Here is a 144,179-nt window from a genome sequence, read left to right as displayed (position 1 = left end):
TTAGTTTTGCAAACTGGTTAATATTATACAGGAAACTGAGAAATATATATATATATATATATGTTTTTAAATCCTAGGTGGGTAAACCACTGACTCTTAACTTCCTTTCTCACAAATCTGAATCTAGAGGCAGATTTAAGAGAAACGTGCTAGAAAATTGTAGGTAATGCTGCCTGTGACCAGCTCATACCTCTGTAGTGCCCACAGTAACCATTCCCATGGCGGGCTCTCTCTGGCTGCAGGAGCTGGCTCAGCCTCCCTGCAGGATGCATCAGAAGTAGGGGGGGACTCAAGAGCTCTGAAGTAGCCTACAAACAATGACAAACAGGAGGTGGTGGACAAGCAAAATAGTTTCTCACTCCTCTGGAGGGACAATTCTGAGGCTTACTCTACGCAGAGCTTCGATTTCCAACAGCAGTAACAAACTCAATGCAACACACACTGGGTTACGTGGGCATTCCACATATGAATGAATAGAAGTTGTACTAGGTAAAAACACACGATGAAACAAGGGAGCTAGAAAACAGGAATGATGAGAGAAGAGAGAAGTGATGTCATAGGCCCAGGATGGGTAAAGGTATCTCTTAGGGTCAAGGAGAGACTGAGTGCCCATCTTCCCTTTTCTGCACTACCACTACCCTCAGAAACCCTGCATGACTATGTCATAACTCTGTGATATGCATCTGGGATTCACATCCAAATCCCACTTGCCCCAGGCCACATCTTCAAATGATAAAGAAGTCTCTCTCCTTTTGAAATTCCATTTTATTTCTGTCTGGTTGTGTGGTATGTGAGTCCTGGTTGTAATTTTCCACCTTCTAAAGAGGAATTCATCTTCATCAATACTTGGGGAATTAGCGACAACGATCAGGTGAGGGAATGCTTGGCCCAGACCACAGAGCAACTGGACTCTGGTCCCTCTTTTCCTCTCCCCACTTCTCCAAAGAAGCTATATAGGCGAGAGAGAGGCAGGAGCTCTCAGGATGAATTAGAACATCATCATTCCAAGAGAAAAGAAAAATCTTTGGGCATGTGGTAAATGGCTGCCTGGTATAAATTCAAACACAGTGATTCAGTGACCCTGGATTTGATTATTCAGAGGGTTCCAGATACCTCCTGGAGAACAGAGTACCCCAACCCTTGATCATCAGTTCCCTTCCCATACCAGATAGGGCAGCCATCCTTTGTGTTCAGAGTGATGTAGAGAGCAGTGTGGAGCCTGTAAGAACCACTGATCAGAGGTGAGAGCCCCAGCTCTGCCCTGTAGGACTGAAATGCTATGTCTTTCTTAAACAGAGGAATACTGAGTGAAACATCAATTGAGGATTGTATAGAAGAAGAAATTCTTTGAGTTTTCCAAAGAAGAAATACTATAAGAAAATACTGTTATCCCCTTGTAAATAAAAACAGGAAGGAACACAGAGCTCTAGTATTCCAGTGTAGAAAGTCATGACTATTGATATCTGTACCTTCCCCAGGAAGAGGAGACAGAGTTGGGTCTGCATCCCTTATTCTTTTCTTGTCTTTCAGAATCAAGGCAGAGACAGGTAAAGGGAAGAAGGGACCACTGACAAATTGGTTTTGATTTGTTTAACCCTGAGCTCTCCAAGGGTTACCTATGATCTCTCCTTCCATGAGCTCCTATGTCCACAGTCTCAGAGGACATAAGCTGCTAATACAAGTCTTTCAAATGAAGCCCACAGCAGGGAGGTCCATAGGAAGGGAGCATGGGATACATGACAGAGTTCCTGCTCTGCCCACTGTTAGAAGAAGTCAGCAAGAAGACACACAAGCTGGACCCAGGCAATTGGAGCTTCCCCATCCCCTCTCCTGTCCTTGGAATGTGCTCCCCTTGCCTTCCTCACTCTCAGAAGCTGCTCCGAGGGTACAGGCTTGAGATAGAAACGTGGTGTTGAAGCTGGCCCCTCTATACATCATATCAGGGTCAGCACTGACTTTGTGCTTGGGCTGCTGCTCAGCAAAGTCCAGGTCCAGGAAGTTCCATTAGACTCCTTTCCTACAGCCTCCTGGTGTGTGTTTTCTGGACAGAAAAAATCAGATAGAGACAGTCATCCCAGAAAACTTCTGAAATCCCAGGATCAATAACCATGTCCAGGGCATCCTCCCTCCATATCCATCCTCCCCCAGGAGGCCTGTGTCCACAGCCAGCACTGCACAAGATTGCACTACTGGTCCCAGGAATCTCAGGCCCTTGCCACCATCTTCACGGATATATGCTTCATTGTCAAACAGAAAATTCTCCTCTAGGGGCGCCTGGGTGGCACAGTCGTTAAGCGTCTGTCTTCGGCTCAGGGCGTGATCCCAGCGTTCTGGGATCGAGCCCCACATCAGGCTCCTCCGCTGGGAGCCTGCTTCTTCCTCTCCCACTCCCCCTGCTTGTGATTCCTCTCTCGCTGGCTGTCTTTCTCTGTCAAATAAATAAATAAAAAATCTTTAAAAAAAAAATTCTCCTCTAACTCTTTTTGAGAAGAAAATTTTACTCAAAGTATTATCTCAGTCCAGTCAGAAACTTCATTAATTCTCCTAGGAGCACATCTTCTGAAGAGTTCTGCTTTTTTTTATAATCGGTGATATTTATCCTAACAAATACATTTCTTCCTTCAAATAGGAAAGTGGTGTCCTCCATCTGTGCCATGGTTTGGATTGAGGTTTGAGGCATCCAGGAGTTTGAGAAGGAAGGTATCTGCCTTGGCTTTAACAGACTGCATTTTTATGCTTCTAAAGAGTGAGAAGGTGCATGGAGGGAGGCTGAGAGAGGGAGGGTTGCATGTTCACTATCATCTGGAGTCCTTTTAATCTGCTAAGATAACAGGATTTTGAAATATATAATTATCCTGTGTAAGTTTCATTTGGGGAAAAAAGGAAAACTAGTATAAAAGAATTCATTCATTCATTCATTCATTCATTCATTCAAGGGCTTATGAAAGTGAAAAAAAAAGCAAGTAGAGACCCAGGCCTAGGACCTGGCTTAGCTAGTTCTTCACCAACAACCTACCTTCCTTTCCATCTCAACACAGTGAGCCTGCAAGCATCTCTGAGTGAGTAATACAGGAGCATTAGCAGGTGTGTAGTCCCCTTGGCTATTTCCTGGTGAGCCCTGTACACTTCAAGGAGGTTAATAGGTAAAGCAATATCCTTTCTCTTGCTTTCCCAATAGGAGGAAACTAGAGGGTAAGGAGGGCAGAGAAAAGGGCTTGGCTGAGCCAGGAGGAGAAGGAAGGTGCTCTATTTTCAGACTTGGGCAAGAAATCTTTACATATTCACAAGTAGCACTCAGGTCACTCTCCTGACTCTGGATGCATACAGAATTCAAAGCCAGGGACATGTTAAAATTGCCTCCTGGCTTGAGCCAGCTTGCCCAAACTCCACCTACAACAACCGGAAAACAACTTATCTGAAGGGGCTCAAGGACAGGCACTTTTTCCTGAAAACAGTTCTGTTTTTGTATTCTACCAAATACAGCCAACGCACAGTGAACATAGAGCAGGGTGTGCTTTAGGTGAAGGCATGTGTTGGAGGTTCAGGGTAGTGCTCTGGTGATTCCTGGAAGTGGAGAAGTCAGAAAAAGGCATAGGAAATGTTTGGCTAAAAAACATTTTGAGGGACACCTGGGTGGCTCAGTTGGTTAAGCGTCTGACTCTTGTTCTTGGCCCAGGTCATGATCTCAGGGTCCTGAGACTGAGCCCTGTGTCAGGCTCCACGCTCCGCACAGAGTCTGCTTGAGATTCTCTCCCTCTCCCCCTCCCTCTGCCTCTTCCCCCCCTTAAATAAGTAAATAAAATATTTAAAAAAAAAACTATTTTGAATGGTAGTGCTCACAGAACTCACAGCTAGAGATCACCATTCACCCTGGACAGGGCTGTGCTTCAGGGGTGCCACTGAAACTGAATGCAGTGGGAACGGGGCTTCCTGGACTTATACAGAACTAAGCCCTACACCACACACCTACTATCAGGGTAACCAAAATGCATGAATGTTTAGACACCTGTTATACATTCCTACCCAGCCTCTCACATGGGAGGAAATTTAGCCAGGTATTCCTTAGATAGAGCAGATGGGGCTAAGATGGATACTGAGTTAAAAGAGGAAGAGCTGGCCAAAGTTAGCAGAGGGTGAGTGAGGAAAAGAGTGTGGTGATGTGTCAATCAGTGTCATTTTCATGTGTGGACGGCCCATGGATGCAGCTACACTTCTGCTGGGGTGAACCAACATGTTTGCTGGAGGGACCAAACAATAATCTCCATAACTCAGGAGCTGCACAAAACATACTGATGCCCATACAGAAGCTATGGGGCCCTCACATTGTAGTCGACCATAGAGGCCTGCATTAAGAGCTTCCATTAGCAACAATAATGGACCAAAGACAAGGTCTTTATTAAGGGTTTTATTGAAGTGGACATAATGATAAAGAGAAAACACTGCCCCCAATATTGTCTAGTACTGGGTCTCTTTGACCTTAGTAAAGAGTGAAATCTGATAGAATTTAATTATTGAAAAATTAAGTTATGAGAGGCTTCTTTCACCCATTGTGAAACATATTTCTGATTTTCTATTATTATATCATTTAATATTCATGATGCTGAATTAGCAGATATCATTTATCCTTTTTTTTCTTTTTCTTTTTTCTTTCTTTTTCTTTTTTTTTTTTCCAGAGTAAGAGACAAAGGCACAAAGAAGTAAACGTATACTCAGTGGACTAGCATAAAAGAAGGATCCAGAGATGGGGAACCCTCTGTTATCATAAGGAATAAGTTAAAATAAAGTGATAGAAAACATAAGGTGACTGTTTTAACCAGCTCAAGGGAAGTACTGACCCATGGGATTGACAAGGCTGACATTAGGGCTGCATTAAGACATCAGGATTATTGCAAGGGCTCAACTGATGTCCTCAGGATTCAGTTTCTTTTCATTTGTTGGCTCTATTCTTTTGTACTTGTACATTCTCAGGCTTCATGTGATAGAAACATGCCTGGCAGCAAGTTCAAAGTGAAGTTCTTTCAGGTTCAAGAACAACTGACAACATAGTTTTTACTTCACGAGAATCCCTACAAGAGTTTCACTGTTCCATATTGGCTCTGGTTGGATCACATGCTCTTCCCTAAAGCAGTCACTGGGGATAGGATGCTTTTTTTTTCTTGGCTGGGTTTATGTCACATGCCCACCCTTGAAATAACAGTATGGGTAGAAGACAACTCTACCTACACATGAACAGAAACTGAAGAATAGAGATAATTCCCCTAAATGAATTTTGATACTTGTTTTCAAGCATCAAACAAGTATAAAAGGAGGAGACATAGTTGTTTTTCACTATATTTCAATGAGCTCTATTCCTTCTCAATGGCCACAAAGTTTTTAATTGAACTGAACTCTAATTCTAATGACAAATGACTAACAATCCAGATTCTCTGTCATCTCTCTCCCAACCGAAAACAGATTTGTAATCCATGAATCCATTTACAAAGATCACAAAATGTTTAGATTATAAAACCAAATTCGCAATCCTTGCTGCCACCAGATGGGAATAACTTTTCATCTATAAACAAACTAATAATAGAAACAAGATCCAAAATTAGTAGAGAGGAGGAAAATCTAGAGAAATAGACTTTGAGCAAAATTAAAGTTCTATTGTCACTCATGTTCACCTCTGCAGGTGAAGAAAAGACATGCCTGGGTTCATGCTGCCCATGAGGTGCATTTTTCTGGCAACACAGATAACCTGGCTGTCAGGTAGAGTCTCAGCGAATGACCTCCAAACATGATACACGATTATTTGTGAAAGACATCATAATCATGAGTCCTGCACATATACAAAACAAGCATTGCCACAGGCTTATTTAACTCATTAATTAATGAGAAAACCAGTAAATGTTTCACCTGGTTCAAAGGAGAATCCAAAGTACAACACATATATAAGGAAACAAGAAATGCTAAAATGAACTTATAGATAGATGCAAGTGAGTCTATCCATAGGGTAATAACCTACTGCATTCTGCTGGGCACAACCAATTTCCAAATCTATGGACAAGAATCATTTATATTATTATCAGTTTTATACAATTTACAGAGCTGTAAATAGCTCAAAGCTATGAAAGGTACAGATAAAATAGAAGGAATTTACTATTCCACAGAGTACTTTATTGCCAGTTTCATAATACCCCAGGACACTGCAATATGGCCGCAACAGGTAATCCAAGAGGACCTGTGACCCCTACTTGTACTATACTCTATTACACTGGGAGCCAAAGAAGGGAATCTCTCAATCTACAAGTCTCACACTTTTTTTTTTAAGTAAAATAGCTTTCCCAGTTTTTGTTTGAATACCCCTTTCCTAGAATTGTACTGTAAATCCATGGAGATTAGACCAAAGTAGTATAAGTCAAAACCATCTCTCCTCACTATAGTATAAGTACGTAAATTGCATGCCTCTTCAATTATACACTCTGTTATATTCCCCAGTAAGGCTCTCTTTAAGTTTCTTGCTTTGCAGAATTTGTTTATAAAAGTCCTTCCAGTTACAGTCTCTATTCCATGTATATCATACAGTGGCCAGATCCAACTTATTCCATTCTTTTCCTCATTGAACATTCATGAATGAAAAAAACACACTCTACATTAAATTATGAGCTGGTATACTGACTGAACATGTAGTGGCATAAAGTCAACTGGTCTAAGAACTTTTCTAGTTTGATTTGTTGAATACATAATGCCATCTTTCATGACACAACTTGCTTTTTCATTTTTTAAAAATTCTTTGAATCTCTTGACCACAACTTCTTCCAATATTGTCCATTGAAAAAACAAACAAAAAGCATTAATATCAATTTGTAATCCCTTCTTCTCAGTGCTACACAGGATGAACCACTGGTCCCCATGTTAGAAGAATAATTAGTTATACCAACATAAAAGAATTAAGATTCTTCAAGGGATGAAATCCATTTCAACAGTCATGACAATTGTCATAATTGTCCACTTCAACTCAGTATTGCTTGTTCATAAGTAATGTCCCATTTAAGAACAGCTTTGACATGTAAAGGGAAAAATTTTTGTCATTTCTCTCTAACACATTCAACAGGTTCCCTGCAGCAATGGAGTACTTCAATAACACTGTTTACACTTCTTTCAATTTGCATAATTCTGTTGCTAACGGGATACTGAACACTATGAACAAGAAGTAAATAGATCTCACTTAATAAATTATTTAAAAAGTCAATACGACTTTTGAGATCTTTCATTCTGAATTAAAGTATGATTTCAGTATTTCAAATAAACCAAGAATTCTCTCAACTCCGTTTGTTAAAGAGAACAATTTTTGAAGAGAGAGAATTAAAAAATACTGAACTCCATCTGTTTTACAGATGTTTTATCCAATATTATAGATAATATTTTATCAAATATTATCAAATATTACAATAGCTAATCTTATGCAAGGTGCCTCATAAAACTTGCTACCCAGCTCATTTTGTAGGCTAACAGAGCATTAGTTTTAAGACCAAATAAAGGTAATACCACAAAAATGATGCATAAGTATAGATGTACATATTCAAATAAAATACTAGCTAAGAAAACACAGCAATGTACTTTAAAAATCATAGTAAATTATTAGAATATATACCAGGAATGCAATAATGGTTCAATATAAGCAAATGTACTTCATCACAATTTTCTCAGTAGATGCAGTTTGAAAATATATTTTAGGGCATAAATGTTAATTTATGATTTTAAAATGTCTCAGCAAACGGGATTTCCTTAGCTGGGTAACAGTTATATCCCAAAAATGTACGCCCAATACTGAATGGGAAAAAAAACGCTGAAGACCCTTCTAGTTAGCTACAAGAAAAATAATACACATTTTAAAAAACACATTATTTTTACTTTAAAAAAAAAACCCCTCCGGAAATCTGGGTGGAGGTCTATTATATTTATGTATTAATTGGGGAGGAATTATATCTTTAAGGAATTACATCATTCCAAATAAATAATAGACTCTTATCTTGTTTTATTTTGAACTTGGCTGTTATTAGTTCACCCTATAAAGATACTTTTTATCATTTGTATATAAATTGGTATGTTAGGTGATACATTGACAGTACATAAGAATCTTGCTTCTAAAATTTCTTCTCCAATAACTGTTAAAAATCATTGATGATTCTTGCCAAGATCAATTATTACCGCAGTGGCTGTGAAATGATCTTTCCTAGTATTTCTTCTTTATTTATCAGTTTATATACTCATGTAAAGAGGGCCTTTCTCCTACTCCTTTATTTTCTGTTCAGCGATTTTCATATTATCTCCTATATGTGGTAATTCAGTACAATGTTATAATTTGTTCAAATAAAAAACTGTTCTAAAGAAATTAAGAAGAAAAAAAAGATAGGCTTGAGAATTCACCTACACCATTGCACTTTTAATTCCTTTCTTATACCCCATTTCATTGTTAATTTGCATGGTTATGTAATATGTCATATGCATACTCCCCAACAATACTCAAACGCTTTGAAAGTAGAGATCATCTTACCTGTTTATATAGTCGAGGACTTGTCACAAGTAAAGTGTGGTAAGTGCTCACAAAATATGTAATGAACAATTAACTTTCAGAAACCTTTGTTGAATGAATGGATGACATATTAAAAAGTCCTACCAACAGTAAAGTAGCAGTAATTGTTTTTACCTTTGAAGTAGCTCCACATTTTTAGGTAATAATAACTATATAAAACTTCTAAATAAATCCAAAAGAAAAAAAAATGAACTAGAGGTAGAAAAAACTGGTCTCATCATAGAAATCAAGGCCTTGCAAGTGGGAAAGTTATAAGTACCTAAAAGAAGATTCTTCATAAAAATGTCAGTTAACATAAGTTAATAAACATAAGACAGTGGAAGGAAGAAAACAAATATTAAAGAGAAACTTTAAATGGTAGCATTAGAAATTACAGATCATGGGGCGCCTGGGTGGCACAGCGGTTAAGCGTCTGCCTTCGGCTCAGGGCGTGATCCCGGCGTTATGGGATCGAGCCCCACATCAGGCTCCTCCACTATGAGCCTGCTTCTTCCTCTCCCACTTCCCCTGCTTGTGTTCCCTCTCTTGCTGGCTGTCTCTCTCTTTGTCGAATAAATAAATAAAATCTTTAAAAAAAAAAAAAAAGAAAGAAATTACAGATCATACAGCCAATTGTGCTTCCTAGGCTCACTGATGTAATATAAATAATTAAAAAGGAAAAAGAACTATTAGGTTTTGAATTTGCATTTATCTCTTAAAAACTAATAAAAGAAAAAAATATATGAGTAAGATATTATTAAGTAGCCCAAAGTAGATGAAGTTACGCTAATGGTATCTGTAAATGTTAAATAAAGTCAATTCTTTGAATTAAGAATTCTGAAACTTTTTGTGAAGCCTATGGATCCCTTTTCTAGAATAATATTTTTAATTAAATATAATAAAATACAAAGGTTACAGAGAAAATTATACAGAAATGTCATCAAATATTTTTAAATATATATTTATGACACAGCAACAATGTGCTCCTTCATTAACACATTAAGTAATAAGAACAAAATTATTATATAGGAAAGGCACAGTTAAATTTTATCTTTTTAAAGAGAGATCAATGTGAAAACTATAGGTGCTTATCCTAAATAAGAACATGAAACTGGAGTGGATTTTGACAAGGCAACATGCATGTCACACTGGACAATCAAGATTTTCAATATTTTGTTTGAAAATTACAAGGCTTGAAAATACCCATTCCCAAGGATTTATTGTTGCAAATGCAATTAAAGCTTTCACGGCTCATCTCATTACGATGAGGACTGACTATTCTCAAAGAATGTCAGAACTCTGTAAGATTTTTTGAATTAAGCATCCCTGTGAGAACACGTAACATCTTCATTTGGTGGCTAAATGACCACTAGGCAAAGCATTATCAGAGTTGGCCAGCTGGAAACTGTAAGACTCAGATCACATAAAATAGCTGCTATTTTTATTTGGTTACAGCTATAGTGCTAAATTTCCCTTAAGGAAAGTAACTTTACAGATTAGTGAAAATATAGACACCATTTTTTCCCCTACAAATTCACAAACACCCCAAATTCTACCCTTACCTCCTTAAGACCATGGACCAAAGAGAAGAACCACTGTTTCTAGACCCAGATAGTATCTTGTCCCAGGGTATTGACAGAACTTTCACTTATAATAATAATAATAATAATAATAATACCAAGCACAACAGGTAATAGAAAACATTTAAGCATGTTACATATCCTAATTAATCCTCACAACAGCACTATAAGAAACGTATAGATATGGCTTTCATTTCACAGCTGAAAGTGAAATTTAGGTGGAACAATTTCTATCAAATCACACATAAAATCAGTGGAAATCAGTTGTCAACATCAATATCCACAGTGTATCTATGATGAAAATGTGAAACAATAGGCCAATATTCACAGGAACTATGTGTGTGTGTTTGTATGAGTTTTTCAATAGGACCTCACACTCAGTGTACACTGGATGATGGATGACACTGTAAGAAGGCGAGCTGGAGGACTCAGAATGAGAACAAATCTGTGACGTAAAAGGCACAGGGAGAAGAACCAAGCAACCGAGCAAGAGTGAAAGCTGGTTCTTGAGTCAGGTGTTGTTGGATAATGATGGCAACTCAATACCAGTTGACCCCAAAATTAGGCAAGAGAGGAAGCCAAACGTTCTAACAGCAGCCCTAGGAGATGAACATTTTCCACACTTTGTGGGTCACTCATCTCCCAGATGAAGAACACAGGTTCAGTCATTCTGAAAACAAGACACTGTGCTTCCCTATCAGACCGTGACACAATGCTGACAACTTCAGATCAACGTTTCAAGGTTTTTTTTTTTAAAGATTTTATTTATTTATTCAACAGAGATAGAGACAGCCAGCGAGAGAGGGAACACAAGCAGGGGGAGTGGGAGAGAAAGAAGCAGGCTCATAGCAGAAGAGCCTGATGTGGGGCTCGATCCCAGAACGCCGGGATCACGCCCTGAGCCGAAGGCAGACGCTTAACCGCTGTGCCACCCAGGCGCCCCTCAACATTTCAAGTTTTGGATGAAAGCCTTTTCTTTTTTTTAACTCACTTTCACATAATGTTATTTACCAAAATAAGATAAATACGTAATAACCGTCATAGACTTTTTTCTACCCGTCTATTATGTATGTGTTTATGGTATTCATTAGCAAGATGCTGGGTAGTGAAGTATGTGCTACATACATTAAACATCCCACCACCTGCAGGAGATGTTAAATAAATTCCTCTAAACTTTGATGGAGTCACCTGGAAGTCTTCCTAATTTAGGAGTAATATCAAAAGTAATCTGATCATGACCATCACTTAAGCTGTGTGTGTAAGGCAGTATTATTTGTTAGGAAAAACAATAATAACTTAATGATAATTATTGTGTAAACAGGCAGTACACCAATTTTAACGACATACAAATGATATGGCTCTCTAGTTAAACCACCTGAACCTAGTTATAGCTGTCTCTCATTATTGACTCTCCAAAGACCAAACAAAAATAGTGATGTTTTTAATTATCCTGATTACAACCCACATTAAACAAGAATGTGCCCCAGAAGGATATGGTGAATTTGTGATTTTTAAAGCCATTTAGAACATCAATTTTATATTCAGAGACCGATAGCTTTTCTAGGAAAAAAGAACCAACCCCTCCCCAAATTGTGCTTCTTATAGATGCTGAAAAATACTGTTTTTTTAAAAATAATTCATCTATTACCCACATATAAAAGTACACGTTAAAATACAGAGGAGAGAATGTATATTTCACACATAGCTTGTTACCATCTTCTGTATATATTTAACACATCTAAGGCATAATGAAAATGAAAATTTTAGACCTGCATTTTTCACAGCTCATTTATATGCCTAAAAAACATTCTGCAAATAAAATGTAATCCTCAAAAATTCCAAATAGTTAGAAGACTAGAAAATGGAATTACTAGCATGATTACCCCCACAAAAGATGAGTTGATAAATTGCTGGATGCACACATTATTTAGTAATGGATATGATCAGCAAAAGAATTCAATAAAAAAAAACATATTTTTTGAAGTTTAAATAATTCAGTCTGGGAATGGGGTAAGAGGGTAAAAAGGGAAAAGTGAAAGAACATTCAAACTCACTTGAACACTAAAATATTTAGCAATGCGTATTTACAACTTTTGATATTATAAAGCAAAAAGTAATAAATGTGCTAAATTCCTCCTCTTGAGTCCTAAGTCTACCTCTTCTGGTGGCATTCACTGATCAGTAGCATTGCCAGAAATTATCTTTTTCTCACACACAAACACCTAGAGCCACAGTTAGGGAATATGAGATTTCTTCAATTGTCAAGAACACAGATGTTGACATCTTATGCCAGGATCATAGCTGTGGGGTAGTAATCAGTAGACAGAGTATGAATATATTTTGAAGGTATAGCGAACAGGATTTTTCTGAGATGGGCTGTGAGAGAGAATGAGAGCAGTGAAGGTTACTTCCACTGTTTTGGGCCAAGGTGATTAAAAGAATGATTTTTCTGGGGTAGGAAAAACTGTGGAAGGGGACTCATAAAATAGGAAATTGCAGCAAACTTTGATAGTGCCAAAAACCTCCTTGATACTTTTGCTTTTGAGAGGTGGGTCTATGCCCTTCCCCTTGAACTTGGGTGGGCTCTGTGGCTGTTTTACCCCATGGAATATCTCACATGTGATGGTGTGCCAGTTTCTGGGCCCATGCCTTAAGCGACTGGCAACTTCTCCTTTGTCTCTTGGAACACAAGCTCTTAGATTCTGAAGACCCATGGAAGAAGTATGACTACTATAGGCTACTATGCTATAAAGAAGCTCAGGCCATGTGGAAAGACCACAGAAGGTGAAGCACCATGGAGGGAGAGAGAGAGAAAGTGAGAACAAAGTGCCAGACATATCTGTAAGAGAAGAAGCTATCTTGGGAGAGGATCCTTCAGCCCCAGACACCCCAGCTGATGTCACGTGGATCAGAGATGAACCACCTATCTCATCCCTTCCCAAATTTCTAATCCACAAGATACTGAGCAAAATAAAATGGCAGTTTAAGACACGAAGTTTAGGAACAGTTTGCTGCACTGCAATAGATTATCAAAACAGGAATCAAGAGTTGAGTTTTACAGATGCTGATTTTGAGATGCCTGTAAACACTTAGGTCTCAATGTATTTCAGCCTTTAGATATTTAACAAATATTTTTCTTTTTTTTTTGTTTTATTTATTTATTTGAGAGAAGGAGAGAACAAGTGAGTGCAAGTGGAGAAGGGGCATATGGAGAAGGAGAGAGAGAATCTCAGGGAGACACCGAGCTGAGTGTGGAGCTGGACTCGGGGCTCAATCTCACAATCCTGAGATCACGACCTGAGCCAAAGTCAAGAGTTGGGACAAATATTTTTCTAAAGACTTGTATAATGTATGACAAGAGCCTAATTAAGTGCCTCTTTGTTATAAATAACTCAACAAATGTTAAATGGTTTTCAATTTTTAAAGTCACCAAATAGCCAAAGGACAGAGGAAGTTAATTATGTTATGAATCACAATGCTATATATATTTTATAATAATTAAGTCATGCAAAGAGGTAGATGGAAAAAGAAATGAAATAAAGGATGTATATATTAATGTAGTCTTTTACAGTGGATAGTGGGTAGATATATGTTAAATGCGGTTATTCAGAAAATAAAGTTCATATATATTGAGTCTTTAAAATTAACCTCTAGAATAACCTGAAAATATTTTTAAACTAGGCAGGGAAAAGAGAACAAAATCAGTGGCCTATTGAAAGCAGGATAATTCATTCTTTTTATAGCAGAAAATCAGTGTTCTGGTAGCTTTCTGTTGCTCCCAAAATAGATTACCATAAACTAATATGTGTGTATGTAATAGAGAACAATATGGATCATATAATCCATTAATAGAGATAATATTAAATATATACAGTTGACCCCTGAACAAACAATTTTGAATTGTACAGGTCCATTTACTTGCAGGTCTGTTACAGAACAGTACTGTAAATGTATTTTCCCTTTATTATGATTTTCTTAATAACATTTTCTTTTCTCTAGCTTACTTCATTGTGAGACTACAGTACATAATGCATATAGCATACACAAGTATTAAATGACTCTTTATGTGATCAGTAAGGCTTCCAGTCAACAGTAGACTATGAGCAGTTAACTTGTGGGGAATCAAAAATTATACTAGAATTTTTCAACTGCAGAGGTGGAGTGGTCAGCACCCCTAACCCCCGCATTGTTCAAGGATCAACTGTATTTTTCACATGCTAGTAATAAATTTTGAAAAGAATGCAATAAACCAGTGGCTTATGGGGGAAAGAGGAACAGGGGACTTCTCATTATTACTTTCCTTATTTTGAAACTTGAAGGAAGACTTATAAAATAAAACAACTGTAGAATTATAGTTGTTACTCATCACATTTCTAAACCATATACCAACTCTCATCCAATGAATAAAAATTAAAATGCCCACTTCCTATTTAAAATTATGAAGTTTTATTTAGTTATAAACATATTTTTAAACTACCTCTGTGATAACTAGAGGCTTCTATTCTTCTGCCTTATAATTCCTTCTCTTTCCAGTTTATCCATAATTATTTTGAGTCAGCATAAGATAAATACTCTCAGTTAAAAAATTTAAAAAATATATGATGTGCTACACTTGAACTTTCTGAACAGACTGGATATCTCAACTCTGTCAGAACTAGGGATTCAGAGAACTATAGTGAGTGTGTTTGTTTTCTCCTTTCCTTTCTAGTGCAACTCAAAAACTGCCCTTTTGACCACCACTGTCATCCTCGGCCATGAGCAATACATCAGAAATCATGTTTAGAAAAAGAGAAAGCTTTCTACAGCCTGCACTACTGTACCAAGATAAATCTATGCTAGCATGAAACAGAGAACTATTTCCATCATTCAAATCGTGTGGGTCCCAAAGTATAATACTTCTCACTAAAATATTTAAATAACTGAGTCAAAATTGATATGTATTATTGTTTACAGCGCCTGTAAGTGGCAAACGCTCTCTGCCTCTCTTGCTCATAGAAAGCTGTCCAGTCTCACCTCACATCTTAGTTCTTCCTATGTAAGAATTAACCTCATTTCAGTGCGCATAACGTCTCCTGCAAAACTTCCACCTTACGATATCACTCGTCTTTCACTTCTGTTATAAGCACGATTCCTGATTATTTGCTGTATGTTTTCTAACCAGAAGGGTCTAGAAACAAACAGGCAAGTAGATGAATCTGCAGTCTTGCAGGTGAAATGCCCCAAGGGGAGAATCACTCAACAATCCTTTTGTGGCACCGTCAGAACTGTTTTTCAAAGAACTAAGTCGTAGAGAATCCTGTCACTAGCTCAAAGTCTCAATATATTTTATGAAGAAAAATGGATTTAAGCAAAGGAAGGCTAAGGAATTTTATCACACTGGAAAAAAAAGTTTAGTTTAAGAAATGCACACCATACCGTGGCTGTTTTATTAAAATTCCATCAAACTCATTGTCTTTTTCTGGCTCGCCTTCCTTATCTTTGCAGCAAATGCCTTGTAACCTACTGTGTGTAAGATGAACTCCATCTGTCGGCACCCTGTGGGAAGTTTCTGGGGTCTCATGTTTGAGACATTCTAATTCATCACTGTGTGAGAAACTATGACACATTTAGTGCATCCTTCCTCTGGGGACCTGACAAGGCGGTAGAGACAGTGACCGGAAAGGTCATTTCCATTTCTTGCTTTTATGGTAAAACACTGAACATTGGTTGTGTTTGCTTTCTTGCGAGTATTAGGCAGTTTAACAGGCAGCCATTTTGGTATAAGAAAGGGTAATAACTGGCCACTCAATATATGGAGTAAAATATGAAAGCTGGATGAGTCTCTGATAATAGATATCATCCATTTCAAGAACACTGGAGCCTGACAGAGGTTTCATGACTTGCACAATCATGTTAAACTGTTGCTCAAGGTAGGGAGACTAAGCACTAGGAAGGAAAAATAACCAGAAAGAGAGTTTGAACTGCTTTCATAACTCCTGCCATTTCAAAACAAACCGCGGAACAATCCCCATGAATTTACTAGCTTGAGAGCTCTGATGGGAGCTGTAAATGGAGATTCTGACAAGGAAGAGGAATCACACGTAGAATCACAGAGCAATTACAGGCATTACTAACTTGAAATAGAAAAATTGAGCCCAGCTGCTCTGCACTGACCACTGGGGAAGGATCTGGGTTTCTGTTGTATACAGCAATTCTTGGCAACTCTCATCGACATCTAATACATGTTTCTATGCCTAGTAATTAAAAACCAACACGTTCCAAGCAGTTGCACAGAGGCTGAGGTCAAAAGACCATGTTAGGACAGCTGAACTAGCTCAGCTGCCTTTCCCGAGGACAATTGCTTTTCATAATTAAGCTTGGAACAGTATAATTCGAAGAGGAACTGCCCCACTTCCTAAGGCCCATTCTGCTACAGTCAAAATTTCTTATAATGGGATTTTCTTGGAACAGACACAGAGTATCAGCAATATGATCTGGAAGCCATATTAGAAAGGAAGTTACACTGGAAAATTTATTGTTGCCTTTTTTTTTTCTTTTTTTTTAACGTATGTTCCTCCCTATCTACCATTTATTGCCAATCTTTACCTTATAAGTGAAATTTATGACAGGTACTCCTTCCCACCATTATTATCACAAAGCACACACATCTTTTCTATTACCCAGTGTATGAATTTAATCAACATCTATGCTTACTTTGTATCTACCGTGTGCCACATACTAGTCATACAACGGTGAGAAGAGCATGGTGCTTACAGATAGAGAGCTCACAGTGGGAGAGGCAGAGAAGTCAGCATAAAATTACAATGTAGAAGCACACGGACATGTAGATGAGGGCACACACATTTTGAATGTCAGAAAGGGTAGCCTGGGAAGACCACATTGAACTCTGAGACCAAGAAAAATGATTTAGAATTGTCTGGGTGAAGCAAGGGTGGATCTTTTCTCAGACATTTGGAACAGCATGTGTATAATGCTGAAGGTGAGCAAGAACTAACTGTCACATTCCAGGACTCACCCTGTTATGATGTTTCCTCAAATATCTGTCTAGATTGATTCCCTACCTTCATTCCTTTTAAAACACACCACTTCCCCTAGCTTTGGCCATTGGTATTCTCAGTACCCTTCCTCATCCTGGCTGCTGTGTGCAGCATCGTTTATGGAGGCAAAATGGGAGGCAAGAAGACTGATTAGAGGCTTACTAGTGGCCGTATCTAGGCAATGGCAGAGGGGACAGGTATTCGACAGAGGCTGGGAGTGATGAGAAGCACAACAGGATGTGGGGCTGGGTCAGATGACTGGGTCAGCCTGTTGAACATACTAAATTCGGACATCTGACAAACGTTCAAGTATAGTTGTTAGACATGGGTACCTGGGGAAAAAATGGTTGAAAATTTGAATTATTTGGCCTATTAGGTCGAATCCTTAAATAATGACAGCTTGCACACATCCACGAATTGCCATCTTGAAGGTACTAGAAACAAAACTGGGGAGAAAGCTATACGACTAGTATCTATTAAGAGTGCTACTATAGAGGCACCTGGGGGTTCAGTCGGTTAAGCGCCTGCCTTGGGCTCAGGTCATGATCCCAGGGTCCTGGGATTAAGTCCTGCATTGGGCTCATTGCTCTGCAGGGATCCTGCTTCTCCCTCTCCCTCTGCCTGCTGCTTCCTCTGCTTGTGCTCAAGCTCTCTCACTATCTCTCTGTAAAATGTATATATAAACCTTAAAAAAAAAAGAGTGCTACTATATATACCAACTTATATGTTTTTAAGTTAGTTTTTCTCAGTTTTTATTCTGACTTGTTGCTGACTACTTATACCCCAGGCTTCCCTAGAATACAATTTCCATGAGTGTAAAATAAAAGATTTGAATACATCTCCCAGTTCTAGGATTCTAAGTGTCTTGATTCTCAGACCAAATTTTAAACTCACAGAGAAAATCTTATACTTAATGTAAGTAATGTCCCAGCACTCCACCTGAATTATCTGTCAAATCTGTGATTTAAAATCCTAGGCACAATTGGGCCTTTATTCTTAGGCAGAGAAGAGTCAGCCTCCCCACCTCCCTGCCACCCTCCTTCGTGGCTCTATTTGGATTCACCCAAAAGTAGTCCCTGAGATAAGGTTTTGGGAATATGTCAGTTATTTGTAATGTAAAGAAAACACCGTAGGAGGAAAAAGCAAAATCAGACAAAGAAGGAGAGAGCCAGCAGAGTAGATGTTTTAACCACAGCACTCACTGTGGTTTAGTGGGACTTAATCCCACTGAGGAAACTATGGGAAACCAGAGTCATCCCATCTAGAAGGTGAGAGAGCTGAGACAGTTCTACACTATCTCCTGTTCATCATTGCTTGGGGGGCACGCCTATGGCAGATCCACCGAATGCATGCAAGCCAAAGAGTTCTTCCAGAGCCCCAGAGAGTCCTCAGACAAAAAGAAGCAGGTGCTGGAAGTCAGGAAGTAGCAACGTCAGAGAGTGTGGGGATACAGGCAAAACCCTGTTGTTACCTGCTCTATTACATTAGTGGGAAAAGTCTAAAGTCTTCACTAGCCCAGAACCCTAAGAACTGCATGTCCTGTAGGGTGGTTCCTATTAATCAGAGACATCAAGATTGGCTAACACGTTCCATACCTTTCACAAGCCAACACACAGTCCTGTGATTTCTATATAGTTCTTAGTATTTACCTTTACCTCTTCACAAATAGGAATGGAGAGATCTGAATTGAGATAAAAAAGAACTATTATGATCAATATTTAGAAGAGAAAATAAGACTTGTTTGAATGATTCACAAATTTGCCAGATATTTCATCAGTGCTACACATTTTATTTCTTGGTAATTTGTTGATGGAATCATATTGTGATATAAATACATTTGTTTCAAATTTACCTAACCTGGAGCCTAGTTTTGGGATAAAAACCTGGCACACTAATTAGAAAAGTCACTTTTACTTCCCCAAACTGCAAAGTTAATTTAGTCATTAAGAGGGGGGAAAAAAGTTCCTGCTAGTCTAAAATGAAAAATAAAAAGTAACAAGTTCAAGTTCTTTAGTAATTTTGCTATCAGTAGGAAAAACATTTTCTTATATATTTAGGATAAAACAAATATTTTCTAAGTATTTTCTCAAATCTCTTAGAGCCCTCAGGATAAATTATATTTGGTCCTTTTTCAGAAATAGAAAAGAAATGATAGCCTCTATCTTGTTTTATTTTGAATGTCACTGTTATTTTTTTCTTTCTTTTTAAAATACAGTTACATAACAAAGGCATCTCTCTAACAATTCTTTTAAATAGATGAGGAGGGGAAAGATTCTTTTTGTCTTTGTCCTAGGTACCTAACCTAGTGCCTTAAGAATGGAGCTCAAAAAGGTTATCAAAATAATGTTAAGACTTTCAACTTTTTTCTCAGTGTGGACTCTCGAAGGTTTATGTCTGTACAGTCTCTGATACAAAGGGATGACTGACAGCAGTGTCTCATCTCTGGGAGCCCAATCTGACCAGGGCCCTTGGTCATTGGAGCAATAAAAAAGAACACGGGGAATTATATCCTGGTACTTCCTCTGTTCATATTTCTTCCAGTAGACCCAGCCAAATGGGCGTGCTTTGCTGAAAGTGGACAGGGAAGTGAAATACTCTGTGCTGAGGATTCAAAGAAAACAGATGTAGGGAACGCTGGTCATGTTGCCGTATTTACTCAAACTGAAAAGGTCAAAGCCAGCATCACAGTAACAACCTTCCAAAGCTTTCAAGGGATATGAAAATGGAAAATCCTGTCAAAAGGTCACTTGTGAGACTGAAAATAGCTTTTATGGAAAAGATAATGCCTGTATTCATGTCCTGCACCTACCCTAACAAATGACCACAAACTTGGCTTAACACAACAGAAGTTTATTCTCTTGAGGTTCTGGAGACCAGAAGTCTGAAGTCAAGGGATTGGAAGGGTCACATTTCCTCCATAGGCTCTGGGGATGAAGCTTTCCCCGTCACTCTGAGGTCTGGTAGTTCCAGCGTTTCTTGGCTTGTGGCTGCATAATTCTGCCTGTCTTCACGTGGACTTTTCCTCTGTGTGTTTCTCTTCTCTCTTTTCTTACGAGGACACTTGCTATTGTAATAAGGACCTACTCAGATAATCCAAAATGATCTCATCTGGAGATTTTTAATTTAATCTAATTACATCTACAAAGACCCTTTCAGCAATAAGGTCACATTCATAGATTCTGAGTGGACATATCTTTTTTGGGGGGGCAGGTAGTGATAATATCATTTAACACTCTATTATAGTCACAAAACCAAGGATTGGTGGCCCAATGTAAGCCCAGCAATGCTTACAAGAGGGAGGAAATGAGGGTTCTTAAAACAAGCTGCATCTTTCAGGTTGAGAAGCTACAGACACTGCTGTTGCCACTTTTGCTACTAGAGGCAATACAGGTGGCAGTGTGGTGGCTCTGCTTGGGACAAGGCTGGTGGCACCATCAGAAGCCAGGTAACATACCCTCCTGACCCCTCTGCCTTCATTCCACTGTCACTTTCCATTGGGAAACACTATCAGGATGCCAACTAGCAAGGCCCTCAACCTCATGGATTTATTCCCTCAGAACTGAGAAGTAAGGAGCAGCCAGTATCCTGCTGATAGATAAAACACAGCAAATGCCTCCACAACCAATAGATCACAATTTTAGGAACAAATAAACTCTGTCTGAATTAATTTTATAAGTTTTCCCAATCCCTCATGTTTACTTTGCTTCTAAATCACCCATCGAATGGAAATTAGATGAAAGTATTTCTTCAAAGCTTTGACAAATCTTAAAAATTTTTTTAATTTATAAAGATAATACTAAGATTTTTGTTTATAAATAAATTGTTTTCAAAAGTCTGTGATACTGTTAAAATTCCAGATACCACTGAAAATTTATGGGAATTACCTAATCATATAAAGTACCACTTTGATCATCTGAAGTTATACTGACCAAAAACCTAATCTCTGCTAAAACAAAAAAGTTCATTAATCACCCTGACATGTCTATTAAGTAGTCATCACCAACGAGACCCTCTAGGATGCTGTCAGCAGCTGAGCCCCTGGTGATATTTCTGGCAGGCTCTGATATTACAAAATGCCAGGATGAATGCCACTTCATTGTTTGGTCTCCCAAGATGCAGACATTTTGACCTAAGAGCACGGAGAATATTACTGTACCATTTTTTATTTCAACATTAATTTCAGTATTTTCTAATGTTTCTTTAAAGTAGAGACTCCAAAAACAAGTCAGGCTAATCAGAGGATAGTTTTGAAAACTACCCAGTAATGCTTTTTCATTTAATAACATGGCATTACGTTAAAAATAAAAGTGCACATGAATTTTCATTTCTTAATCACATTTATATGTTTTAGAAATTTCTGTGTTATGATTGACAATATATATTGTTGTTCAGACACATGCAGATGAAGATTTGCACATTTAGGTGCCATTAATTTTTTTAAAAAGACTTATTTATTTATTTATTTGAGAGAGAGAGAGAGAGAGAGAGAGCGCACACACACACATAGGGAAAGGGGCAAAGAGAGAGAAGAGAGAGAATCCCAAGCAGACTCTACACTGAGCACGAAGCCCCATGTGGGGCTCTATCTCATGACACCAAGATCACGACCTGACCTGAAACCAAGGGTCAGATGCTTAACCAACTCAGCCACCCAGGTGTCCCTAGGGGCCATTAATTTTTAGATTGATCTCCTAAAATCAGATTTTAACAAATTACGAAAATTAACTTTTATAATTAGAGAAGTGCTACAAACAATGGGTCACTTGAGTTTACAGATAGGAAAAGAGATCTCACTTAAGTTCAGGAATTATAAACCACAATCAATGTTCCACAAGAGTCATTAAAATAGGAGTTTGGCATTAGTTCTAAATAATTTCCTATTGTTCCTACTGTTGTCTCAAATTTTTGGATTATAGGCTCTATCAAATTGATAAATAAGCTATGTACCAAGAGCTGTATCAGCAATCAATTAATTTGATATTTCCTTATCAGTATATATAATAAATAGAGTTTTGGGTACCTCTTGAATCTAGTTAACTTCATCAAAAGTATAGAATAACTGAACTTAAAAATATGTGTTCGCATTTGAAAAATAGCATAAAGTGTGTTATCAAAGCGAATTTTATACATAAGCAAATTGTATATAGGTATAGGTAGATATAATTTGATTTACTGAGACATAAGACAATCTGAATTGTTTAAACCTAGGTATAGAAATCACAAATAAAAACATAAATCACTTTAATAACTGATGAACTGTTTATCATATCTTTCTTTTTTTCCAATACAAATAATAAACAACAAGAAAACACTGAATCTCTGTCCAATCATAACGAAAAACACTTCTACCTGTATCACCTTCTTTGCTCACTCTTATGCGAAAATTATATTCTGGACCCTAAGCTTAATACAAAGTTCCCAATGTACCTCACTTGACATTGGGCATGAGTATATACCTATATATAACTAGACACAGTAGCCTGGGATACTTTTCTCTGGGGAATATCCAGTGCTGATGAGGAGAAAGGAGCATGGCCCTTTGCACTGAGGGTTCAAGAAGTGTGTATTCCAGCAAAAAGGGGCTTCACTTATGAAAACATTTTTAAATGTTCATCTCATTTCTGAAGCCCATAAAGAACACTCATTCAGCGGAAGGATCACAGCTCCCAAAGAGAATGAAAACAAAACTCACCAATTTCCTGAAACACAAGGCGACTGTGTCCTGAAGTTGTTCTGGAGTTAACTAGAAATTAAAACAGTCTGTGATTAGCAATGAGAATCCTGTGGCAAGAACCTGGCATCACACTAAAGAAATCTGAGACAGAACAGTGTAGGACACCCAAGAGTATATTAAACACTGGAAAGCCAATTTTATTTCAGAGAAAGAACTCTTTACCTAGCCAAAATGATTAAGTGTCAGCACAAGCTATTTAAAGAGAAGAACAGGAAAGTGATTTTTTAAAAAGCTCAACATTATATATAGCATTGTTTCTTGGCATTTTTATCTACTTTCTTTGTGATGAATTAGACATCTCAGCCCTCCTCCAGCAATGCCTGGATATTCTGATAACTCCAATGAAGGCAGCAATCACAACTTACCACTTTGTGTCTCCCAATCAGACAAGAGTTTCTGTCAAGCTTTACTTTCCATTGTTTGTATTACTGAAATTATTACTTTTAAGTTATCCAAATACGGAGTTATTATATTTAATGTGCTTTCAGAAATGTCAAATGTCCCTCCTCACCGACCTACTACCCAAGAGACATTGAGTTCTCCAGAGAGAGATAATTTCTTATCCAAACTCATCTTCAGCACATAGTGCAAAACCTGGTCCTCAAAAATGTCTGATCAGAGTAAGAAAGTATAAAGAATAGAAAGAACAGGACAGAATATGTCTTTTCCTCCCAGCTTTGCTATTAATTACTTGCATGAAACTGGCCCTTTAAAAAATGGATTGCACCAGAAATCTGTAAGATCTCTTTTACCACGAACATTCTGTCAGCTTGTGACTATTAATCATGATTACAATTCTGTGTGAAGCATACCTCTTTAGAGATGGGAAAATGTATACCTTGATAATTATATGAAGTTTTGAAGAAAATCTATAAAAATTAAAAATTCCAGCTACACACAGCAGATATGCCACACATACTTACTTTCTCACTCTCAAAGCTCTTCTAAAATGATAGTCAAAAAGTTACAGTACATAAATCCTCAAAAACAGAAAGAATGGGAACAAAAACACCAGTGAACAAAATATTTCAACAAATATTTGAAAGGCAGCACACTGATAAAATGGTAAATTTTTCAGAGATAACAAACCTAAAGTACATTCAGAGGCCAGATCTGAAGTGAAAAGACTGATTTGCCTTTTCAAAGTGTGCAGTTCCCAGCAAAGTGAAGGCAGGGGAACTGATAGAAAATTTTCTAATAGAGATATTAGACTCCCCAGTCCTTTTCTAGAAATTGCTGTTTCAAAAATTGATGAAACTAATAGAGATTAAATAAATCAAAAATGCAAAATATTTACCTTCCATGAAAGCCATGTGACACATCAGTTGAAAAGAGGCAAATCAAAAAAAATGGAGATTGATAATCTAGCAAACCAGAGATTTAACAAGGCCGAGTGGCAAAGAAGAGGTTCAGGATAACAACTTTACAGCGTTCCTAAAAAGAAACCAGTCTGGATGTAAACAGGAGTGCTCCAAGGAGAAGGTCTCCAAAGGGAAAAATGGCTTTGATGGATTATCTACTATGTTTGAATATACATAAATAGGCATATGACCGATTTTATATAAAATAAATAAAAACATGCACATAGAAAACTAAGTAAATTTTAAAAAGAAATTTTATGTCAAAAAAAAAGAAAATACTGAACAAGAAAGTAAGTAAAATCATAACATACAATTTCTGTCTATATTGGAATATATATCATGATGTTCCTAGGGGCATAATAACAGCAAAACATGATATTTCTTGACTTTATAATTTAAAAAATAATCAAAAGCTAAGAAGCAGATGGTTGATGTCATCCACTGAAATGGAATATCATGGTCCTTCAAGGACCACACACCCAAATCCCAATAATTGAAAGAATTTAGGAATACTGCTCCAACACTTTTATTGAAGGACACAGAAGAATGAGACTTTCAAAAAAGACAGATCAAGGAAAGGTTTTGCGGGGTGCCTGGGTGGCTCAGTTGGTTAAACAGCTGCCTTTGGCTCAGATCATGATCCCAGGGTCCTGGAAACGACCTGTGTTGGGCTCCATGTTCAGCAAGGAGTCTGCTTCTCCCTCTCCCTCTGACCCTCCCCCTACTCATGTGCACACACACACTCTCTCTCTCAAATAAATAAACTCTTTAAAAAGAAAGAAAGAAACAAAAAAAGAAGGAAAGCAAGCAAGGAAGCATGCAAGCAAGTGGGCTTTAAAACAGGAACAAGTACAAGCTGCCCCACAACCTATTCTATAAGACTGCATGAAGCTGATGTTGCTACATGCAACAGTGGAAGATAAAGATGCTATATATAATCTCTGGAAAGCCCCAGCAGAAGAGATGCAGCAAAGACACTTACAGCTCTGGGTCAAGGCCAGACCTTCTGCATCAGAGAACTAGTCTCTGTTTGCAAAACACAGCACGGAGCAACCCAGAAGTTCTTCTCAAAAAGAGAATATTATCTGCAAAAAATAGTATAACTTTTCTCTAAAATCCTGAATGTCCCAAAGGCTCCATGGAACATCCTTATCTGGCACAGATATTTCAAACTCCATTTAATCTGGGTCACGTGGTCAAAATGGCAGAGCAATTTCCATGACAGGTTGGGCCCACTATAGATCCTTCTCTTGAGCCAGAACTCACAAAAATTGTCAGCTGTGGGGCGCCTGGGTGGTGCAGTCGTTAAGTGTCTGCCTTAGGCTCAGGGCATGATCCCAGCGTTCTGGGATCGAGCCCCACATCAGGCTCCTCTGCTAGGAGCCTGCTTCTTCCTCTCCCACTCCCTCTGCTTGTGTTCCCTCTCTCGTTGCCTGTCTCTCTCTGTCAAATAAATAAATAAAATATTGAAAAAAAAATGTCAGCTTTTTACATTGTTTGGAAAATGGGTCAAAGCAGCATACCGGCACGAAGAATATGCTGCCTATAACTTCTAGAGTCCTAATATGTAATGCATATCTTTCTTGCTTTTAGGACAGACAAGATACAATAACTCATCTTTCATCTTGCATCTGGATCAGATACAATGACTTATTCAACATATTTGAACCACTGGAACTTTCAAAATTTAACTAAGGCAGCAGGACTCTGAATTTTCAAGGGATTTGTTTTCTGTCTTCTAGAACACATATGGTCTTATAAAGTGTTAAAATATGTATATGTGGCTATATTTAGCAGCTCAAATAACTTCTTCCTGACCACTAGGCCCAACTGCATGATATTATCGATAGAGTGGAATAGTATGATATTTTATGAACAGAGAGACAATAGGGGTCCTTGAAGACTAGATAATGACAGAAGGCTGGAGGCTGGAATAGCTACAAGGCAGAATAGTAAATGGCCAGAAAATTGAAAGTCTGCTCTTGTTGGCAGTCTTTACTAAAAGGTATAGAGGGAAATAAAGAAAAAAAGAAAAAGAAAAAAAAAAAGAGTTCTCCAGATCAATAATTTCATACTAGGTAACAAAACACATCTACAGCACCGTCTGCAATTGGAGTCCTTGCATGATAAAGTTGATGATAACCTACTGTCATTCTCTAAGGTCCATATTTTTTTTTCCTAAAGATTTTAATTTATTCATTTGAGATAGATAAAGACAGAGAGAGAGAGAGAGAGAGAGCATGTGCAGGGGGGAGAGGTGGTGGGAGAGGAAGACGATTGACTCCCCGCTGAGCCAAGAGCTTGATGCAGGGCTCCATCCCAGGACCTGGAGATCATGACCCCAGCCAAAGGCAGACGCTCAACTATCTGAGCCGCCCAGGTGTCCCAAGGTCCATATCTTTTTTTGCATAGACCAGACAGGTTATTAGAATAAGAACGTGGCAGAAATCACTCTCCCTATATCCTTCAAGTCCTTGAAGTGACAATAATCTCTGCAGACCCTCTAGGAATGAACTACTGCTTTTGGCTAATCAGTTTCTAGGTAGAAACAGACCTGGAAGTTTTCATTAAACTGGTTCTACTATAACAGCTCTAACCCTACTTGTCAGAGAACCAATATGAGGTTTCTGCTTTTTTGCTGAGTGTGTCATACTAAACTATGAATTTGGAAAATGGAAAAGTAACCATTGGAAATGTTCAAGGACCAAACTTGCCCACTGTAAGGTGAATCTCAAAAAAAAAAAAAAAAAAGTCCATTATTTTCTTGGCATTCTATACCCCTAACCCAACTGGCTGACCATTGTGGACAATTTAGGAACAGAACCAGTATAAACTCAATTTCAAGTAATCCTCAAAAACTGAGGGAGTATACCCCTCTCCTCACTTCACAGCCACCTAGTGAGTAACTCAATTTTGAAGACAGGAGGTTGAAATTTCACAAGTGAATCATTGGGACTGATGGGAAGTTGTGCCACCTTTATTTCTATACCTAGGTGTTCAGACCCATGTAGTCTATCTCTCATGGACACAGTTTGGGGTAATAGTTTTTGATACAGGACTTGTACGACATCTTGGAAGATGTCAACCTGCCATGAAGGTATTTCCTCTAAACTTTTACCTCAGCAATGCCTTCAAAAAGGTAGTGTACTTCTGGCAGCTTTTGGATGGTGTAGTATAACCAGTGGATTCTATGGCCCTGTGCCCATTGTCCATCCCTTTTGAAGTTTAGTGAGCCCCTTCGTTTAAGGCAATATTACCTCCTACATGGTGCCAGTGAATCACCCTTTATAAGCCCTTGTACAGTGGCACAGGTAGAAAAGGCAAGCTGTTGCTGGAAATGTGTTGATTCTAGTAAAGATTAATGGCTGCTGCTTCCAGGATAGAAGACGCATAACAACACAGTGTAATCAATTTACCACCAAGTGGCTGGTAGTGTGATGGCAAGGCTTCAGCATTGGTCTCTACTGTTGGCAGGTTACATAGGTCAGGGAGCAGTAGGTGTGCCCTGAGATTCTTAGGGAGATAGGAAGTGTTTTGACAACAGAAGGTATAATGTTAATACCCTGAGATTCTTAGGGAGATAGGAAGTGTTTTGACAACAGAAGGTATAATGTTAATAATCTGACATCTGGGCAGTGATGATTCAAAACCCAGGAAATCTAGTATCCAGGCTTCCAGGAGCCCTGCTTTGCTATTTAGAAAGGAGATTTGTTGGTAAAATATGAGAGGCATATGTACAGTCATGCTCACATTGGCTTTTCCAGATTAATTTCCATCCTCTTCTGCCTTGAGTTCTGAAGTCTCTCTACATCAACTGCCTCAATGGCTCCTTTGCCCTCAAACTGGCTTTGGCTAAAAGGGATCCCAAGACAGAGATCAGAAAAGGGGAATAAGCTTGGGATTTTTATCCTTCCAGCTCCCCACCTGCAGGTTCTGCAAAGGGCTCTCTCCTTTCAGGTTGAGAAAACCAATCATCTCACTCTTTTTGCCTTGAGTAGCAACAGCCCCAGTATTTCTAGTACCGCGTTCTGTACATGACCTTGTGCGTTAGCTCACCCAAACCAATGTAGATGGTGCATGGATTAAACCGTTTTCAAAGTATCCTAATATTTGTGTGCCCTCTTTTTTCTGCAGGGATTCTGAGTAACATACATACAAGGAAAATAAGGGTAGTGGATTTTAATGAAAGTGAAAAAGTGGACACCAAGAGGGTCTCGTCAAGTGACTAAGAAAATGCATAAAAATTTCCTAGTAAAAATGTTTTGTTGATACTGAAGTGAGAACCTAAGCATGTGATAAATCCCAACAGATGTAATTAACAGATAATATGTAATCTCTTTATAAAAAGACTTTAAGATTTGAAGCTCCAGGAACACTAAATTAAAGTTAGATGTAATCTACTTTAACTGATGTTGTTAAACTGACTAATTGTGTATATTCATACCAGAGCAATGATGCAATTAATTTTCAAGTATAAATCTACACCGTCCTCTACCTCACACCAGACAGGCAAATATATTCACTCCTGTTTTCATTTAATCCCTATCCATCTTATGTTGTATCAGTTATTTATTGCCACAATAATGGTAGAGAACCAACAATACAAAACATCACTGGCTTAAAACAATGGCGGTTCATTGCCTGTGGTTATGGTGTCAGCTGCAAGACCAAGTGGTTCTGCTTATCTTGGCTGGCTTTGCACATGGGCGGCTGGCTGGCTACTAGGTGACCCAGTCTGCCCCACATGCTGCATTGCCCTCCAGCAGGCTAGCCATGGCAAGTTCTCATGGTAAAGGAAGAAGTGCAAGAGCAGCAAGGAGACAAGAGAGGATTTGGGGGCCTTGATTTGGAACCTATGATCCCTTCAATCTTAAGCTACTCAGCCAAACAACTTACAAGGCCAGCCCAGACCCAAGAGGTGGGAAACTGGTCTCCACCCCTTTACTGAGATAAGAAGCAAACTGATGTGTCAGAAAGGGAAAACTATGGGGCCCTTAGTTCATTCAATCTGCCCCTGAGTGCCTTTTCCACACCCAACTCGACATAGAAGGATAGGCTGTGCATCTCTTTTCACGATCCAAGACTCAGGTCTTCAAAATACTCATTCCCATCGTATACAGTTAAAACTGTAGGCCCTTCTGATTGCAAGGAACAGAGATCACGACCAGTGATGTGGGAAAGAAAGGCAGAAGACAAATTATTAAGTTTCCTTACTACCTACAGCCCATTGACAAGTCCTTGAAACAGGTAGAGTGACATTCCTCTAGGAGCTCAGCTGCCTAGATGTTAATACTTTGCTAAAGGCAAAATCAAACTTAGCCCAACCCCCAGGATCCTGTAAGTCTACTTTAACATATAAAAATTCCTTTAGAAATTTCCTTTATTTCTAACCCCACCAAGATATGTGCTGTCAATCATCCCCCACGCATATGGCCCACCGATATACATCTGAAGGGTCTCATGACTAAGGTATTATTAGTCGGTAATAAATGACCTTTTCCCAACAATAGCTAGCCTCCTCAAGGTTCTGGAAACCTTGCTTCCAAAATTCCTTAGAGACTTACGCTATCCCAAACCACCTCCCAACTTGAAAGTATATAACGGGCCACTCCTCATGACCCCAGTGCAGCTCTTTCTACCCATGGGCCCTGTCCCTGTGCTTTAATAAAGCCACCCTTTTGCACCAAAGACATCTCAAGAATTCTTTCTTTTTTTTTTAAAGACTTTTTATTTATTTATTCCACAGAGATAGAGACAGCCAGCGAGAGAGGGAACACAAGCAGGGGGAGTGGGAGAGGATGAAGCAGGCTCATAGCGGAGGAGCCTGATGTGGGGCTCGATCCCATAACGCCAGGATCATGCCCTGAACCGAAGGCAGACGCCCAACCGCTGTGCCACCCAGGCGCCCCTCAAGAATTCTTTCTTGGCCATTGGCTCTGAACCCTAACATTCTTTCCTACATCAACCAGAACACTAAGAAATGGGAGTTTATATTAAAAATCCCAAGCTAGGAGGAGGTGAAACACTGACCTCAGGAATGGCAGGGTCCGTAAACCAGGTACTGAGGGCAAAACTCAGAAATTTGGGCTTTGTTCTCAGGTAGCCAAATGCCTGATCAACTCTCCATATCTTGGCTTCCTGCTAAGATCCCCCTCTTCTTTTCATGCGATAGAATGCACTCCCCATAGGTCCAACATGCCCCCTCTCTCCTCACTTCTCAGTAGCCCTGATGGAGCAGAGAACAGCTTGGAGTTTTCCTGAGCAGGGTGATAAGAGTGGGGCATTGTAAGTGAGACAGCAGTCAGGTGTGGCAGGAGTCCGGAAGCCATCTCCAGTTATAATGCACACACTCTCCCTATTTTTAAAATTTTCATCATGAACATTGCTTTCCCCTTTTTATGACTCAAAAACTGCTGCACGAAATGAGCCATACAAAGAGGAAATATAAATTCCTGTTGCATCTATACACAATGAGGAAATATCCTTTCTCTACTAAGTTGTACTTACTATAACAATAGCAGCCATAATGATAACATTTACATTTCCTTGGTGATTTACAACTTTCGGAATACTGCCACATGTTTGTTTTATTTCTCATCACTGTTCCTAGACGCAATTCTTCTGTTGCCTGTCCATGCAAGCTTGGGCACTTTTTGGCACCTCTCTGTTCACAGTTTCCGGTGTTAACATCCCAGTCAGACCCCTGGAGACTGGAGGACTGGGAAGAGACTCAGACCTGTGTTGGCCATCCCAAAGGGGAAAAGTCCTGGGGGGGATTTAGAGAGGTTTGGGGCTGAGGTAGAGAATATTGTGTGTTTGCATTTATTATGACTCACAAACATTATTCATTAACGTGAGTAGGATATTTGTTAAAAATTAGTATGTCAGCCCACCCCTGCCCAAGAGTCTGAGAATGCAGGCCAGGAAATCTGAAATTTAGTGAGTTTCCCTGGTGAGTCTTTGTTTTTTTTTTTTTAAGATTTTATTTTTAGATAATCTCTACACTCCATGTGGGGCTCCAACTCATGACACCGAGATCAAGAATCACCTGCTCTTTGGACTGAACCAGCCGGGCGCTCCTCCCTGGTGATTCTGATGATTCTTTCTATCCTCTTTGACTCAACAACAATATCTGTATAAAGTGAGTGAAGGTGAAGTTTTTTCTAGGCCACTGCATACTTGGAGCAAGGAGCCACAAAGGATACTCACTACTTATCTAGGCTCTTAGTGAACAGGAAAATTACCCAGAACAGTCCCCAGAAAATGGAAAGTTACTGGCTAAGCTGGTAGAGAAAGAGATAGCCAGAAGCCCCGCTGGGAGCAAGAGATAACCAGCCCTTTCTGCTTCTATAGACAGGCTTCCCGCCACGACCTTCCTGCACTGCCCCAACCACTGTTCCTGACTAAAGCAACCCCCCCCAAATTAAACCCACCTACCAGCAGTCAGCACAGCCCTTGGAACCTGACCCCCTGCACTGCCCTATAAAAGCTCTGTAACCGCGCTACCCGGGACCCAGAATTTCCAGTGAGTTCATCTGGGTCCACCAGCGTAAAATAAACCCGAGTTCTCCTACTTCGCAGACTATCGCTTGGTTTCTTGCTGGTCTGATTATTTTCCCAACATTTCTAAGTATATCAGAACACCTGAGATGAACATTGACCTCTGTTCCTTTGTTCTCCAAAGCACACTAAATTTTGTTTTATTTAAAAAGATAATCCTGAACAATAGAAATCATTATATTTGCATTTAACTATAAATTTCAGTATGACTTTTTAGCTCATTCTCTCCATTTAAGGATGAAATCTACAAACCATCAGATTTAGTGGGAATGCTTCCCTCGCAAAGTTCTTCAGAAGGAAATAAACTGAACATCCTCTGGGCATCCAGCCCATGGGAGGTACTTTGACAAACACCATCTCACTGTACAAAAGCTGCCCGAATGGAGTGGTCAGTGGGTTGGCTCTGCTGTCACCTGCCTGGATTCAAACTGCATCAGCAGTACGCTCCAAGGTTCGAGCTGCATGTCTCTGGGCAAGTTACTTAATTTTCTGCTTCAATCTTCTGATGTATGAAGGAGGGTGATAATAGGACCAACCTCAACGGGCACTTAATGTGGATGAAGGGAATTCAGATGAGCAAAACTCATGGAGTTCACAAGTAGTAAATAAGTCGATGCAAAGCAAATATAAGCTATTATTATTCTTTTGCTATTACAAACTCTATTTGTTATTAGCCAAAGAGCCGTTTTAATGTTAGTTAAAATTAAACTGACTTATTACTTGGTGTGATTAAGGGTGACAGAAAATACATACAGTACTCACATATGGTAAATTGGTTTAAGGCTATATTTTAAAATATGAGGTTTTATTATTGCTGTCATTATACTTTATCGAACTTTTGCCTGAATGGAAGATATGATATTATCATCGCACTGCCATCGCCAGACCCACCTCGTGCTATGGACTCTTCAAAGATCAAGTTATAAATCCTGAAAATAATTGATGCAATTTAGAATTCTATAATTAAATTATGCAACTCCCTGTTACAGAGAGGAAAAATCAAGGATTCTTCCTTACCTTCTGTTGAAAGATTTTTAAAATTAACTTCTCCGTAGCCTAGTTTCAATCTTTTCACCACAAAATACCTCCAGGGTAAGAGCTACTTTGCATTTTAACTAGAGGCCTCCTTAACCTTCCAAGTGGCATTTGGAGAACTCTGACTGAGGCACTAATAAAGGGCAAGCAATAGGAGAAGTGAAGGGCGGGCTCTCCTTTGTCTCCTATTTGTTGCAGCCTTTTTGGAAGGGAAGGGGGCAGGGCTCTGATTAATGCTGTGCCTTGGAGTTTCAGCAATCCCATGACATACTGGAGTGCTTTCCTTTTATGATGTCAGCTCCTTCTTGAACTTCCTTTACACACTGCTCCAATGGAAAGCTAACCTTTGCGCTTTTACAGACTGATACTGCTCTGAGTCAAAGCAAAGTTGGCAGATCAGAGGCTAGGGTGGCATTTGAAAGGAAGATCATCCCAATGGCGCTCGCAGTATGAGTCCTCTGAAGCCCTAAACATGTCTTTTGAAACCAGCCTTCTCTGCATATCATTTGTTAACTAAAATGCTAATACTGTGAGTGCTCGAATTGTATTCCAACTCTCTGGAGGCTTTATGTATGCTGTTATCATGCGGTTCATAGAGCTGATTTTCAGATTGTTGGACAAAGTACAGGGCCTTCATTTATTCTGATTGTATAGCCATCCAGTCTACTCCAGGGCTGTTTTGCTGATTGATGTATGTTCTGCAGCCAGAAGGTGATTCCTCATAATACCTTTAACCCAAAACACCTAATATGTTTACATTAAACACACTGGCTGTAAGATTAGATATTATAATATGTTCTACTTTATGTGGGGAGAGGAGACAGCTAACTCACAACCTCTGGGGCTTTTAGATATATAGGAGAGTTTGGGTTTGTTTGATTTTCAAATAGCCTATCTGATCAAATCTGATCAGATCACCTCTCTCTCTTCTGCCTCTTGCTGTTAGAGGCACAGGTTAAGATGAAGCCATAGCATTCAATACTGCTTTTATGAGCTTCGTACGCTGTTAAGTCCTGATGTGGAAACAAAGGCAGAAGGAAATGTAGATAAAATTAAACATCCTTATAACCTGCAGCCCACTGACAAATACTTGAGGCAGGCAGGGTATAACCTCCTGCAGGGAATTCCCAATTATCTTAAGGTTAATGCCCACTACAGGGAAAAAACCACCATAGTTTAACAATAGCCAGGCCTCCAGTATCCGGTGAGTCTTCTTTAGCATATGAAAATCCTTTTGGAACTTCCCTTTGTCTTTATTTCATCCAACCCCAAAGTATACAGTCAGTTGCTCCTCACAATCCCACAGCAGCAGCTCTTTCTGCCCATGGGTCCCTGTCCCTGTGTTTTCATAAAACCACCATTTTGCACCAACAACTTCTCAAGAATTCTTTCTTGGCTGTGGGCTCCAAACCCCAGCACCACTCCAAACCACATCAAGTCCTAACCACTTGCAAATATATACATACATATATATGTATATATATATATATATTTTTTTTCAGAGTGGGGATGAGGTTGGCATCAGAATAGGATATGAGACAAAAATTGAAAGGTGTTAATAAAAAAGCAAGATTTTCTCTTTCATTCCATATAGGGAAAGGGACTTTGAGTAAAAGAGTAAAAAGGACAGTGTCTTTGTTAGCTTAATAGTACATTGGCTTTATGCTACTGAAGTGGATATCACTCATTGCCTGTGTTCCACCACGGTGAAAAAAATATGAATTACTGAAATCTTTAAGGAGATAAAGCATCCCTCGTCCCTATTTCCCCAAAAGAATCAGGGAGACCACAGGTTCCCTGCTTTCTCAGTAGGAGCAAGCCTAAGCTGCAAGCAGAGGGTAAGGCAAAGAGGGAGAAAAATATCTAGTAAATTCAATACATGAAGATAAAACATTCACCAGAAAATGGATATAAGGATAGAAAATGACAGGGTGCCTGGGTGGCTCAATAGTTTAAGCATTCAATTCTTGATCTCAGCTCAGGTCTGGATCTCGGGAGTTGTGAGTTCAAGCCTCACATTGGGCTCCACGCTGGGCATAGAGTCTACTTAAATTTAATAAAAGGATAGAAAATGAGTCTGATTAAAACAAGTACAGAAATATGTTGTACCTTTGGGCACCTGCGTGGCTCGTTTGGTTGATCATCTGCCTTTGGCTCAGGTCATGGTCCCAGGGTCCTGGGATTGAGCCCCACATTGGGCTCCCAGCTCAGTGTGGAGCCTGCTTCTCCCTCTCCCTCTGCTCCTCTCTGCCCTGCTCACGCTCTCTCGCTCTCTCTCTCTCTCTCACATAAATAAATAAAATCTTTTAAAAAAAAAAAAGAAATATTTTGTACCTTTGTCTGAATTATTTATAAATAAAAGATTAGCTAATAATGATACACTCTTTTATTACAATGGATTTTATCCACATGCCCACAAGATGTTAGGTACCCATAGGTACCTAACAAAGAGGCAACATTTAGAAGCTAATGAGCATAGTATAGTGGGACAGGCATTGGCTTCCAGGTTAGAAGACTAAGGTGTTCTGGGGTTTTTTGCTTGCTTTCTACTTACAAACCCTGTGACATGGTGATAGTAAACTCTTTCCTGTGTTCTGGGGAAGAAAAAAAAAATCTCCCCAAAACATCTAAAAATCTAAAAGACCTCTACAAAGGTAAAGTTACAGCATTAGCAAGTGAATCCTTGTCTTCAAAAGACTGACTCTTGCCACAAATTGCCCACCATCTAACTGCCATCAATACTTTATCATAAATTAATCTAGCTCACAGTTTCTCAAACTGGAAATCATGAAACTTTAGTTCAGACTCTCACAGCCTGTGAAGGTAAAGCACCACTTTGCCGAGGGGCTCCCTGGGAATAGTTACCCTATTTCAGACCTCAACATACCAAGCTGAGAAGGGATCTGTCACTTAATTCCCCTAGAACACTCCCTTAGAATGTTCCCCCAGAACTTTCCCCTAGAACATGCACTTAGGCAAAATAATCATTTGCAGCACATTCTTTTGAAAAGCAGAAAGAGACTCACTCAGATCCCTACTTCTAGCTGATGGAGGTTTGCTTCTCAGCTTTGCGAGATGGAATCCAAGTTCCATTAGAGAACTTGGATCTGGAGTAAGGCAATATGGCTGGTGTGCTGAGTTTGTTCTGGAAACCTTGACATGTAAATAGAATCACATTTGAAACTTTACATCTGGGGCATGCCATCAGGCTGAACTTAAGGGCAAAAATAGGTACTTACAATTATTTAATTTTGGCAATATGGAGCCTAGGTAAGTAGAGGTAGCAATTTAAACAAATGCTAATTATGTGACAGGATGGAAGTACTAGCTTACACTATGGTGTTAATCATTTTACAGTATATACATGTACCAAATCAACAGGCTGTGCACCTTAAATGTATACAGTGTTGTGTGTCAATTACATTTCAATAAAGCTGGGGGAAATAAATAAATAAATAAATAATAAATAAATAAATAAACAACAAATCTGATTTTCTTTGTTACCTGACCTCTACTCCAATTCAAATGGATCATGAGACTTGAGAAATATAAAGCAATGTAAATAAGGTCTAAAATTTATCCTAGTAATTAAAAATCTAGTTTTTTAGAGGTTACAATGATATTTACTTTATTTTTTAAGTTTTTAGTTATTACTTATTTGACAGTGAGAGAGAGAGAAAGGGAGCACAAGCAGGGGAAGTAGCAGAGGGAGGAGAAATAGACTCCCTGATGAGCAGGGAGCCGGATGCAGGGCTCGATCCCAGGACCCTGAGATCATGACCTGAGCCAAAGGCAGACACTTAACTGACTAAGCCACCCAGGCGCCCCCACAATGATATTTACCCTAAAAAACCCAGCATAACATGTAAAGTCTCAGACCACTCATTTGATAGCTTACAGGATTACTTACAATAAAGTTTTTATTCTACTTTCTCCACTGTTTTAAAAATACAGATTTGAAATTATAGCCATAGTTATGTATTTCAAATGCATGTACTTTAAATTATTAAAGAGAATTTTATTTTCCTTTTAATGATGAATTATTCAGTTGTTTATGCTTAGCACCGCTAAATCTTTCAGATTTTGACAAGGTTTTAAGACCACATTAACAATCAACCACTAACAGTTACATTGTGTTTGAACTCTGACTATAAATACTAAATGCATTCCTATTTCTTTAAGTTTTTATTTAAAATATATCTTTTGGGCCAAATAAAAAATATTTAATTTCCTTAAAATTCAAACTGGGAGAAGGCCTCTGATATTCATACAGTTCTGCAATTCAAATCAATTTTGTCCATATAAAAAGCATCGCTGATGGTTCAAAACCTTGGTAATTTCCCAAGTGAAATCTGAAACTGGCCCCATACATGGAAGGAAAGGAAAGAAGAAAAGGGCAGATCACTCCAGAAGGGTAGGTAGGTTTAACTAGCAAGAGAACTTACTTATGTGGCTTATCTTGCATGGCTACAAGATGAGTAGATCTCCACATTTGTCAGTGGAGAATCTTGAGTTTATACAGAGGTCTTAATGGGGTTCGGTCATATACATAGGTCCAGATGATCTTAATAACACAATACTCTCAAGGCTGTGTCCTTGAAAACAGCTCCCACTGTAGGAACGATGGGCAGAAGGTACATTCCAAGGACAGGGAGGGGGTGAGGAGCCTCTGATTGCCCTGCCCCAGCTCACTGGTCAACCAATGGTCACGTCCTCTTGATGACCTTCTCCAACAATCATTTAGCATTTTTTTTTTACAGTACCTCCCTGTGAGCTATCCCAAATCCTCTTTGAAAAATAAGTGGAATAGAAATAAACAATTTTCAAATAAACTTTAGATTTAGTTCATCTGTGATATCACCAGAGACAGAGTACACCAGTAAGAAGTTGTTTTGAAACAAACATATCACCAGTCGGAATGGGCTAGGTATGTTGCAGTAATAAATAGCCTCCAGATTTCAGGGGCTTAAGCACAAGCATGTTTCCTTTCTCCCTCATGTTTCATGGCTGTTGCAATTAACTAGAGACTTTGCTTGTCTTAGACCCTCTGGATCCAAGCTAATGAGGCAGCCACTATCTTGAACTCCGGAGGTCATTCTGAGTGCAGAGGGAAAGAGGGTTCTCTCAAAAGCCTTGATCAAAATTTAAATGCATACCCCAGAAATAATATACAGCATTCCCAGTCTCCACTCATTGGTCAGAAATGGAAATGTGGCTCTATCACAGAAAGTCAGAAAATGAACCAACCTTATGCCCCAAAATTAGGGCAGAAAAAGACATGCATTATAAATAACCTTAAAAACCAGCACAGTTTACCCATCTGATCAACAACTGTTTCAATGTTCATTTCACAACCAAAATGCACATATAGCCTCTCTGAGTGAGAAAATTTAAAGGATGTTTATCCAGTCATGCCATGACGCATAAAGGCTTAGATGTCTGAGTGATAGACAGTAATATTTATATCAGGAGGCATACTGATCATTAAGCTACTATCATTCAGCTCAAATTCTAACTTTCTATACTCTACTTTATGACACAGATTCTGCAAACCATCTTTTCTCTTTTACCAGCTGACTCCCAGTTAAGCTTTGCAGCTGGGGCCTCTAGAAGAAGACTGGAGACTAGAAGAAGAAAAAAATACATGGTACTCAAATTTTGATTCTGTGAAATCACTCTAGTAATCGTGCTGTAGTACCCCAGTGGCAGGTACTCCAGTAACAGCGGCTCATAACAGTCTGCCATTTTTCAACACTCCCCAAAGAAAACACTCACTCTGTCCCCTCAGAGACAACAGAACCAGTGAACAGAGGTTGAGTGCCACACCATTGAGGTTTGCACTCCATCTTCAGAGAGCTTTTCCTCCAAATGTGCCAGTCAGAGGGATGAATTCCAGGTCAGAATCCAGCTCCGCAACAATCCTAACTTTTCACTTCAGTTTCCAATCCCCGGAAGTGGTAGCTGCTTCCACTGGCTACTTTCTTGGTGATAGCTTTCATGTTTCCTTTCTGCCTTTACACCTACAGTGTTTCCTATTTAATTCTCTGTTAAATAATTGGTACATTTCTGTCTCCTGACTGGATTCCTGGCTGATACAGTTTTGTTTTGGTTTTTTTTTTTACAGATTGGATTCAGCTCCTCTTGACTTTGGGAACTACATAGTCAAAAGACAAGCTATTTCTCAACAACCCACCCTATAAACAATTGTGGGTCAGGAACACGGTATCTGCAATAAACTCTTATTTAGAAAGTGGAAAGAACATGAGACACTAAGCAGTCAAGTTTCTAGAGCTGGGCAGAAATTTCTAAGGGAAGAGAAATGTTCATGATTATGCCCTGGTTTTGCTCCCTGGGACGAGGTCCCCAGACCACTGTTTTACATTTGTCCTTTGCTTCCAATCTCTGGAAGGTCCTTCATTACCATTGTAGGCCACTCTGAATAGGGTGTGGGAGAACATGCCCTTTGTGACCATCTGAGTCTTGTGACAAGCAGATGCCAAGAGACTCCTAAACATGCATTTATTTGGAGAAATGCCTGTGGGAGAAAATGGAGAAGGTGCTAAGGGGGGGCTGGGGAAACTTAATATCAGATGCAAGTCTGACCCCAAGGAAAGGAAAAAAAGGAATTGAGGAGCGATGGAAGGAAGGAGGGCTGACACATCTTAAAAAGCAGGGCAATTCTGAGGAACTTTTGACAAGGGCATCAGTGAGTCCTCAAGCCAAAGTCGCCCATCAGAGGGGTCCTGCATCTCCCAGGGATGAGCCTGCCCGTATTCAATCATTAGCAGGGAACAGCCCATGAGTAGCATAGCTTCCACACACACAGTGGTGGTTTGGGAAGGGCCACTGGAGCCACTGTTCATCATGCTCCCTGCCGCTGGTGATCTGAGCAGCACATCCTCACAGCCACCACGCTCTCTTTTGGGACTGAACACTGCTCATATTGTTTTCCTACTACATGAATGTGAGAGTTCAAGGTTGTTCAATGTCCAAAACAGTAAAAAGTAAACCAGGTCTTTTCTTTGCCAGTTTATCTATCTCAAATATTTGGAATCTTACCTATTTTATTCTCCTTAGCAGCATGTCCCAATAGCCACACCCATAGGTTTTTTCCCAAGATTTTTACTCCCCCTCTCTCTGGACATAATTGCTGTTACCTGGAACCTAATAGGTTTCCAGGAAAGAGGCACACTCTGGTCTCTTTCCCCTAAGTCATTTTGTCCAACAAAAAGGCTTAATGAGGTGCACCTAAGCCATTCAAAGGTTAAACAATGGGTTTGAAAACTACAGCCTTATGTTGATTCTTGCATTTAGACAGTGGTTTCATCTGATTTTGTTGCTCAAAGAATTTTTTTATTTGTCTTTTATTGTTTGGGGTTGAAAAGCAGTTACTTGTTTCAAACCTACAAGTGGCTAAATATCTACACTCTCTATTTTCTTGATTTCTTCTGGCAAACCAGCCAATTAGGAACTCTTTCTTTTAGTGCCTTTTCAAATGGAATGACAAACTTATCTAATAACAATCTGCTCTCCAGACTCTTCCACTAATGCTTCCTGTTCATTATATGCATTCCAAGTTTATTCAGGCAGCATTTTCACCCAATAATTTACCACTAAATAACAAAGATCACTTTTTTTTTTTTTCTGAATGATCCTGCACTGGCAATTAAATACACGTCCTGGAAGAACACATCATTGGTTAGAACTACTTACATGGCTCCACCAAACCACAGGAAGACAGACAGTACACTCATGGTATGTTCCCTGGAAAGAAAAACAGGAATAATTTAGCAGACAGAATAAGGACTCCCATAATGACTTCATTTTATATATATAATTATTTTTATATAGTATATATTTTTATATTATATATATATATATATAAATCTTACTGGTTCTATATCTCTGGAAAATACTTACTGATACAGCATGCTATTCTACAAATTTTCCACCTGACTGTGGATTAGCTGTCAGGCAAGGTCAGATTTTTTTTATAAATACCAACTGTCTTCAGCAATTAGAGTTACATGAAAGCTTTAAGCCTCATCTTCTACTACCTGGTTATCAGGTTACTAGGTGATTTGCTATAATGAAAATATGTTTTAGACAAAATAAACTATTTTAGTTTAGCAAGAAGACACAAAAGCAATATTACAATCTATTTTTTAAAAATCACCAAAGACTACACTATTTGTCTCAGACACTCCAACAATTCCCAGGATTGAAAGATTCACTTTAAGACGGATGAAACAATATTTTGATTGCAGAATCATTCAGGCTTCTAGTCGGGCCAGTGACAGTGTCTTCAGGAAATAGAAACTATCTAGACCTAAAGTACGCTCACTTGTCCTGCTAGATCCTCTCAGTTTGCTCATAAAAGGGCAGAAGTGCCCACACCATCTCTCTAGCTACCCTCATCATGTGCCACAGTCAATTCCCTGGTTAGAAAGTATTTTCAGCAATCCTTATCTTATTGTTAGAGTTCAGTGATAATTCTGATTTTTCACCCTCTAATGCTAAACTGTAGTTTAAAATACTTTATCATGCAGAAATTTAACAATCACATGAGTTGTTAAGGCTAGGTTATCATGCATCCCAATACAAAGTCAATAATGGACTAGCATGAAAGTCATTGGCAGTAGAAAGAGATATAAAATCTTATTATATTAATTAAGCAAGTGGAAGATAATAAATTAAAATAAAATTACAGAAATACAAGTAATAAAGGAAGCACTTAAGCAGTTGAAATCTCATTTCTTTTACAGAATTGATTTAAGCAGAGCTATCTCATAAGTAGCTCCATTTTAACAATTCAAATATTTTCAAGTGCCTATTGTCAAAGGACAGAAAGCCAGCAACAAATTAAATATGTGAAGTCCTTGTCCTTGTGGGTCTTGTATTCTAGTGGGAAAAGCAGGGGGAAAAAATAGTATGGTGTACTATAATACACTAATATGATAAACATATTCTAATATATTACAGTGATAAATGGGCAAGGATCCTATTTTAGAAAGAGTAATAATTCCAAGGGTTTGTGAATGACAAACTGTCTTCATTTTACAGCTTCTGCAATGCCTCTAGTGTGCCCTTCCATTGAATGCTAACTGGTATAAATGTCTAATATCCTTTGAGTACTTTGGAGACAATATGTAACTGTCTTCTAACATCGTTTTTTGTTATTGAAAGTTTTATCAGCGTAATTAGGAAATATCTGTCTTTTTTGTATGGTAGGTCTTGGATGTTTGAAGGGTTTTTTTGGGGGGGGGTTAACCTTTATTTTTTTTTTTGATGTTTGATGTTTTAATACGATTTATCCAGATGGAGAATTTTTTTTAACTACATGAAATTTGAAATGCACTTCCTACTGCTTATTTCTTTTTTAATTTTAAACAATTCTTCAGTTTGAATGAATATTCATTCTATGTCATTTTTTCTCTTCTTTAGGAATTCCAATTATATAAATATTAAAACTTTTCAATTTCTGTTTTCTCTGCTGCCTAATATTAGCTTTCTAAATATGTGTGTGCATGTGTGTGTGTATATACTTGTGTGTGTGATTTTTTTCTCTTACTGAATTCTTAGCTAATTCTTAAATATGATTTCATTCATTTATTCCATCACTAGTTTTATCCAGCTTGAAGTTTATCAATCTATTAAATGTTATTTAAATGAATATATTTCTGGGGAGCCTGGGTGGCTCAGTCAGTTACGTGTCTGCCTTCAGCTCAGGTCATGATCCCAGGGTCCTAGGATCAAGACCTGCATCAGGGTCCCTGATCAGCGGGGAGTCTGCTCCTTCCTCTCCCTCTCCTTTTCCCCCTGCTCATGTGCGCTCTCTCTCTCTCTCTCACCCACTCTCCCTCAAATAAATAAATAAAATCTTAAAAAAATAATTGAATATATATTCCATTCTAGTATCTCTTATTGGTCATTTTTATATTCATCTATTATCTTGTATGTCTCTGCTTTATTTTGCCTTATATATTACTGATAATTTTTATGAATGTAAGACTCATATTGGGTGACAAAAGATCTCTCTCTCTCTCTCTCTCTCTCTCTCTCCAACCCCTCTCTCTTCCTTTCTTTTTCTCTCTACTTCACATGGCCCCAGTTCAGAACCAAATCCATTTTGGATAGCTGAGGACCCTTTTACCCTGGTATTATTGAGCATATAGGCACAAAGTCACTAAACTGGAGAGCAGCTTTACTTAAACATATACTATTTTGTTATTTCCTTTTACAATCTGGTCACAGACTATGTCACCTTAGGACCAAGAGAGCCCTGCTCCAGCGACTGGTTCCAAGCATTAAGACTTAATCAAATGGAACTCTTAATCTTATTTTCCCAAGAAGGCCAAACTCTCAGTGCTCCATGTTCTCCTCACAGCATCAGCTATGCAAATGTTTTCCAAGTAAGGATTTTTTATTTCTGTTACACAAAGTTGTTTGTATTGATCTTATTGTATACATATATCTTCTTGAATGTTCTCTTTTAAATTTCTGCCACCGTCATTATGCATTTGGAGCAGGAAGAGATCCACAGTATGGAATTTCGTTGCCATCTTGGCTTGAATGCAGCAGCAACTTCTCAACAGGTTATCTGTGGCTCGGGACATTTTGATTGTTTTCCTTTTTTTTTTTTTTTTTTTTTTTTTTTTTTTTATGAATTCCAGACTTTTATTCAATAACTGCATACGTTTTTTTGACACAAGAAAAGAAAGAATGAATTTAGGATGTGAAAAGGAAAAGTGATTTGCAAATGTTTAATTTATAGGCATTCTGGTGAATCCCTTGGACTATTTCAGTCTAGAAACAAGATAGAAAATTCTCAAGTAGGTTAGGACATCAAACTATCAGGGAGGAACAAAAGGATATTAAAATAAGGAAGCCAACTACATTTTTTTACTTCATTAAGCTAAAATATTTCCATATAATTAGCAACTGTCACCTCTGAGTACAGTACAAGTTAACAGTCATTTTCAAAACAGCAAAGGTAATTTTAGATACTGCTTGATGAGTTGTTTGCAAATCCAGAACCTGAGCATTGAGTTTTGAAAACCTCTACTTCTTTGACACTCATGTATTAGTGTGCTAGGATCACCATAATAAAATGCCACAGACTGGGTGGCTTACACAACAGAATCCATTTCTCACAGTTACATAGATGGGAAATGCAAGATCAAGGTGTCACCCGTTCGGTTTCTCCTGAGCCCTCTCCTAAGCCCTCTCCTGGCTTGTAGATGGCCATCTTCTCACTGTGTCCTTACATGGCCTTTTCTCCATGTGAGCAAACTGGTGTATCTCCCTTTTGGATTAGGATCCTACCCTTATGACCTCATCTATCTTCCATTACCTCCTTAAAGGCCCCATTCCAAATACAGTCACTTTGGGGGTTAAGACTTCAGTATCATGAATTTGGTGGCTGGATGCAATTTAATCCATAATATTTCATGAGCTTAAAAAGGTGTAGTATCATATACTTGGTCCTCGGTCCTCTGACCCTTCTCTATTACCATTTACTGTTTCTATCATTGCAGAAAGTCCTCTGGATAGAAGTGAATTTTTTTAATTGATGACACCGAAATTTATAAGCTCAGCCTTGAACTTTCCCTCAAATTCAGAAGTCCTAAAGCCAAATTCCTATATGACATCTCATTTAATATTTAATAAGCACCTGAAACATAATATGTAATACGAATTGTTCACTTTCTTTCCAGGTGCACCTTCCCAATCTTCCCCCATCTCAGGAGATAGTAACCCTAGTGTTCAATTGCTCAAGCTAAAGAGTCTTCTTGTCACTTTTCACTCTTCTCATTCCTTCATACCCCAAAACCGGTTCATCTGCCAATCCTTTTAGTTCTACTTTCAAAATATATCTTCAATCCCATTTGAATCCAAGGGGGGAAAGAAGTTTATCCCTGGTTCTGTGTTTATTAATTGTGTGAACTTGGACAGTTGCATTAAACGTTGTGCCTCAATTCCCTCTTACCTAAAATGGATATTAAAAATATCTACCTTATAGGATAGTCGTAGCACACACAGTGCCTGGCATGTAGTAATTGCTCAATAAATGGCAAGCATAGGGGCACCTGGGTGGCTCAGTCAGTTAAGTGCCTGCCTTCAGCTCAGGTCATGATCTCAGGGTCCTGGGAGTGAGCACTGCATCAGGCTCCCTGCTCAACAGGGAGTCTGCTTCTCGCTCTCCCTCTGCCTCTCCCCCAACTCACCCCCTCTCTCTCTCAAATAAATAAAATCTTTTAAAAAATAAATAAATGGCAAGCATAATCATTGTATACTCTAAGAAGTTTCTTCAATGTGGGACACAATATGAAGTTCACCAACAGTGCAATTGCTTCATCTTTTTTTTTTTTTTCCTATTTCTCATAGGAAACTTTGGTCAACAGTCATGTATACTCAAAACCTGAAATGGCTGAGCACAAATTGGGTTTACTGGAGAAGACCTAAAAAATTCCTACTCCCAGTGCAGCCTTCCTAAAGCTAAGACATCACTCTTTTTTAACTGAGAAAAGGCAATTGCCAAATTTAAATACATATGTAGCAGTAGACTTGAATCACAAACACAACTGCACAGCTTATCTTCTGCCAAACTAAACATTCAGGAGATACCATCTCCACTGGATCTCACAGTTGCTCTACTGTCTTCTCTAGAACCTCCCTGTATAGAGACCACTTAGGTTATCTATACAGATGCAGGTTGTAAAGGAAGGCAGACCACCCACATCAGCCATCCTTTCAGGGGTGTCATGTTCAATTACCCTTTTTCTCTCTTTTTCCCCCACTCCTGCCAAACTTCTCAAGGTTCCCATTTATGGATTTGTAGTTTGTAAGTGGTTATTGTACAAGAGAAGGTATGTGAAGTTAGAAACCCAAACACCTCTATTTCTAATTCTAGGATTTTACAGATAGAGGTGTTAAAAAATGGAACTCTTTTTGGAAAATACTTCATAAACTATAAATAGCCTGATGAAATGCCAGGTACCCAGGTACCACTATCTTTAATGGGCTCAGTCCACACCATTGAGTTTCACGATATTGCCCTATTCCAGGACAGGCTACCTCTGCATTCTTTAGTGTCACTCTATAGACTGGGTGCCTTTGTGGCTCATTCATTAAAAGAAGTGTGACATATTACCAAGTACAGAACTGAGATGGAGGGAATGTGCCATGAATTTTTCTCAAACACTCATCTTCTGAGAATGAGTAAGCTGTAAACCGGTGAAAACAGATCTGCCATTTGTGCATACAAAAGGTGGTATTATTTGAAGTTGCCTAGTTAGATGAGATGGTTTTTCTCCTCTTAGTTTTCCCTTGGAGACTTTGAAATAGGAAATCAATTAAGTCTTTACTGAGGAGATTAGAAGTCATCAAGGCCTTACCAGTGGTGGCTTCCTGAACATAGAGAATGTCAGGGTCTCTTCTCACTCTGAACCCTTCTAGTAGAATGTCCCCATACTCTTCTCTCCTTATTGGAACTTCCCAAGCCAAGCTTAAGTCTCTCATCCTCCTTGATGATTCCTGCAGCATTCTAGCCACTAGGACCTGAAAGCCTATAATATCATGTTGCACTTCAGTCTATTTTTATATCCTTTTTTGTTGTGTTGGTTAGTTTTTCACATGTGAATGCCTTACCATCCATATCTGTTAGGAATTTAAGCTGGCAAATGACGGAAACTCAGTAACATTTACTTATATTTGATAAATAATGCTAATTAGAAGAAAACAGGAAAAACTACTTTCTGGAAAATAATATTCAGGTAGGTCATAGTACTAACTATGAATTAACTTATTCAAAACAATAATGGTCTGAGGTAGGTACAATGATTATTACCATTTTACAGATGAGGAATCTAAGTCTTAGTAAAACAGACAAAGTTAGCTAAGGCTCCAAGCCTAGGAAACAGCAGGGGCTGCTGAAACCCAGGTTTCTCTAACCCTTCAGCATCATGATCATAACCCCAAACCAGGTGGTATGGCTTAGGGACTGGGAGTTCATGCTTGGAGATCAAATGGACCAGAATTTGTTTATCAGCTCTACCAATTTAACTGCTGTGTCGTTTTTGAATTGCCTACCACGCAGCACAGAGGAACCACAGAAATGTTCATCGAACAGATGAATAACTTTGTGTATTATGATTTTCTATGCTGATACATGCTTAGAAATTGAATTATAGCTTCTAAAGTCCTAAGTAAGAGTGAATATAAAAGAGTTAGATGTCTAACTCTAAAGGTAATAAGTAAAATGGAATCTTAATCAGGATAGCTAGAAATTTTCAAATCTGCCTGATCATTCTTTCAGATTGACTATGCCGTTATGATCTGTTTATGGTTTTTTATTTCAAAATATTTTTTCCAATTATATCTTTTCACAAGGCAAATATGCTCTTCCTTCTTTTTTTTTTTTCATTAAGCAAAAAAGAAAGAAGAGATTCGCTTACAAATTAGGTAGAGGGTGATTCTGGCATGTTGAGAATTTGGTCTGGAAGTAGTCTGGGGAAGAATAAGTTGGAACTAGTGCTATAGTTTTGCTTCTCTCTACATGAATCAAAAATGGCCATAAAAAAATGGGACGGTGTGTGCTTAAGAATTAATACACTTGGACTCATGTTCTCTTGCATCTCTTTACTTCCTACAAAATCCTTACATGTTATCAACTTGCAGCCTTCTACCATATACCCTGCCAAAATGTAACCTTATTGAAATGTAGATAGAGCCTTGTAGTGACTTTACTTCAGTATCCAAAGCCTTGAGGAGCCTGTGCTTACTGCTCTCAGTCTATCCCAGGCGAGATTACCGACAAGACAGACACGTCACAAAAGTATGCCATTCTTCCTTGTCTATTTAACTGCTTTTCTCAAAGAACAAGAAACTAGTAAAATCAGGAAAAATTTATCAAACTACTATTATTACTAAATATTTTCTTTTGTTTCTATCAATGTGTATCAATAGAACTGATGTTTCCTCTGAAATTGACAACATTTTGGCATAATGTAAAAGATAACTGTTATCGTCTTAATAATCTACACTTTCATGTACTATAAAAGGAATTTAGAATAAGATGTTTACATATAATATGTTCATTCTAGGAGTTTATCCTCAATCCAAATGAAACCAGCATGATTTGGTTGGTGTCTTTGTTTCATAAAGAGGATATTTTTACTTGCTTCTGTCCTTCATGGATGTCTAAAATGCTTTCGCTTTGCTTGGGCAGCATATTCTAGCAATATTTTTTTTTCAAAGGACATGATACATTAAACAAGAAATAGTTGTAAGTAATGGACTGTCTTCAAGAGGGCTGATTCCTCCCAAAGTGTAATCTAGACCAGCACTGTCCAATGAAAATTACAGCGATGATGAAAATGTTCTGTATCTGTGCTGTCCACTATGGTAGCCCTTAACCGTAACTATTGAGCATTTGAAATCATCTAGTGTAACTAAAGAGTAGAAGTAGAATTTTAAATTTTATTTAATTTTACTTAATTGAAATTTAGCCTTGTGCAGCTAGTAGTTATCATGCTTAACACAGTTTTGGATAAAGTCATTGCCTATATTCACTACGTCCTTCTTATTCAAAACATGTCTCCAATATTCCATGAATTTTCCTCATTTCTGTCTCCACCATCTTAATCCATCTCCCATGTAATCATTAAAATATTCTTCCTTTATTCAGCATTCAAAAAATGTTAATTGAAAGCTTATTATGTAACATGTCCTGTGACATACAACACCCATAGATCTATAACCAAAAGCAGCATAGTCCCTACACTCATTCAACTAAAAATTCACTGGTTAAGGAATACACAAAGCAGTATGAACAGTTTAATTAAGTTACTCGCCTCCCCAAAATGTACTGTGGCTCACTGTTGCCAATCCCATGGAAATCAAACCCCTAAAGACAGAACTCTAATGTGGTTCTTTTTAATTTTTCTATTTCAATCTCTCAGCCAGACTAGATCATAAGTGATTTCCTAAATTTTCCTGCCTCCATCATTATTGAGACATCCTCAGATATTTGACCTTTGACACTTTCTTCATGATTCTTATCAAGGTTCTTATCAAATGCTACCTTTTTTTAGGAAGGAATTATCTTATTTATTTAGTGATAACTTGGAATTCAGTTCTGGAGAGTTTATATGTCATATAGATACAGGTTTTCCTTCTCAATTTGGACTCATAATAGTTCAGTACTAGGTGTGTGTTATTTTGGAATGGACAAAGAAAATTTGGAATATAATTCTAAGAGAAGCCATTTTAAAAGTCAGACTGACAAGATGAACAAAAGAGACAGTTGTCTACTTTTACAACAAAGGGCTGTGATTTTGTTAAAAGACCAATTTAAGAATGATTACCCAACATTTGCAGCAACATGGGTGGGACTGGAAGAGATTATGCTAAATGAAATAAGTCAAGCACAGAAAGACAATTATCATATGGTTTCACTCATTTATGGAACATAAGAAATAGCAGGAAGATCGGTAGGAGAAGGAAGGGAAGAATGAAGGGGGGGTAAACAGAAGGGGGAATGAACCATGACAGACTAGGGACTCTGGGAAACAAACTGAGTGCTTCAGAGGGGAGGGGGGTGGGGGAATGGGATAGGCCGGTGATGGATATTAAGGAGGGCACATATTGCATGGTGCACTGGGTGTTATATGCAAATAATGACTCATGGAACACTACGTCATTAACTAAGGATGTACTGTATGGTGACTAACATAACATAATAAAAAATTATTATTAAAAAAAGACCAATTTAATAATTTGATCTATATGTTTCGTGTGTTAAAGTAGGGAAGTGGAAACTAGTGAATAAGAAACTTGATTTTCCAACATAGTCTTTTCACTTCCAGTTCAGAAAATAAGTCCTCACAAAGTGTAGAATCTGGGAGAAATGCCAACCTGCCCTTTCTTGCTGCAGAGTCAGCAAATAAGCTATTTTGTTGATTGGGTATAATTTCTGAAATCTTATACTCCTATTTGACATTTCAATTATATGTCAAAAGCGAATACAGCTAACTAATTCTTGTCCTATCACCCAATTTGAGCTTTTTCATTAATTCCTAGAATATTATACAGTTGCTACAAGCTAATTGCGGCTGTGTTTCAGTATTAACATACTTCCACACATTGTATTTTATGTGAATGCTACAACTACTCAGTTTATAGAGGAGAAAACATTAAAAATTATTTGTACAAGATCAAAAAAGCATACTAGTGAGGAATTATAAAGTATTATATTCGCTATATTAATATTTCAGTCTGTTATTTGGTCTGTCCCTGTCATCCTCTCTCCCTTTGTCTCCTCTCTGCCTTACTTTCCTTCGGGTATACAGATAAATGGACATATGTATGTGTTCTGTGACAGTGTCAATTTTCAGTTAAAATGGATAAGTAATATACTTGTTTTTAATATAAAAATATACAATAATTTTTTGGTACTAACTAAATGAATTCCATGAAGGAAAATTTTTGGATAGTGTAATACAGATAAAGTCCCACTTTCATATTCTGCTTTTGAATGTGGGCACATATGTATGTAACATTTGTTATAAAAAATATATAGTGATTACTTGTGGATGATAAAGAACCTTAACAAAATTTCTAAATCCTCTATGGTAGAAATAACCATAACTCTTACTCAAATTTTTTTTAATTAATAAAATTCTTGGCAATTAGGGTCAGGCCAGGTGGCTTTGCTCTCTCCTTAAAGAAGATATAACATTTCAAAATGTAAAACTTTTTTTTTTCAGATACTTGGTACATCATTCCACTGTGAGTATGTATACATGTCCACATATATTTACTCTTTACAGAGTTCTTTATGTTTTAATTTTGTAACAAAGCTTCTCAAGTTCATTCATTATCCTTTACATATGTGTTATCTTACCATTCAGCATAATAAATTTACTTTTCTTTTTGTTTTTTCAAAAGTTTGCAGCACGGTAACAGGATTTTAAAGGTACAACTAAGGAATAGGATTTTGTTAAAAAGTTTAGTCAAAGAAAATATTTCCCTTATTTAATGGTTTCATGATAAGTCAATGGCTTTAGTTTCTTAGAAGGCAGTCACAATGAGTTAAATGCCATGCTAGTCACGAATTTTGCAAATATTTCACCCTTCTCCACCCAGGCACATGGAAGCATTTCAATTCCTGGTTCCCTTCTTGTTGGGTGGAAGCATATGACCAATTCTGATCAAGAAGTTATGAGAAAAAAACTTATATATAACTTTAAGCCCAAGATTTTGTTGCCAGTGTACGACCTTCAAGTCTCTTCCCCTATGTTGCAGAATCTAGCAAAGGTACAGAAAGAGTCCATCACCTTGGTCCCAGGGTGAGAGCATGGATGATGCAGAGTGGAGCCACCTGCTGACCCATGATGGACACACAGAGCTAGAGAGAAATAAAATGTGATTCTTTCATGCCACTGAGATCTGGGGATTGTATGTTACTACAGCACAACTTAGTGCAGCCATACAAATGCACGTGTGACTGATGAAAAATGCTGGTTTTGTTGACCATATGAGCATTTCTTCAGAGCAGAAATATGAGAGACAAATGTATTCTCTCATCAATACAAAAACGCGCTTACAATATAGGGTTTGTAAGGATCTAATACCTGTCCTTCTCTCTGCCTTATCTATTCAAATACTCAGGACATATTTCCCCCTTATCCAAATTCTAACACTTTATCACTTCCTTTGTCAAACATATTTCATATGGAAACACATTACAGCCTATATTTAGTATAGGTGTAGTATGTGTCCAATGAACACTAAATCAGCTTTGAAAATAATCTGTCAAATCCAATAAACTTTGTAAAGCGCTTCAGTGGAACAATTGTGTTTGATTCTTGCATAATTTTAATTTTGCTTAGTAATACTCAGTCGTCTGAAAAGAAAACCAAACAAGTAATAAAATCTACTGGATCATTCTAAAACCATAATTTATTTAAATATTTTATAATTTTCTGCATATCTCAGTTACAATCAAGAATACTGTGGCGAGGAAACAATATTCAATCTTGGTGTGAATCTCAATGAGAAACATTGGAAATGCCTAAGTTATTTAGTAAATATATTTGAAGAACAACTGTACAAATATTTCTAGTTGTGTAAGTTCAGAAGGATCTTTTACACATTTATATAAATTTTATAAATAAATGTAATATAGTCTATAAAATATGTAAAATATAAAAGTAAATATATTGGTATTTGTCCATTATTTATACATCACATAGAATATGCACCACTGTCATCATCAGCAAGAAATTAAAAAGGCATGATTCTTTTTAGAAATCACTTAGGTTCGGTGGTACAGTGGTTAAGCGTCTGCCTTTGGCTCAGGGCATGATCCCAGAGTTATGGGATCGAGCCCCACATCAGGCTCCTCCGCTAGGAGCCTGCTTCTTCCTCTCCCACTCCCCCTGCTTGTGTTCCCTCTCTCGCTGGCTGTCTCTCTCTCTGTCAGATAAATAAATAAAATCTTTAAAAAAAAAAAAAGAAAAGAAATCACTTAGGTTCATGTGAATAGCTGGTGGTAAAATAAGAGCCCATTTTTATGATCTCCGTTTAAATCCTTCTCCCTTTGAATAGAGGAAACCATGAGTTTCTTATAAAATTTCTTGTAAGAAAAATATCTTACACTAGTGTGCAAGAGTTTTCTTAGAAGTAGATGGAGGATTTATCACCAAGGTCCGACAGTAGATGTGAGTGTCTTGTAGACAGTAGGATCTGGGCTGGGACAAACCACGAAGAACACAAAACTTGGCTTTGATGTGTACCCACTGTTCGATTTTGTTCTCTGCCTCTAAGAAGTATTCCTTGTCCCTTCCCTGCTTTTACTTTCTAGCAGCATGCTGTCTGACCATGTCAGCGGTTCACTTCTCTTGTGGTACATTTGCTGTGGGTCCCTGAATTGGCTGATCATTCACCACACTGCGAGAGTGGACATATTTTTTTAAATACAGATTTACAGAGCTCTGCACTTTCAAATACTCCACAAGCCAAATTCCACGTAAGAGCAGCTAAATTTCAAATAAAACTTTCAAGACTAACAACGATAATGATGATGATGATGATGGTAGCTAGTATAGAGATTTTACAACTTTGCTAACTAGAGAGAAAGACATTTTGACATTTTAAAATATATTTAAATACCTCTGAAAATATTTTGTGATCTTTTAAATAACACCTAATAGATGCTCACCTCGTTCTCTGTGAGGGTGCCAGCCATACCCAAATGTTACACAATTACTGGTATTTGTACTAGTGTTAGTAGTATTTATTCTGGACACAAGGAGAGTCTGCCTCACCCACTCAACCACAATCTCACATTCCATACAAAGGTGATTCTTAAATGTGTGATCACGGGTATTACCCAGGAATCTTGTTAAACATGCAGTCAACACCCCAATTTCCAGAGAATCTGGGTCAGAGAGCTGAGGATCAGATCAGAGATCAGAGGAATCTGCATTTTTAATTATGCCCCAGAAGAGTCTGATAGCGGTGGCGTGTGACCCCTGATGCCAGGACCACACACAAAGTCTGTGATGGCGGTCTTCCCCTTTATTTGGAGAAAGAAATAGAGCTCAGTGAAAAGTTTTAAGAAGTCCTATTTCTCTCCGTTATTATCTTGACATCCTGGAGGATCTATAATACATGAAATAGGATATGTGGTCTCAATGCAATGGATGAATGAAAAATTGTAGAATTTGGTGTCAAAGAGATCTGAATGTAAAACCCAGCTCAGCTTCATTCTCATTTGCGGGGCGGAGTGGGGTGGGGGGCTCAGGCCAGTTATTTCACCTTCTGAGACAGTGTCCTCCTTTATAAGATAAATTTTTTTAAAAAGTCAAAACAAAACAGAACTATTTCACAGATTTGTTATAACAATTAAATAAAACAGGGACAATAACAGTGAATACTGCAGAGTAATCATTTTAAAAGTTCATTTAAATACCTGCCCATTTCTCGTCACTTTAAGGTTTTCCATTTTAAACCTACAGTATTGGCTTAATTCTGATAAAAATTGCTCTCCACTTAATTCTCTTTTGAAGCAGTTCTGGGAAGATTAAAGTTGACATTTTTCCTGGCTGCATGCAATTTTGACTGTCCAGTCAATTAGCAGCCAGATTCAATCGTATATAAATGTTGCTCACAGTTATGTGTTGGGTTCTCTAACCCCAGAGGGTGAATATAATTCTTCCTTCAAAATGCAACAAGCGTTCTTTATGTGATGAGATACCAATGCTCTGTTTTTTTCCAATGAGTAGAACTGTGATTGCCCTTCATGGATGAAACGTTTTATGGAGTTATATTCTGCTTCCAGGGTGTTGTTAGAAAACAAACTGTTTAACTTTCCTTTGGAGTCTGGCCCTTGATGGGTCAAGGAGGTTGGTAATCATGGGTATATAGGATAGTGGAAGGCTCCAGGAGAGTAAGCGATGAGGGAAAACTAAGCCTTTCAGCTCCAGGTCACCACTTCTAATATATAGCAGGTCAACAGTGATCAAAGGTGTGAGGGACTTCATACTTTCTTCTCTGGCTCCTGCTAGATGGAAGGTTTATGTCAGAAAAGCATCTCCTGAAATGACATCCTCTGCACAGAAGCCACAATTTAATTGACATGGAAGAATCACCATCATCTTATCCTTATACTCTGCCAGCCACAATCAGGGTGAAGATAATTCCACTGGAATCCCTCTGCCTTCCCAGGGACGCATGCCACAGGATGACTAGAGTGGCACTAGATAAGAGAACTCAAGTGTGTGTGACCTAGCATGTGGGCAGTGAAGTCTGTCTACTCAAAGAAGACATTGCTACCAAATGTTTATACGTTATACCTTATACATTAGATAGTTAACACTCAATGTTAAATTGCCCAGCCATGTGTCTGCAGTTGTCCGTAATTGGAAGATACTTAGGTAAAACTTCTTTTTCCCTCTGAGCTTTCCAAGATTAGGCACTATTCCAGGCTTCTGCACCTCGTTTTCTAAGGAAAAATGGTGACTGTTTCTCTTATCATGTTTTCTCCATAAATTTGGAGGTTTTGTACAATTTTGAAATTCCTGTGATTACTGACATTACATAACAATACTCTTGATGACAATGTATCAAATAGAGTTCGTTTCCAACTGGAAATATTTAAGAAGCAGACATTCTTTCATGGAAAGGACACTGAAGATCAACAGTCCTGAATTTGAATCTCTACTCAATATTCATTATCATATACATTTAGAGACTTGATACAAATTACTTAAGTTTTCCAAACCTCAATTTTCTTCAGTTGTCAAATGATCATTAGTAATATCAGTCCTACGGGGTCGTTGTAAGAATTGAACAAATATCTATAAAGTGTTTGTTAAAAAGCATATTTCAGAAAAGATACCCAATAAATGTCAGTCTCTTCCATTAGTAAATATAGAAATCACTAAGATATTTTTGCAGCTTTATTGTGTATGGATCCATTTAAATGTCAAAGGCATTGTATCAGTGGTTTTGAGGTTTCCTTCTTTGTGGGGAAGGCAGGCCTATCTAAAACGGGTGGGATCCATCAAGTAGAAAAAATGTCTTCTCATTTGAGAACCACAAAATAGAGAGGTTAAATGAAGCACAATTAGAAACTGAGGGAAAATAGTTTGCTAGGTTAGCCAAGACTGACTTCTTGTGAATGACTGGCAAAATTATAATAGCTTTTATATTTAACGTACATGTGCCAAATTTCTCATTTCATCAATAGTCAAGTGCATAAAAGCAACAAATAGTGATTGGTTAATTCTCAGGAATTCATACCATCAGGAACCACCCCAGGATAGTAGGTATCTTGGAGATACCATGTTGGTACCACGGTACCATCAGTAGTGGTGCCCTGTTGTGTAGCCTCAATGAACCAATTAACTATCTGTGATTAATGTGTTAGATTAAATAAGTAATATTCAAAATCTTTTTTAGCTATAAATCTATCTGAATATTTGCTATTATTAATGGGAAGGATAATTATAATTTTGCTACTTGCTCTATTGTATTTCTTTTGTTGTGATTCACTTAGAATTAATTTAGATCATAGTCTAAACAGCAATTCATTCATGCAGAGGTATTATAGTTGAGTTGTCTCACGCTTCATCATTTGCTTTGTTACTAACATTGCCTAGTAATTTTCAATTTCAGAAATGTACACTATCAATAGTGACACAGTAATAGAAGAGCACAGCTAGGTGTTCCAACACCAGGTTGATTTTATAGCACAGACAATAAGATTAGTGCTCACCTGACAAGTAAGCCCAATAAATTTTGACAAGAAAGTCACTAAGAATAAATACATGCCCCCATATTTATTCAGTTCTGACTATAAATACATTTTTAAAGAATATAGAACATTTTCCTTGACAACATCCTTGACGTTTTAGCTACCAGTTTATAAATCATATAGGAATTTGACAGTTACAATATTAAAGTGCCTGTGTAGCTTGTAGAGAAGGAACATCCAAACCAACCTTGAAACGAAAGAAAGATAATAGTTATATGAAATGGCATTATTGTAATTTATTGGAACCTTTTTCCAGTATATAGGAAACTTCCAGAATCGATCAGGCAAGAAACAGAACTTGTTCTCACTCAGTGACTGAGAAACATATTTCCCCTTCCTTTTGGTTTAGTTTAGGTATTTCGATTAATTGAACAAAACTTATTATTTTTGGAAGTAGGATGCTGTTGGCTAAAATAAATTCATTCACTAAATCAAACTGTATTAAGCATCTATATGTAAAAGAATCTACACTAGGCTCAAGTATATTCTAATAAAAATTAGACATAATTCCTTAACCTGAAGGAATTTAGTGTCCAGTACTGACAAACACACCATTAAAGGACTTTTAGATTTATAGTAGATAGTAGGTATACCATCTACTTCTCACACATTGGTTACCCACCCTTCTACACACAAATACTTCTTAAAAATATACATTTCCAGAGTGGTTTGAGTTACCTTGTACAAAAGAGAGAGTGCTACCCCAAGACCAAGAGATAAATTACGATTGTGATAAACTCATTGTACAATCTCATTTTTTGTTGTCATTGATTTATCTAAGATTAGACATGTGTTCCTATTCTAATGTAAGAGAAAAATCTGTTGAGGAAACTTGTTCCTATTAAGTCAGAAACTTTGAAGAGTTTGAGATTTTGCCTACTTTCAAGCTAACAAGTTATCCTGTCACATTTTATCTACATTTTCTGACAGAAAAGCACAAGACTTGTGGGCAGAGAAATATGTCATATAGTAATTGTGTCAAAACGAAGCAGCCAGAGAGACACCTTGCACCAGTTTCCCCATTCCACTTTCCACAGGGCAATGCAACCAGATGTTTATATGCATATGCAGTTAGTTGCACCACAAGAGAGGACCTCTAAAACTTTAAGACTTGGAGCTTCTGTAGGAGAGTTAATCTGCCCATGCTCTTCAGTAGATAGAGAGACCTTATCTTTACTCTGGACTGTGAACAGATCCTGCTACCCTCTAGGTTAATCCCTTGTTTTATTAAACAAACGTGTCCAGATAAGAGCAAGGAGGAGGGTATCTGTGACGCTCTAGCTTGCAAAACCTTTGCTGTTCAAACATGCCTTTTGTGTAGGTCTGGATATTGCAGACCTGAAATATTCATAAAGAACTGTCTCTCAGGCACTTCCCATCTTGCATAAAAAGACAAAGCCTTCTAGGATAAGGGTCTTTTATTCTCTTTCTCTTTTTTTCTTACTAGCAATTGCACATAATCCTGAAGATGAAAATACCATTTGTGACTATATTAGCAAAAAGCATGTTGGCAAACATCAACACACTAGAGGTGACAGAAGAGAAAAACAAAAAGAGGTTGAATACTTCACTGTGTTGCTAAGTATCTGAATTAATGGAGAAACTGCCTCTGGATTTAATGTCATGTGAGGAAAACAAACTCCTATTCATTTAAGGCATGTTAATTTGAGTATCCTGTTACTTGTAACCAAAAGCACTCCTAAATCATGTGCAGGAGATTCCTGAATAAACAAGGCATCTCATCTACCCTGAGCAAACCTGTGGTAGAGTGTGTAGTAGTCCTGGCTAGAGTACATTAATGGGACACACAGAACATGATTCATATGAATTCTAGCATTTTATCCTCACAACCTTTGGAGGTATAGAATTTTCCTGTTTTCCAGCTGAGACAATGTGGGCTTAGCAAGATTAGGTAACAGGACTTGGAGGAAGAGAAAACAGGTGAACATGACAAGTCCATGTTTTTACCCACTTGCTATGTGCAGGAATCTCCTACTTACTTGATAGTTTACCAAAGATATGAATTTATCCTCCTCAAACAACCACCCTGGCTCCAAGCTTTGTTGTAACATCCCCCTTAAAAAATACCCTTCTCGGAGCACCTGGGTGGCTCAGTCGGTTAAGCATCTGCCTTCAGCTCAGGTCATGATCCTGGAGTCCTGGGATCAAGTCCCCACATCAGGCTCTCTGCTCAGCAGGGAGTCTGCTTCTCCCTCTCCCTTTGCCCCTTCCCTATGCTCCTTCTCTCTTACTCTCTCAAATAAATAAATAAAATCTTAAGGAAAAAAAATACCCTTCTCTGTGGTAGTGCCCCCAGACTCTTTTCTTCTGAGTAGTACTTTAGTTACTCTGAAGCACTGCCTTTGACTATTTACCTCTTCCAGGTAATATGTGCAGAAAAGTCATCTTGAGGCAATGCCAGACCTAGAGGAGCAATGCCATTGGTTGGAACATTGGGCTGGTGGTGGACAGAAGCTCGAGGTGACAATAAATTCACCAACCCATGAAGCTACTCTTTGCCTTTGTACAGACGAATCTGTTGGTTCTTATGCACTGAGAGGAGGATTGAATAACCATAAGGGTAAAACTGTCTCTCAATAATTTGATTTCCTACAGGAAAAATCTCATTACAACAAGTACCTAATCTCTATATTATATAAAGCTTTCCAAATCCCACTAGACCAATGGCGCATAAATTTCAAATATTTCTCAGCATAACAAAATGTCAGTGAAACAAGAGAATGAATCCCCTCAAGTTATGCATTGGTTAAACCAATATAGCAGAGGATGAGTTGAATGTTGGGAATGTTCTGGCTTGCTGGAATGTATAATTGAGGTGACATAAATGAGTAATAGCATTAGATATTAGTGATGTTATCTTATGGCTGATTCATCAGTTGGTTATCCAGCCAACTGCCACAAATCAGTTCAATCTGGCATATTCAACTAGAACTATGTGGGTGTTTTTTTGTTTTTGTTTTTGTTTTTTCTAAAGTAGGCTTCACATCCAGTGTGGAGCCCAATGTGGGGCTTGAACTAACAACACTGAGATCGAGACCTGAGCCAAGATCAAGAGTCAGATGCTTCACCAACTGAGCCACCCAGGTGCCCTAAGAACTGTTTTTTAATAAGAACCCTTTATGCTTTTTGGTTTTGTTTTGTTTCTAATTTTCATTGTGAACCAATAATTTTATAAAATGCAATAAATATGATGATCAAAATTTAAAAACATACAAATAATAAGCTCCCTGATTTTTAATATTAGTGTCAATAGATAAATTTAAATAGAAGTAGAACAAACATACCATAGAAAAAGAGAAAATAATTTAAATACCATAAGCCTTTTTTATCTAAAGTAGGCATGGGGACAATTAACAGAAAGAACTGGTATTACACAATATACATAGAGATATATATATCATTTGAATGAACACTATGTATATCAATGCTCGATGTGACAAATTAACTTGCTTCTTGCTTTTTATCTAAATATTCTAAGTTAGATTGACAACAAGGATGTTTCTGTAATAATGTTCATAAGCCCCATTTTTTATTTTGTTTTAAAAGCATCTATTCTACAGAATTCAGTCTCACAGACATATATTGATGGAAGATAAAAAAAATTTAAAGCAGCTTCAGTAAGCTCAAGATACTCATATTTAACTTTCATACAACATAAAGCAAGTGATTCTGTGTTTTAAAATTTCATTTTTACTCCTACATCAGCAGTCTTTTCTAATAATTTATTCTGTAAAGTTTTGGTTAAATTTTAAATTACTTTAATGAAAACAAATGGATTCTGGTTTTCATATACTTGTTAGCTACAGCTGAAATACCTGAAAATACCACACGTGACCTCCAACTGTGTGTAACCTCTACAGAGTTTGTGATACAAGCATCTTACAAGGAAAGATGCCCAGCACCTGAACTCATCTATATTTATTCAAGGAACAAGTACACTGATCACATGTTGTATGTCCTAGTAATATCAAATTGCTATAAAAGTTTCTACAATTAAGAATCTGTTCCTTGCTTTGACTTCCTCTCTCTCATATTTTCCCTTTGCTTGTTTGTTTTGCTTCTTAAATTCCACACATGAATGAGATCATATGGTATTTGTCTTTCTCTGTTTACTTCACTTAGCAGTATACTCTCTAGCTCCATCTATGCTGTTGCCATGATGGTCACCAAGGGAGGTGGGTAGGGGGATGGCTGAAATAGTGCATGGGGATTAAGGAGTGCACTTGTGGTAATGAACACAGGGTTACGGATAGAATTGTTAAATTACTATATTGTACACCTCAAACTAATATAACACTGTATATTTACTAACTGGAATTAAAATAAAACAAAGTAAAAAAAGTTTCTAAACTCTTAAAGCTGATATTTATCTTTTCAGCAGACCACATCCAGCCGCAGGTTCACACTAGAAGCGCTTATCTAAAGAAAACAATGGTCTCGCAAGAACCCCCCTCACTCAAAAATGCAGAACAGGTAGGCTGTTACTTAAAACCAATAGTCTATTTTTTGCAACCACCCAGCCCCTTTCTTCTATGGGAAGCATCTCTCCTTTTTTCTTGCTCCAATTATTCTTACCCCATCAAAACTGTTTACTTACACTAATGTCTTAAAATGTAAGCACTTGATGAGGGATCGTATATTTCAGCAGAGGAGGGGAAGGCTTGAACTAAAGAAATGACTTATTTAATTATAAATTTATAGACCACAGGTGGCAGCAGACAGGATAGGCATAATTTGGACTAACCAGTCTTTCTAACTGGGTAAAGCCATCTTGGTTTTGACAGGTGCTGCCAGGAAAAAGCCCCTTTGCAGTCACCCTGGAGAACATTTAGGGTGGTTTTTTTTGTTGTTTTTTGGTTTTTTTGATGCAAGATAAGAAAGCTACTTTCTCATTGTTGTTTTTCTTGGTCTATTTTTCTCTCTTCAATTAATTTTGTCCTAAATGCTCTAGGTGGGATTTCAGACTACCTATTGCAGAATTTGAGACCTTTATATCCTGTGACCTTTAATACTGGCTAGGTAATTGAATTGGTTGGGGACTCCACAAAACTGGCTGTGCAAAATGAGTAAGTTCTTCTTTTATTTCTTTATCTTGCAAGTAACAGAATTACACTGCCCATATGACCACAGGGTTTATAACATCCTATGGCATGTCTTATTCTGTTAACTACTAACAGTAGCTTTGAATTATTTGAGTAGCCTAACTCAAGGCAAATTGATATATAACCCTTGGGTTTTGGTATAATTTTTATTTCATTACATATTAGGCTCATTTAAATGAATTTTCAACCCCTGCAGTGCTAAGGTGCAATATTGATAGTCCTGGCAGATGAAAAAAGCACAGAATTAAAAAACAAAGCCAAAGACCCTGGCTGGCAAAGATTTGGAATCTTCAAGACTTCACCCTGACTAACACAGAATTTATCCCTTTGGAATCTTCTCTCTGACTACTGTTTGTTTTATTTGGAGAGCTTTGGGCTGTTCTGAAGTTGATATCATTGATCCTAATTAGCCTTGGCTTCAGAAATCGAGCTGGCTGGAAAAGAAGGTGGGCCAAGTCACACTCTCCCTTATTCCTTCAGGAGTCCCCCATGTTCTGCAGCAGCTCTGTAAGTCCAACCTTCTCCTCTTTATTTTTGTTTTTCAAAGTGTTATCATAGTATTTAAAAGTCAATCTCATTATGTGACAGAACGTACATTGCTCAAAACAGCAAATCCTATGGCTCATGATGAACCAGTGTTTTATTTCTTTTTGTTTCAAGGTTAAAAATGCATGGTAAAGAAGATACTTGCATTTATTTTCATGAACACAACCTTGGAATAAATTACTGCATATCTATGAAGTGCAGATGGGACTCCTGGCTTCAAAAGGTCCTTAGAATGCTTCTCTGGAAGCAAATAAATTGTACTTCCTTTACATATTATTATTTCACACAGGGCATTGAATGAAAATATTAGTTACAAAGGTATTATAATTTAATGCTTCCATATTTACTGAGTTTATAATTTTAGTCTTCATAGGAGCAGTTAATAATTCTGAGTAAGTGCTAATATCTGCATATTATGTGAACTATTTAGTTTCAATCATAACAAGTTCGCTTTATAAAGGGCTATCAATATGAGAGACGAGACGGCAAGTGCATAGCTACTCAATTACAGAGGTGCACGATGTTCTTAAATGAAGCATTCAAAGAGCAGGTTCTTCTCTTTTATGTCTCAGCAAACCTACTAAACCAAAGTCCGTGTAAAGTTCTCTATTTATGCAGAATTTCACACCTCCAAAATACTGAGCAATATAGAACATGATGACATCTCCCCAATACGAGGAAGTAAGTGATAAAATGAAAGAATGCTCCCTATTAGAGTCGGTCAGAAAAAGCAAAAGGGAAAATTCACTGATGTTCATATTAAATCTCCCACGCTACAGATTTACAATTTAGGGCTTCAATTAAAATGTTTTTTTACCCCTATGTTTCTTTAATGTTTGCCACTCTACCCTTATTAACTATTAGCCTTAGGAATTTTTAATCCATGGTAATGGGAGGAAACGAGGAGCAGTATTACAGAAATTGTTATCCTTCTTCCTTTAGTATCACAAAGTCCAAAAGGTACTGTGGCCAAGGTGAGTAAGTGTAGGAACATTAGCAAAAAACAATGAAGTGAGACAGTATGTGATAATGGGAAATTCCTTAGGAGAGGATGCCAGTAAGCGAACATACCAGACATCAACTCTTCCGTGCAATGAACGAGTAGAATTAACAAGCAATTATAAAACAAGAAATTCCATCCACTAACCCATTATTTTACAAATATTTTTTTGAATTCTAATAAATGGTCCATTATTAAGCCAATTAATAACTGGATGATTCATTAGCTAACTGGAAGTGAAAACCTCAGGTCAAGTTAAATTATGCTTTTATTTGCAAGTAACCATGTGAGAGACAAAAGATATTCAGGTTGGATGATAACCTTATGAATATCAATTCAAGCACCGTCATTGTGCAAACAGGGATGTTCAGGGTATACCACAGCTAAATTTCTAAGTAATAGCAGAGGTAGAACAAAATCACCAATCTATGACTCTTCTAGTCCTTTTGTCTCTGCATTTTGCCTTCTCCTTAAATTTCTGTTATACAAAATTGAAATGATGACTACCTCATGGGCTTCTCTCTTAATCACCACTGCTGCCTCTTAACCATGATTTAGATGCAAAAAAGCAAAGGAGAAAAAGAAATGGCCATTAAGCATTTATTGCATACAGATATTGTACTAGACACTCTCACATACTTTACATCATAAAATAATTACACTACCCTGTAAGTTATGTTTCCTCCAATTTTGTTTATTACTGGAGAAAATGAGACTCAGTAAAATTAAAGCACATTGCTCAAGATTATATGGGTAGTAAATATTGCACCTGGTATTCAATTTAAGGTCTGACTGACTTCAAGATGAATCCACTTTCCACTAAAAAAAAAAGATTTGTGTGTGTGGTGGGGGCGGGGGGGTAGCTAAAATGTAGGATCTGGCTTTGTACATTGATCTGCAATTTAAAAAACTATTTCATGGTTCATCCAAAGATAAATGTGTTCAGTCATAAGGTGGAGCTACAATGCATCACAACCTGACTTCATCCCATGTCCATAGTCCATAGAGAACCAAAAACATCTAGTTGTGTGGGTCTCAGGCTGCAGGAAACGTAGAAATCATTTTGGTCAAAATCCCTAACCAAACATGTATTAAAATCATGCAAACAGTTACATTTCTTTCCTGAATATTCGTCTAACCTGAGTCTATAATGACTACATATCAATAGCAGACCCCTGGTATTTTGCCATTTGCACATTATTATTACCCTCGTCAGATTAAATCATTATCATAAAGGTAATTGTCATCATGTGTTTAAAATGAAAATGCCATGAAAATCTAATGGCATTTGGGGAACCAGAAAGTCATCTGTGTGTTTCCTCTCACTGTCTCTATTAACTTGGGCCAAAGCAGACTACAGAGGAACTATACGAGGATCATCAGCTCCAATTGATCACACTTTGATTCTCTTTTGAAAGTAATTTTTGAGTCTTAAAAGTCATTCAGTAGATTTCAAGATGCCAGGAGGTAACAATGTGAAAATTACATCTGGAGAGAGCCATATCTTTCAGGTGGATTGAATGGCTAACATTGCGTGCAGTTTAGGTGCTCTTATTGTCAAACTAATGGCAGAGAAAAAGAATAAGTCAATTAAAAATGGTACAAATAATTGGTTATAATAATTTTCTACCTTTTCTAGATTAAAAGTGCCAAGATTGTTAGTATTCTCTTTATATCTTGTAATAAGATATTTCATCCAGCAAATCTGAAGACAGAGGATAAAATTAAAGACTAAAAACTGCACAAAAAAGAGGAAGTGGAAAAATCAGAAAACAGCCCTCATACTTAACAAATGCAGTCGAAGATCACTCAAAGGGAAGTGCTAGTTTATTTACAAACTCACTGACTTTTTAAACTGTCTATGCCTTATGGAGGTATGGGCTTAAAAGACAGTCTAGAAATGTTAAAATAAATATGTTTTATAGACAAATATTATTTCGAACAAAAGAAAAAAGTGAATTTCAAATTATGGTTCTAAATTTTGATACAAAAAACAAAACTTATTTTGCCAAATTGAGATCTTGAAAAACCAGAGGGTAAATGGAAAGGAATTTGAAAGTTTATTTATTTATTTAACTGGGGGTGGGGGAGCAGCAGAGGGAGAGAGAGAGTCTTAAGCAGGCTCCACACCCAATGTGGGACCAGATGCAGGGCTGGATCTCATGACCCTGAGATCATGACCTGAGCCAAAATCAAGAGTCGGACACTTAACTGACTGACTGAGTCACCCAGGTGCCCTTAAAATGAATTTGACCTAGGATAGTACTTTTAGTGCATCTATTAAAATCCATTGTACATTAGAATGACAGAAGTCAGACACATTTAAAGCAAACCCCAAAACATAACTTAATTAGTTGGCATATGTTAAAGTGTTGACTCAAATTTGTTCCTGCAGTTGTTCTTACAGAAAGATTTCTATTTTAATAGCATCTGCAGTAACAAGCCTTGGACTCTAAAGATGATCTCTTAGCTTGCAAATCTTTACTTCAGTTATTTATTTTACTATAGTTACCAAATTCAGTTCACAAAGTTGGTAGATACATGCAATTTATGGCACAAATGATTCATAAATACTAGGGATGTCTGTTGCAAGAGAATGCCTTTTAAATAGCCAGGAGGATAGCCCTAAATTTTATGGGAAATTTTCTCATTTTTTTATATTACCACTACAAGTGGTAAAGACAATATTAATTTTGATAAGCATACTGTAGAACTACTAAATTGAAGTCAAAATTGTGTCGGCTTTGCAGTTTTAAAGAACATCTGATATTAAACTAGGAAGAGACATGTTCTTTATATGAGCAATTTTTGCAAACATATGCAAAATCTATTACTTGTCCTTCCATGGACCAGCCCATTGGTAGGTGTCTGAGTCTGTATACATATGGTTGTGAATCTTATCTTTTTTGCTACAGAGCCATGCACACACACCCATTACCTGTAAATAATAATATACTGGTTTTATGGTTTAGTGCTTATGTTTGTTTGTATTGTTTTTAGTGGAGAAATAGGTAGAAATGGGAGCAGAAAAAATTTTAAAAGACTGTGCTTCAAATTATTGACAATTAAACCAAAATAATCATAGGACACTAAAGTTTCTCTAATTTTAGTTCAGCTTAATTCAAATCAACAAACTTACAATAATTAACTTGTGAGCTATTGTATGAGGTCCTTTAGTTCAGAAGATAAAGTCACTTTAAACCATTTTCAGTCAAGAGGAATAATTCTCCCAGGAAAGAAAGAAAATAAACAATGACCAAAAAAACCTCTCCCTTAGAAAACTGACACTATGCCAAATTTTTATTCTTTTTTTAAGGTGGTAAAACACGTATCATAAAATTTACCATCTTAACCATTTTTAAGTGTACAGCACAGTACTGTTAACAACAGATCTCTAGAACTTTTTCATCTCACAGAGCTAAAATTCTGTACACATTGGACAACTAACTCCTCATTCCCCCTTCCCTTGGTTCCATGTAACCACTGTTCTACATTCTATTTCTAAAAGTTTTGACTTTAGAGACTTTATATAAATCAAATCATGCAATTATTTGTCTTGTCTGCTTTATTTTGCTTAGCACAATGTCCTCAAGGTTCATTCATGCTGTAGCATACAACAGGACTTCCTTCTTTTTTTAAAGCTAAATAATATTCTATTTTATGTATATACCATATTTTATCCATTAATCTTATCCACTAGTCTGTAGATGAATGTTAAGGTTGCTTCCATTTCTTGGCTATTGCGAATAAAGTACCAGTGAACAAGGATGTGCTAATCTCTCATTATCCTATTTCCATTCTTCTGAATATATACAATGAGGTAGGATTACTGGATTATATCATGCTCTGGTTTTAGTTTTTGATAAACCTCCATACTGCTCTCCATTGTGAATGTGCATTTTACATTCTCCCTGAAAGTGTAAAAAGGTTCACCTTTTTAACAATTGTTATTTTCTACTTTTTTTGGTAGTGGCCATCCTAATGGTATGAAGTGATATTTCATTGTGGTTTTGATTTGCATTTCCCTGATGATTAGTGATGAGGCACATCTTCTGTTTTCAACATTTGTTGGCCATTTGTGTATCTTCTTTGAAGAAATATCTATTCATGTCACTCCCTATTTTTTAATTGAGTTATTTGTTTAAATTTTTGTAAATAAGTTGTAGGAATTATTTACATATTCTGGATATTAGCCCCTTATCAGATATATAGGTTACTTTTAGAAAAATCCTCCATTGCCATGGACAAACCATTAAAAGCAATTCTGCTAAGGGCTCAGAACAAAAGGAGAGTTGTAGATAAAACCTCAATCTTGTTAGGGAATAAGTAGACTCTCTCAATAGTCATGAACAGAATGTTGGTAGAAAGATGGATGGTTATGGCCATTCTGATGGGGTCTCAAATGAAAATAAGGAACATATTGTTGGAAACTGAAGGAAAAGCAATTCTTGTTATAAAGTGGCAATGAGCAGGGCTGAATTTTGTCTATGTCCTAATATTTTGTGGAAGGTAGAACTTGTAAGCTATGCAACTGAATATTTGGCTGAGGAAATTTCAGAGCAAAGTCTAGAAAAAGCTGCCTGGTTTCTCTTGAATGCTTACCATAAAATGTGAGCAGAGAGAAATAATTTAAAGACAGAATTATTAATAAAAAAGGAAACAGAACTTAAAATTTTGGGAAAAATTCAGCCTATACATATTTCAAAGAATGAGAAAGCATGTTTGGAAGAAAACACTAAGAATGTGACCAAGTGACCCTATGATAAGGAAATTAGTGTGGGTATAAAGATAAAATCATATGACCATATATAATAAATGCAGAAAAAGCATTTGACAAAATACTTTCATGATAAAAAAAAACTGTCAATGAGCTGTATATGCAGTAAAAAGAATGTACCTCAACATAATAAAAGAACATACATAACAAGCCAATAGCTAACACATACTCAAAGGTGAAAGGTTACAAGATTTTTCTCTAAGATCAGGATCAAGGAAAGCATGTCCACTCTCACTGTTCCTGTTCAACACAGTACTGGAAGTCCCAGTTAAAGCAATAAGGCAAGGAAAAAAAAAAAGACATCCAAATTAGAAAGGAAGAAGTAAAAATGTCTCTGTTTGTAAATGATATGAACTCATATATAGACAATCTTAAAGACTGAACCAAACACCTAAAAAACAAATGTAGCAAATTATAAGATAAAAAATCAACATACAGAAATCAGTTGCATTTCTATATGCTAATAATGAAATATTTGAAAAGAAAATAATTCCATTTACAATAGTATCAAAAACAATAAAATATTTAAGAATAAGATCTTAATATTTAAGATCTGGTCACTGAAAATTGTTAAGACATTAATTAAAGAAAACAAAAAAAGTAGACATATCCCATGTTTATGAATTGTAAGAATATTGTTAAAATATATTGTTAAATATATTAAATTATATTAAATATATTAAATAATATTGTTAAAATGTCCATTCTTTCCAAAGCTGTCTGTCTACAGATTCGATGTACTCCTTATCAAAATCCAGCAGCATTTTTTAAAGAAAGAGAAAAAAAATCCTAAAATTTATATGGAACCACAAGAGAATAGACAAAGGAATAGCCAAAAGAATGCTGAGAAAGAACAAACCCAGAAATACCACATTTCCTGACTTCATACTGTATCACAAAGCTACAGTAATCAAAATGGTATGGTACAGGCATAAAAACGGAACAGAATTGATAACCCAGAGGGAAACCCACACATATATGATCAGCTAGTATTTGACAGTGGAGTCAGGAATACTCAATGCAAAAAATGATAGTCTCTTCAATAATTCGTGTTTGGAAAACTGGATAATTACATATGGAAGAATGAAATTTGACCCCTATCTTACACCACTCACAAATATTAACTGGAAATGAATTTAAAACTTAAACATATGAACCTTAAAATTCCTAGAAGAAATGATACGGGAAAAACTCCTTGACATTGGTTTTGGCAACATTCTTTTTGGGTATGACACCAAAAGCACAAACAACAACAGAAGCAAAAAATACGTAAGTGAGACTACATCAAACTAAAAACCTCTGCACAGTGAAGAAACAATTAACAAAATGAAAAGGCAACCTATGAAATGGAAGAACATATTTGTAAGTCAATATATCTAAAAAGGGGTTAATACTCAAAATATATAAAGAACTCATACAAGTCAATAGTAAAAAAAAAAAGTTAAAAATAGGCAAAGGTTCTGAGTAGACATTTTTCTAAAGAAAACATATGAATGGCCAAGAGGTACATGAAAAGATGTTCAACATTACTAATAATCAGGGAAATGAAAATCAAACCACAATGAGATGTTACCTCACACTTGTTAGAATGGATATTGTCAAAAAGACATGAGATTACAAGTATTGGTGAGGATGTGGAGAAAAGAACACCCTCATACATTTTTAGTGAGAATGTAAATAGGTGCAGCCACTATGTAAAATAGTATGGAAGTGCGTCAAGAAATTAAAAATAGAGGGGCACCTGGCTGGCTCAGTCGTAGAGCATGTGACTCTTGATCTTGGGGTCATGAGTTCAAGCCCCATGTTAGGCACAGAGACAATTTTAAAAAATCAAAAATAGAATGACCATAAGAGGTATATATCCAAAGGAAATGAAATCAGAATCCCAAAGAGATATCTGCACTCCTATATTGATTGCAGTATTATTCAAAATAGTTAAGATATGGATACAGCTTAAGTGTCCATGTATGGATGAATGGAGATATATATAGATATAGATATAGATATCTATAGATATATAGATATAATCTCAGCCATGAGAAAGAAGGAAGTTTTGTCTTTGGTGACAACATGGATGGACCTCAAGGGCATTATGCTAAGTGAAATAAGTCAGACAGAGAAAGGCAAATACTGTATGCTGTCACACGTAGAATCTAAAAAAGCCAAACCCACAGAAACAGAGAACGGTGGTTGCCAGGGACCAGGGGTGGGGGAAATGGGGAGTAGTGGCCAGGGTACAAACTTCTGTTATAAGGTAAATTAGTTCTGGGAATCAAATGTACAGCATGCTTTGTATTCTATACTCGAACGTTGTTAAGAAAATAGATCTTAAACATTCTTTTTTTAAAAAAGATTTATTTATTTGAGAGAGTGTGTGTGTTGGGGGGGAAGGGTAGAGAGAGAGGGAGAGAAAGTTCTAAGCAGACTCCACATTGAGCACAGAGCCCTACGCAGGGCTTGATCTCACGACCCTAAGATCACAACCCTGAGATCACGACCTGAGCCAAAACTGAGTCAGCCACCCAGGCAACCTGATCTTAAACATTCTCACCACAAAATATGTACATATAATTATATGAGCTGATGGAGGTGTTACCTAATTCTATTGGGGTAGTTACTGCACAACATATTAAGTATATAAAATTATCACACTGGACACTTTAAACTTATGCAATGTTATAGATCAATTATATTCCAGTAAAACTAGAAGAAATAATATGAGTCCAAGAGAAATCAGGGGAAAGGAAGGAAGGATCTTCTGAGCCATGGACAACGAGCAACTGGGGAGCCTTTCCCAGAGAGAACAAAAACAGTCTGTTCAAACAGCACCTTCCATCAGTCATGAGTATTTACCACTTCTGTCCAGAGAATTTCAGAAGTTCTATGGGCCAGTGACTAACCACTATGGGAGTCACACACTTCCCCTCTCTGAATCTGAATGCTTCTTACAATAATCCTATACTCATTCTCCCATGGTTTAATGTAATTTTTGTTTTTAGTCCATAAATCACTGGATAAAGAGGAGCCACTTCCTCACCTAATATGAAGACAACTGCATATCAACCTACTTTGAGACTGACACTATGACTGGATAGGGATTTTGAATTGTCTTCCTTGGGATGGGAACAAGTGTACTTTTGCATGTGGGAAAGAGAGTGAAACAAATACCTGGAGAACAGAGGGCTGCCTGATGTCGTCACTATACAGTTCATGAAATATTCCAAGTTCTCCTTCTGGGGAAATGGTGAAGTAGCACATCCCTGTTTCATCCAATGATGTGTGAGCAGAGTGGCAGATGCTATTTGTGGTAGAAGCTCTAGGAGCTAGTGTGGGATTCGCGCACTCTCTTCTCCTGTCTTACAATGCTCTAGATGGTGGCTTCTCCTTCGTCTGGGCCACTATGTGGACACAAGCAGAGTAGAGCCCAAATGCCTATGCTGCACATGGTCTGACACTAATGAAAAATATCTGTGTTTCAAGCCACTAAATTGGTTAAGGCTGAGTTTTATGTCAGCATCACCTAGCCTATCCTGATGGATACAAAAAGTCAATTTTTTTTAAATTCAAAGACTTTATTTTTTTATGGCAGTTTTAGATTTACATAAAAACCGAACAGGAAGTACAGAGTTCCCATATAGCACCCTGACTCCTCCCCTCCCCTGGTTTCCCCTATTACCATTTTGCAATAATGTGGTACATTTGTTACAACCAATGAGCCAATGTTGATACACTATTATTAACTGAAATCCATAGTTTACATTAGAGTTCATACTTTCTGTTGTACATTCTATGGATTTTAATAAATGTATGACATATATCCACTAATACAGCAGCGTACACAACAGTTTCACTGCCCTAAAAAATCTCCTGGGTTCCACCTATTGATCCCTCCTCACAACCCTTGGCAATCACACCAATCTTTTTTATCCCACCAAAATAAAACATATGGTTTCCAAGATTACCAATAAATTATGTCTTCTTGCATAACAGATTAATAATTACGAATGTTAGCTTATTTCTTAAAGGATATATAAATATTTTGTCACCTCTACTTTTACTAAATTGGTATTCATAATTAAATGTTTCATTCTATTTGGAAAAATATTATTTGTTCAGCACCTTTAATCAATGTACTCCTTTTTATGCTTTTATTATACATCGCTTCATTTTTCTATTCCTAATGCAGACCCCCTCCCTCTGGAGTCGTCCTCATTATTTCTAGCAATACTGTAAATGTCTCTTATTCTAGCTTCTTACCACCTTTTTCCTCTCTCTAATCAATCATCTCAATTATTGCCAGGATATTCCCTAATGTATAATTCTGATCATTTCTTTCACCTTAGCAAAAATCATTAATGATGCTCCATTCTGTGCTAAATAAAGACCAATGACCTGACCTCTCACCCCATGACCTGTAGTACCTCAGTCAAAAGACTTGTGTTCCCTGAGTTGTTACTACATCCTTCTGCCTCTAATTGCATAGAACTGCTTTTCATCTCATTTCTCTGCTTTAGCTTAACATTTTGTATTGTATCCATAATACATACATACAAAAACTAAACAAAGTGCTCTCTCTCTCTCTCTCTCTCTCTCTCTCTCACACACACACACACACACACACACACACACACACATAATTTTAAAAATAGAAAAAGATGTCATCACTTGGGTATCGATAATATGAGTCAAGGAAGAGGATATTGCCGCACACCAGGAGCCCTACTAAATGTCATCGCTGGTCTGAGTTTTGTGTTAATCGTTTTTTAATTTTGTTTTTGTTGTTAGCTTTATCCCATAGTTATTCACCTTCAAGCTATGTCTGGTAGTGCATTTTCAAATTTTATATACACTATGGAAGTATAGAATTTGTTCTATAGCTCCTTGCTTCTTTCACTCAATAGTATGTAAAATTCATTCACGTATTTAGATCGAGCTCTAGGTCATTTGTTTCCATTGCTAGGTGGTATTTTCTGAACACCTAGCTGACACCTTAAAATGGGTGTTAGGTGCCATTCAACAGGCATAGACATGTGTGGATTTAAAATTCCAAAAACAAGATCCAGACCTGGGAATCACTGACATATAATAAGCCATTAAAAGCCAAGGGCAATAGAAAAGATTGCTTGGGGATGGTGCACATAGTGTGAATAGAAGAAGGGCTTATTCCATTGCCAGGAAAAAACAACAATTATGTGAAGAAACAGAAAAATAATCATGGTAAAGAGCTTTAGTAGGGAAGGAGTATGAAGAGATAGGGGTATTAAGGAGGTCCACAATAATGGGTCAGTGGGGAAAATAAGTCAGATGAGTTGAGTAGCAACAAAGAAAAAAATGAAACTTTAAAAATATTAGAAGGTAACAGGAATATTAGAATGAAACAAGAACAATAAGTTTCTAAAGATAGGTTATAAAAGCCCATTTTGTTTAGGAGTAGGAGAGAAAGTTAAAAAGTGGTTTTGCTGGTAATTGTATGAGTAATTAAGTGTCTGGGCTCAATTATTGATTCAAGAAGTAGACAGCAAAATAAGATCACTACACATTTAATAAAAAATTCCAGATTTAATAAAATATTTAATATCGATAGAATTGAATATCCAAGACAACAATAAAGTCCAGAAACACAGTGTCTGTTCCCTGGAATAGTACAGAATATAGAACCTTTGTAAATTATGGAAGGTAAATTATAAATTTGGGTATGACCAGATATCTTTTTGCCATAGAGTGATTTTTTTTCTTGGGTCTTTATTTATCTGGTAATCAGGAGATAAAACTTTGGAATGTTAATTGACTCCACCCAGAAACAAAAACCCCAATAATGTGTCAGTAGAGAAGTGAAGTAAGCAAAAAACTGATGTAATTGTTGAATTGGCAGAGACTTTGGGGAGTGATGCCACTGCAGTGATGGGGGGAAGGTGACAGCCTAATCCCAGCAGGTTGAGGAATGAACAAAATGAAAAGCAAAAACAAGAAGAGATAACTTTTTTTTTTCAAGTAGCTTGGCTGTAACGAGAAGGAGAAATATAAAGTAATAACTGGAATGTGACATCAATGGAGTGGAAGATTTTTTCAAGATAGAAAAGCCTGGAGCACACTATGGGCCAAGGGAAAGACCATTAGAAACCAGAGGCCATTGTGATGAGGGTAAAGTTAGAGTCATTAGCTCTATAGGCAGAATGTACAATATAAAATTAATCCTAAAAGACTAAAAATCTCATGGATTATTATTTATTGTCTTTTTCCATGGATTATCTTCTTACAATCTCATTCTGATTTCTTCCAATTTTATACTGAATAGTCACTAAGTTGTCATTGATCCAATTCAGTGATCTTTTTCTGCCTTTTCTATTTTTAAAGCAGCTTTATTGAATTATGATTTACAGAAATAAAATGCACTAATTATACTGCGCAAGTTGTTAAGTTTTGACAAACGTACAGGGTTGTAGAACCACACAGTAGTCATACAAAGATACAGAACATTTTCATTTCCTAAAACATTCCTCAGGCCCTCTGCAATCAGTCTCTTCTATCTGCTCCCTGTCCTGGGAAATCTCTGACCTGCTTTTACCCCTACGGTTTTCCTTTTAGAGAACTGCATAAAAATTAATTCTGGCAGTATGTAGACTATGTCCCTCACATCTGACTTCTTTCACTTTGCATATGTGTCAGTAGTTTATTATTATTATTATTATTATTATTATTATTATTATTACATAGTATGCCATCAAAGAAATGTGCTATAATTTAACCATTCACCTTTTGAAGGTATGTAATCAAAGAAATGTGCTATAATTTAACCATTCACCTTTTGAAGGACATCGGCTTATCTCCGGTTAATAAACCTGCTATTAACATTCAAATCCACATCTTTGTATAACATATATTGCCATTTAACTTAGAAACATATCTAGAAGTAAAACTGTTGGTTTATAGTAAAAAAAACTATTTTACCATTCTGCATGTCCATCCATAACTTGAGAATTCTAGATGTTCCACATTCTCCCCAACACTTATTTTTTCATCAAAATTTTAGCCATTCTAGTTGTTATATATCACTGTGGTTTTAATTTGCATTTCCCTAATGACTAATGATATTGGATACCTTTCCATGTGATTATTTTCCATTCATATATCTTCATTGGTAAAGCATTCAAATCTTTTACCCATTTCTTTATCAGGGTGTATTGGTACAATATTAGTAACTAGAGACTTTATTCATATTTTACTAGCATTTATATCAACTCGTTTATGCCTGTACGTATGTATGTATGTGTATAGTTCTATGTGATGTTACCACATGTATAGATCTATGTAACCCCCATCACAATCAAGACACAGAATGTTTCATCACCCCAAACAAATCCTTTCATGCTATCCCTTCGTAGTAATATCTCTGCAATCCTGGAATAAACAATGACTTTTGAAAAATAAAAGGTTTTAGTTTATCAGTTATATTACAGTTTATGTTTCTTATATTTTAGAAAACTTTTACCTAACCCAGAGTTACTACAACTTTATCCTAGGTTTTTTTCTTGAAGTCTTTTCCTTATAACTCTTACTCAATCCATTTCAAGTTAAATTTTTCTCTCTAGAGATCTTGCACATATTTTTTAAGTTTATCTTCAAGTATTTTATAATCTTTATGTTACTGAACAGTGCATTCTTTAAATTTCAATAGGGACAGCACTATGTTGCTCCAGACATTCTGAAATAGCTTCTTGTCACCTGCAATGGATTGAATGGTATCCCTTCAAATCCATGTCTACACAGAAACTCAGAATATAACCTTATTTTGGAATAAGAGTTTTTGCAAATGTAATTAATGTAAGGATCTGGGGATGAGATCATCCAGGATTATCTTTGTGGGTCCTAAATCCAAGGATGAGTGTCCTTATAAGAGACAGAATTGGAGACCCAGAGATACACAGAGGGAGAAACCTACTGAATGATAGATATTGGAACCATGTAACCACAAGCCAAGGGACACCAAGCATTGCTGGGACAGACTCTCCCTTACAGCATCCAGAAAGAATCAACCCTGCAAACTCCTTAATTTCAGACTTTCTCTCTTCAGAACTGTGAGAGAATAAATTTCTATTGTTTTAAGCCACTGAGTTTGTGGTAATTTGATTTGGCAGCCCTGAGAACTAATCCATGGTCTAACTGTGGTAGCAATTTCCTAATGAAGACCGAAATCTAGATTACTGAGAGATGAGAGAGTAGTCAAGGCTTCTTTTAAGTCACAATAAAATAAATATTTTGAGAACACAATCGAAAACTCACAGTTATGTACTACAAAAATCATCCAAATCACCTCTATCAAACTTATGAGGAGAATTTTTATAACTCTGGGCGATCACTTCATTATGAACTTATTTACTGATTCGAAATACCCTCCAGGACTCCCTTTCCACAGTGAATCTGGAATAACTTCCACATTTCAGTGAAGTTGGTTTCCCTGTCCCCCATCTCTAATTACAAGTTTTCTCAGGTTTGAAACAAATGATATTGAAATCAAAGTCAAGACTACATTGTTACAATACCAGCATCACCTTGTCCGGTTATAACATCCTTTATCAGTGCTTATTAAGTTAGTTGAACACCTGCCTGTTGAAAATAATTAAATCATTCTTTATCAAGATTGTTACTAATTAATACTACATGATAATTATGAAGTTTAGTTTGTTAATAGTACTATAAAAAGGTAAAACTTATCAATTTATTATTAAAAGTTGACATTGAATCCTAGCTTTTTTCCAATTATTCTACTGCTGGATTTCCCCTTCTGCATTGCATAAAACCAGAGGCAAGAAGATGCCAATACGGGCTAAACATCACCATTACCTATAAACTGCACAGATCCGTATGTGGGCAAAAATTTAATCAGTTATTTCCAGGCCACCAAACTATAATTGCAAAGTAGTAATAGAATAGTTATCTGCAGCTCAGCTTCTCCAAACTCTGTCCTCTGTACCAGAAAAAAAAATAGAAAAGGAAGGAAAATTAAAGTTTACAATGTTCAAAATCCACAACACCAATGTTGGTGAGGATGTAGAGCAACAGGAACTCTCATCCATTGCTGGCGGGAATGCAAAAACTAAACATATTCTTACTAAACCATCCAGCAATCTTGCTCCTTGGCATTTACTCAAAGGAGTCAAGAACTTATGTTCATACAAAAATCTGCACACAGATGTTTATAGCAGCTTTATTCATAATTGCCAAAACTTGGAAGCAACCGAGATATCTTTCTGTAGGCAAATGGATAAATAAACTGTGGTCCATCCAGACAAAGGAGTATTATTCAGCGCTAAAAAGACATAAGCTATCAAGCCATGAAAAGACATGGAGGAATCTCCAATGCATATTACTAAATGAAGGAAGCCAGTCTGAAAAGGCTACATACTCTATGACTTCAAGTATATGACATTGCGGAAAAGTCAAAACTATATAGTACATAGGTTGGCAGGTGTTAGTGCAGAGGGATGGATAAGTGGAGCACAGAGGAATTTCAGGGCAGTGAAAATATTCTGTATGATGTTATAATGATGGATACAGGTCATTATACATTTGTCCAAAACCACAGATGTACAACTCCAAGAGTGAACCCTAATGTGAACTATGGACTCTAGGTGATAATGATATGTCAGTGTAGACTCAACTGTAATAAATGTATCACTTTGGAAGGAGAGGTTGATAATGGGGAAGGCCATGCATGTGTGGGGACGGGGGTATGTGGAAAATCTCCATATCTTCTGCTCAGTATTACCATGAAACTGCTCTTTTAAATATTCTATTAAATAAAGTCTATGTGTATTGGGTGAGGAGTGATGGGGTTACTGTTGTTGCGAGGGAGGGTTCACTAGGTTTTCTCACAACTGTGATTTTTTTCCAATTCCTGATGGGTACCATGCTTCCATGTTGCTATGGTTAAGTCTCCTTGGCTGACTTCCCAGAGCTTGTGCAGAATCCTTATGCCACTCAGAGAATTTATACATTGCTTCTACGCTAGGAACAACACTACACAGCACAAAGGCTTCATCCATCTTAAGTGGTCACAGAACAGGAACCTAGAGAAGTTCTAGAAACTTTGTACCCTTGGCTAAATTAAGAGCCCTGTGGTTCTACATTGTTACAACAAATATTTTGTAGACAATGTTAGGCAGTGCTCTAAGTGCTAAGAATATTCCTGATCAAAAAAAGCCAAAGTCCCTGATCTCAAGAAGCTACAATAAGGCTGGATGAGAGACAGAGAAAAAATAATAAGGCAAATAATATTGTGGTACCTAGTAATACACCATAAAAACCTAATGAACAGGGTTTCTGTACAGGTTATCTACATAGTTATTCAGATAGTGATCTTGGTGATGGAGAAAGCAGAGGAAAGGGAGAGGAGAACATGTTTGAGCTGAGGTCTACATGATCAGGAACCAGACATGCACAGATAGCGCAGAAGAGCAGCCCAGGGGAAGTAAAATCCACGCCAAAGCCTTTGGGAGGACCAGAAGAGAAGCTCGGTGAAGTTGGCCCTGTGTGCCATGTGGTTTGAGTTCATTGTAAGTACAGTTAGAAACTATAGACAGGCTTTAAAGAGGGAAACGCATGATCTGATTTAAGGTTGTAGGTGATCACTATGGCCACTCTGACTGCTCCAAGGAGACAGACTAAAGGGGTAGGTAGGAAAGAACAAAGAAGAAATAAAAATATAGGAGGTTGTTCCATATTATAGGAGCACAGGGGAGAAATGACATTACCACATTCAGGCAATAGATGAAGACAAGTATTCTAAGAGGTATTTTGAAGGCAGAGTCCACTAGACTTCTTGATAGCTGATAGATTTGATGTGGGCAGGTGAAGGAAAGGTGAGAATCCAAGGCGACACCAAGGCTGGCTTGAATCTTTGCATCAGCACTTCTGCAGCAGTGGCCTTAGGCCACTGTTCATACCTGTCTCTTCTAATCTCAACAACATATTTTTAGAAGACAATTCTCTATGGGTCTGTCACATTTCTGTGCATTTCATGAGCACTGATGGTGTTTGCTCTGGACTATCTTTTCAAATGTGTTTGTACAGCAAAAGCTTAGAGAATAAACATAATGTACCCATCAGGAGCAAAGGAGAGGTCTGTTTACTATCTCATATAATAAAGATAATGTCTCTCCCAGAGGCAAAAGTCAGACAGGTTTGATCCCATTATATATATATATATAAATTGGGTTCCCTAAGTTCACGGCTTCTCTCTTGTAATGCAATCTGAGTGGTCCAGTCACATCACCTGCCAACTGTTGGTGCTCAGGGAACCAGTGAGCAAGTAGAGCAAAATGTCAGCTCCTTCCTAGTTCCTTCCTAGTTCTTGATATTCATCACTGGGAAGGTCTGAGGAGTTACTCTTTCTTTATCTCTATGTCAGACCCTTGCATTTTTCTAATGGGTTATTTCCTTATTCCTACCAACTTTTCAGCTGCTTCAGTTAACAAAGAATGGCAACATCTTGCTTACCAGACATGGAAAGCTCTACAGAAGTCACAATAAATGTCATCTTTTTTTTTTTAAGTCTCATATCTAGATTAATGAGTATGTGTGATTAGGGTAGCTTTCAGAATTGGAAGCTTGATTCAGGAACACAATGACAAATATTCTTTTTAAGCCCCAAAGACTTATCTGTAGCATTGCCTATGTAGTAAATTACCTCTTTTATTTTCTTTTCCATAATTATAGAGAAGGGAATGTTTCCTAATTAGAAGCACCACGTGTGCCACTAAGTATAACAGGGAATCTTGATGATCTAAAAAGACGGCGCATAGCGTAATTTGATAAATGAATTACCATCAGCTGAATGAAGGTACACATTAAAGAAATGGAAAACAATAATCATTTGGGGGAAGAGGAGCTTCAATGAAGGTGACTCTAGAAAGGAGAGAATGAGAAAAAAGATAAGATAGATCAAAATCAAAGTCATTTTTAGTAGAGTGGTGCCCAGTATAAATTTGAGGCAATTATTCAGTGGACTCACCTTGTTGGAGTAATTTAGAGAAAACCCCAAAAGCTCTTGAGAAGAATCATTAGGTACTTATTGTGCTTAAAATGAATGCCTTGCTACCTAAAATAATTAGTGCATTTGTGGTCACAGATTCCTTATAGAGCTACGGAAGGGCAATTAGCCAATCAGGTACAAGGATGAGAATCTAGATTTAAAAATGGGGTGTGAGGAAGACTTCTTAAACTGGTTTGGATATGGAAGCCCACCTTTCAGTGAAATGTTTTATGTATTCTATCCTCTATACAATGACTGATGTCATTGCTTGTTTCACTTTCAAAATGGTTGGGACTAACATGGAAACAGATGCACAGATCAGGAAAATGTACCTATATGAAGGAAAGGGACATTATATTATCATCCACAGCTGACATCCCTTTTTCTTGCAACATCTTCTATAATCTCTTCCTCTGGATTCTAACTTCCTGGTTCTTTTAAAATGCCTTTGAGTTCCCACCATCTCCACAACTGAATTTTAAAGAGATGTAAAGGGCATTCTCTTTTAACTACCTTCCAACCATGACGTTCCACCAATATTATCTGTTTGTGGTATTTAAGGAAACAAGCACATCAAGAATATTGAGAAAGCCACTATGAGAAGCAAACCAGAGCAAGATATGAAGCAAAGGTTTACAGATGTATATTCCATGAAATTTTATCAAAGTTCACTTGGAGAGTTTTTCAACCTTCCTGAATTAAGAATGACTCATTTTTGTGCCTGACCAAATTACAGAAAGTAGGTCATACATCCTGATAAGCTTCTTGGAGAGAGTTGATAAATTTTCACTTAATGGTCACATTAAGTGCAATCTATTTCATTGCTATATTTCATTTAATAAGTTACAGTAAGTACATGTCTTGATTTATCCCAACCTACTTAGCTTGAGTCCTTCTATCTGGCCATACATTATAAAACCTGTAGTAAGTGGAATTTTAAGATGGTTCTGATGAACTTCAGGCCTTGGCATTACTCCCATGATTATGTTACAAACAGATTATCCCAGTGGGGCCTAATCCAATCATACTTGTTCTTTAAAAGCACAGATTTCTGTGTCTGGGGGCACAAGAGGGATTCAGCGAGATGGGAAGCATGAGGACTGTCACCAGTCAGATGGAGGGGGCCATGGGTTAGTTCCTCTAGAAACTGACAGCAACCCCCTGCCAGAGAGCCCCCAAAGAAATGAAGACCTCAGCCCTATAACTGCAAGAAACTCAATTCTGCCAACAACCTGAATGATATTGGAAACAGATTTCTTTTTTCCTTACAGCCTCCAGATCAGAGTTCAGCCTGTCTAACTTCTTGATTCTGGTCTTGTGAGACTCTAAACAAAGGGCCATCTGAGCCACTATGGACTTCTGACCTACAGAATGCTGATAATAACCAATGTGTGTGTGTGTGTGTGTGTGTGTGTGTGTGTGTGTGTGTGTGTGTTTATACAGATGCTACATTTGTGGGAGTTTGTTACACAGAAGTAGGAAATTAATATAGAACCAGAAGTCTCAATTGTGAAATTATAATTCCTGCCTGTAATATAAACAATATTGACAAAATAATCTGATATTTATTTAAAAGAATTTTTTTAAGAGGAAACTTCCAGAATGGTTTGAGGCACATATTTTTACACTGTTCTTGCGGTTTATCTCATATTTTCCCATTATCTGTGAGAATTTTTTTTTACTTTTTTTTTCACTGAAATACTAGTTGTTAGTGAGCATCTTAGAAAACAAACAAACCCCAATGAGCAATGAGGATGAAATTTCCAGCAATACCATTATATTTGATATGAAACATTCATCCCCATCTTTATCTGTGGTATTCTTAGCCTCTGAGACTCGCTAGAGAGTTCATTAAAATCAAGCCTGTTTGATTTCCATGACAGCAAATCAAGGAGGTAGGTCTAACTACATATAGCAGACGTGAGGCAGTGTTGCATAGTGGTAAAGCTCACAGGTTCCTGAGTTGATTTGTCTGGTTTCCAATCCTGCTCTGCCAGTTATTTACTATGTGACCTTGAGCAAGTTTCTTAAACCTGATGGTGTGTTCATCTGTAAAATCAAAAGAAACAGCATCTGTCTCATAGGAGGTATTATAAATGTATAATATTTTAGATACTTCCTGGAATAAAGTGAATGCTCAGTATGTTTTACAACGTTTATTTTCACAGGAGATCTACCCCAGACTAACAGGAACTCAAATGCGGTATACCTGATTCCAGACAACTTTTACCAATTTCTAAACCAATCTTTCTCTTGTCTTCCCTCTTTTTGTCAATAACTTCTACCACCTTCCAAGTTACCCAGATTCAAAGCCTCAGATTATTCTAAATTTTAAAATTTTAAAGTTAATTCTAAATTCTAAAATTTTAAAGTTGACTGTCTTCTAACTGATCTCTGATTGATCCTATGTTTCTTTTAGACTGGGCCACAGAGAGATTCTGTGTGAAGTCTGGAGAGTAGAAGGAGCAGCCATTTTCAGCTTGCACACATTGCTGCTGACCCGCTGACTCCCATCATTGGTGCAAGGCACAACAGGCGCACAATAGCTCCATCTGCCCATGGGTCCTACTTCAGCTTCTTTGACTCCTGGACCAAGTGTGTGTGTTTAGCTCTATGACAAAGAGCCCCAGCTTCTACAGGATACCCATTCCACCTAGGTCAGAGGCAAAAAGAACTTACACAAGTTTCAGTCCCCTCTCATGGTCCCCAATTTGTTTTTGTGGATATCCACTTATTCTTCCTCTTTCCCACCATGCCTCCATTTTCCCTTCCTGATTGCCTTCCCTTCCTGGACTTCAATCCCCAGCATCAGACTCAAAGACAAGAGCCTTGGAGAGACTGCTTAGCTAGCTCCTAGGATTGTTGGTACCACTGAGGAGAGGAGAACCGAACGCCCCAGCATGAGACTGAATGGAGAAAAACATCAAATTAGGATGAAAAAGAATGTATGTGGGCTAGTACAGTTTGAGTCCCTGAGCGGGCTACAGAAAGAAGTGAGAGAACAAAAGGAGAGGGAAAGAATGACACTCAGCTCTGGATGTGGATAGGGCAAGAAGCCAGGTGAGTTGGGAGAGGCGGTATCTCCTTCACTCCTATCTCAGAGCTTGGCACAATGGTTGCTTAAAGAGAGTGAAAAAACATAAGCCTGCAGGAAAACCAATAATCAAGAAAAGCAACAGGATTGGCATTCATTTATGTGTGTGTGTGTGTATTTATGTATTTACAATATGCACCCTCAGAAGCAAGAGGTCAGGAGAGACAAGGCATTGATGGAGCAGATTTTGAGATGCCTCAAGGATAATACTCACCTCCCTTTAACTAATAGAAAGAAGTGAAAATGGGGTTCAAGTTTCAGCAAAACTTTAGTTAACAAATTAGCACTGTTGACCTTCTACCTCTCAGACATGTCTCTTTCTTTTCATTCAAAAGACGGTTTACATCTTTTCCCTTCTACTTGGAAAATTCAAAGGTGAAGGTGAGGCATAGAACGAGCTGACAGCCAAATAACTCAGAGATAGCTCCTTACACAGAAATCAGACAGGTCAGGGGCTGGACTGTAGGCCAGAAGAGAGAAGCTCAAGGTTAAAAGGAAAAATTCTCAATATCCTGGAAATTACCCCTGGTTGTAAGAAAGAGGAGAGGGAAATAGCAGGTCACATTTAGGATGATGAAGTTTCTGGCTGAAAGTGACATACATCTCTGTTGTCCAAACATCTTTCTATAAAGCAAATTCACATGGCCACCCTTGAGTTCAAAAGAACAATGGTATAAAGTCTTCCCACAAAAAAGAGGGAACTTCAGAGAGGAAACCAGAATAGTTGGTAAACAATGTGAATTCCCTAGAATTTTATCAAACTTAGAATGAAGCAAAGCTACTCTTATGAGAATTTAAATTTGCCCTAGTAATCAATCAATCCAGTTATTTCACAGAAGAAAAGGCAAGCAAACTCTGGAATGGACTGTTACTGTCATTTTAGTTGGTGTCACAAAGAGGCCTAGGAGTTCATTTGGCTCTAAGATTACCAAAGGAGAGGGTCTCAAGTTGAAGCCCTGCAGTTGGTGGAAAGGTGGACAATTATTAAATTCATTGCAATAGGCAGATTACAGACAATGGGTGCTAACCAGCTTGAATTAAGAACCTTACATAATGCCTGTCTATGTTCATAGCCTTTCAAGACACAAATGAAAACAAATATACATCTGGCCTAGGGGCCACTGGTTTGTAAACTGTAGTGTATCAAAACTACATTGAAATATCCTGGTGATTGACAGGATTTCTTTTAATAAAATGGGCAGGCAACAAGTTGTCAGTGTACATGAAAAAAAGACCCATGGATCCTCCACTACTAAATTGTTATGTGACCTTAACTAAATAACTAAAACCTTCTTTATTCTGTTTTCAACTAGATGGCAAAATAGTGTTACCACGTTCATGGGGACATTATGGTGTGGACATATATCATTTTTGGACAGCTCTTTAAGTTGAGTACTTATTATTCTACTATGAGATCAAAACTAGTAAATCATACTACTACTCTACTATTAGGATGATATAGAATACCTATTAGCTATTTATGACCCTAACATTAGAAAAGAAAGTGAGCAGCCAGCATTAATGCTGAACGTGATGAGAGTCATCATTCAGCACTGTCCTGGTAATTCCCATATGCTCACAGCATTTGAGAAAGCCTTAGCCATAACCCATGCCATCCAGAACGTTTCTTTGAGAGGCTATCAGCAACACACGAGGGTTTGTATTAGTGGGATTTTAAAAATATATATCACATCTTTTTTTCAACATAATTTACATATTATAAAATACATCCTTTAGACTACACAATTGAGTCAATTTTTAATACAGTCACAGAGTCATGCAACCATCACTGCTATCTCATTTCAGAACACCATGAACAGGTGACAATGAATGCAAAACTAATGTGGAGATTAACAACAACAAATATATATATTTGTTGTCTCTCTCTCTCTCTCTCTCTCTCTCTCTCTATATATATATATAGAGAGAGAGAGAGAATCTAAATAAATCCACTGAATAATTAAATACAATAGGCAGAGGGATCTGTAGTCTTTATCAGGAAAGGACTAAAAGTCTCCTGAGCACCTATGTAATCTCGAGAATTGTAGCCTCTTGATATTTAATATCATTTGCTGTAGTCTAATGACTAGATTAAAAATGAAGATTTTAAATAATGGAAACTGCATTTATAGCTCTTCAGTTCAATAGTTAGAGGTTATGATGACAATTCATGTGGACTCTGATCTGTTGTCTGTTGAACTGAAACTACATCTGCAAGATGCCAGCACAGCCAGTAAAAGGTAAAATTCCAGCTCAAAAATTCCATAACCAGAATGACTGACTTTTTAAAAATGAATTAGGGCTTATTGTGCATTACATTATGGTGAGTATCTCTTAGATATTTCACTGGGAATAATCCAGCTATTTAAAATGTTCTTCAAGCTCTTCTTAAATCCACAAATTAATTTATATATACTTATCTTAATTTACATATATTTATAATTTGTTATATATATTTAATATATATATAAATAAAATATCCTGGAGTTAAATCTCTACTCCTCAGTTGTGAGTAGTTGGTAGCCTTACTTGAAGGGAAGGAACCAGTTGTATTGTTTTATGTACAAAAGTCAGAAGCAGATGGAATGAGAGTCTTGGAGTGACTAAAACCATTCAGGCCATAGGGAATTATCATGAGAAACTGGGGAGGGCTGCCCTCTCTGGACCTGGAGAACTTTCCCTGCCTTTCCATCTTTCTTTTCCTCTTGAAAAATCAAGCCTGAAATGTGTTAATTTTATTTTTTTCACATATTAAAATATCCCTCCCCATTACTGGCCACATTGATCCCTCCCCCTATGATGCAACGTGTATCACTTTGTGGTATTGTACTTGACTTCACCAACCTTCCCCATTATAAGAGATGCAATGTCCAATCCATTCTTCCATTGTAATAGGCTACAGACCTTGTCATCATTCCTGACACCTCTGATTCATGTTCCACACTCCAGAATATCTGAAGGTAATGGGCTGATCCACCTCCAGAAGAGAATCTAACTGCCTCTTACTTCTTCCACTGCTACCAGTCAGGTCTAACCTTATCACTTCCTGCCTCCCAGGTGTTTCCTCCTCACACATACCCACAACCTTTTCCATCCTGAAAACAGCAACAGGGTGACTCTAAAACATTGAAAGTTCAGGTAGTCTCATCCTATGTAACCTTAGGGTGGCACAAAATTTCTTAAGGATCTTTGCATCTCACTCAGAGAAAAAGTCAAAATATTCTACTGATGGTCAGTTAGATCTCACCTGGTCTGTTCCTCTCCAAGTACCTCTGTTCCCCCCTTCCTCCCTTGTGGTCTCTCAACTCCAGCCTCATTGGCCTTCTTGTCTCCAGGCATTTGCACCATGACTCACATTCCTACTTCCACTAAAATGGAAGATTTTCACTAAAATGGCTCCCTTTTAGTGAGGTCTTCTGCAGCCCTTCTCGCCAAAACAGCACTCCCTGTACTCTTGTGCGGTCACACTCCAAAGCATTGGGATCCCTCCACACACACAAAAAAATTGTTCCCATGTAGAGACTGGTAATGCTATACATAGGCTGAGAGGGTAGAACAGGCCTATTCCTCACATGACAAAGCTGTCTGGGAGAAGCAGGGCCAGTTTGCTAAGGCAGGTCAGAGGGGCCTGAGACGGCAGGGAAAGGAGGCAGACTGAAGGCTTCCTTGTGGTAGCTGAGTAATAAGGCTGCTGTGAGCATTCCTGCACATGGCAGGAACACGGGTGCCAAAGGATAGAACAGTGGGTTCCTAGTGAGTTTGGTTACATGTGGGGCCAAGGGGGAGGGTTGTGATGGGGCTTTAAAGCTGTGGGCAGTCAAAGAAGAAGTTGGAGTCAGGTGTCTCATTGTGCTCTTTGCCTGCTTTACCTGGCCCTGCCTTCACCAACACCAAACAGACCATCACTCTTCATATCTATCTTATTTTATTGTTAGTCTCCTCATTTAGAGAGAATATGTTTGATTTACAGGCAAGGGTATTTTTCTCTTTGGCCCACCGTGTTATACTCAGTTTCTAGGAGAGTATAGCACACAATAAGAACTCAGTCAATATTCATCATATGAATGAACTCATTTTTGCTTCTTCTGTATGACAAGTATCCCACACTTACTAGTAATTAGATATTTGCTGAGTGGATGAACAAAATGCAACATAACTTCTGACAATAAAGTATATCAAAATGTTCACTCTAAGTTAATACACTAATACAACTGTCGTAGTCACCTTAACCACTTTCATGTTAGCTGACAAACAAAATCTTTGGAAAAAAAGCAGAACATCAAAGCATATTATTATTAAAGGTAACAAATTTGCATGTGAGCCATTTTTCAACAACTCCATAAATCTGATGATTTATAGATTTCTAATTAAGTTAATATCATGGACAATCCCTAAATAAATGGGGCAGGCAATTTGAAATTTCCCATTGTATTTTGGATACTACAAACCCAGGAACCTTAGGCAAAGTGGATATTATTTGACCAGCAGCAATGAACTCACTCTCTATGCCCTGACATATCATAAGCCAGTAAACAGTTCAGAGCAGTAATGCATACAATAGCATTTTGGTTGATTATTTTTTATTTATTTTCACTTCCTTTTACATCAAAACATATATATATTTAAGTATCCACAACTTGTAAGTTAGGTAAAAGAAAGACAGCAGTCATGAAGTATTTTAAGATTCACCGAGGGATATTTTAATTTCTAAGGGAATGTTACTTTCTGTGACTTACAATCTGCTATTGATTAAAGTTCTAGATGTATGAAGTTAGTTATTAAATTATAGATTCTTGTCAGTAGAGATGCAAATGTTATCTCTGGACAGAAAAGAAAACCCCTAAAGTAATGGTTTTACTGTCCTATGGAATATTAACCTATAAAATACAGGAATGAGAACGTCCTACAGAATAACAGTATTTTTTAACACCCCTTTTCTTTTTAAACGCCTGTACATATTCAGTTCCTCATATATTCTTTGAATCAGCTTTACAGACACGCTACCTCCCTTATTTATTAACAAAATAACTTTGGACACATGGTAATTTTTTACTTCTATGTCAGTCATGTTTACTTTTTAACTTTTGAAAATTATACTTTGACTCATCATTTGGACGCCTGAACAACAAGAGCAACAAATAACCACAGCAGTGAAAAAAACCCCACACCTTAGCTACCAACGAGGGGAGGCAATCTGAAACTACCTTTTTCAAAAAGAGAGTATTTAAGATTCCAAGGCACTCATAAAATCTTAGAATGCCGTCCATAAGTTCTAGAATTTAAATGCAATAGTCCATGGCTGGATGGTATCTAATGTAAGGGGCTGAGCAGCTCCATCACTTCTATAAACATAAAAATACATTTTTTGATGACTCAGTATTTGACAAATAATATCATTTAGCTGCCTGTGCTAGAGAGGTTTGACTTTCAAATCATAATGCCAAGTTTTATAACAATAGATACCTCTTATGTTTCTTTTCCTTCAGCAAATTTTCTGAAAGAATTTTAGCCTCCCAAATATATCCCATGTATCAGACCAGGCCATGGTAGAGTCAGAGAGGTAATAGCGGTCAGTAATAAACTGAAGAAGGTAATCATCTGAGGTAGGTAATACTGTGGAGCTGGTGGAAATGGTGTCACACATAAGTCACCTCTGCTATGTGTATTATTAGATCTTTCCACTGATGGAACCAGCCCCACACACGCTCAGGAAGGATCTCAATCTCCGTCAAAACCAACTTTTGAAAAAATAAAGAGGACCTCACCTCATCTGAGGCCCATACTGATTTAAATCAGTATCTTGTAAGGTCTTCCAAGCATTTTTAAGCCTTACTTAATGTGTTGAAGTGAAATGTTTTGTCTTTCCCATTAAATTCATTTGGGAGTAACCAAGCCGGTGGAACATTTTGGGAGGCCAGGAAATGACAAAGCTGACAGTCACCTGCTCCCCGACCCCACATACACCCAGCTGTGCACCTGTTTCTCATATCCACCCCCAACCCTGCCTGCTTTTCCTTCTAAGGTGACACTCTACCTAAGTCCATATTCATAAAACTGTAACTGTTGTCCTTCCCACACTTGGCTGCTAAAAATTACCTTACACGCTCCCTTCCCCCACGGCATCCAAATCATCATCCCTAATCAATTTTTTTCTAAAGTAAATCCTACGAATGATCAAATGGATGTTAGGATAGCTTAAGCCATATGAGATGGGGTAGATTTTGAAACTGGGATTTCCCATGACTTTCTCCCTCCATCTCCCCGCACCAGTCTTGAATCCTCGTGGCTTCCCACATATGTCACTCAACAGTTGCCATTTCATTTAGCCATTAATTGGATAGGAGAGTACAGGCATGAAATGGATGCTTTGTTTATTTTCTATTTTTCATGTCTTCTTTTTATAAGAAATTCTTCCAATAAAATAATGTTAGGTAAGGGAAAATGGGTGTAAAATTCTAAAGAATTTTGATGTGTAATAGACATAGGAACTCTCAGCTTGTTGGACAAAACATCATTATTCTCAACTGCCTAAAAATGAATTTCTTGCTTTGTTTAACTTCATGTAATTTGGGAGCGAGTTCCCTCTTCCTAATTTTAGGAATCAGGAATTCAGAGATGTGAGTGTATAAGATTCTTCAGCTAATTTAAGAGTTTTAAAATCACCTATTTCAAAGAATTATTATCAAATAAAAGTCATTACTGTCACATAGCATGGGTGTTGTAGTCTCTTTAGTTAATACAGTAAGATAAAAAGTACACAAAATAACTGCACTTTTATTTAATGGTTTTACGGACTCCAAACTTTAGGGGTGAATGTATGACTTACTCATGAAAAATTCAACATATGATAATCCAAATGAACAAAGAAATGATAGCATCATTGTTGAATTTAAAGAAATAAAAAGAAAGTACTTATGTTTTATTTAAACAATTTCCTTTGTATATTTGAAATATTCCTAGTTTTGCAGTGATCTAGCTCAAAGAAGGAGAGATTTATATGTGGTTTTATCATTTTAAGGATTATCTTTGACATGGATTTCTTTGGCAACATCTTTTCTAGAACTCCTGTTGCATATGAAAAATGTTCTAATATTGTATTTATTTCATGTCCTTAATGAGGAACAAATTCCTTCACCTACCCAATTAAAAAGCATCTTTCCTTCTTGCATAGAGTACTCAAAATATGAAATGGCTTTTTCATTGTCTTTTCTCATAGTGTGACATCCCAAATATCCAGAGAGAAATGCTAGCTATTAAAGCAATCCTGTCATATTTGAAAAATGAGCCCTTGCCTTAGTTACTCAAAGAAAGGGAAGGATTTGTCACCTACCAGTGCTCCTTTATCATGGTACTTCTGGATCATTCATCTTGTTGCTTGTCAACTGCTTTTTCAAATAGAGTCCTTGCAATTACCAAATGACAATTATGGTTTTAATTGAGTGTGGGGGGTGTTGAATATCTGTTGCTATAAATGAGTTGAACTTTTCCTGATCCATATTAGTTACATTTACTACAGGCAAAAAGTATGCCTGTGAATTATGCACATTAAATGTGGTCAGAAGCAAGTTACTAGGGGAGAGTAATTTTTCTACTTACCTATTTCTAATCAACCATGTATTGAGAACTATGCTAATGAAGAGAATAATGATCAACAAAAAAACTAAAGTATTAAATTAGCTTTTGATTAATGAACAATATCTTTCAGTGGATGACTGCTGTAGGCCCTTGAAAGAACTAGAGCCTTGGAATCATTATGCAAAGCTTAGCTCCACCAGATGTTGGCTCTATGGTCTTGGGGATGTTACATACTTAAGCAATATTTCTGTCCCCTGTACCAGTCCCAAGTGAGAATCTCTGGCCAGTTACAACCACATAATAATCATATAAATATATTTGACTCAGGTCCCCAAGAAGGGGTCCATAATGGTCTAGTCTGGGAAAATGCAGAATTTAATAGTTCAAAGGTCCTTACAAGTGAGGTTAAGCCCCCTGTGTTTGATTCTTTCACCTAAAAACAAAACAAAAAACCAAAACAAAAAATATTGTGATAATCTCTAAAGCTACCATCCTATCTCTTTCCTTCCAAACTACACACCATTGAGACTCATCCTTGAACTCCCAGTTAAAAGATCATAACCTAAAGGAAGACCTTCCTTGAATCTTTGTCCTCCACCACCCAGCCCCTCACACATACACCTAGATCCTCCAATGCCATAGTGACCTGAATCATTTATTCTTAGCACTCATTACACTTGCAAAATATTTAGGTGTGTGATAAGTTGATGCATATCTGTTTTCTCTTCCACAAGACTGTAAGCCATTTAGGGACATGGATCATACCTTTCCTTTTGCTTATTATCATATCTTAAATGCCTACCAGAGGACTGGGCACATTATAAAGAATTCAATAAATACTTTTTGAGTGAGAAATCAACTGAATGAGTTAATGAATAAAAGTTAACGGCCTTTACTCTGGCTTTGAGATGTAAAGATACTTAATGCTGACCAATACTCAACACTTCTAAGGTACAACTCTGACCTTTTTCTCATCCTACACCTTAACACTCCTTGTCTTCTTTCTCTTTTCTAGTTTCTTACTTTCTATCTAAAAAATGTAGATATTTGCCAAAGGTCTGCCTTATTTCTCTTTTTACTCCCCATCTACAGAGTTTCTCTCTGTGATTTCATTCATATTCAAAGCTTTATCTCCACCTGCTGATGACTTGCGAATATTTATCTGCAACTGGACCTCTAAACCTAAAGTGAGATTCAGTTTATTCATTCATGCTACCAAGTGTTTGAACTGGGTTATCTCTATGATCTCCTTCTCCTCCAGAATACCTCCAATTCAACATGTCTAACATGGACTCCTTCTTAAAACTATTGTCACTCAATTGCCCTCAGTTTTCAGTAATGATGCCATTCTCCATTGTGTGCCACACTGGATTTGAGGTTCTCTTTTGGTCTTTTTTTTTTTTTTAATTTGAGTATAGTTGACATACAATGTTATATGAGTTTCAAGTGTACAACACAGTGATTCAACAAGGCTACATATTGTGCTGTGCTCACCACAAGTGTGGCTACCACCTGTCCGATACAATGAATGCTACTACAATATCATTGACTATACTCCTTATGCTGTGTCTTTAATTCCGATGACTTATTCATTACAAAGCTGGAATGTGGTCTTGAAACCACAGCCATAGTAAACATGCTGCAAAATTACCTAGCAAAATACAGCCCATAATTATATGTATATATTTTTAAAACTCTAAAATTGCCTGAATAGAATACTAATGCATGTACTATGAATCTGCCCAGATTTCACCATATTTTTCAAAGCTTACAAACTGAAAAAACAGCTAGAAACATAGATACCTGTGGTGGAAGTGTAACACTATCTTTTCTTTGTCACTACTGTTTTCAACCTAGGCAGTCTATCTTTGTGATGTGACTACCAGAATATGATCCATTTTCAGAGAGAGAGCTTTCCTTCAACTTGACCATCTCTAACACTGTAATCTAGGCCCCAGAAAAATAGCCCAGCTTCCAAAGCTATTCAAATTGCAAAGTTCAAAATTAAACTAAAATTTAAGTATTTTCTATAACTCTACCTATTGCTAATGTAAAATAAGTAAACACAAAATTAACAAATGTGCCAATCTTTTTTAAAAGTTATTTCAGGAGTGCCTGGGTGGCTCAGTCAGTTAAGCGTCTGACTTTGGCTCAGGTCATAATCTCAGGGTCCTAGGATCAAACCCCACATTGTGCTCCCCACTCAGCAGGGAGTCTGGTTCTCCTTCTCCCTTTGCCCCTCCCCCCTGCTCATTCTCTCTCTCTTTCTTACTCACACTCTCTCTCTCAAATAAATAAAATCTTTAAAAAAATAAAAATTATAAATAAAAGCTATTCCAAAGACCCTATAAACAATTACATGTTTCAATCTATGATGATACCACAGAAATTCAGAATTTGGTGGTTCCCTGGAAAATCTAGTTCTGCCTCTAAAAAATTTTAAATGGGAAAAAAGGAGGATTTACAGCTTATAGAAAATCGTAATTGTTAATAAAATGTTATCTGAAACTTGAAAATAGGGCTAAAATTGATGTGTTTTCAATATAACAATGATGCATAGTCAAATAGGCCCAACCTAATATTACCTAATCACCTAGTGTACAATTGGTTGAATTATTGATTAATATTTATCAAGCCAAGACTGCATAAAGTTAGACTTATAGCAGATTAATAAGTTTTAAATGAGTTTGGCTGCTAGAGAGGCAAAGAATTTACACCTGATAGATAAGACAATAAAGATTATAATTTTATTGCTCTGTAGGACATTAACCAGTTTTCTACCTTATCTAGCAATCTTACTCTAGCATTATTTACTCTACTGACTATAGTAATCTGTCCAACAACTTCTCTTTTGAATGGGATTTACCATTCTATTGTACTGGTTCTTCAGTAATAAATTAAATAACAATCTGAAACATGCTTTTTACAAATTTGAATAGAAATCATATTGTTAGTCTCTGAAAGTTATACTTTAACATAATAACTATAAAAGATTATCTACAATTTGGGTGATTCCAATGAGGCAAACAAATCAGATTGGGGCCATTGGGTCCAGTTGATCAACCACTCCCTTCACACAGTCCTGCCTGTTAGCCTACTAAGGAAAATAATGATCAGAACTCTGAAAAGATTCCTCTCAGCTATGCCTGCTTTTGTGGGAACAGATTGTATTATCTGTGTACCTAAATTTCCCTCTCCTAAATAGAGCTGTTAGTAGAAGTGTCAGTGAATTTTATATAACAACAGTAGAAAGCATGCATATTCCATCCAACAGACACGCTGTTAAGGTGATAGGAAGAGCCATGACTGGAATGGCAGTGGAGAGATGAGCCACACAGTGCCTGGAATCCTTGAAGACGGGTACTTAGTTCTGCAGAGACAAATGTGAGATTCTGCACTGGTTTTAAAGTTCATCTGTTATAGTGACATTTTAATTTTGTGAAGATATGCATAGTCTTTGCTAACTAGTTAAGATAATTAGAACTATATTAGTGATGCCATTAATGACGAATTATAACCCACGGTCAGTGAATAAAAGAAAGCTAGAAAGGTTTATAAATTTGAGTAAGCATAATTTTTTACAATAAACCTTTTTTTTGTTTTTTGTTTTATTTTCTTTTTCCATTTTCTTTCTTTTTTTTTTTTAGCTTTGTTGATGTATAATTGACAAATAAAATTGTAATATATTTAAAGAGCGCATCACAGTGGGGCACCTGGCTGGCTCAGTCAGGAAAGCATCCAACTATTGGATTCGGCTCAGGTCATGATCTCACGACTGTGAGATCGAGCCCTTCCGTGGCCTCTGTGCTGAGTGTGGAGTCTGCTTGGGATTCTCTCTCTCCCTCTCCCTTGCGTGTATGTGTATACACATGCTCTCTGTCTCTAAAAAAAATTTTAAAATAAAAATTAACATATCATGGTGATTTGAGATATATATATATACATAGTGAGTGGATTTGTAATATCTACTTAATTAACATATCCATCGCTTTATTTACTTATTTATTATTTTTGATGAGAACATTTAAATTCTACTGTCTTAGCAAATTTGAATTATATAATATAGTGTTACAACTATAACCATTGTGTTTTACATTGGATTCTCATCTATAGCATCCATTTCATACCTGAAAGTTTATACCCTTTTACCAACCTCTCCCTATTTTCCCCACCCTCCAGGCCCTAGCAACCACTTTTCTAAACTCTGTTTCTAAGAGTCTGATTTTTTTTTTTTTTAAGATTCCACAGATGCAATGCAGTATTTGTCTTTCTCTTCCTGGCTAATTTCATTTAGCAATACCCTCGAGGTCAATTCATGTTATCACAAATGGCAGAATTTCCTCTTTCTCGTGGTTGAATAATATTTCACTGTGTGGTGTGTGCACATGCGTGTGTGTGTGTGCTCGTGTGTATGTATAACATCTTCTTTATCCATTCACCCATTGATGGATACTTAGGTTGTTTCTATGTCTTGGCTATTACAAATAATACTTCAATGAATGTAAGGGTGCAGATGTATCTTTTGGATCCTAATTTCATTTCCTTTGGATAAAAACCCAGAAGCTGAATTACTGGATCATACGGTAGTTCTATTTTTAATTCTAAGGAACCTTCAAGTTGTCTTCCTCAGTGGCTGCACCAGTTTACATTCCCACCAACAGTGCACGAGTATTCCTTTTTCTCCACATCCTCACCAATCCTTGTTCTCTCTTGTTTTCCGGAAGACAGCTATTCTAGTAGGTGTGAAGTGATACCTCATTGTGGTTTTGATTTGCATTTCCCTGATGATTAGTGATATTAGCACTTTTTCATGTATCTGCTGGTTATGTCTGTCTTCTTTAGAGAAATATCTACTCAGTTTCTCTGCCCATTTTTTAAAATTTTATTAATTTATTTGACAGAGAGAGAGAGAGAGAAAGAGAGAGAGAGAGAGTGCACGAGTTAGGGGAAGGGGTAGAAGGAGAAGGACAAGCAGACTCCCTGCTAAGCACGGAATCTGAGACAGGGCCAATCCCAGGACCCTGAGATCAAGACCGCAGCCGAAGTCAGACGATGAAGTCACACACTTGACCAACAGCTACACAGGCGCCCCCGCCCATTTTTTAATCACATTGTTTTTTGCTATTGAGTTGTATGAGTTCTTCATATATTTAAGATATTAAGTCTTTATAGATACATGATTTCCAAATATGTTCTTCCATTTTGTAGTTTGCCTTTTCATTTTGTTGACAGTTTCCTTTGCTGTGCAGAAATGTTTTTGGTTTGATGTAATCCCACCTGTTTATTTTGCTTTTAGTGTCAAATCCAAAAAGTCATTGTCAGTACCAATGTCAAGAAGTTTATCCACTATGCTTTCTTCTAGGAATTTTATGGTTTCAGGTCTTACATTCAAGTCTTTCACCCATTTTGAGCTGATTTTTACATATGGTGAAAGACAGGGGTCCAGTTTCATTTTCTTGCATGGGGCTGTCCAGTTTTCCCAACACTATTTATTGGAGAGATTATCCTTCCCTCATTGTATATACGTGGCTCTGATAAGCCTTTCAGAAATGAAAGTTTTTAAAATAACTAAGGTGTTGTAGCCTTATGTTTACAAATCAACAATCTTCATAACCATTAAAGCAAATCTTTTGCTGTTACAAAAAAACTTCTTGTTTTGCTTGGTACACAGTCTTAGAAGGAAATTCAACCTTATGATAACATATACAACAAGTAGATATATACATTTAATTTAAATTGTATAAGATTAAAATATTGGATATCTATCATATCATCTATCATATTATCATGATAGCTATCACATCTATCATATTATCATAGCTATCACATATGTAAAATGACTATCATATCTATCTTATATACAAAATAACTAACTCAAGACTTGACTTCTCAAAACACCTGTGTCAATGATCTCCTATTTCTTCAAGATTATTTATTAACAACCATAAGCCAGCTGGAGAAGACAGACTCTGCTTCCACTAATTTTCTATACAAGGCAAAATTAAAGAGGGTAGGCATATAATTTCCCAATTCTCAGCTCATTGTTAAAAAAATCTGTTTTCCAAAACATAGCACACACATGTGTATGGGTGTGAAAATGTTACTATCCACAATGTGGCAAAAGATATAGTCATAGAAACCTACATCAATTTATGAGATAAAACATCTTACATTACCTCTAATAGAGCTCCTAAACTTCTAAAAGGAAAGTCATATTCTTCTATTTCTCTGTAACTACTTAGCAAGCAGAGAAAAAAAAATATATTTTCTATAAATGCTTAAACTTTTCATTTTCATCCTATTAACCATGTATCAAATACAAACAAAATGCTAAAGTTACATATACATTTTTTACATGTCTAGATAGAATATCATTTGGAGACAATTCATCTGAAGATATCCATACCTCTCCTCTTCTACACCAAAATCTCCTAGCATGAAATTCCATGCTCTGATTCTTCTATTCCTTTCCTAACCCTGCCTATTTCTTTCATGTGTAAGGTCTCTACCAACTTCAAAAGAATGCAGATGAGTCATCCAGGGAAATAGAGAAGAATGAGAATCAAGTCCAAGGGCACTGAGGAATTAACTGGGATACCAAGTTGAACAAGGAAGAGAGAACTAAAATTTATCAGTTCTTAACAAAAGTTTTTGTAATGAGAAAACATGCATTAGTTAGCAGGCACTGTCAAATCTCATTTATAAAGACTTAATTAGTTATTTATAGTCATGCAAAGACTAAAGGAAAATATACCCTGTATTATGCATGGGAAAACAGACTCAACTAGCAAAAGGATAGAATCAACAAGACTAGAAGACATTCAAGAAGCAAATCTCTTTCAAGCACCTCAGTAGCATTCACCTTTTAAATAAATGTTCTGTACCATTAAGTAGAGCACGCCGATGACCAGCCATGCTTACTTGCTGCTTTGATGTGTAAATCATGATTCAACCACCATCATTCATTCATTAAAGCAGGACTTGACAAGGCAATAATCTGTTGCTATGTAATCTTATCTAAATAACACGCAATTAAATTTAAAAATGGTGAAATATAAATGCAAAATCCATTTAATGGAGGTCTTAATGACAACATAAATTTTTTATAAAACACTTAAAAGTTTTTTAAAAGATTTATATATTTATTTGAGAGAGCGCACGCATGTGGTGGGGGGACAGGCAAAGGAAGAGGGAGAAAGACTCCCGAGCAGACTCTCCAGTGCAGAGCCTGACATGGGGCTCGATCTCATGACCTGAGGCGAAACCAAGAGTTGGATGTCCAACTGACTATGCCACCCAGGTGCCCCTTAAAAAACATTTTTTAATACCACCTAAATAATCCATCTAATTATAAAAACATTAAAAAATAATTAAAAGTATTACATGAAAACTAAAAATTCACTGAAGCCACACAATCCTGTAGTTTCTGTGACAAATCCTGATTTTAAGTCCTGACATGAATTTGTACATACTTATCATTCATTCCATTAATGCAATGTTTATATGTTTTACAGTTAGAAATATTAGTGGGTTTGATCATGGTATGTTGCCCCAAGCACTTCTTGAAGTGTTAAGAAATATGATATTACCTTTCTAGCATCTCAAACCTACAGAATTTTTAAACACGTCTAGTCCCAGTAACTTAGGGTAAGGGATCATGGAGTGACATATAATCAGATATATAATTTTATATAATTGGGATATTATCATACCTGATTCTTTTTACATTATTAATCTCCTGAGGTATTTACACTAGTCTTAGCTACATGTAGAAAGTCTTTAGCTAATACAGATAAATTTTTAAATTTTAATCTTATCAAAATATTTCTCTGCAGATTATATTTAAATCTAATCATTGGAAGTATTTTTGTCATTAATATACAACAGACAAAGGGGAAAGAAAGGTGAGTAATTTCATCTGTTAGAGAAGTATTTTAAACCCTACACCTGGATAAATATGGACCTTCAATAAACTGTGAAAATGTTGTAGCAACCTAGCCATTCTTCATATTAAAATCTAAGATTTCATAAAATACTTGATTATATTTCTTGAAAAAAAGTGACTTAAGGAAACAAAACACAAAATTTGTAATAATGATGGCATAAAGAGGTCTGGCAATATAACCATGAGATAATAATTACAAAACTTGAACAATATTCAAAACAGTGAAAGCAACAGAAAATGGCTAAAGTGAGGAGAAACTTGAAAAAATACCTGAAAGATACCTATTTCACTAAAAAATGTGGGCTTATGGATTTTTAGCCTGGGAGCAATTCCTCCATTCACCCACCTGTGACACCTGCAGTCTCACACTTTGAAGTAGTCAATGATAAAGCTCAGGGCATCAAACCAGATGAATAGAATGTTAAAGGAATATGTCCCAGAAGCGAGATAACCTCAGAAGATCTGAGGTAGAAAATCTGGGTAAAATGCTCCTGGCCACCTAACTCTCACCATTTCCCTGGCTGAATGTTAAACTATACAAATGCAAGGGAAACCCAAGGAGCCCAGCAGCAAAGCAGACAGAAAGCAGAGGATGGTCAATCCTACAAGACAGACTATCTCCTGGTTATATTTTCAAGTTTCCTCCCATACCCAGCTCAGTGCCTGGTACATATTTCCTTGAGAAATCTCTAATGATTGAAGTCATAACCAATGTATCTAGAGAACATGAATGCTCCAGTAAGCACATTAAAGACTTGGTGTACCAACGAAGCTGTAAATAACAAGGCAAATGTAAATACAGGCAATAATAAACTACAAAAATAAATAAATAAATAAATAAATAAATAAATAACATGTACTTGCACACAATAACATAATAACCAAATACAGTTTATAGAATTTGTTTGGATCCATAGTATGAATACAAAGCATTGCCTGCTCCCTGCCTTTTTTATGCATACTCCTAACTGGCTCAGTTGTGCTCCAAAACATTTCATATTGTGGATTTGTCTATTTGTTTCCTTATATATATTTTTACTTGTCCCTTAGTTCCTGTATTTTCTATAAATGGAAAATGAGTTCTAAAAGCTTGGTTAGATTCTAGTGCTACCATATTTTAGCACAGGAGTTGCTATATAATTCATATTACATCATATCAAGAAGAATATAACATCTAGTTATCCTACCAAATTAAGATAAATTGGTAGTTTCAGACCCTTTCATTGTAAAATTCCCATTAACATTTCACCAAGTGGCTTATCTATCTGTGATCAAGGCTAAAGCCAAAATATGATTTTCTAATTTGAGGATTCCTTTCACATTTATTAGATGAAATTGTTCTGTAAAGAAGTACTTTTACTGGGGCGCCTGGGTGGCTCAGTCGTTAAGCGTCTGCCTTCGGTTCAGGGTGTGATCCCAGCGTTCTGGCATCGAGCCCTGCATCAGGCTCCTCCGCTGGGAGCCTGCTTCTTCCTCTCCCACTCCCCCTGCTTGTGTTCCCTACTCCCTGCCTGTCTCTCTCTCTCTGTCAAATAAATAAATAAAATCTAAAAAAAAAAAAGAAGTACTTTTACTAATCAATTAGATTATTTAGTCAATTTTACACACAATTCTTATAGAAAAGTCAGGGCAAATGCTCAATTCCTTCTATATAATTGCCAAATTTCTAAGTAAGGAGTTGGTTTCCTTGCCTATTCCTTTTCCTCCCCATTTTATTTGTTATTTCTATATTTTTCTGTGCCTGTAATCCCTGTAATAATCTGTCATCCTTATCCCATCTTTTAATTCTACAAATAGATACATTCTATGGTTATCTCCAGACTTCACGCCAGTTTCTGGAGTTGTTTTGTGATTGGCTGAAAGAGCCTTGTGATTGGTCCCACCTGAATGTCACTGAGTTCTTAATTGTTTGTTTTCTTGTGATCCTTTATCTGAAGTTTAAATTTAGGCTAGATATAAAATCTCTGGTTCACATTTCCTTCCTTTATATATGTTACAAAACTGTTGCTCCATCAGGTTCTAGAGTAACATTATGCTTTTGATATTTTATTTTTTATAAATTATTTAATCTTTTTGCCAAAAGAGCTAAAGATTTTTTTAATCTATAAAGTTCACTATTTTTCAGGGCTGACCAATCTGGGACATTATTATAAATTACAAGATGTGTCTTGTCAATAAATATGTCATTGCTTCATGTCATTAAATTTTGGTCTGGTTTGTTGCATAGAAATAGCTAACTGAAATATGGTTTTGTACCTGGAAAAGGGTACCCTTTACAAAAGAGCTAAACTATAAAAACAAATTTTTCACTTTTCGATTAGCATTTGGAGGATATGCAAAACTCTAGGACAGTCTTTCATTCTAGCAAAATGTCCTCAAAAAAAAAAAATCAATGACTTCAGAGTAGTGCTTCTCAACCTTCCTACTACTGACATTTTGGGATGAATAATTATCTGTTGGTGAGAGGTGGGCCATCCTGTGCATTGTGGAATGTTTAGCAGAATCTTTGATTTCTACCCATTAGATGCCCAAAGCACCTCCCCATTTGTGAAAGCCAAAAGTTTTTCTAAATATTGCCAAGTGTCCACCTATTCTCCTTCAAGGGAACCACTGGCCTCAGGGAACCAGGGATGTGCCTTTAAGACACTTTGTTAATATTTCAGAAAGATGTAAAGCAGTACCTCACATACCAACTTAGTGAGACAAAACAACATCTAAGAATCTCAAGGCTATCTCTTAGTCCTTCTGGGGTAAATAATAACTAATTCCAAGACTCATAAGAGTATCACCCAACAGCAACTTCACAGAGAGCTCAAGATAGAAGATAAATCTCACATATTCACAGGTATAGTTTTTGTCCGACAGAAAGTGGGTTATAGGGGTTCCTGGGTGGTTCAGTCGGTTAAGCCTCTGCCTTCTGCTCAGGTCATGATCCCAAGGTCCTGGGATCAGCCCCACATCAGGCTCCCTGCTTAGCGAGGAGTCGGCTTCTCCCTCTCCCTCTGCTCCTCCCCCTGCCCCTGCATGCCCTCTCTCTCTCATAAATAAAACCTTTTTTTAAAAAGTGGATTATAAATAGATATATTTCAACATATGTAGTGTTTAAAGAAATTGCACCAACTTAAATTGAAAGTGATGAAAATGTGATAAAATGAAAAGCAAAAAAAAAATGAAAAAAAGGCCTTTGAATCTATAGATTTCTTCATGTAGCAGGCAGACTGAGAAAATACTCTATTTCAAACATGGAAATGGAAGGAATAGCCACAGAATTACAGGGCAGAACTAAGAGTCCAGAGGACAGAGTTAAGAACCACAGAAAATCTTTACCAAGGAACAAGATCAAGCCCCAGTAGAGTAAGTTGTAATGTGTCCAGCTGGATTTCAGTGACTTCTGTGTGTCCTGGTTCCCCCTGCCCTTTCTCAAGAGTTTCTGCAGTAATTAACTTTTATCTGTCTGATCACTGTATACTGGGTACGTATGTGTAGGCAGGGGCGGAGAGGGTCAGGTAACTTTCATCTTCCGTTCACTGACTTTAGATTGAGAGGGACTGAATCTGAGGAACCTCATTAGCACCTAAACTTAATCTATATGACAAGACTCTTGACCTCAAATCTGAGCTAATGCCATAATGAGATAGACTTGGTGAGGCAGTGGGGGAGGATCTTGGGAAGGAGGGAGGGTACTTTGCATTCAGAAGGAATGTAAATAATTAGTGGCCATAAAAATATTACAGTGGTTTTTAAACATAGCAGCAAATTCCTTGCAATTACTTCCATACTGAGGTGAGGTCTATGCCCTCTCTCCTTTAATATGGGAGGGTGTCAACTAACAGAGTATGAAAGAGTAATGCTATGTGACATCTGAAAGGTTGTAAAAGACCATGAAGTTTCCACCTTATTTGCTGGAACATTCTCTCATGGAGTCCTGAACCACCACACTGGAAAGGCTTTGTGTAGGTTTTCTATCCAAAGTTCAAGCTAAGGCAAACTTTCAGCCATCCCTGCCAAGAATGAAGTCATTTGGACCCTCCTATACCAGCTCATAGACTAAATGAATACTGCTAAGTAGATTTTGCTGGTACCTCATAGTATAGAAAACTCAGCACTACTCAAATTTGCGATTTACAAAATTATAACATACAATGAAGTGGACGCTATTTGTGCCACTAAGCTTTGAAGGTCGATTTTTAGCAACTATAAATAATCAGAGCACCATGAAGTCCTGTCACCTGTTTGTGTTGAAGATGTTCTTTATAGAATTTTTAATTTTGGTACATAGTCCTTCATTGTTCCGCTTGGTTTTCATGAGGAGCTTTGAGAAAATATAAAAAATATGCTGCTGTCATTTTCCTACCATATTCTAAATCCTTCATTTTCATTAAAAATTATTAATGCCTTTGGTAGATAAAGTCGGCATACCATTCAAATTTGCTGAAGATCCAAGGCTGGATAAAAAGAGTTAATGTACCATAGAACCTAATGTAGAAAGAATCTGTTGGAATAAAATGATGGAATTAATCTAATGCAAAAAAAACTTAAAAGATGGAAAAAAATTTAAAGGCATTAAAAGGCCAATGGTAACTCAAATGGTAACCTCAAATGGTAATTGTGAGGACATCTTTTCAAAAAGGTACTAGAATGGTGTTGTAGAAGCTATATCTCTATGGGACTTTAATTCCCTGTAAACTTTGTTTTTTTTTTTTTTTAATATTAGTAAAGAGAAGCTATTCATTTATTGAATATATTGAATGTTTTATAGTAATAGGAAGTAAATAAGTGGTTTATATGGTATTGCCTATAGAAACAAACTTCTCAAGAAGCAGACATTAATAGATCTAGTTAACATTAATCTAATGTTTCTGAAAGTAGATGGAGTTGCTTATAGCTGGGCATCTGGTAAATGTCTGAGCCAGTGAAGGCCCATCAGACTCCAAAGTACATATTCTTCCTATTACTCCATTCTGGTGACTAAGACACAGTCCCTGCTCTCTACAAGGTCATAGTGTTTTTCTAGGGACAGATAATAAAACCAGCCATTATGGTGCAGTGTGAAGAGTGCTATGGTAGACTCTAAAGTTCAAGCTCTGGGAGCATAAATGATCACACCAAACTCTGCATCTTTTAGGACATACACTGAGAAGAGGTGATACTTGACTAAGTCTAAAAAGATAAAGAAACCTAGTTACGAGGCAGGTGGGGAGAGAGGCAAGCAAGTCACAGAAGTTCTAAGCAATGAACTGCAATGCACAAAGCCATGAAGGCTTGGAAAAGTTTCATTTAGAAACGTTTCAGTAAAAAGAGCTCCTGAAACAGATTTTGAGTGTGTGTGTGTGTGTGTGTGTGTGTGTGTGTCAGGGTAAAAGAGAGGAGGAGACAGTAGATGAATCTAGAGAAATAAGTCAGAGGCTGGCTTATAAAAGGCTTTGTATGCTGAAGGAAAGGGTTTGAAGTTTCTCCAAAAGCTATGGAGAGCCAAAAAGGAATTTAAACAGTGGCCAGAGATGATGAGATGAGTATCTGAGTGCCAGCATTCCCAGGAAAACCTCACCTTAGTCTCAGGCCAACTTCTGAACTAATCCCTGTGGCCGGGGAGTTGGGCTTGCCAAGTGACTTTTCCTGGAGATGGAGCTGTAGGCAGATGCTCACTCGAAGTAGTCTCTTGTGATGGATGGGTCCAGAGGGACTGGTTGTTGGGAAGGCAACCAACCCCAACATTCAAACACATTTTCAGATGACTGGATTCTGGCTTTTCACTTTACTCTCTTAGAGGCCTTTAGGTAACAAAAAGATTAACAATCTTTCCTTGCTAAAATTACCAGAACATTCTTTAACTCTATCAAATAAATGGACTACTACAGTTTCTCAGAAACTGTAGAAATTAGTATAAATTCATAGAAATGTCTACTAACAAAGACTATCAAAAGAGGAATTATAAAATGATCATTTTAACTTAGAAAAAAATATAGAAGCCAATTGTTATACACACACATATACTTACTGATGTGCATATGTAGTTTAATATATATAGAATGCTCATTAAATAAAAAATATTAACAAATATATCCAATGTGTTTCAAGGATATTAAAAACACGGAAGCTAAGGATACAGAACAAAGTATACTAAATGATTAATGTGTATTTTTATTAACCTACAATTATATTAAGGAATAAGCCAATTGAATGAGACATGTCATTTATTATCTCCTTTGAAATAAGTCTACTTGACAACTGAGCGAAAACATTAAGGACTTGCCAGAGAAAATAAACAAAAAGAGCCCCGTACTTCTAATAGGGTTTATTGTTGGCTGCGAGACACAGGAATTACATAGGTGGACTACAAATTTTCCTTAGCTGGGGAACTAAAGTGAATGTGATGAGTTCTTTTTATATAACAAAAGAGAAGGGACCCTGAGGAACAGTGTTAATCAAGGATAATCAAACATAAAAGATGGAGGAGACAAAGATGAAGCCTTTAACAAGATAAGCTGCAAAAGGATCTTCTGCAGAACAACTGGATGAGACTGGGACAGTCTGGCAAGAAACCATTTCCCCTGCAGAAGCTCTCCTCAAAAGGTGAAAGGATCATTTGGAGCATAAACAGACACACAAATACTATCAACTCCCCTGACAATCAAAATATGACTCCTCCCTCTCCTCCAAAGAAAATAAATTTATCTTCCAATTTCATTCTGGCCAAGTTCAATTGTTTCTTAATGTTTTAAAAAAGAATTAGTCCAAAACAAACACGCAATGAAAAAAAGAAGAGAGAGGCAAACCAAGAAATAGACTCTTACCTCTAGAGAACAAACTGATGGTTACCAGAGGGTTACCAGAGGGAGTTGGTTAAGGGTTGGGTGAAACAGGTGATGGAGGGCACTTGTGAAGAACACCAGGTATTGTATGGACTTGTTGAATCACTAAATTATACACCTGAAACTAGTATTACGTTGTGTGTTAACTTAGTGGAATTTAAACAAACACATAAAAAAAAGAATTAGTTAAAAGTATGGATAAAGTAATATGGAAAAGTAATAACTGTTTTCCAATGACATCATACGTACAGAATCACAACCCAAATTGCATTCATAAGGAAGTTATCAATCTGTCTACATTAAAATAGGCCTTAGAAAAAAACAACAGGCAACATGGGACAGAACAAAAAGAAGAATGGATTTCAAATCCAAATGCTCTGAAGTAAAAGTCTCAAGTCTGCCTTGCAGTAGCTGTGTGATCTTTGCTATGTTACATAACTTCTCTAGCTCAGGTTCCTCTCCTGTACAAGGGACAGAGCAGCCCTTACATTATAAATTTGTTGTAATAATGAGCTAACATTTTATAGGACCTCTTATCCTATTAATATGAATTTGGTGGGCAGTCTTACTAGTTATATAAATATGTATTGATTTTATATTTCCTCCCACAGGTTGCAAGCCTCAGTTTAATTTTTTAAACGAAAAGAAAAAAAAATGCTTGCAATGTTTCTGTGAGGATCAAGTAGATGCCACGTGCCCAAGGACTCTGCAAAGTACCATACAAGTGCTATGTGAAACTCTACTCGCCTTCATCTCAGCGGAGAAAAGATGACTTTTTGTATTGATCAAAAATTGTGACTTTGACAAGTTTCATAATTTCAGTATAGATTCAAATCTATTCATGCTCCCTCGAATTCTGTACAGTGACATTGTTATTCAGCCAGACTCAGAATAAGTAAGATCAATGTTTTGACAAATAGAATTCCCATTTGAAAGACTGCAAAAGAGGGCTGTATTACAGCCTGCCTCCCCTTCTCCCACATGTGCATTTAAATAACAGCAATGCACTCAATGAGCTGATGGGTGATTAGTTGCCATTACTTACAAGTAGATAAGCACTTCTATACTGAGGGTACTGGTTAAGTATCCCCCCAAAAAAGTGCTCCCTTAAGAAGCAAATAAACTTTTTGGTTAAATGTTGGAAAGGACAACTTAGCACCAGTTACTTCAGCTGTGTTTTCATTCTTCAGATTTTAAAAGGGCAATGTTATATCATTCAGCAATGAGTGGATTTATCGTGATTAATTCATGGTAATGTCAGGAAAACTGTACTAAGTTCCACTCAAAATTAGCAGTCTTTAAGACTACTGTAAGATTTATTTTCATGAAGGCTCTTGCTTGCTAACATTTTCTTTTGAATTTTTAATACCAAAAATCAATGTTTCGAGTACAATATGACACAGAAACATGTACCCATCATGTTTTAAAAGAGATTAAAAAGTATTTTTTTGATTCATAGAAATACAGATCCTATCTGCTAATAATCTTTGGACCCACTTCCCTATAAAAGTAAAATGTGTTACGTTCGGGAAAGAATATTAATTAGGTTCCTTAATATTCACAATCAATTACTAATTCTGTCATTTGCAAATCTGATAACTAAAGCATATGGTGATTTCCCACTTTAATCAAAATTACAGAGTATTAACAAGTCAAGTGCTTATTAAAAAAACAAGTTGTCTTCAATCTACGACTCAACTTTTCTTGAGACACATGATATAAAGAAATACAGTAAAGGACATAATAACTATTCAGCCCTCTATATTCTGTAAATTATACCACTATACTAAAATATGAGAAATAGATTTCTTCTGTGAGTATAATATTACCCTTTGTGTCCAACACTTTAGTGACCCTCAATCACTGTCATGCCAAAATCCCCCATGGTGTCTACCCAAAACTTCTTACTACACCAACATAAGGAGAACAACACTAACTTTTCCAGAGCCCAAGTATCCAAGTCTATGGTAGACAGATCTTTCCACAATGCAAAGGAAGAAGACAAGGATGTTAGCCCATCCACAGCACAATAGGGAGAAGAGAAAGTTAAACTCAAGAAAATAAACACAAGCTTTGAGACCATGTGAAGATCAAAGAAATCAGAGTGGAGCTGAGTTAGCCTGCAAACAAGACCAGACTGGGGATGACATGAGGGGGGCACAGGTGAGCAAAGAAGCAAAACAGCTGTTCCCAGCACCTATATCAGTCCCTGGCACCTGATAGGGGCTCAATAAATATCTGATGAGTAAATGAAAGAGTGAATGCATAAACAAATGAGTGGAAGTTCAACTGGCTAAAAGTGTGATGGTGATTGCCAGCCAGTATGTACTCACCTGGTCGTGTCTTATAAACATAAATTTGTAAAAAAGAAAAAAGTGACAACAACAGTAAGTATTCACTGCTTTTGGAATTATTCCTTATGAGTTTCCTTTGTCAAAACACCTCATTTTTTGGCCTCTGCCCATTTGGCATTTGCCTATTTTTAGATTGTCTTGTAGGCTTTGTCAGCCAGGGTCCTGGCCGAAGCTGTTAAGTTCTTGATCCAGCATGTTTGATCTTAGTTTGTGACCTTGATAATCAATGTCTTATCGCATTTGTGTGGTACCGAAATATGGTAACTTCCTTCCTGAGATATCCTGACTCTGCTCTCCTTCTGACTCTTATCTGAGCATCTCCTCCTTTATCTTTAGTGCTCCACTCTATTCAACGTTGATTCAGTTTCCGAAAGTTTCTCCCCATTGTAGATCCTGATTTATAACAAAGCACTGTCAGGTCAGTTTCAAATATCTTTTAGCCCCTTTGGTTCTTCTAACCACTGAACCTTTGCATTTCCGTGCTATTGGGAAAGGCAAAGCGTCTCCCCATTGCAGCTGCTGTCCAGAAATCCACCTGTTGTACTTCCAAAGAATACCTGCTGGCTATTTTGTGATTTTTCTGTTCCCAGGTCTGTTGTATGCTGCCTGTTGCTTTATCTTCTTCCCACGCACAAGGCAACACCATGCAGGTCTTGAAGCTGAGGATAATTTGTCCCTACTCACATGCATCTTTGGGGCTTGTAACAACATGTTGTATAGAAAATGATGCTTCCCAAAAAGGCTGCAAAGATTCCTACCTGCTTACATTACAATACAGTCTTGATACCATTCCCACCGAGAGGTGAGGTCTGTGTCCTCTCTCCTTGAAACTGGTCTGGCTTTTTAAACTGAATTTTTACATAGAATTTGAAAGAAATGTCACTAGTGATTTCTGAAGCCAGGTCATAAAGGGCAGTATAGTCTCCGTCTTGCTTGATGGAATACTCTTAGAGCCTTTAGTTATAATGTATGCAGTCTGACTTCCCAGAGGATATGCTCTGAGGAAGCCCAATCTAGCTGATTTGAGAGACTACATGAGACGACCCTAATACTACATGAAGCGAGTGAATTGCCTGGCCAATCGTCAGCTGCTCTAGCACCCCACTGTTCCAGCCACCATGTGACTGCAGGCTCTTGGGAGACCTAGAGCCACAACTACTCAGCTGAGCTGTTTCCAAACTTACGGTCTACAAATATCAGGAAACATAATGTTTTTGTTATCTAAGCCTTGAAGCTTGCGGCAATTTGTTCCATAGCAGTAGATAACTGAAACACCTTGTCACCTAGTTTTGGTGTAAATATTGGCCATGGGCTTCTGGATTTGCTACCGAATTGCTCTAGCTGGTTTAATATGGAGATTTGGGAAGATTTTAACACTATGTTACCACTACTACTATCTTTCCAGAATCTCCAGCAGAAAATTTTTAAGAAGTTGCTAAGGTGATACGCATATCCACCCAGATTACATAACTGGCTTCATAAACTGGTTCCAATATATAACTCTCAATTCTTGGAATCAGTTTTATATCTTGGCTTTCCTCTTGGTTTATATGGCCCACTCTCACTCAGATGCTCCTGAAGGGAGTGAAATTGAACCGATCAGCAGAGTAGATTCTACACACTTCCTTGCAGTGCTTCTAGCAAATTTACCTGCTGAGAATTTGACTGGTACTTGGCATCATTTCTGTGGGCAGTGACTAGCCTCTTCGATTCAATTTTCCTCCTGTTATGTTGTAGTTGATGGATATCCCAAGTGAATTAATGAAGGGAAAATCAACAAATGGTAACATAAACATTCTCTCCTATGTATATATTTAGGATGGAGTGCTTCCTGTTTAATTAAAATAATTCTACCATATATACGTCAAATACATATCATAGTAAATGAGCTCCTTTGTGCAGAATGTTTCTAGGTCCAAAAAAAAAAAAAAAAAAGAACACTGATAATACTTAGCAAAAACTGTCACATCTTGTAATTCGACCATATGTGATCATCGGAGTTTTTTTTAAACATTAATTTATACACTTGAGAGAGAGAGGAAGCACAAATGGGAGGGGCGGGGGGGGAGAGAGAATCTCAAGCAAACTCTGCCCTCAGTATGGAGCCCAACGCAGGGCTGGATCTAATGACCATGAGATCATGACCTGAGCCAAAACCAAGAGTCATTTACTCACCCAACTGCACCACCCCGGTGCCCCATGGATATTTTTTCTCTAAATATTCACTTCCTCCTTTTCTCACCAGAGACAGACTATACGTAATCATGTTACTTATGTTCAGTTCGACCCTGTGACTATTTTGGCAGGTGGAATGGTATTAGATATGACATGAGCAGAGGGCTTGCAGGACTTTGGCTGCTTCTTCCACCGTGCTGAACTACCATAAGCAGACTTTGCAGCAAGTAGTTACTGCCCCTCAACCTGGGCCCTAGAACAAACACCTGTGTAGCAGGGCTGACTCTACCTGCTACCTGGATCCAAGCCCAGGTAACCCACATCTTGAAGCAGAGCCACCCATCCTAGATAAGCTAAACTGCAGTTCCTTTACAGAGCAGTCAGCATAAAAATAAATGTTTGGGGAAGCCACTGAGTGTTTGCTTAATTTTTTATTTAATGTTGTTGTGGCAGCATTTGACCAAAATACCAGGTATCATCAAATCACAGTTAATTGGATATAAACCAAAGGTCTGCAAATTATGGCCCGCAGGCCAATCCATCCTGCAGCCAGCTTTTATAAGTAAAAGTTTTATTTATGTATTGTCTATGGTTGCTTTCATGCCTCAGTGGCAGAGCACAGTAATTGTGACATACACAGTACAATCCACACAACTTAAAATATTTACTGTTTTGCTCTTTACAGAAAACATTGCTGAACCAAATATAAAAGGATCATTCACACATGGAGCAATTAAAGCCAAGCTCATCTATTCAGACAGCACAGGTGCTGGAAGGAACAGCAGTAGGAGTGCAGGGGAAGTTTACTATGGCAAAGCGCAGCTCTGATACATTTCTCTTTGACCACAGTCCTTCATTCCTCTCTGTATCTACCTTCTTTGCTTTCTGACTTTGTAGTTCTTCCCACAAAAGGTAGAGAGAATATTTCTTTGCCCCTTGACTTTGGCCATGTGACTTGCTTTTGCCAGTAAAATGAAGACCAAGTGACCGGTCGTGGAAGCGCCAGTTCTGAGTCTAGACCATAAAAACTTTGGTCTTTCCGCTTGGTCTCTTGTTTGGCCACTGTCATGCCCAGATAGCCTGCTGGTCTCAGGAAGAGAATAAGAGACACATGGAGCAAAACTGCTCCAGCTAAGGTAGCCAAGCTAAGCCTGACAACCCCCACCCCATTTCACCAATACACATATGCGCGAGGCAAATAAATATATAAAGCTGCATGCTCCTGAGCTTTTATGATGGTTTGTTATATAGCATCATTGGGGCCACAGTTGCCAAATATAGTAGGCAGAATTTTAAGATGGCTTCCAAAATTTCTCACACTCCGTTACACATGATCTTCATAATTTCAGACTATGAATATGATGAGTGTTACTTCCATAATTAGGTTCTATTATATGGTACAGTAAGCTTTTTTTTAAGATTTTATTTATTTATTTGACAGAGAAAGACATAGTCAGTGAGAGAGGGAACACAAGCAGGGGGAGTGGGAGAGGAAGAAGCAGGCTCCAAGTGGAGGAGCCAGACGTGGGGCTCGATCCCAGAACGCCGGAATCACGCCCTGAGCCGAAGGCAGACGCTTAACGACTGAGCCACCCAGGCGCCCCAAGTACAGCTAACTTTTAAAAAGGGTGAGTATATTAGTAGGACTAACCTATCATATGAGCCCTTTAAATCTGATCTAGACATCAGAGAATGGCAGAAATCAGAGATGTGGGGCACGGGAAGGATTTCATATGCTCTTGCTAGCTGAAAGATGGAGGGAGCCAGGTGACAAGGAAGGTAGTGGTTTCCAGATGCTGAGAGTGGTCTCCTGGCCTACAGCCAGCAAGGAAACGGGGACCTTAGTCTTTGAACCACAAGGCACTGGATTCTGTCAACAGCCTAAATGAGCTTAGAAGCAAATTTTTCGCCAGAGCCTTAGGAGCAGAACTCAATCAAGATGACTCCTCGATTTCAGCATCATCATATTCTGAGCAGAGAATCCAGCCACACCCTGCCAGACATCTGATTAAAAGGACGGTTGTTCCAAATTACTAAGTTTGTGGCCATTTGTTATGCAGCAATAGAAGACCAATACTCTGACATGATCTCTTTGTACCCATTTTCATCATGTGTACAGTTGGAATTAAAATTCTCTCTGCCTCACAGGATTGTCATGAGGATTAATAAAATAATGTAAGTAATTTTATCACAGTGCCAAGCCCATAGTAAATACCTAACTGCTTTTAGTATTCTTAATTGCACTATTAGTAGCTTATAATCCAATATAATCCAACCATCAGTGTTGAAGCAGACAGACAGACAATGAGGCAATGATAAACTCTAGAAAGCACAAAATTCCAATAAATATTTGATGAACAAATTAATTTGTGCATCTGGAAACTGGGAAGTTGCTTGAGCTTACAAGAGGCGATCCTAAATTCCACCTCTGGGAAGGAAAAGGGATTAAACACCTAAAATTTAGCCTTTATTATATGAACTGAGAATATTATTTGATGATGTAGCTAGACTCCATACTTTGGGCAATTATAATTGCAAATTTCAACATAACTGTATCTATCATATAATACAGCTCAATTAATTTTTATTCAACAGTAAGAGTCCTACAATTGAAAAAATTTATTTCCAAGATTATATTTATAAGACAGGGTTGTAGGCTAAATTTCTCCAAATATCATAGGTTGAACTCTTAATCCCCAGGACCTCAGAACGTGATTGTATTTGGAGACTAGGTTTTTAAAGAGATCATTAGTTAAAATGAGGTCATTTGCATGGGCCCCAGTCCAATCTAACTGGTGTCTTTGTAAGAAGAGATTAGGACACAGATGCACAAAAAAGGAAGACCGTTGTCAAGGACACATGGAGAAGATGGCCATCTATAAGCCAAAGAGAAGGGCCTCAAAAGAACTTAACCCCGCTGACCACCTTGATTTCAGACTATTCATCTCCAGAACTGTGACAAAATAAATTTATGTTGTTTAAGCTGCCTGTTTAAGCCACCTGGTCCATGATGCTCTGTTACAGCATCCCGAACAAACTATTCAGACTGGAATGCAGATTCAACTTAAGAGCATATTCACCTTATTCGGGGGATTTTTTATCTGAAAAAATAAAGGACAACTTTCTATTCTACTAGTAGTGCCTCACTGATCTTTTCCAAGTAGCCTCCTTTAGAATGTTGAAGTCTCTCATATTCCAACCTGAACATGCCTGAATGGTAAAACTCTTTCTACGGAAATGATCACTCTCTTATGTTTAGAGCCATACGTCAACCCTCTGCTGAATGTGGTCTAACAGACCACGTATAATGAAAAATGCCTTACTCATTTAAATATTTGCATGCATATATTACAGAGGATATTAAAAATGGAACATACTACTTATGCATTAAACTAATGGTTTTCGTCATTTTTCACATAATAGCCATAAAAAAAAACCTGTTCTCTGATCGTGTGCTGTATGATTAGCACATAACATTTGTGATCAGTTTATTTTGCATCTCTCTACTGAACTACATTTGCCATCTGCTGGCTCACTAAAAAATTATCAAACCTTTCAGCCAGCTTGCACTGTGCGTTAGACTTGCCATCACTTTGAAACACCAGTACAAATATTTGATTGTGAATTCCACTGAATAAATCATGATGTGGGGGCCCATGCATTTGTTAGGCTTGAGATGTTTCACCAAATTTATTGATAATTGGAATTATACAACTTGTATCCAACTCAATCAGATTCTTTGCTGCCTGAGTCAGTGTACTTACCGATATGACCAAGGCTGGGAGGACATATGTCAGACTTGAAGCAAACTCCTCCATTTAAGCCTCACCATAGCAGTAAAGTGTACAGGGAAGGTAAGGAAGCTGGAGCCCAGGAAATGGTGGGACTGAGTGAAAAGCTAAAACAAGAATAAAGACATGTTCAATGGCAACATATACTTATCTTCGCTCTTCTGTGCCTCAAGTTCCACATCCCCAAAATTAGAGACATAAAGTTGTTGGATGAAGTCTCATCCAGTCAAATGTTGGAGGACTTCAGCATTCAGGGAATGGGACAGTGTCAAAATAAAAAATGCATTTACCATTCAGGTTGTGATCCAATACCTGGATCTTCTATCATAACATACTCATTAGATCCATGCCCTCTGGGATCAGGCAAGCCTGTGTTCAAATTCAGACTCTGTTACTCTGTTATTAACTGGTTTTGAACCAGTTACCAGTATCACTCAGCCCCAATTCCCTCATATATAAAATAGAGATGATAATATTTCATGCTTCATAATAATTTTTTTGAGAATTAAAGAATCCCCTTAAGTCCTTATAAATATAATGTGTGCAATAATATTAAATATTATTTTGTATTGCTTTGTTATACTCCCTGTTAATAATATTTGTGTGAAGGATGGCCACTCAGAATTAGGTCCTGTTTAGGTACCATTTTTATAAGGGATTTTGTTTACCCTTTGTTTCAGTTTACTGGTTCAAAAGACAATGATTTCACCCAGTTCAGATCTCCTCATAAACAATACACAGGGCAATATTGTAGGGCTTATAAAAACAGGAAAGTATCAGTAGAAAATAAACTTATTCTATGGACTTCAACATATATAATCATCTATCTATCTAATGCAATTAACTTAAGCATAGAGAAATGTAGATAGACACCTGTACATACAACGCATATGGTCACAGGAACTATAGCTAATGAGCACATGATAGTCCAGAGTGGTTCCACTGTTAACTAACAATTCCTGCTAATCACTTTATTACAAAGTCCTTGTTCATGAAAGGAGAGGATAAACTCTCGTCCTTCTCATGTTGGCTTCTGCATCATCCTCCTATTTGTTATTGCACCCAACACTAAAAACTAAAACATCCATGTGGATCACTCTACTTAATGCAGAGTTAGTCACTTCACAAATGAGAAATTGCACTCTAACTGCAGAGAACCCAAGGTGCCCTGGGCTGATACTGCTCATGCTTCTCTGATTCACTTCTAGGACTACAGATAGTTCCCTACTTTTTCTTTCATATGTCAGGGAAGCACTGGAATCAGGGCAGATGGTTGTCACGCTCCACCAATGTACATTCATGCTGTGGATTTGTCGTCAACAAAACCTACTATAAAAACACCTAGAAAAAAATTCTACTATAATTTTCTGTTGTCTTTAGACAGGAAAAAAGATAACTTTGAACCCAGGAAATATTAGCACATTACTTATATAACCTTTGCTCTATGGTATTCCATCTCTTTCAGAGTCTCCCTCTCTCCCTGGCTACAGGAACATGGTTTAAAGATTATCCATCGGCTGCCAGGGCAGGGATTTTACTCTCTAACTTTTCTGTGGCCAGTTACACATCAATTATTCTATGCCTCTCTATGTAGATCTCATGCTCATGCTTGTTGTACTCCAAATAAAATTTTTGCTCTGAAGTTTAATGAGGTGGCATTGTCCCTTTAGTACCTACAAAGAATTGATCAAGTGATGGGTGAGCTGTCTTGCCCTGCTATGACAAAACTAAAACACTAATAATCCATAACTATTCTTTCATTCCAACCCAACCTGAGCACAGCTACCTGAAATTGTCTGAAAGCTTGCTCGAATTACAGTAAATTACAGTTCTTGTTTCCTTTCAATATAGTCACCTGGGCCTCTGCAAGGTACCCACTCATTCACACTGAATTGTATTAGAACACTTGTCAATGGCTCCAATTAGGGTACATAAACAAAAAGGTGGGAACTTTAGACTAAGATACCTAGAGGCCAGTTAGAATGCTATCCTGCAGTTCCTTTATTCTCTGCTCAGAACAGTTTGTGCAAGTTCATACACTACCACACTGATTTTACCCTTTGTATTAGTTTCCCTTTGCTGATGTAACCAATTACCACAAACTTTGTGGTTCAAAATAACAGCTTTATTTTCTTATTCTTCAGGAGGTCAGAAGGCTGAAATCGGTCTTATTGGGCTAAAATCAAGGGTCTGGCATGGTGCATCCTTTCTGGAAGTTTTAGAGGGAATCTGTTTCCTTGCCTTTCCATTTCCTAAGGGCTACCTACATTCCTTGGCTCAGCCTCTTCCTCAATTTTCAAAGCCAGTACGATTGAGCCTCTGGGTTAATCTTTTCTGTCTCTCTCGCTTCCCCATTTAAGGAACTTTGTGATTACATTCAGGTCCATCCAAATAATCCAGGATAATCTCCCTATTTTAAGGTCAATTGATTAGCAATTTAATTCCATCTGCAACCTTAATTCCACATTGTGTTGTAACCTAACATATTCATAGATTCTGGGGATGAGGACATGAACATCTTCGAGAGGCCGTTATCCTGCCTACCATATCCCTTTATGTGCATACTTATTTTAAAAGTTTATGGGGGCGCCTGGGTGGCACAGTTGTTAAGCGTCTGCCTTTTGGCTCAGGGTGTGATCCCGGCGTTCTGGGATCGAGCCCCACATCAGGCTCCTCCGCTGGGAGCCTGCTTCTTCCTCTCCCACTCCGCCTGCTGTGTTCCCTCTCTTGCTGGCTGTCTCTCTCTGTCAAATAAATAAATAAAAAATCTTAAAAAAAAGTTTAAGTAGTTCTGACACCTCAGTTCTAGGGAGAAACAGGTGCAAAGAGTTTTATCTACGATGAACAAATTTTTCCAAAGAAACAGTTTAGGGAAGTCTGGCTCCTTTTGTAATTGCCTTTGGATAGAAATGATCTGTAGACATGAAGCCCACTCATAATTTCACTTCCTGAATGATGGTGGATTCATCAAGCCGACTGCTCCTTATAGCAATTTGAAGTATCAAGTTATCATAATCATCATAATTTTTTCAAAATATTTTCTCAAAGAAACTCCGCAAAATTTTAATAATTGCAAAGTTCTATTAATTGAGATAATGTGAAATTTATTTTTCTTAAGAAAGTAACAGTAAGTTTTGCTGTGAGTCGCTTGAGTGCAATAGCCTATCAAAGCCTATTTCTATCCTTTTTCAAGGAAATATTTTAAAACACTTTGCAAAATGTTTTCAGGAAGACAGTCTGTCTATAAGGTAGAGTTTGAGTGAGGGTCTCCCAACATACAAAAACTTTTAATGTAGCACACATTATGTATAAAATCTTTTGGTAGACTGAGATTTCTATAAAGTGTAAGGTACACAACATTTTAAGATCTATGCTTACTGGGAAACTTTAATCTTAAAAATAAAAAAAATGCAAATTATATTAAAATACTAAGGATCAGAAGTCTAAATCAAACCAGAAGCACATGAAATTCAAATGTGACATTACTAATCACTCTTTGTGCATATGCATAAGGAGCTGTCCCAGAAGCTTCGTGGTTTGAAGAGAAATTGAGAAGATTCGAAATTAAACAAACACTTGCTTATTCACCAACTTCCACCCTCAAGGAGTACAGCTGGCTAATGAATTTGTGCTCAGTAGTTTGACACTTATCAATATTCCAAAAGTAAAATTAGTAGCCTTGCTCTCATTATGATCGTGTTCTACTGTTTGACACAAACATTGCTATCTACTGGAATAGTTTCCATGTTAAAGTAAAACCTACAGAAAGATTAAGTGTATATCTAGAAAAAAAAATGTACTGTTTTCCTATCCATAATATATGAAGCGATAGGACCCTTCTCACTTCCTCCTCAACACCTACTTCATTTATGCCTGATATCTGCCCAAAAGAAATGTATGTCTGAGCTAAGTATTATTCTCCTGGGAGTATACTTTTTTAAAGGAAATATTCTTGAAATTGTATGATGCTATTATAACATAAATGATAATGAGAGCAGTAACAATTAAAATTACTCAGTGGTATCATATAATTGGCATCATGTTAACATAGAAACCACATCAGCAGGTCTATCTTGTTTTCCCTATAGGAGGTTTCATTAAGGCTCTTGGTCACAAAAAACAGAAATCAATCTGACTAGTTTAACTAGGGAAGCAATGTCCACAGAAGCCATTCTAAGGAGAACACAACTGAAAATACTGGGTACAACTTTTTTTAAAAAGCATGTTTTTAAGTATTAGTGAGATAGTTGGAAACAATAAGAAAGAACAAATTCAAAGGTAATTGATTATCAGGAGTCAGTGTTGATGACAGGATTTATGGTGATCCCTAATAACATAAAGATTGCTTCTGAAAAGACACAAGGAAAGAAAAGGAGAGAAGGAAAGAGGGAGGGAAGAAAAAAGTATAAGGATTAGAAAAGAAGTATAACACTTATTGGCCACTGATATAATGTCTTCATAGAAAACCTAAATTAATATACACATTAATTTGTCTATACACAAGTTATTAGAAAAAGTAAGACTTTAATAAGGATCTATAAAATGACATTCTACCATTGCAACAAATGGTGCTGGGGAAACTAGGTATCCACATGCAAAAGAATACAGTTGGATCTTTACCTTAGATCATATACAGAAATTAACTTGAAATGGATTAAAAGACTTAGACTTAAGAGCTAAAACTATAAAATTCTTAGAAGAAAACATTGGGGAAAAAGTTTTCATAATTTAAGATTTGTAACAATTTCAAGGGTGTGACACCAGATGTGCAGGCAAAAAAAGAAAAAAATATATATAAATTGGACCACATCACAATTTAAAACTTGTGTACATCAAAGGACACGAGCAACAGAATGAAAAAGCAACTCATGGAATGAGAGAAAATCTTTACAAATCATGTATCTGACAAGGGGCTAATATCCAGAATATATAAACAACTCCTACAATTCAACAATGAAAAGCAACCTGATTAAAAATGAGCAAAGGACTTAAAGAGACATTCCTGCAAAGACATAACAAATTGTCAATAAACATTTCAGAAAAGATGCTTAAAGTCATCAGTCATTTGAGAAATGCAAATCAAAGCCATAATGAGATAAGACTTCAAAGCTACTAGGATGGCTATAATTTTTTTTTAATGGTAAGGATATAGAGAAATTGGAACCACTGTGCATTACTGCAGGAATATAAAATGGTGCAGTTGCTGTGGAAAACAGTGTGGTGGTTCATCAACAAGTTAAACATAAAATTACTATATAACCCAGAATTGTCCACTCCTAGGTATATATCCAAAAGAATGGAAAGCAAACACTTGAATGGATATTTTTATACCAATGTTCATAGCAACATTATTCATAGCGTCAAAAGTTGAAACAACAAGTGCCCATCAACAGATGAGTAGATAAACAAAATGTGGATAAATTATATATTACGTGGATAATACATGAAGTCTATTCAGCCACAAAAAGGAATGAAATTTTGATATGTGCTCCAAATGGATGGACTTTGAAAACATTATGCTAAGTGAAATTAGACACAAAAGGACAAATATTCTATCATTCCACTTACATACTGATACAAGGTACCTAGAATAGACAAATTCATAGAGACATAAACCAGGCTAAAATTACCAGGGACATTGGGGAAGGGAAATTGGGGTTATTGTTTAATGGGTACAAAGTTTATTTCAGGGATGATAAAAAGGTTTTGAGTATAGATGGGGGTGACAGTTCTACAACATTGTGAATATACTTAATGCCAGTGGATTATATAGTTACAAATGGCTAAAATGACAAAACTATGTTATGTACATTTTTACCAAAATAAAAAGTGACATTCTAAACCAGTGAAGAACTATTAGAATATTAAATTAAGATGCCATTTTTACTAGCAACCAAAAAATAAGATATTTGGAATTAAATTAACAAAGTGTATGCATGAACATTTTGCAGGAAATTATAAGATGTCATTGAAAGACAGTAACAAAAATAAAATATATAACATATCCATAAGTGGGGAAATCCAATTATTATACACCTATTTGTTTTCCCCAAAGTATTTATAGAGTCAATGCAATCCCAATCCTAATCACACAAGGGTTTTTCATAGAATTTGTAAACTAATTCTAAATCTATCTGGAAGAGCAAAACACCAGTAACAGACAACACACTCCTAAAAAAGAAGAATAACCACAAATAACCTCCACTGGTATTAAGAATTCTTAAAATAATATGTTGTTACTAAAGCAATATAGTACTGACACAGGAAAAGACAAGCAGATCACTGGAAAGAATTAAAAGCTCAGAACTGGGACACCTGGTTATCTATAAAGAATAAAAATTAAAAGATACTGCTAGCTTATACTACACATACACACACACACAGATACACATAGATACACACTACAGATGGACTGTGGATTTACATATGCAAGAAAAATCTTTAAAGAAGGAATATATAGGTAAATAACTTCATGATTCGGAGTAAGGAAAGATTTCTTTTAAAAAATATATTTAATAGTTAACCCATAAAGGAAAAGATTAATACTTATGATGTGTTAAAATTAAGATTTCTGTTCATCCTAAGACACCACAAATGGAGCAAAAAATAACCTACAAATGGGAAGTTTTCAGACAAAGGCAGAAGACTGAATTCTAGACTGTATTAGGAATTGTCCAAATCTATCAAAGACAAACCTCCCAAAAGAAAAATGGGTGAAGACATGAAGAGGCAATTCGCCAGAAAAAAAAAAAAGAGAACCTCAAATGACTGGAGGTCATATAATAAAATGCACATTTCCAGTAATAATCACGGAAATGAACTGTGACATAATAATATGGCATTGCACATCTACTGCGCTGACAAAAATCTTAAAGTCTGAAAATATCAAATATTGGCAAGATGCAGAGAAACAGGAACTCTTAATAAATTTGAACATGCATATCTTGTATGAACCAGAATATTTTATTCCTACATGTGTTTTATACAGGAAATAATTAATATAAATTTCAAACAGTGCTTATATCTGGAGAGGGAAGACAATGCAAATGGCAAGGAATATATGATGATTTAAATGTGTTCTTAATATCCTACTTCCTTTTTTTAAAAATTTTATTTATTTATTTGACAGACAGAGAGAACAAGCAACGGTCGCAGCAGGCAGAGGGAGAAGTAAACTCCCCGCTGAGCAGGGAGCCCAATGTGGGACTCAATCCCAGGACCCTAGGATCATGACCTGAGCAGAAGGTAGCCATTTAACCGACTGAGCCACCCAGGTAGCCCTTAATGTCCTACTTCTTAACTTAGATAGTGACTACATGGGGATGTGTGAGTGTTCATTATTCATTAAATCATGTTTATACTCTTCAGTGCATATAATATGAAACAAATGCTATAAGTTATCTTAAGGTTAAATGAAAACATAATGGAAACTCATACAGTCAGTAGGAGCTCTGAAGAACAGGTTTTGCAAAACCAATAGAATTGGAAAACTGTTGTACTGAGAACACATTGTGACTGGACACCAGCCATTGCTCTGGCCCTCACCACCAGAATGAGGCTCCACTCACCATCCTTCTCTTTCTCCACTGTATCTCTCCCGTTCTCTTTATATTAAAAACAGAAACAAGGGGCACCTGGGTGGCTCAGTCGTTAAGCGGCTGCCTTCAGCTCAGGTCATGATCCCAGGGTCCTGGAATTCAGCCCTGCTCAGCAGGAAGCCTGCTTCTCCCTCTCCCACTCCTGCTGCTTGTGTTCCCTCTCTTGCTGTCTCTGTGTCAAATAAATAAAATCTTAAAAAACAAACAAACAAACAAAAACAAAAGAGCAAACAGTAAAGTTCATTTGACGTGCTTATGCGCTGGCCACCAACAGTCTGGAAAACAAATATTTTTAGCTTCCATAGTGGGAAGTGGGCCCCGCCAAAATATAGCAAACATCTCCCACATAAGGCAAAGCCAGTTGTGGGTACGAGCATCGAGACCTAGTGCTTAAGTAACTTGTCAGTGGCAGCCAACTGGTGAATGGCAGAACTCCTATCATTCATCCAGGCAGGTACCACATTTCCTCCCTTACGACTCTGTATTTTAGGAGGGCAGGATCAGTTGTTAAATATAAGGCAGAAAAGAAGCCTAAGAACAAAGGAGTTTTGGGTTTGGGGTTTCCTTTGTCTTCAGAGGGGGATCATCTTACCATGAAAGCAGAGACCTGCTGCTTTTAGGAGCAATCTCTCCTCCTGTATTCACATCTCAACTCCCTCTCTCACAGGCACTGCTGGGGCACAAATGGGCCTTGGACAGGGATGGAGGAAAGACACCACTGAGAGTGGTAAGCGACAGATTTTAAGAGGCAAGGGAACTTACAGACAAGGCTTATCTTGGGCAGTCACAAGGGGAGTAGAACTCATCGCCTGCAGGCCAGAAACAGAGGCTTTCACTGAGTTCAGTCACCTGTGCCATCCAGACTGTCTCAATAACATATCGCTTTTTCAAGCCTGCGCCCTTGCAAACAGCTCCCAATGTGGGAATGGTGGGCAGAATGTACATTCCAAGGACGGGGAGGTAGTAAAAAGCCTCTGGCTGCCCAGGTCCAGCTCCTGGGTCAACCAGAGGTTATGTCTTCTCAGTTACCTCCTCCAACACACACACACACACACACACACACACACACACACGCACACACACACTTTTTAAAATTTTTTATTTATTTATTTTTGGTTGGTTGTTTGTTGAGTTTGTTTGTTTCTGCCACACTAGAGACACTGCCTTTGGGATATTATTATGTGAAAACATTGGTTTCTTATTTATGATTCTTTTTTACATGTAGACATTTGAAATTTTACTAATTATAGGAAATAGAATCATTCAGGTTATGCATTATGCAACATGTTGTGTATATATACATATGTGTGTGTATTCTTTTGGCACATATTATTATACAAAAAACGACTAACAGCTTCTAGACCAGTGTCACCTTGGGGGGGGGGTGATATTGCCCTGTGAGCATTGTGAGGCTGTACAAAGTGTGTTTTCCTCATCATGAACATGTGTGTGGGAGCTGGTCCCAGCAAAGAAGATGCAGAGGCACTTATCCTTGAGTAAGGGACTGGCAGCAAACACAGCCTCAGCTTGGTCTTCACTGAGGGCTGTGTTAGGAAGCCAAAGCCTTGCATGGAAACCAGTTGCTAACGGCCCATGAAACTCAAACTGTACTCTATGCAAATTTATAGGCGAAGACTAATGTTCTGTAAAAAGGGTCCCCAATCATGACACCTGCATCTTAGGGCAGACGGCGTATCATGAGATATCTATCCATCTTTATCTCCAGGAAGGAGAATCTGGACAACATCATCAGAACTAACTGTAAAGCTTTTTTGTTCCATTATATATAAACACGGGTGATAAAGGGCATGTCTTTCAATTATGGAGTGAGAAAAGCATTGCACATCACATGAGCAAAGCCTCTTAAAGTGGATTTATTATATTTAATTAGACACAGAAATAATAAATGGACCTTTTTGATGAGTATCAATTTACCAACAACTTTCCACTTAGACCCTGCAATAACTAATCTCTTTTGGTCATATAAAATGACACCAGCTAAAACCAAAGCTCATTCTTATTTACGACAATTTCAGAAAGAAAAATTGCACAATATTAAAGTCATATAAACAAGTGAATAAATTCCATTTGAAGCTAAAGTCACTAGAAACGTTTTCAAAATAAATAAGAAAATCAATATTTTAAAGGTATTTTCTCAAAATGTAATGTAACAACCAGTTAAAACAAATACACTTATTTTGGCTTCTCAGTAAAATTTATTAAAAACTAAAGTTCTAGGGAGGTAATTTTATATAGAGATATATACATGTAGCAAACTGAAATGCACATATAGCTTTACGTAAGACTGTGTCATGTTGAGAGGATTCTAGAAACTTCATTAGAATTAAACCAGGTCTTTGGTTAAAATAGTATACTTTCTGTTAGTTACAAAAAGTAATTATAACAAAGTATCAGATCACACTCACCCTGAGTTCTATTCCCTCACTCCTCAGTGTATAAATGTGTAGAACTCATTAAATTTAAGTTTTACATGAAAAATGAAACCCAGTGTATCTCTCATCTTTTTGAAGATAGAAGGCTTATGCATCTTCCTCATGAATATGTCTGATTTTCACTAATTTGGTGACGAGACAATGGAGAGCCCTCAGCCTACACATGCATCTATCATCTGCAGCCCTCAAGGTATGTGGCCGAGGAAAATCACAGAACAGACGTGGAAAATAATTACACTGATTTGTTGGGGTAAGCATTCTAGCTCAACTGTGCTGCAGTGAGACACGCTTATCTGAGTCCTCTTTTGACCCTTACACAGTGAAGATGTTTGCTACCTGCCAAACATCAGTGTTTGCTCAAAACCATAGGCCAGCTTTGCTGAAAGCAAGTCAGGTAAAGATCTTGGCCACTGTCCTGTTCGTCTGTTTCCAAAGAAGCTATTCGGGTTAGTTCTGGGTGAGTGAGTCTAGGTAAGGATGGATGGATGAAGTTCAGATACCTCATCCCTTCCTAGCAGAGAAGAAAAGAGCTCATTGTGTTATATAACTTTGAAAAGGCACTGTTACTAAAAGTGAGTTGCTTTTATATTCTTGGGAAACATATGCCCAAAGTGGAAGCAATTATAAACAGGTAAGGTAAGATGACAAAGCGGGTAAATAAGGCATAGTTAGAAGGGCAAGTGTGGGAGGCTTTTGAGAGACAGACAAGAATCCAGTCATGCAAGCCTGGGCTGAGGTGCTGCTTCCTACCCATGTGTTCTAATCAGCAATGAGGTCTGTAAGAAGCATGTGTTACCAACATGAACAATGTTTGTGAATGACTAACACATTTTCATTTAAAGCAGTCTTCAATGACTCCCTATAATCTCTTTGATAGAAAATGCATTTGGTTACACTATCTTAAAGAGAGCTAATGAGAATTGCTAATAGGGACTTCTTCCTTGGAAGTGCATTTGCCATATGCGCCCCACAGAGAAAAAACGTTGAGAAGTACTATTTTGAAGGACATATGCCCTGGCTGGGACCCCCAAGAACTACTTACGTTTTCTGTCATATAACCTTACAGAGCTGAAGTCATACAGGACTCTATGTACATTAACTAGCTATATCAGCCTCTGCCCAAACACATGTTGCATCCAGATAATCATATGCATGTCCAGATAATCCACCAAAATGTACTTTGTATGTCAGTTTTGCATATGGGGTGGGGAAGATGCTGTGTGGAGACAGGGTGAAGGTGTCTAAGGAGACAGAAATGTGGGAAGAATAAAATGCAGAAGACCTTAAGATGATCCAGCCACACTCGACTGCTTGAAAGGAATGAACAAAAAAGCATGTGAGCCTATCGGTGTAAGGCTGTATTAGGGCCCCATGATACTCTGTGACGGCATGCACTGTAAGAACATTAGGTTAAAGCCACAATGAGTATGCCTCTCCACAGACTAGCAGAGGTGGGACAGATAACAGCCCATAGGAAAAGAAAGGATCAAAAATCTCCCCATCTAGGGATTTCATATCCTTGAGGAGGCAAATTTCCATTACAGTTATACGGAGAATATGAATCTGTGAATCTTTAGAAATATCTTTGTGAAGGCTTGTGAAAACAGAGTGGGAGATTATAGGTAGAGCAATTTTTCAGGAAGAGGGGAGTGACAAAGCTGGGAAAGAATGCAGAGCACAACTGAAAAGGTCAGGGCTACAAGGAAAGGATACAAGACAGGCAATGGGAATCTCAAGACTGACTCTGGCTCATTGTTTCATGGAGTCGTTAATGACTTGGTGGGTTACCTGTGCTTGACATATCCATTGTAAAGGAGACAACTGGAGAGAGCCATAATTAATCAAAATAAATTATAACTGAATGGTACGATTTAAGGCATGGTGGCGCCTGGGACGTACTGAAGCGTAGAGAATTCTTCCTGTTCCAAAGTCCCAGGCAGAGACAATTATACTTTCTTTCACCTTCTTCTCCTCCAACCAGTTTTGGTTTTTATTCTCATTACAGATTCACTTTCTCTCTATTCTTTCTGATGCTTCTCTTCCTCCATCATTCTACCTCCCTATCAAGAGATTTTAACTTTCAGCAGCTGTTTTCTTAGATCTTTTTTTTTTTTTTACACCAGCTTTTGGAGTGAGATGGCAGAGAGAAGCCCCAATAATGTCAGATTGACTCACTGCTCAGTCCTGAGATGGTTTATTTGGAAACTGGCCTCCTTGGGCATCTTTAAGAAATTGCTGGGAAAAAAAATATTTATTTATTCATTCCATGAGAAATGGCCTTCTGTCACAGACTCATGATGGAAAACTTGCCCATCTAGCAGAAAAGGAGTCTGGCAAAAAGAGGTGTTGAAAGAGAAGGAAGTCAGATTGCTGAATCAGAAAGAATTTGTAGATGTAAAGACCAGAATCCCATCTAATTAGTTTAAGCAGAAAGAAATTTCCTAAGCAATATAGGTAGCACACAGACTTTCTGGGAGGGTCGAAAACTGCACTTGGAGGCTACACAGCTAGCTTAATGGCCAAGTCACACAGGCAGAGGCTGCAGTGGAGCCCAGTTGCTGCTATCAAAGATGCCAGCTCTTGGCATCAATGATGCTGGGTGAGGCATTCCTCTGCCAGGACCTCTCTAATTGCTGCTCTGTAAAGACAGATGTCTCCACCACAGGGATTCCTCCTTCATCAGGAGGAATGCATCTGAATGATGGAGTCAAGGTCCTGTGCTGAGCCCCAGCTGCAAAGAAAGTGGGAAAATGGGTTCCTAGCTCCTCCCCTGAGGCCATGGAACTCCTAAGATGGAAAAGCCTCACAAAGGAGAAACATTACCGTGGTGCTACGTATATCTACAAATGTATGCCAAATGTCCACTACAGTAAGGGAGGTTTAAATAACTAGCTCAAGGCCTTTTAAATGCTAACAAAATAATATCAGAATGTACATCGAATATTTATACTTATCATTGCTTTCTCGTTGGTGTCACCGATGGTGACATACACATGTATTTGATAAAGTGCAAATGGATTCTAGCATCAAGTGACAAACAAAGTGGTCATATCAGAACCCCAGCCTGCTTTTAAGCTGTAACTAGGCTTAGAAAGCCTCTGAGTCTGCCATTTCATTTGATATGTGCATGGACAGTGAATGAACTGGCAAAAATGACCCAAATAATCAGTTGCTGAGGCAGAACTGGAATGATATAATTATGCATGCTCAAGACAACCTCCACGTTTGCTCTTCTCTACAATCACGTGCCAGTGCAGTCTGACTGTTGGATTCAATTTCCATTTCTCATTAGCTTCATAATCCCCCAATTCCTTGTTGTTTGGATGAAGAGCCTGCTCAAACCTGCTTTTAGCTATATCATGTGTCCCTTGCACAGCCGGTTCTTTCTCTAACCACATCTGACCTGTGCTGGGCCCCCGATTTTCCCCATGCTTCTAGACTTTAGACCCTTGGTTTATGCTGTGTCTTTTGCCTAGAATATCCTTCCAGATTTTCTGATTGAAATAATCTAAGAAGGTTCTTAGAAGGTAAATAAAGTCTAACCTCAAATCTATTCTGAAACACCAGATGCGGCAGACAATGGTGCACTGTCTTTTTTGTCTTTGAATCCATAGTATTTAAAATATTGTTTTATTCATAGGGCTGTATTAAATGTTTGATGCATGAATTGTTGCTAGCCTTCAGTCCATCTTATATGTGAAACACCCTCAGAACAAGAGTCTGGGTACATAAATACATAAATTGAAAATATTTTGTGAATGTGATTTTGCAAACATGTTCTATTTACTAAATCTTATATGTCAAGAATTGTTAGACCAGGATTTCAGTATACCTAATTTTCAGGGGTATCATAATCTGGGGCTCATTTTTAATCATTGCCAGTAGCACTGATTGAGAAAATAAAACAGAGTTCACTATGTAAATTTCAGTTCTCTCAAGGCTGTCTCTCAGTTCACTCTTTGATTAAAACTAGTACATATCTAAAAATCTTATAATGTAAATCCAGGTAAGCATTTTAAAACTGAGGTTTTGTATCCATACTATGAATGAGTGAAACAAATGAGTTAGTGAAACAAGGCTTGGACAAAATCTTAATTGGAGAATTTATTGAGCCAAATTTTCCATTCCAGTTTGATTCAACAGCCATATTGCAAAATAAGAGAGACTGAATCTTCCAGGACCAAATTAAGATTACAAAGAATGATTTATATGTCCCTAGAGTAGGACTTTCAAAGTGTGGTTAAATAAATATTATTTCATAAGGCAATAGTCTATCAAATGCTGGACATAAAAATTTGGTGTATAAGAGTTTATGAATATCACAGATCTGGACCCCTGTATTCCGTCTACGGCCATACCACCCTGAATGCACCGATCTCGTCTGGAACCTTGTATTCCTATAAAGATTTTCTCACATCACACCTTCTGCACTTCAGAATTTAGAAAATAGCCTTTACAAATCTCTAGTGCACAGGCCATTACTATTAGATAGGAAATCTGTGAAGGCCTGGCAGTCTTTAACCCAAAAGCTGATTGTAAGAGATTTCAATGGAGCTAGATATTAAATTAAAGACTATATCCATCACACCAAAGGGCCCTTTTCAATTAAGCAGAATTCTGGGCTGTCTGGAGTTTTAAAAATGTAACCCTTTTACTCCATCTTTCAAGGTAGGGCTTGTGTTTGCAAAACAAAACAAAACAAAAACACCATGTTAACCTTAACTACCTTTCTAGTATGAGAAGGGAGGCAAAGGATGAAATGCAAATTTCCACAAAAGTCAATTGATTGGAATGATGGACTCAGTCTATATACTGAGGAGCAGGAAGTTACTGATGTGCTTCTGATTTAATTTAGACAATAATAGAAGTATACATAAGGGGAAGGGGGACGTCTGAAATCTTTAAAGATAAAGGAGGCTAACATTTAAAAATACTTCAATAGTTATATTCGTGTGCTAGGGCTGCTGTAACCATGTACCACAAACTGGGTGGCTGAAACAGAAATTTATTGTCTCACATTTCTGGAGGCCAGAGACTGAAATTCAGGCGTTCCAGAGATGGTTCCTCTTGAGGACTGGGAGGGAAACATCTGTCAAGGCCTCTCTCTTTGGCTCACAGGCAACCATCTTCTCTCTGGCTCTTCATCTCTCCTCTGTGCATGGCTTTCTCTACGTCAAATATCCACTTTTTATAAGGACAACAGTCACACTGGATGAGGATACACCCTACTAACATCATTTTAAATTGATTTCCTCTGTAAAGACCTTATTTCCAAATAAAGCTATATCCGAGGTATGGGGGTTAGGACACAAGCAGATCTATTTTGAGGAGACACAATTCAATGAATGATAATAGTGTCACGTGATGATAACTTTTCATACAAATCTCTTCATCTTGACCTCTGTATTATTTCTACAAGATCTCTACAAGATCTACAAGATCTCTTACTCTCTTTTCCCACTGTTGCAATCTTAGTAATACTCATGCCCTCACTTTGGCTACTACGGTGGTCTCCTATTTAATGTCTTTACTTGGTTACTGTACTTCCTCCAGGTCACTCTACAGAACACTGCAAAACAAATCCTCCTAATATGTACACCCGATGATGCCATTTTTCTATTAAAAACAAAACAACAAAAACACTAATGACTCTATATTGCTTATAATGTAAAATCCAGACATCCACATATCTTTATGATATTCAAGCATTGAATGATTTCACCCTTTTTTTTTTTTTACCTTATCTCTTATTCTTTGTCTTCATATTGTCAGGATATGTTAGGTTATGTTGCAGTTATTTTTTTTAAAGATTTTATTTATTTATTTGACAGAGAGAGAGACAGCCAGCGAGAGAGGGAACACAAGCAGGGGGAATGGGAGAGGAAGAAGCAGGCTCCCAGCAGAGGAGCCTGACATGGGGCTCGATCCCAGAACGCTGGGATCACACCCTGTGCCCGAAGGCAGACGCTTAACGACTGTGTCACACAGGCGCCCCTATGTTGCAGTTATAAACAATCCTCCAAGATCTCAGTGGATTAAATCAGATAAGCTTTGTTTCTTTCTCTTATCTTGTCCACTGTGGCCTGGTCAAGAGGCTCTGCTGAGCATAAACAATCAGGAACATAGACCAACAGAACAGTCATCACTGCAAACATTATTAGGGAAGAATGTGGGGAAACATGCAATTGCCTTAAAATTTCACTTTTGTAAACCTGCCACATGACCACACCCAACTTCTGGTGGGTGCAGAATCCTACCACATGCTCAAGAAAAGCTGGAGCATTTATAATCAGAATTAATGACTCTATTAGCTTAACTGAACTTCTTGCTTGATTGTTGATTAAACATCTCCCTCCTTCCGAAATGCTGTTTCCTTCATACAAACCTGAACACCCTACTTATGACGATTTAAAACAGATATTACCTCCTCTACATTCTACAGAATGTTTTCTCACTGAACTGCCTCCAATCTTATGTAAACTTGCCTTCTCCAAACTCCTTGGTATTCATTACCTCCCTCATGATGCTCAGCACAAGTCACCTGGTGTAGTTATTTGGAAAATTCTTATATTCCCTACACAACTACTTCCATTGGGACCAAGAATGAGGTTTCATTCATTGGAAAATCCATAAGACATAAACCAAATGTCTTATGCAAAATGTGTTTTGAAAACCCTTTATCATAAGGTGGTAAAGGCTGCTTTTATTACAGGATGGTAGCGCTGAAAGTAATTTTTTTCTTTAACTTTTTGTGCTTTGTTGCATTTCCAATTTTTGTACAAATATTAGTTTTATTATAAAAATGGAACGATTCAAAATTGTTCCGTTTTGCCACTTATCTTAATATGGATAAAGACTGCCACATCCAAGTAAACAGCAGCAAAGCAAAAATGTCCTTTTCAGTAAAGCTTATCCTACATAAGGAATTAAGAAATCCGAAAATATACAGCACAGAAAACCCTATCAGCCATCCTTCTGATTCTGTTCTTGCCTGAACTTACTTGATTTGATACTCACACCCTTCTGTTATATAATGTATTATTGAATCAGTTCTTAAAGTAGAGTCACGGCTGATTGTACATATATTTGGTACACACAGTAGTTAGATTAGGGTCCCACTGACTTTATTCAATCATGTTCATCAATTCTAAAATATGCTTTTTTAATATTCAAACTTCTCTGATAGTTGGACATGTCTCACAGGTGGTGCCTACTTCTTGTTGGCCACACAACAGTTGGCATTGGCTGTGAAGGCTTAAACTTGATCAGAGTGGTTCAATCGTCAATTAATTAAGCAGTGTTCACATTTTCTAATATCGTGAGTTTTACATCCATTGAAAATATATTCTAAAATATTACACTGTGATTCAGCATTGAATTCCATAATTTTTAAAATTATCCTTCCAGTTTTATTAAGATGTAATTGATGTATAACATTGCATAAGTTTAACATAATGATTTAATATATGTATATATTGTCAAATGATTACCACAACAAATTTAGTTAACATTCATCAACTCACATACTTACCAATTTTTTCTTGTGATTAAGAACTTTTAAGATCTACTCTCCTAGTAATTTTCAAATATACAAAATGGTATTGTTACCTATAATCATCACATTGTACATTAGACCCACCGAATTTATTTATATTGTTGAAGTTTGTACCTTTTGACCACTTTCATGCATTTTTTCACCACCCCCACCTTCTACCTCTGGCAACCACAAATCTGATCTCTGTTTCTATGACTTTGTTTTTTTTAGATTCCACATATAAGTGAGTTCACACAGTACTTGTCTTTATCTGTCTTATTTCACTTAGCATAATGCCCTTAAGGGTCATCCATGTTGTTGCAAATAGCAGGATTTTCCTATTTTTCATGGCTGAATAGTATTCCACCGTGTGTGTATATGTGTGTGTGTGTGTGTGTGTGTGTGTGTGTATTATATATATATCACATTACATTCGTATGTGTATTACACACATATCTCACACACACACACACACACACACACACACATATCACATATATATCACATTTTCTTTATCCATTCACCCACTGATGGACATTTAGGTTGCTTCCATATGTTAGCTATTATAAATAATGCTGCAATGAACACAGAAGTGCAACTATCTCTTCAGAGTAGTGATTTTGTATCCTTTGGATTTATACCCAGACATATTTTCTTGGAAAAAAAAAAGTTTTATGGAAACTAAGGGAGGACAGAATCTACAAGTAGATAAAGCTTTCCTAAAATTTTATTACTGAGATATGCACAAAAGGACTGCCCAACACATACCAAGCAGTGCATCTGAAGGCAGGATAAATGGCTGTATCCCTAGAATGGATAAAAAGATATTTCAAAGTAATGAGAGGCTGGTGTGACCAATTAATTAAAGTATAAAAAAACCTCTTACAAAAGGCATAAAATAGAAAATCTCAATGAGAAGGCATGATTGTGTCACAGTTTAATCGGAAGTGTTTTTTTCTTTCTCAGTGGAAATAAAATAAGCTCTCCCTTATAATTGATGGCAGCTCAGACTGAATGAAATACAGTAACTGCCAACAAAAGAAGCCAAGGAAATATTTTAAGACGAACAGCCTTTTTCCATTACTTTCGAAGGATGAGGAGTGTTCTAGGGCAGTATTCAGTCTAGTGGATTTGCCACAATACCTCAAATTCGGCATAGTGAATTCTCCATAAATGCTTCCTCTCCCTACTTCTCCATCTCGTCTCACTCTCATTTCTTTCTGATCCTTGGTGGGGCATCCACTGTGAGTCTCTGTTACGTGTATTCAGTATTAGCACACCCTGCTTTCCAGGTCACAGGCTGTGGCTCATTGTGCTCAAGGCTACCAAATACTGACTTGCAGATCTAGAACTGCCACCTCAGTCCAAGGCTCTTGATTCCCAGGTGCCTCAAATAGAAGTGGAATAAATATTTTTAAGGGATACTTATTGTCAAAGAAGACATAGTGAAGAGAAGGGCCATATGCACCCCAATGTTCATAGCAGCATTGTCCACAATAGCTAAATTGTGGAAGCAGCCGAGATGCCTTTCAACAGATGACTGGATTAAGAAGATGTGGTCCATATATACAATGGAATATTACTCAGCCATCAGAGAGAACGATTACACAATATTTGCAGCAACATGGACGGGACTGGAGGAGATTATGCTAAGTGAAATAAGTCAAGCAGAGAAAGACAATTATTATATGGTTTCACTCATTTATGGAACATAAGAAATATGAAGATCGGTAAGAGAAGGAAGGGAAGAATGAAGGGGGGGTAAACAGAAAGGGGAATGAACCATGAGAGACTGTGGACTCTGGGAAACAAACTGAGGGCTTCAGAGAGGAGGGGGTGGGGGATTGGGATAGGCTGGTGATGGGTATTAAGGAGGGCACATATTGCATGGTGCACTGGGTGTTATATGCAAATAATGAATCATGGAACATTGCATCAAAAACTGGGGATGTACTGTATGGTGACTAATATAACAAAATAAAAATAATTTTAAAAAAAGATCAATTTTCAAATGATGGTCTGAATGTTAAAAATTCACCACATTTTAGAGAATTGTATGTTTTGTCTTTCTTGCCCCCTTCCTTAGAAGCCATGATTAATCAAATGATAGTTACTTGGAGCACTGGGATGTTCTTCTTTCATGTAGTGTTACAACATCAACAAAGAGCTGCAATTCATGAGCACTCATTGCCAAGAATTATTTCCTGAAAGAAGCAGTGTTGCCATTTCTAATTTTTCCTTATCTTGTTTCCAGGCTTGTCTTACAAAGTACACACAGATGTTAAAATTACTGGACTGGGAGAAGTGAGAGGTGGAACAGCCTACACACTGTATGTGCACCCTGCCTGCGGATCAAGGAGAGAATTTGCTTAGCAATCAAATGCTTGGCTGTGGAACAAGCAAGCTTTAGAGCTTTGTGGTATCACACTGAAGATCAAATGTTTACCTTAATCATGAGACCTGCTGTCTCAACCTGAATATTTTCTACACCAGAACTTAATTCCCAATCAATCCACTCAATTTCATCATCCCACAGACATTTACTTCTGACATAAAATGCCCAAATGAAGAGGTTCAACAACCTCTCCAATATATATTCCATAAACAGAAAAATAACAGAGGGAAGAGGGCACGAGAAACTCCTTTCCTCATAATGATCTGAGCATTGAAACACTGAAGGGATGAATCTTATGGTGAATGAAAGAATATAGTCACCCAAATAATGAACCATGGATTATTGATGCTGATGAAATAAAGTACTAAGATCAAGTAAATACACTCTCAACTTTATCTCTCTCTATTTGAATAACCTTTGTTCCCTGTCAATACTTCTTACCACTCAATTTGAAGTAAGTATCTCCAGGAATGGGCACTTGAAAAATTCTAAAAATAAATCAAAATCCAAAAAGCCCCTAAAGAGAAAGATGATGATTTTGTAGGTAAATGGGAAAAGGAACAAAATTTTATAGAGTCTTTTTAAACATTTCTATTCTTTCCCCCAAATCTTCTGCCTCAGCAGCACCATTTTCTCTGTTCTCTGTCACCAGCCATGTCTTTTGGCCCCAGAAGCAACCACCATTCTCATTTTTGCAAGTGGCTGAGTCTACTGACTGTGGTATACACAGATACGGGCATGATCCCAATTGCTGTTGCAGCTATGCTATTTGTGTATTTCTACACAAGGGAGTCATACATACTTCAGGCCAGAAAAGCTGTTTTCCTCATCCTATATCTATGAACTAAGAAATAAAGTGGTCAAGAGACCATTACCACTCAAACAATACAGTGTGGTATCAGGACTATCATGAGTTAGAATAACCATGTACATATATAAGCATCACCTACGGCATTGTCATCGAGAGTGTCTACATTCTCATGACATCACTGGCAGTGTTGGTCTTGGGTGGAACTGTGCAGTAGGTAAGGCTTGTCTGCAGCATTGTTAAAGTGTGGTCCATAGACTGGCACCACTCTGCTAACCTTTATCTATCCCTTGATCAGATAAGCACTGAAATTGGAAGCAAGCATTTAGATACATGTAGAGCAATTTGACACTGCCTGATGTTCAAGTGCATAATCAGTGCACAATCTCACTGAACAGGGTTTAAGACAGTTTGACACAGTCACATCTGGTATGGACCAACACCAGTGTTGGTCTGGAACAAATTGGGAAAAAATAAGTTCTTCCTCACAACAGATAGTTTGAAGCACTCATCCAGAGCACTCTCCCACCTCTTTTTCAGAGATCTTTCATTTTATATGTTGTTCCAAGCCTCCTATCCCCACAGAATCTCCATATTCTTTTGAGGGACTAACACCTGTGAATGAAACCTATTTTATGAGTAGTTGTTATGAAGATGTAGATATTCTTGATGTGATGTCTTAGTGGAACTTATTTATGTACAAGGATCCTCTGACTCCAATCTACCTCTTACCCCAGCACTGTATGCTTGTGTACACACCTCCAAAAGTAACTCTGTAATCTCCACCCCCAACTTCACCTGACCCTCCATAATTTAGCATGTTTGTCTTAACAAATCTCTAATAGATACGCCACGTCTAGGTAGAAGCTTCTCCATCCCAGGCACACTGACTAGCACCACAAAATGGTAAACATACCACAGTTACAGTATCGATGCCTTAAACTAAAGAGGTTAATTTGAGAGAATAAGTGAAACTAATCTCAGGAACACACGGGAGTCTGCTGCTCATATCAGACTCTGAGCAAGGACCACACTGTGCACCAAAGAAGAACCAGACACCCTCCCCACACATATTCAGTGCACACACTCACACATGCATTGCATGTGTACGCACACACATGTACAAAGAGACACACCAGCTGCCATGCTCATACTAAAGCAACTGTCTTTTTGAAAATCAACACATGGTACAACAGCCAGCAGACTCAGCTTTGGCCTGGGTACTTCTTAAAGATGGTAAAGTTCACATTTCTATTTAGACATTGTCATTCTGGAATGCAATGGATATTAATTTTTTTTTTGCCTAACTTCATACAAACATAAAAAATAACTTTAATATGTTAATATTAACATGGCATGGTGATATTTATATTAGTATTTATGTACTTATATCATTTATGTGATTTAAATAATTTATATTAATATAAATAATGTAAATAATAAGTATTATGAATAATATAATAAATAATATAAAAATAGTAATATAAAAACATGAACATTAAAAAAATAAACATTGAAAACGGCTGTGTAGGAGCTGAAAGACTCATCCCAGTTCTATTACTTACTAGAGTATGATCTCAAGCAATCTGCTCAGTTTCTCTGAGGACGTTTCATCTTTCAAGTCAGGATAATAATACATGCTTTGTGGAGTTATGGGAAAGAATTAAATTAACAAACTATCTAGCACATAACACATGTGTTCAATAAAAACCATCTCCATTCTTCATTTTTTTCTAGCAAAATATCTTTTTAACCAAGACTTCTTATCTTATATCTACCTCCTCAAATGTGTCTATGAAATGCATAATTGGGAAGTTTTTCAAATATAAACATCCACTATCTCTTCTAGCAGAGCCAGACCATAAGACTGGCAGAGAGGGGAAGAGACAAGAAAGGGTGATCCATCTGAAAATCATGGAGGGAATGGCATCCTGCCTGTTCCCAGATTCTAATAAACTACCCCAGGGTCTAACATTGAGGAACTGAGAAGAGTCTGTTCAGTTTGGAACACAACATAGCTAGCTCTTCCTATGTTGGGATCCCAGAGGCAGTAGGTATTTGAAAAGCTCTTTGCGTGGTACTGATGGGTTGTTACCCTGGAGAACCACTGACTCGAATGAAAAGATGGACACATGTGGGACCTTGTAGCTGATGGTGATGATGCTATGAAGAGGACAAGCAGGGCACAAAGGAGAGGGTCATGGTATTCCACTGAGAGCATCCACAAAAGCTTTGCAGAGGAGATGACGTTTGGGCTGAATTTCTGGGTGTGACCAGCCCAATAAGATTCACCCAAGAAAGAAGTTCAGACTGAATAAATTTGTCATAAAAAAAGAAAAAAAAATAGTTTCAGTGGAAATGAGGCCTCGGTGTTTAGAATAACATTATCGGTTTATTTGTTTTTGCATTGATGTAAGTTTCAAAGATATTAAGAAGACATTAGAAAAGGATTGGCTTCAGGCAAAATGTAAACTCTTTTCCCAGACACCTGGCAAAAAGAGAGATCATTTCCACTTATAGCTCTTTGTAGAATACTTTTGTTTGAGTTTTAATGGTTTCTTTGTTGACTATTGCAAAAAATGAATATTCTTGAATGCAACTATATGAAGGTATTACGGTCTTCCAGAAAAACAATAAATTAACTGAAAAACTAAACTCAGAAATTCTTCATCGGAACGCAAGTAGGTATACATAAGGGATTCCTAATTTGTGTAACCAACTTGTTCCCCAATAAGTTTCATTCTGGAAGAAGAATGACTGCAGTGGCATACATACTCCCCAAAATACCTTTCAGCCAGGGCAGCATCTTTATGCTGGCTGTGATGTGTTTCAATAAGCAAAGATGCATTATTGAAAGGTCAAGGTGGTAAGTGCTTGATTGGCTTTATATATATCAACAATGCAGGATGTTTTCAAATTTAGGATGGATAACATGTAAATAAACTAAAATCACTCATCCAGATCATTTTCTGAGAAATAATACGTTTTTATGGTATCTGTGCTGTTTGTTTTGATAATAAACTATGTAATTCATCAGACTTTTATAGCCTTCCCTCACCTATTTTGATAATTAATATGACCAGTCTAGTGATCAAATATTTAAGCTCTTAGAATATACAAAGTATATACATAGATATGATGTTAGCAACACAGTCAAGAGGAACAATGTGAGAGAAGGAACAAAAATACAGGTAAATGGAAAATTCACAAAAAGATACACTTCAGAACTTTACCTCCTGTGAATGGCAATAATCGAAAAGACAGATACCAAGTATGGGTGAGGATGTGGAGAAACTGGAACCCTTCTGCGTTGCAGGTAGGAATGTAAAATGGTGCACTGAAAACTGACAGTTCCTCAGAAGGTTAAATAGAGTTACCATATAACCCAACAATTTCCCTCCTAAGTATGTGCTATGGGCTGAATTGTGTCCCCTCAAGATTCATATGTTGTAGTCCTAACTCTTAGTACCTCAAAATGTAATCATATTTGGAGACAGGGTCTTCAAAGAGGTAATTAAGTTAAAATGAGGTCTTTAGGGCAGGTTCTAATCTAATATGACTAGTGTCTGAGGGAAGAACATGTGAAGACACAGCAAGAAGGCTGTGAGAGAGAGCCCAGGGAGAGAAGCCTCAGGAGAAACTGAACCAGCAAATACCTTGATCTTGAATACCTAGCCTCCAGAACTCTGAGAACATAAACTTCCAGTATGTAAGTCACCCAATCTGAAGAATTTTATGGCAGCCCTAGCAAACTAATACAGCTTATTTCCAAGATAAATGAAAATACATATCCACCAAAAAGGTAAGTGCATGAATGTCCACAGAAGCATTACTGATAATAGCTGAAGGCAGAACAATCCAAATAACCATGAACTGATAAATGGATAAATAATATGTGTGATATCCATTCAATGGAGTATTATTCAGCCATAGAAATGAATAAGGACTGATACTTGCTAAAACATGGATGAACCTTGTAAAACTGTTAAATGAAACAAAGGAGACACAAAATAACAGGTCACCTAGTGTATGATCCCGTTTATATGAAATCACAGAACAGGAAAATCCAAAGAAACAGAAAGTAAATTAGTGGTCACCAGGAGCTGGGGAAGAGAGAAATTAGCTAATGGGCATGAGGTTAATTTTGGGGGTGATCAAAATTTTCTGGAAGTAGATAGTGGAGATAGTTATACAACTTTGTGATACATTAAAAAACCACTGAAATAACAGGTACCCTTTAAAAGGGTAAACTTTATGGTATATGAATTTTATCTCCATAAAGATGTATAATATGAAAGAGAAGACAAGGAGACCAGTCCCAGCTTCTTAATCCTTTATCCGGAAAAAGGATCATGCTCCAAAAAGAGCTGAAGCAAAGGGAAAAAACTGTCCCCTCTAACATTTGGAAGTAAATGTAAAATTACAAGCCACTAGTGAGATTGTGGCTTTTTATTTTATAAATTTAAAATAGTATTTTAAAAGTTTTCTTCTTTTTGTTTTAACAAAATCGCAAATGTGAATTACAAGATCAAATGCTAAATGTACTAAAAGAAATTAAAAAACCATCTTGACCTCCTCTGAATGTGTGATTCTGATACTAAATAATAAAATAAATTTAAGGAAGTGAGGGGATGGATATCTGGGGTAAAAGAAAAAGCTGTGAAATGGAAAAGAGAGTATCAGTCAGTCATTATTGTAAGAGCTGAAGGGGTGCTTGACCGGGTTTTCTCTTACTATTAAAACACAAATCAGGTGTTTGCCCATCTCTGAACCAGGGACTTTTGCAATAGCTGTGACAAGAATTATTTATGAGGGCTGGCGTAGCTACTAGACATCATCACCTTGTCCTCAAGGTAGCTAGACAGAATAATAACCTGTGGAGTCCATGAGGGACAATTAGGAGAAAACTCCCGTCTCTGTGGTGCTGATACTACCATAACTCAGTCCTGGGGATCCCAGATCCCTCCATGCTTTTTCTTCTGTCCCAGCTGCCCTGGATCAGAAGGTCCTATTAGGTCGTCATGTATCTTCTCCAAATTTGGCTGCTCTGAATTCCTCCCTTCAAGCCAAGCATGTTAACATGCTTGCCATTTAGACACCTCTTTTCTAAAAGATGGCTGCCTCTTAGGTCACTGCTGGTGTTCAAGGGTCTCCACTGCCATCTCTGCCTCAGCCACCCTCAGGCTGAGCCACTCTGAGCAGGTAGTACACCCCTGACTGGGGTGGGGGCAGCATTATTCTCTTTTCAGTGTTGGGGTTTTACCCATGTCCAGAGTATCAGCTGGTTTGATATTCCCAGCTCCTGGTCACCACTGCCCCACTTCACACCTTCCCTTTCTAGAACAATCAGTTTGCCCCACTTGTCCATAATCCTCCCTTCCTGGGCCACACTTCAGAATAGACAATAATTTTCTGCTTCTTCCTAGACTTCTACTTCTTGATAAATGGACCTCTCCCCCACTTCCTTTCATGTCTCAAAAACATTTCTTCATACCTTAGTGAGTGATGGTGAATTTAAAAACAGAAAGAAATTTGAAAATGTTTCATGAATCCAAAAATGATTATTCTTTCTTGTTTTCTATTTAATATTTCACTTTTTTATTTAAAAAAAAGAAAAAAGCCCGAATATTTTACTCTCCTTTTGCCAAACACTAATGAAAATTAAATGTATACATAAGGCATCAATATAAGGTAAATAATAGTATAGAGAAGTTTTAAGAAGTTCCCAGGATATCTTTTATTTTCTTTTGGTATAGCATATGGTTAAATCACATCTGTCTTCTTTTTTGCTGTGTTATTGATTTCTATTATAAGATGCCAAGGGGTGTTTATGTGATAAGTTGCCCTATAAATGGCTTTGTACTCAGACAATGAAATGAGAAATGTTCATCTATAACCATAGTCCAGATGCTTCCTTGAAGATGTTGGAAGATGTTGCATTTAATGCTGTCAAAAAAAAACCTGGTTTCAGAAAAAAACAACAAACTAGCTTCCCTTTAATTGACATACCTTGCCTTATGAAACCACTATCATGCAGACTCTAAAACTGCATGAAAGAAAATGCAATTGAGAAAATTCCGATATTGAAATATTTAAATTCTGGTTTAAATGAATCTTTTTTATAACCAGTTGTTGAGATTAAACTCAGAGTTATTACTGTGTAATTTACAGTCACCAGTAAAATGCCATTCCTAATGGCCAGATACTTTGATGGCCAGATTTAAATTATTTTTCACTTGATTATTTGGCAGATCTGTTCTTGGAATATTTCAGAATTAGATGCATTGCAAATGCACGGAAAATGCTGAGAAGACTCGAGATCCAGAGCATCCCACAACTTTTAGGAACTCCTTTCTCCTGCAGAAACGATGAGCTCAGCATGAAGGGCAGAATACACAAACTGGTTTGCCATAAAAATCCTACTTTCATCTGTGAACATAACCAAAGGCAGTGAACCATGTAGTTATTTGGCTATTATTTCACTTAAAAATATGTGAAAATCTATTCTTATTTCCTCTTTTCATGATCCAACACATTGGAAAAAGCTTGTCCCATGCTTTTGAGGCACAATGATGAAACATGTTATCCAAATAAATGTCAGAAATGCACTAAGTCCTTATTTCTTTTCTAAAATCAAGAATGTTCCTACCACATATAGCTAGGTTCTGAATTGGCAGAGAAAGTAAAACACTGCAGATTTCTTCTTAACGGAACAAGGCAAGGACAAAGGAAGATGTGACTTAATAAGGGGTTGGAGTCATCTCAAGAAAGCAATGCCAATTGTGAGAGATGGAATAACAATAAAAACTAACACAGATAGTGTTTTGTATACATTAACTAGTGCATTACTAATTTCATATATATAATACGGAGCAGAGAAAAACAAATGAAAAGCAAGAGAGCCAGTGGCCGATGTGTGAGAGCATATTAAACTCAAATGCAGACAAGCTTAATGGATTGTAACAATGAAATTTATTATAAATTTCATAATTCCCCCAAAAGAGAGACTGATAATGAAGATTGATGAGTGATGCATAACTAAGAGGTAGGGAATGTTTGGTATGGCTGAAAGGCTCAGGCTTCAAAGGAGCAGCATGGAAACAAGCCTACAAAAATATTAGTTTTTTAAAACCTAAAAGTATAACACATAATTTTGTAGATAAAACAACAGAACAAAATGACAAAAAGGTAAAAGAGGGTGAATTCACTCTCTGCTTGAACTGAGACATCTATCTTCTCCTGTCTTTGGACATTGGTGCTCCTGTTTCTCAGGCTTTCAGACTCAGATCAAGATTTAACACCATCAGCCCCTAAGCCTTCAGACTTAAGACTGAATTATACCCCCAGCTTTCCTGGGTCTCTAGCCTGTAGAGGACAGATTGTGAGACTTCTCAACCTCCACAACTATGTAAGCTAATTCCTACAATAAATCTAGATAATAAATAGATAGATACATAGACACTTGATAGATCAGTAAATGAGGATAGATTAAATACAGACATAGATAGATACAGATATAGCTATAGATATAGACAGATACAGATAGATACAGATGATACAGATAGATACAGATATATAGATACAGATATATAGATATAGATATAGATATAGATATAGATATAGATATAGATATAGATATATATAGATATATAGATATATAGATATATAGATATAGATATAGATAGATAAATTTGAGCCTCTGGCCCAGGGTATCCCACAAGTCTGCAGTTAAAGTGTCAGCAGAGACCGGAGTCATCTCCAGGCTTGAAAGAGAGACTATCTTTTTCCAAGCAAACTCACATGGCTTTTGGCAGGGCTCAGGTCTTCATTGCCCAGCGGCCAAAGATATTAATGTCTTGCCATATGGGACTCTCCACAGGACTACTTGCAACGTGGAAGATGGCTTCTCCCAGAGTGAGGGCTCTGAGAGAGAGAAGGAGTGAGGGTGCCCAAGACAGAAGCTACGTTTTATAATCTAATCTTGGAAATTACTTTCCATTCCTTCTACTGTAGCCTCTTCACTGGAAGCATGTCCTAAGTGCAGACCACAATCAAGGGGATGGGACTGCATAAGGTTGCAAATACCAGAAGTCAGGAATCACTGGGGGCCATCTCAGAGCCTACCTACCACACTCCCCTTTTGCTTTTCTCTTCTTTACTCTCTCCTCTTCACTTCTTTTCCTTCCTCCTCCATCAGGGATTTGGAAGTCCACCCACTGGCCCACACCTAATGCTGAATGAGAATGTGTGGAAATATGGCTAAGATCCATTATTTTGGGGGCCAAACCACCTGGGCTTTCTATTGTAACATCTCAACTTTTTCCTACTTCCTCATGACAGGAGATCATAAAGCAGACCCTTCCTGAGGCTCTTTATCAACTACTTTTAACACGACTTTGTCTCTAAGTGCCTAATCTACAACTGCAATCCTAATAAAAAAACGAGAGAGACATCAACAGAGCTAGAAAGGGTTAATCCCTTCAGCCGCTCAACCAAAGACTTTTTCACTGTTTTTATAGACTATTAAAAATAATTACCTGCTTTAATATATGACACAGAAAGAGAAGGGACATTTTTGTACTAATTTGTGTGCTTTAATATCCAAATTCCTATTCAAGTCCTCACTCCACAGTGGATATCTGAGAATCTTCCATGTCACTAACATTTATATTAGATTAGTGCATGTCCAATTTTCTGACCAGCTGCCTCATCTCAGGTCCTCAGGGTGTCCTTAGCACCTTATTGCCCCAAGACTGATAGACTGGAATAGAGACATCAACATAGCCAATAGCAATTTATATGACTGGCACCATAACAGCTGATTTGTCTTCATGTTCTAGCAACTACCACTCTGGCCACCCTTATCCTCTCTGGTAGTAGCCAGCACTGGCATTTGATAAGCATACATTTTTTAAAAAATGATTTGCAATGAAGAGCTGATTGTTGAAGCTAAAATCCAGTACTTTCTTTTACAGTAAAATGTGATGATTATCCTATGAGAAGCCATGAAGCAGAGTGACACATGTTAGCACATACTCAAAAACTTTTGAAAATATGCTGTTGATATATTTCTAAATGTGTTAGTAAATAATTGCTGTTTATGATACAAACACTTCTCTTGGTATATGTACTGATGAATAAGTGATATGTTAATTCTAATTAGTATGATATCTGATAAATCTATGAAATAGGGAAGTTCATTAACTACTGAAGCATTTTAGATGATGAGTGGCATGAAATGTCACATATCTAAATATATTTTGGAGAAGGCAAAAATTGTAATTAGAATATTCTTATCTATTAATCCTGACCAAGTATCTTCCAATGCCAAGCTTGCGTTTCTAATCTTTTTGGCTCCTTACTAGTGAGTAGAAATGGAGGAAAATAAGGAAAGGCAAGAAAAATATGTGGAACAAAAAAGATAAAAGATGAATAAAAGGTTAGTATGTAAAATAGAAATGGAAAAAAATGCTGTGGAACAATCAAAACCTCTCTGGAAAAATAAAAAAGGGAGTATGATTAAAATCCAAAGCAATATCACTTCACACCTGTCAAAATGACTGAAATCAACAACACAACAAGCAACAGATACGTATTGCTGAGGATGTGGTGAATCCTGTTGGTGGGAATGCAAACTGGTGAAGCCACTCTGAAAAACAGTACGGCATTTCCTCAAAAAGTTAAAAACAGAACTACCCTACAACCCAGTAATTGTACTACTAGGTATTTACCCAAAGAATAAAAAAATACTAATTCCAAGGAATACATGCACCCTGATGTTTATGGCAGCAATATCTACAATAGCCAAATTATGGAAACAGACCACATGTCCATCGACTGATGAATGGATAAAGAAAATGGTGTGTGTGTGTGTGTGTATGTGTGTGTGTGTGTGTGTGTGTGTGTGTAATGGAATATTACTCAGCCATCAAAAAGAATGAAATCTTGTCATTTGCAACAACATGGATGGAGCCAGACAGTATT

The sequence above is a fragment of the Ursus maritimus genome, unplaced genomic scaffold, assembly GCF_017311325.1.
Source record: "Ursus maritimus isolate PB19 unplaced genomic scaffold, ASM1731132v1 scaffold_15, whole genome shotgun sequence".
In the NCBI taxonomy this organism is placed as follows: Eukaryota; Metazoa; Chordata; class Mammalia; order Carnivora; family Ursidae; genus Ursus; species Ursus maritimus.
This window is presented reverse-complemented; position numbering follows the sequence as displayed.